Source organism: Dromaius novaehollandiae, chromosome 18 (genome assembly GCF_036370855.1).
Source record: "Dromaius novaehollandiae isolate bDroNov1 chromosome 18, bDroNov1.hap1, whole genome shotgun sequence".
Taxonomy (NCBI): domain Eukaryota; kingdom Metazoa; phylum Chordata; class Aves; order Casuariiformes; family Dromaiidae; genus Dromaius; species Dromaius novaehollandiae.
This window is the reverse complement of record NC_088115.1, coordinates 150581-294759: the sequence shown is the minus strand read 5'-3', so window position 1 is coordinate 294759 and position 144179 is coordinate 150581.

Genomic DNA, 144179 nt, shown 5'->3' with positions numbered 1-144179 from the left:
CATATCAGGCAACAGGACTGCTGTGACCTCACAAGCATGGCCAGCAGGCATGGGCAACCAACTGCCCTATGAGGCCCCGAGACAAACGTGACCTCATAACGCAGCCAGCAGGCATGGAGCTGTCACTGGCCTATCAGGCACTGGTATTTCTGTGACCTCACAAGTACAGGCAGCAGCCAGGGGCCTGCCATTGGCCTGTGAAGCACTGAGGCTGCTGTGACCTCACAAGCACAGCTAGCAGCCAAGGGCCTGCCACGGCCCTATAAGACACTGAGGCTGCTGTGACGTCACAAGCAAAGCCAGCAGCTGTGGGTCTGCCACTGGCCTTTCAGGCTGTAGGAGTCTTGTGACCTGACAAGCACAGCCAGCAGCCAGGGGCCTGCCACTGCCTGTGAAGCACTGAGGCTGCTATGACCTCTCGAGCCCAGGCAGCAGCTATGGGCCTGCCACTGCCCTATAGGGCACTGAGGCTGCTGTGACCTCACAAGCACAGCGAGGAGCCAGAGGCCTGCCATTGCCCTAGAAGGTACAGAGACAAATGTGACCTCAAAAGGCAGCCAGCAGACAGAGGCCTTCCACGGGCCTATCAGGAAATAGGACTGCTGTGACCTGACAAGCACAGCCAGCAGCTACGGGCCTTCCATTGGCCTATGAGGCACTGAGGCTGCTATGACCTAACAAGCACAGCCAGCAGCTATGGGCCTGCCACTGGCCTATGAGGCACTGAGGCTGCTGTGACCTCAGAAGCACAGTCAGCAGCCAGGGGCCTGCTGATGGCCTGTCAGGCTGTAGGAGTGTTATGACCTGACAAGCACAGCCAGCAGCTATGGGCATCCCACTGGCCTATCAGGCAACAGGACTGCTGTGACCTCACAAGCAGAACGAGTAGCCAGGAGCCTCCCACTGCCCTATAAGGTACAGAGAAAAATGTGACCTCAAAAGGCAGCCAGCAGACAGAGGCCTGCCATGGGCCTATCAGGAAATAGGACTGCTGTGACCTTACAAGCACGGCCAGCAGCCATGGGCATCCAACTGCCCTATGAGGCCCCGAGACAAACGTGACGTCAAAACGCAGCCAGCAGCCATGGGCCTGCCACTGACCTATCAGGCAATAGGACTGCTGTGACCTCACAAGCACAGCCAGCAGCCAGGGGCCTGCCACTGCCCTATGAGGTACAGAGACAAATGTGACCTCAAAACGCGGCCAGCAGCCAGGGGCCTGCCACTGCCCTATAAGACACTGAGGCTTCTCTGACCTGACAAGCACAGCCAGCAGCTGTGGGTCTGCCACTGGCCTATGAGGCACGGAGGCTGCTGTGACCTGACAAGCACAGAGAGCAGCCATCGGCCTCCAACTTCCCGATCAGGTGCTGATGCTGCTGTCAACTCAGAATCACAGTAAACAGTCAGGGGCCTGCCACTGCCCTAAAGGGCATGGGGGCTGCTGTGATCTCACAAGCCCACCCAGCAGCTATGGGCCTGCCACTGCCCTATAGGACACTGAGGCTTCTCTGACCTCACAAGCCCACCCAGCAGTCATTGGCCTCGAACTGGCATATCAGGCAAAAGGACTGCTGTGACCTCAGAAGCACGGCCAGCAGGCATGGGCATTCAACTGCCCTATGAGGCCCCGAGACAAACATGACCTCATAACGCAGCCAGCAGGCATGGAGCTGTCACTGGCCTATCAGGCAACAGGACTGCTGTGACCTCACAAGCACAGCGAGCAGCCAGCAGCCATGGCATCCAACCAGCCGATGAGCCACTGAGGCTCCTCTCACCTCACAAAAACAGCCAGCACCCAGAGGCCTGCCACTGGCCTATGAGGCAATGTGACTGCTGTGACCTCACAAGGACAGCCAGCAGCCATTGGCCTGCCACTGACCTATGAGGCACTGAGGCTGCTGTGACCTCACAGGCACAGCCAGCAGCCAAGGGTGTGCCACTGGCCTAGGAGGCACGGAGGCTGCTGTGACCTCACAAGCACAGCCAGCAGCCATTGGCCTCCCACTGGCCTATGAGGCACTGAGGCTGCTGTGACCTGACAAGCACAGCCAGCAGACAGGGGCCTGCTACTGGCCTATCAGGCACGGAGGCTGCTGTGACCTCAGAAGCACAGCCAGCAGCCATTGGCCTCCCACTGGCCTATGAGGCAATGAGGCTGCTGTGACCTGACAAGCACAGCCAGCAGACAGGGGCCTGCTACTGGCCTATCAGGCACGGAGGCTGCTATGACCTAACAAGCACAGCCAGCAGCCATTGGCCTGCCACTGGCCTATGAGGCACTGAGGCTGCTGTGACCTCACAAGCACAGCTAGCAGCCAAGGGCCTGCCACGGGCCTGTAGGGAATGGAGGCTGCTGTGACCTGACAAGCACAGCCAGCAGCCATTGGCCTCCCACTGCCCGATGAGGCGCTGACGCTGCTGTCAACTCAGAATCACAGTAAACAGTCAGGGGCCTGCCACTGCCCTAAAGGGCATGCAGGCTGCTATGATCTCAGAAGCCCAGCGAGCAGCTATGGGCCTGCCACTGCCCTAAAGGGCATGCAGGCTGCTATGACCTCAGAAGCCCAGCGAGCAGCTATGGGCCTGCCACTGCCCTATAGGGCACTGAGGCTTCTCTGACCTCACAAGCCCACCCAGCAGTCATTGGCCTCGAACTGGCATATCAGGCAACAGGACTGCTGTGACCTCACAAGCATGGCCAGCAGGCATGGGCAACCAACTGCCCTATGAGGCCCCGAGACAAACGTGACCTCATAACGCAGCCAGCAGGCATGGAGCTGTCACTGGCCTATCAGGCACTGGTATTTCTGTGACCTCACAAGTACAGGCAGCAGCCAGGGGCCTGCCATTGGCCTGTGAAGCACTGAGGCTGCTGTGATCTCACAAGCACAGCTAGCAGCCAAGGGCCTGCCACGGCCCTATAAGACACTGAGGCTGCTGTGACGTCACAAGCAAAGCCAGCAGCTGTGGGTCTGCCACTGGCCTTTCAGGCTGTAGGAGTCTTGTGACCTGACAAGCACAGCCAGCAGCCAGGGGCCTGCCACTGCCTGTGAAGCACTGAGGCTGCTATGACCTCTCGAGCCCAGGCAGCAGCTATGGGCCTGCCACTGCCCTATAGGGCACTGAGGCTGCTGTGACCTCACAAGCACAGCGAGGAGCCAGAGGCCTGCCATTGCCCTAGAAGGTACAGAGACAAATGTGACCTCAAAAGGCAGCCAGCAGACAGAGGCCTTCCACGGGCCTATCAGGAAATAGGACTGCTGTGACCTGACAAGCACAGCCAGCAGCTACGGGCCTTCCATTGGCCTATGAGGCACTGAGGCTGCTATGACCTAACAAGCACAGCCAGCAGCTATGGGCCTGCCACTGGCCTATGAGGCACTGAGGCTGCTGTGACCTCAGAAGCACAGTCAGCAGCCAGGGGCCTGCTGATGGCCTGTCAGGCTGTAGGAGTGTTATGACCTGACAAGCACAGCCAGCAGCTATGGGCATCCCACTGGCCTATCAGGCAACAGGACTGCTGTGACCTCACAAGCAGAACGAGTAGCCAGGAGCCTCCCACTGCCCTATAAGGTACAGAGAAAAATGTGACCTCAAAAGGCAGCCAGCAGACAGAGGCCTGCCATGGGCCTATCAGGAAATAGGACTGCTGTGACCTTACAAGCACGGCCAGCAGCCATGGGCATCCAACTGCCCTATGAGGCCCCGAGACAAACGTGACCTCATAACGCAGCCAGCAGGCATGGAGCTGTCACTGGCCTATCAGGCACTGGTACTTCCGTGACATCACAAGTACAGCCAGCAGCAGTGGACATCCCACTAGCCAATGAGGCACAGAGACAAAGGTGACGTCAAAACGCAGCCAGCAGCCAGGGGCCTGCCACTGGCCTATCAGGCAATAGGACTCCTGTGACCTCACAAGCACAGCCAGCAGCCAGGGGCCTGCTGCTGCCCTATGAGGTACAGAGACAAATGTGACCTCAAAACGCGGCCAGCAGCCAGGGGCCTGCGACTGCCATATAAGACACTGAGGCTGCTGTGACCTCAGAAGCACAGTAAGCAGCCGGGGGCCTGCTGCTGGCCTATCAGGCTGTAGGAGTGTTATGACCTCACAAGCACAGCCAGCAGCTATGGGCCTGCCACTGGCCTATCAGGCAACAGCACTGCTGTGACCTCACAAGCACAGCCAGCAGCCAGGGGCCTGCCACTGGCCTGTGAAGCAGTGAGGCTGCTGTGACCTCACAAGCACAGCCAGCAGCTCTGGGCCTGCCATGGCGCATCAAGCACGGAGAAAGAAGGGAACACCCAAGCAGACCAGCAGCCATGGGCTTGGCAGTGCATGCCCATGCATGCCATGCATGCAATGGCATGCAGGTCAAAGTGACATCATAAGACACAACCAGCAACCATGGGCCTGCCACTGCCCTTTTTGGCATGGAGACACAAGTATCCTCACAAGCCCAGTCAGGAGGCATGGCCCTGCCACTGGCCTATCAAGCACAGAGGCAGAAGCAACCTCACAAGCAGAGCAAGGACTGATGGGCCTGACTGGCCTACCAGGCCGTGAGGCAGACGTGACATGACTATCTCATCCAGCAGTGGTGGACCTGACAATATCATTTCAGGCAGAGGGCAAAGTGATATCACAGAACGTTGAAGGACCATAACAGAAAAAAAGGCACTTGGAGGCATGAGCACTGGGAAAAAAGGGCACTAGGAGGCGATGCACTGCAAAAATATGCACATGGAGGACACTATACTGGAAAAAAAGGCACTTTGGGAGCCTGCATCGCAAAAATAGGCACTTGGAGGCCGCTAGGCCGGAAAAAAAGGCACGTAGATGCCCCTTCACTGCAAACAAAAGGCACTCAGACAGCAGTGCACCTCAAACAAAGGCACTCGGAGGCCCCTGCACTGCAAAAAAAGGCACTCGGAGGACCATGCACGGCAAAAAAAGGCACTCGGTGGCCCCAACACCACAAAAAAGGCACTCAGGGGCTGCTACAATGCGAAAACAGGCACTCCGATGCCCCTACACCAGAAAGAAAGGCACTCAGAGGGCCCTGCAGCACAAAAAAAGGCACTCAGCTGCCCTTACACTGGAAAAACAGGCACTCAGAGGCCTCTACACCCCAGAAAAAGGCACTCAGTGGCCCCTACACTGCAAAAAAAGGCACTCGGGGGTGACTACAATGTGAAACAAGGCACTCGGAGGGCCCAGCACCACCAAAAGAAGCACTCAGAGGCTCCTGCACTGGAAAAACAGGCACTTGCAGGCCTGTACACCGGATATAAAGGCACTCAGAGGCCCCTACACTGCAAAAAAAGGCACTGGGAGGGCCCTTCACCGCAAAAAAAGGCACTCGGTGGCCCCTACACTGGGAAAGAAGGCACTCGGAGGCCCCTACAGCACAAAAGAAGGCACTTGGGGGCTGCTACAATGCAAAAAAAAGCACTCGAAGGCCCCTGAACCACAAGAAAAGGCACTCGGGGCCACTACACCGCAAAAAAAAGGTACATGGAGGACCACACAGCCGAAAATAACAGCACTCGGTGGCCCCTGAACCACAAGGAAAGGCACTCGGTGGCTCCTACAGCACAAAGAAACGCACTCGGGGGCTGCTACAATGTGAAAAAAGGCACTCAGAGGCCGCTGAACCACAAGAAAAGGCACTCGGTGGCCTCTGAACCACAAGAAAAGGCACTTGGTGGACCCTACAGCACAATAAAAGGCACTCGGGGGCTGCTACAACGTGAAACAAGGCACTCAGAGGGCCCAGCACCACCAAAAAAAGCACTCGGAGGCTCCTGCATCACAAAAGAAGGCACTCAGAGGCCCCTACACCACCAAGAAAGGCACTCGGTGGCCCCCACATTGCAAAAAAAGGCACTTGGAGGCTACTACACTGCAAAAAAATGCACCCTGAGGCCAATGCACACCAAAACAAGGCACTCAGTAGCCCCTGCATTGCAAAAAAAGGCACTCAGAGGCCTCCACACAACAAAAGAAAGGCACTCGGCTGCCCCTACACCACAAGAAAAGGCACTTGGTGGCTGCTAAAATGCAAAAAAAGGCACTCGGAGGCTGCTACAACGCGAAAAAAGGCACTCAGAGGGCCCTGCACCACAAAAAAAAGCACTCGGAGGCTCCTGCACTGGAAAAAGAGGCACTTGCAGGCCTGTACACCGGATATAAAGGCACTCAGAGGCCCCTACACTGCAAAAAAAGGCACTCGGAGGGCCCTTCACCGCAAAAAAAGGCACTCGGTGGCCCCCACATTGCAAAAAAAGGCACTTGGAGGCTACTACACTGCAAGAAAAGGCACTCAGTAGCCCCTGCACTGCAAAAAAAGGCACTCTGAGGCCAGTGCACTGAAAAACAGGGCAGTTGGAGGCCAGTGCACCGCAAAAAAAAATGCACTCAGAGGCCCCTACAGCACAAAAGAAAGGCACTCGGCTGCCCCTACACCACAAAAAAAGGCACTCGGAGGCCCCTACAGCACAAAAAAAGGCACTTGGGGGCTGCTACAATGCAAAAAAAGGCACTCGGAGGCCTCTGCACCAGAAACAAAGGCACTTGGAGGGCCCTGCACCACAAAACAAGGCACTCGGAGGCCCCTGACCCACAAGAAAAGGCACTCGGTGGCCCCTACAGCACAATAAAAGGCACTCGGGGGCTGCTACAATGTGAAACAAGGCACTTGCAGGCCCCAGCACCACAAAAAAAGGCACTCCAAAGCCCCTACATTGCAAAAAAAGGCACTTGGAGGCTACTACACTGCAAAAAAATGCACCCTGAAGCCCATGCACAGCAAAAAAATGCACCCTGAGGCCCCTGCATTGCAAAAAAATGCACCCTGAGGCCCCTGCACCGCAAAAAAAGGCACTCGGAGGCCTCCACACCGCAAAAAAAGGCACTTGGAGGCCGCTACACTGCAAAAGAAAAATGCACCCAGAGGCCTCGACACCACAAAAGAAAGGCACTCGGAGGACCACACCACAAAAAAAGGCACTTGGCTGCCCCTACACTGGAAAAAAAGGCACTCAGCTGCCCCTACACCACAAGAAAAGGCACTCAGTGGCCCCTACAGCACAAAAAAAGGCACTTGGTGGCTGCTACAACGCGAAAAAAGGCACTCAGAGGGCCCTGCACCACAAAAAAAAGCACTCGGAGGCTCCTGCACTGGAAAAAGAGGCACTTGCAGGCCTGTACACCGGATATAAAGGCACTTGGAGGCCCCTGCACCACAAAAGAAGGCACTCGGAGGCCCCTACACTGCAAAAAAAGGCACTCGGAGGGCCCTTCACCGCAAAAAAAGGCACTCGGTGGCCCCCACATTGCAAAAAAGGCACTCAGTAGCCCCTGCACCGCAAAAAAAAGGCACTCAGTAGCCCCTGCACTGCAAAAAAAGGCACTCTGAGGCCAGTGCACTGAAAAACAGGGCACTTGGAGGCCAGTGCACCGCAAAAAAAAAATGCACTCAGAGGCCCCTACAGCACAAAAGAAAGGCACTTGGAGCACCACACCACAAAAAAAGGCACTCGGAGGCCCCTACAGCACAAAAAAAGGCACTTGGGGGCTGCTACAATGCAAAAAAAGGCACTCGGAGGCCCCTGCACCAGAAAGAAAGGAACTCGGAGGGCCCTGCACCGCTAAAGAAGGCACTCGGAGGCCCCTGCACCACAAGAAAAGGCACTCGGGGCCACTACACCGCATAAAAAAGGTACATGGAGGACCACACACCCGAAAATAACAGCACTCGGAGGCCCCTGAATCACAAGAAAAGGCATTCAGTGGCCTATACAGCAAAATAAAAGGCACTCGGGGGCTGCTACAATGTGAAACAAGGCACTCGGGGGGCCCTGCACCACCAAAAAAGGCACTCGGAGGCTCCTGCACTGGAAAAAGAGGCACTTGCAGGCCTGTACACTGGAAATAAAGGCACTTGGAGGCCCCTGCACCACAAAAAAAGGCACTCCGAAGCCCCTACATTGCAAAAAAAGGCACTTGGAGGCTACTACACTGCAAAAAAATGCACCCTGAGGCCCCTGCACCGCAAAAAAAGGCACTCGGCTGCCCCTACACTGGAAAAAAAGGCACTCGGAGGCCCCTACAGCACAAAAAAAGGCACTTGGGGGCTGCTACAATGCAAAAAAAGGCACTCGGTGGCCCCTGCACCGCAAAAAAAGGCACACGGTGGCCCCTGCACCGCAAAAAAAGGCACTCGGTGGCCCCTGCACCACAAAAAAAGGCACTCGGTGGCCCCTGCACCACAAAAAAAGGCACTCGGAGGCCTCTACAACACCTTCCACTGCCCTATCAGACACAGAGGCTCATGTGACCCCACAAGGACAGGAAGCCGCCGGGGCCTGCCAGTGGCCTGTCAGGCACTGGTACTTCTGTGAGCTCACAAGCAGAGTCAGCAGCCATGGGCATCCCACTGCCTGATGAGGCACTGAGACAAAGGTGACCTCAAAATGCAGCCAGCATGCAGAGGCCTGCCACTGGCCTATCAGGCAATAGGACTGCTGTGACCTCACAAGCACAGCCAGCAGGTATGGACCTCCCACTGGCTATCAGGCACTCAGACTGCTGTGACCTCACAAGCACAGCAAACAGCCAGGGGCCTGCCACTGCCCTATAGGGCACAGAGGCTGCTGTGACCTCACAAGCACAGCCAGCAGCCAAGGGCCTGCCACTGGCCTGTAGGGAATGGAGGCTGCTGTGACCTCACAAACACAGCCAGCAGCCATTGGCCTTCCACTGCCCGATGAGGAGCTGACACTGCTCTGACCTCACAAGCACAGCACACTGTCACGGGCCTGCCACTGCCATAAAGGGCACAGAGGCTGCTGTGACCTCACAAGCACAGCGAGGAGCCATGGGCCTGCCACTGGCCTATCAGGCAACAGGAGTGCTGTGACCTCAAAAACACACCAAGCAGCCATTGGCATCCCTCTGGCCTACAGGAAAAGGAGGCTGCTGTGACCTCACAAGCACAGCGAGGAGCCAGAGGCCTGCCATTGCCCTAGAAGGTACAGAGACAAATGTGACCTCAAAAGGCAGCCAGCAGACAGAGGCCTTCCACGGGCCTATCAGGAAATAGGACTGCTGTGACCTTACAAGCACATCCAGAAGCTATGGGCATCCCACTGGCCTATAGGGAACGGAGGCTGCTGTGTCCTCACAAGCACAGCCAGCAGCCAGGGGCCTGCCACTGGCCTATGAGGCACTGAGGCTGCTGTGACCTCACAAGCAGAGGCAGCAGGGGGCGCTTGCCACTCACTTATGATGCACTGAGGCTACTGTGACCTCACAAGCACAGGCAGCAGGGGGCACTTGCCAGTAACCAATGAGACACTAAGGTTGCTCTGACTTCAGAAGCCCAGAAAGTAGCCATCAGCCTGCAACTGGCCTAGGAAGCACGGAGGCTGCTGTGACCTCACAAGCACAGCCAGCAGCCATGAGCCTGCCACTGGCTTATGAGGCACGGAGGCTGCTGTGACCTCACAAGCACAGCCAGCAGCCATGAGCCTGCTACCGCCCTATGAGGCAGTGAGGCTACTGTGACCGCACAAATGCAGCCAGCCGCTACGGGCCTTCACTGGCCTATAAGGCACGGAGGGTGCTATGACCTCACAAGCACAGCCAGCAGCCAGAAGCCGGCCACTGCCCTTTGAGGCACTGAGGGTGCTGTGACCTCACAAGCACAGCCAGCAGCCATGAGCCTGCCACTGGCCTAGGAGGCACAGTGGCTACTGTTACTTCACAAGCACAGCCAGCAGCCATGAGCCTGCCGCTGGCCTATGAGGCACTGAGGCTGCTGTGACCTCACAAATGCAGCCAGCAGCCAGGGGCCTGCCACTGCCCTGTGTGGCACTGAGGCTGCTGTGACCTGACAAGCACAGCCAGCCGCTACGGGCCTGCCACTGGCCTATGAGGCACGGAGGCTGCTGTGACCTCACAAGCACAGCGAGGAGCCAGAGGCCTGCCATTGCCCTAGAAGGTACAGAGACAAATGTGACCTCAAAAGGCAGCCAGCAGATAGGGGCCTTCCACGGGCCTATCAGGAAATAGGACTGCTGTGACCTCAGAAGCACAGTCAGCAGCCAGGGGCCTGCTGCTGGCCTATCAGGCTGTAGGAGTGTTATGACCTGACAAGCACAGCCAGCAGCTATGGGCATCCCACTGGCCTATCAGGCAACAGGACTGCTGTGACCACACAAGCACAGCCAGCAGCTACGGGCCTGCCACTGGCCTATGAGGCACTGAGGCTGCTGTGACCTCACAAGCACAGTCAGCAGCCAGGGTCCTGCTGCTGGCCTATCAGGCTATAGGAGTGTTGTGACCTCACAAGCACAGTCAGGGGCCTCCCACTGCCCTATAAGGTACAGAGACAAATGTGACCTCAAAAGGCAGCCAGCAGACAGAGGCCTGCCACGGGCCTATCAGGAAATAGGACTGCTGTGACCTTACAAGCACAGCCAGCAGCTACGGGCCTGCCACTGGCCTATGAGGCACTGAGGCTGCTGTGACCTCACAAGCATGGCCAGTAGGCATGGGCATCCAACTGCCCTATGAGGCCCCGAGACGAACGTGACCTCATAACGCAGCCAGCAGGCATGCAGCTGTCACTGGCCCATCAGGCACTGGTACTTCCGTGACATGACAAGCAAAGCCAGCAGCCATTGGCCTCCCACTGGCCAATGAGGCACAGAGACAAAGGTGACCTCAAAACGCAGCCAGCAGCCATGGGCCTGCCACTGACCTATCAGGCAATAGGACTGCTGTGACCTCACAAGCAAAGCCAGCAGCCAAGGGCCTGAAACTGGCCTGTCAGGCAATAAGACTGCTTTGACCTGACAAGCACAGACAGCAGCCAGGGGCCTGCCACTGGCCTATCAGGCAACAGGACTGCTGTGACCTCAAAAGGACAGCCAGCAGCCATTGGCCTGCCACTGGCCTATCAGGCAATAGGACTGCTGTGACCTCACAAGCACAGCCAGCAGCCAGGGGCCTGCCACTGCCCTATGAGGTACAGAGACAAATGTGACCTCAAAACGCGGCCAGCAGCCAGGGGCCTGCCACTGCCCTATAAGACACTGAGGCTTCTCTGACCTGACGAGCACAGCCAGCAGCTGTGGGTCTGCCACTGGCCTATGAGGCACGGAGGCTGCTGTGACCTGACAAGCACAGAGAGCAGCCATCGGCCTCCAACTTCCCGATCAGGTGCTGATGCTGCTGTCAACTCAGAATCACAGTAAACAGTCAGGGGCCTGCCACTGCCCTAAAGGGCATGGGGGCTGCTGTGATCTCACAAGCCCACCCAGCAGCTATGGGCCTGCCACTGCCCTATAGGACACTGAGGCTTCTCTGACCTCACAAGCCCACCCAGCAGTCATTGGCCTCGAACTGGCATATCAGGCAAAAGGACTGCTGTGACCTCAGAAGCACGGCCAGCAGGCATGGGCATTCAACTGCCCTATGAGGCCCCGAGACAAACATGACCTCATAACGCAGCCAGCAGGCATGGAGCTGTCACTGGCCTATCAGGCAACAGGACTGCTGTGACCTCACAAGCACAGCCAGCAGCCAGCAGCCATGGCATCCAACCAGCCGATGAGCCACTGAGGCTCCTCTCACCTCACAAAAACAGCCAGCACCCAGAGGCCTGCCACTGGCCTATGAGGCAATGTGACTGCTGTGACCTCACAAGGACAGCCAGCAGCCATTGGCCTGCCACTGACCTATGAGGCACTGAGGCTGCTGTGACCTCACAAGCACAGCCAGCAGCCAAGGGTGTGCCACTGGCCTAGGAGGCACGGAGGCTGCTGTGACCTCACAAGCACAGCCAGCAGCCATTGGCCTCCCACTGGCCTATGAGGCACTGAGGCTGCTGTGACCTGACAAGCACAGCCAGCAGACAGGGGCCTGCTACTGGCCTATCAGGCACGGAGGCTGCTGTGACCTCAGAAGCACAGCCAACAGCCATTGGCCTCCCACTGGCCTATGAGGCACTGAGGCTGCTGTGACCTAACAAGGACAGCCAGCAGCCATTGGCCTGCCACTGGCCTATGAGGCACTGAGGCTGCTGTGACCTCACAAGCACAGCTAGCAGCCAAGGGCCTGCCACTGGCCTGTAGGGAATGGAGGCTGATGTGACCTCACAAGCACAGCCAGCAGCCATTGGCCTCCCACTGGCCTATGAGGCAATGAGGCTGCTGTGACCTGACAAGCACAGCCAGCAGACAGGGGCCTGCTACTGGCCTATCAGGCACGGAGGCTGCTGTGACCTCAGAAGCACAGCCAACAGCCATTGGCCTCCCACTGGCCTATGAGGCACTGAGGCTGCTGTGACCTCACAAGCACAGCCAGCAGCCAAGGGCCTGCCACTGGCCTGTAGGGAATGGAGGCTGATGTGACCTCACAAGCACAGCCAGCAGCCATTGGCCTTCCACTGCCCGATGAGGCGCTGACGCTGCTGTCAACTCAGAAGCACAGTAAACAGTCAGGGGCCTGCCACTGCCCTAAAGGGCATGGAGGCTGCTATGACCTCAGAAGCCCAGCGAGCAGCTATGGGCCTTCCACTGCCCTAAAGGGCATTGAAGCTTCTGTGATCTCACAAGCCCACCCAGCAGCTATGGGCCTGCCACTGCCCTATGAGGTACAGAGACAAATGTGACCTGAAAACGCAGCCAGCAGCCAGGGGCCTCCCACTGCCCTATAAGACACTGAGGCTGCTGTGACCTCACAAGCAAAGCCAGCAGCTGTGGGTCTGCCACTGGCCTATGAGGCACTGAGGCTGCTCTGACCTCACAAGCAAAGCCAGCAGCCAAGGGCCTGCCACTGGCCTGTCAGGCAAGAAGACTGCTTTGACCTGACAAGCACAGACAGCAGCTATGGGCCTGCCACTGGCCTATCAGGCAACAGGACTGCTGTGACCTCACAAGCAAAGCCAGCAGCCAGGGCATCCCACTGGCCTATGACGCACTGAGGCTGCTATCACCTCACAAAAAGAGCCAGCACCCAGAGGCCTGCCACTGGCCTATCAGTCACTCAGACTGCTGTGACCTCACAAGCACAGCCAGCAGCTACGGGCCTTCCCCGGGCCTATCAGTCACTCAGACTGCTGTGACCTCGCAAGTACAGGCAGCAGCTATGGGCCTGCCACTGCCCTATAGGGCACTGAGGCTGCTGTGACCTCACAAGCACAGCCAGCAGCTATGGGCCTGCCACTGGCCCATGAGGCACTGAGGCTGCTGTGACCTCAGGAGCACAGTCAGCAGCCAGGGGCCTGCTGCTGGCCTATCAGGCTGTAGGAGTGTTATGACCTCACAAGCACAGCCAGCAGCTATGGGCCTGCCACTGGCCTATCAGGCAACAGGACTGCTGCGACCTCACAAGCACAGCCAGCAGCTATGGGCCTGCCACTGGCCTATGAGGCAGTGAGGCTGCTGTGACCTCACAAGCACAGCCAGCAGCCAGGGTCCTGCTGCTGGCCTATCAGGCTGTAGGAGTGTTGTGACCTCACAAGCAGAACGAGTAGCCAGGATCCTCCCACTGCCCTATAAGGTACAGAGACAAATGTGACCTCAAAAGGCAGCCAGCAGACAGAGGCCTGCCACGGGCCTATCAGGAAATAGGACTGCTGTGACCTTACAAGCACAGCCAGCAGCTACGGGCCTCCACTGGCCTATGAGGCACGCAGGCTGCTGTGACCTCACAAGCACACCAAGCAGCCATTGGCCTGCCATGGACCTATCAGGCACTGAGGCTGCTGTGACCTCAGAAGCACAGCCAGCAGCCAAGGGCCTGCCACTAGCCTATCAGGCAGTAGGACTGCTGTGACGTCACAAGCACAGTCAGCAGCTATGGGCCTGCCACTGGCCTATAGGGAACGCAGGCTGCTCTAACCTGACAAGCACAGGCAGCAGCCATTGGCCTACCACTGCCCGACGAGGTGCTGACGCTGCTGTCAACTCAGAAGCACAGCAAACAGTCAGGGGCCTGCCACTGCCCTAAAGGGCATGGAGGCTGCTGTGACCTCAGAAGCCCTGCGAGCAGCTATGGGCCTGCCACTGCCCTATAGGGCACTGAGGCTTCTCTGACCTCACAAGCCCACCCAGCAGTCATTGGCCTCGAACTGGCCTATCAGGCACTGGTACTTCCGTGACATCACAAATACAGCCAGCAGCAGTGGACATCCCACTAGCCAATGAGGCACTAAGACAAAGGTGACCTCAAAACGCAGCCAGCAGCCAGGGGCCTGCCACTGGTCTATAGGGAACGGAGGCTGCTCTAACCTCACAAGCACAGCCAGCAGCCAGCAGCCAGGGCATCCCACTGGCCTATGAGGCACTGAGGCTGCTGTGACCTCACAAAAACAGCCAGCACCCAGAGGCCTGCCACTGGCCTATCAGTCACTCAGACTGCTGTGACCTCAAAAGGACAGCCAGCAGTCATTGGCCTGCCACTGACCTATCAGCCAATAGGACTGCTGTGACCTCCCAAGGACAGCCAGCAGCCAGGGGCCTGCTGCTGCCCTATGAGGTACAGAGACAAATGTGACCTCAAAATGCGGCCAGCAGCCAAGGGCCTGCCACTGGCCTATAGGGAATGGAGGCTGATGTGACCTCACAAACACAGCCAGCAGCCATTGGCCTTCCACTGCACGATGAGGCGCTAACACTGCTCTGACCTCACAAGCACAGCCAGCAGCCAGGGGCCTGCCATTGGCCTGTGAAGCAGTGAGGCTGATGCGACCTCACAAGCACAGACAGCAGCTCTGGGCCTGCCATGGCGCATCAAGCACGGAGAAAGAAGGGAACACCCAAGCAGACCAGCAGCCATGGGCGTGGCAGTGCATGCCCATGCATGCCATGCATGCAATGGCATGCAGGTCAAAGTGACATCATAAGACACAACCAGCAACCATGGGCCTGCCACTGCCCTTTTTGGCATGGAGACACAAGTATCCTCACAAGCCCAGTCAGGAGGCATGGCCCTACCACTGGCCTATCAAGCACAGAGGCAGAAGCAACCTCACAAGCAGAGCAAGGACTGATGGGCCTGACTGGCCTACCAGGCCGTGAGGCAGACGTGACATGACTATCTCATCCAGCAGTGGTGGACCTGACAATATCATTTCAGGCAGAGGGTAAAGTGATATCACAGAACGTTGAAGGATCATAACAGAAAAAAAGGCACTTGGAGGCATGAGCACTGGGAAAAAAGGGCACTAGGAGGCGATGCACTGCAAAAATATGCACATGGAGGACACTATACTGGAAAAAAAGGCACTTTGGGAGCCTGCATCGCAAAAATAGGCACTTGGAGGCCGCTAGGCCGGAAAAAAAGGCACTTAGATGCCCCTTCACTGCAAACAAAAGGCACTCAGACAGCAGTGCACCTCAAACAAAGGCACTCGGAAGCCCCTGCACCACAAAAACAGGCACCCGGAGAACAGTGAACCACAAGAAAAGGCACTCGGAGGCCACTGCATCACAAAAAAAGGCACTTGGAGGCTAATACACTGCAAAAAAGGCACTCGGAGGACCATGCACGGCAAAAAAAGGCACTCGGTGGCCCCAACACCACAGAAAAAGGCACTCGGTGGCTGCCCCTACACTGGAAAAAAAGGCACTTGGAGGCCCCCACAGCACAAAAAAAGGCACTTGGGGGCTGCTACAATGCAAAAAAAGGCACTCGGAGGCCCCTGCACCAGAAAGAAAGGAACTCGGAGGGCCCTGCACCGCTAAAGAAGGCACTCGGAGGCCCCTGCACCACAAGAAAAGGCACTCGGGGCCACGACACTGCATAAAAAAGGTACATGGAGGACCACACACCCGAAAATAACAGCACTCGGAGGCCCCTGAATCACAAGAAAAGGCATTCAGTGGCCTATACAGCAAAATAAAAGGCACTCGGGGGCTGCTACAATGTGAAACAAGGCACTCGGGGGGCCCTGCACCACCAAAAAAGGCACTCGGAGGCTCCTGCACTGGAAAAAGAGGCACTTGCAGGCCTGTACACTGGAAAAAAAGGCACTTGGAGGCCCCTGCACCACAAAAAAAGGCACTCCGAAGCCCCTACACTGCAAAAAAATGCACCCTGAGGCCCCTGCACCGCAAAAAAAGGCACTCGGCTGCCCCTACACTGGAAAAAAAGGCACTCGGAGGCCCCTACAGCACAAAAAAAGGCACTTGGGGGCTGCTACAATGCAAAAAAAGGCACTCGGTGGCCCCTGCACCGCAAAAAAAGGCACTCGGTGGCCCCTGCACCACAAAAAAAGGCACTCGGTGGCCCCTGCACCACAAAAAAAGGCACTCGGTGGCCCCTGCACCACAAAAAAAGGCACTCGGTGGCCCCTGCACCGCAAGAAAAGGCACTCGGAGGCCTCTACAACACCTTCCACTGCCCTATCAGACACAGAGGCTCATGTGACCCCACAAGGACAGGAAGCCGCCGGGGCCTGCCAGTGGCCTGTCAGGCACTGGTACTTCTGTGAGCTCACAAGCAGAGTCAGCAGCCATGGGCATCCCACTGCCTGATGAGGCACTGAGACAAAGGTGACCTCAAAATGCAGCCAGCATGCAGAGGCCTGCCATTGGCCTATCAGGCAATAGGACTGCCGTGACCTCAAAAGGACAGCCAGCAACCAATGGCCTCGCACTGGCCTATCAGGCAATAGGACTGCTGTGACCTCACAAGCACAGCCAGCAGGTATGGACCTCCCACTGGCTATCAGGCACTCAGACTGCTGTGACCTCACAAGCACAGCAAACAGCCAGGGGCCTGCCACTGCCCTATAGGGCACAGAGGCTGCTGTGACCTCACAAGCACAGCCAGCAGCCAAGGGCCTGCCACTGGCCTGTAGGGAATGGAGGCTGATGTGACCTCACAAACACAGCCAGCAGCCATTGGCCTTCCACTGCCCGATGAGGAGCTGACACTGCTCTGACCTCACAAGCACAGCACACTGTCACGGGCCTGCCACTGCCATAAAGGGCACAGAGGCTGCTGTGACCTCACAAGCACAGCGAGGAGCCATGGGCCTGCCACTGGCCTATCAGGCAACAGGAGTGCTGTGACCTCAAAAACACACCAAGCAGCCATTGGCATCCCTCTGGCCTACAGGAAAAGGAGGCTGCTGTGACCTCACAAGCACAGCGAGGAGCCAGAGGCCTGCCATTGCCCTAGAAGGTACAGAGACAAATGTGACCTCAAAAGGCAGCCAGCAGACAGAGGCCTTCCACGGGCCTATCAGGAAATAGGACTGCTGTGACCTTACAAGCACATCCAGAAGCTATGGGCATCCCACTGGCCTATAGGGAACGGAGGCTGCTGTGTCCTCACAAGCACAGCCAGCAGCCAGGGGCCTGCCACTGGCCTATGAGGCACTGAGGCTGCTGTGACCTCACAAGCAGAGGCAGCAGGGGGCGCTTGCTACTCACTTATGATGCACTGAGGCTACTGTGACCTCACAAGCACAGGCAGCAGGGGGCACTTGCCAGTAACCAATGAGACACTAAGGTTGCTCTGACTTCAGAAGCCCAGAAAGTAGCCATCAGCCTGCAACTGGCCTAGGAAGCACGGAGGCTGCTGTGACCTCACAAGCACAGCCAGCAGCCATGAGCCTGCCACTGGCTTATGAGGCACGGAGGCTGCTGTGACCTCACAAGCACAGCCAGCAGCCATGAGCCTGCTACCGCCCTATGAGGCAGTGAGGCTACTGTGACCGCACAAATGCAGCCAGCCGCTACGGGCCTTCACTGGCCTATAAGGCACGGAGGGTGCTATGACCTCACAAGCACAGCCAGCAGCCAGAAGCCGGCCACTGCCCTTTGAGGCACTGAGGGTGCTGTGACCTCACAAGCACAGCCAGCAGCCATGAGCCTGCCACTGGCCTAGGAGGCACAGTGGCTACTGTTACTTCACAAGCACAGCCAGCAGCCAGGGGCCTGCCACTGCCCTGTGTGGCACTGAGGCTGCTGTGACCTGAAAAGCACAGCCAGCCGCTACGGGCCTGCCACTGGCCTATGAGGCACGGAGGCTGCTGTGACCTCACAAGCACAGCGAGGAGCCAGAGGCCTGCCATTGCCCTAGAAGGTACAGAGACAAATGTGACCTCAAAAGGCAGCCAGCAGACAGGGGCCTTCCACGGGCCTATCAGGAAATAGGACTGCTGTGACCTGACAAGCACAGCCAGCAGCTACGGGCCTTCCATTGGCCTATGAGGCACTGAGGCTGCTATGACCTAACAAGCACAGCCAGCAGCCAGGGGCCTGCCACTGGCCTATGAGGCACTGAGGCTGCTGTGACCTCACAAGCACAGTCAGCAGCCAGGGTCCTGCTGCTGGCCTATCAGGCTATAGGAGTGTTGTGACCTCACAAGCACAGCCAGGGGCCTCCCACTGCCCTATAAGGTACAGAGACAAATGTGACCTCAAAAGGCAGCCAGCAGACAGAGGCCTGCCACGGGCCTATCAGGAAATAGGACTGCTGTGACCTTACAAGCACAGCCAGCAGCTACGGGCCTGCCACTGGCCTATGAGGCACTGAGGCTGCTGTGACCTCACAAGCATGGCCAGTAGGCATGGGCATCCAACTGCCCTATGAGGCCCCGAGATGAACGTGACCTCATAACGCAGCCAGCAGGCATGCAGCTGTCACTGGCCCATCAGGCACTGGTACTTCCGTGACATGACAAGCAAAGCCAGCAGCCATTGGCCTCCCACTGGCCAATGAGGCACAGAGACAAAGGTGACCTCAAAACGCAGCCAGCAGCCATGGGCCTGCCACTGACCTATCAGGCAATAGGACTGCTGTGACCTCACAAGCAAAGCCAGCAGCCAAGGGCCTGAAACTGGCCTGTCAGGCAATAAGACTGCTTTGACCTGACAAGCACAGACAGCAGCCAGGGGCCTGCCACTGGCCTATCAGGCAACAGGACTGCTGTGACCTCAAAAGGACAGCCAGCAGCCATTGGCCTGCCACTGGCCTATCAGGCAATAGGACTGCTGTGACCTCACAAGCACAGCCAGCAGCCAGGGGCCTGCCACTGCCCTATGAGGTACAGAGACAAATGTGACCTCAAAACGCGGCCAGCAGCCAGGGGCCTGCCACTGCCCTATAAGACACTGAGGCTTCTCTGACCTGACAAGCACAGCCAGCAGCTGTGGGTCTGCCACTGGCCTATGAGGCACGGAGGCTGCTGTGACCTGACAAGCACAGAGAGCAGCCATCGGCCTCCAACTTCCCGATCAGGTGCTGATGCTGCTGTCAACTCAGAATCACAGTAAACAGTCAGGGGCCTGCCACTGCCCTAAAGGGCATGGGGGCTGCTGTGATCTCACAAGCCCACCCAGCAGCTATGGGCCTGCCACTGCCCTATAGGACACTGAGGCTTCTCTGACCTCACAAGCCCACCCAGCAGTCATTGGCCTCGAACTGGCATATCAGGCAAAAGGACTGCTGTGACCTCAGAAGCACGGCCAGCAGGCATGGGCATTCAACTGCCCTATGAGGCCCCGAGACAAACATGACCTCATAACGCAGCCAGCAGGCATGGAGCTGTCACTGGCCTATCAGGCAACAGGACTGCTGTGACCTCACAAGCACAGCGAGCAGCCAGCAGCCATGGCATCCAACCAGCCGATGAGCCACTGAGGCTCCTCTCACCTCACAAAAACAGCCAGCACCCAGAGGCCTGCCACTGGCCTATGAGGCAATGTGACTGCTGTGACCTCACAAGGACAGCCAGCAGCCATTGGCCTGCCACTGACCTATGAGGCACTGAGGCTGCTGTGACCTCACAAGCACAGCCAGCAGCCAAGGGTGTGCCACTGGCCTAGGAGGCACGGAGGCTGCTGTGACCTCACAAGCACAGCCAGCAGCCATTGGCCTCCCACTGGCCTATGAGGCACAGAGGCTGCTGTGACCTGACAAGCACAGCCAGCAGCCATTGGCCTTCCACTGGCCTATGAGGCACTGAGGCTGCTGTGACCTGACAAGCACAGCCAGCAGCCATTGGCCTGCCACTGGCCTATGAGGCACTGAGGCTGCTGTGACCTCACAAGCACAGCTAGCAGCCAAGGGCCTGCCACTGGCCTGTAGGGAATGGAGGCTGATGTGACCTCACAAGCACAGCCAGCAGCCATTGGCCTCCCACTGGCCTATGAGGCAATGAGGCTGCTGTGACCTGACAAGCACAGCCAGCAGACAGGGGCCTGCTACTGGCCTATCAGGCACGGAGGCTGCTGTGACCTCAGAAGCACAGCCAACAGCCATTGGCCTCCCACTGGCCTATGAGGCACTGAGGCTGCTGTGACCTCACAAGCACAGCTAGCAGCCAAGGGCCTGCCACTGGCCTGTAGGGAATGGAGGCTGATGTGACCTGACAAGCACAGCCAGCAGCCATTGGCCTCCCACTGCCCGATGAGGCGCTGACGCTGCTGTCAACTCAGAAGCACAGTAAACAGTCAGGGGCCTGCCACTGCCCTAAAGGGCATGGAGGCTGCTATGACCTCAGAAGCCCAGCGAGCAGCTATGGGCCTTCCACTGCCCTAAAGGGCATTGAAGCTTCTGTGATCTCACAAGCCCACCCAGCAGCTATGGGCCTGCCACTGCCCTATGAGGTACAGAGACAAATGTGACCTGAAAACGCAGCCAGCAGCCAGGGGCCTCCCACTGCCCTATAAGACACTGAGGCTGCTGTGACCTCACAAGCAAAGCCAGCAGCTGTGGGTCTGCCACTGGCCTATGAGGCACTGAGGCTGCTCTGACCTCACAAGCAAAGCCAGCAGCCAAGGGCCTGCCACTGGCCTGTCAGGCAAGAAGACTGCTTTGACCTGACAAGCACAGACAGCAGCTATGGGCCTGCCACTGGCCTATCAGGCAACAGGACTGCTGTGACCTCACAAGCAAAGCCAGCAGCCAGCAGCCAGGGCATCCCACTGGCCTATGACGCACTGAGGCTGCTGTCACCTCACAAAAAGAGCCAGCACCCAGAGGCCTGCCACTGGCCTATCAGTCACTCAGACTGCTGTGACCTCGCAAGTACAGGCAGCAGCTATGGGCCTGCCACTGCCCTATAGGGCACTGAGGCTGCTGTGACCTCACAAGCACAGCGAGGAGCCAGAGGCCTGCCATTGCCCTATAAGGTACAGAGACAAATGTGACCTCAAAAGGCAGCCAGCAGACAGGGGCCTTCCACGGGCCTATGAGGCACTGAGGCTGCTATGACCTAACAAGCACAGCCAGCAGCTATGGGCCTGCCACTGGCCCATGAGGCACTGAGGCTGCTGTGACCTCAGGAGCACAGTCAGCAGCCAGGGGCCTGCTGCTGGCCTATCAGGCTGTAGGAGTGTTATGACCTCACAAGCACAGCCAGCAGCTATGGGCCTGCCACTGGCCTATGAGGCACTGAGGCTTCTGTGACCTCACAAGCACAGCCAGCAGCCAGGGTACTGCTGCTGGCCTATCAGGCTGTAGGAGTGTTGTGACCTCACAAGCAGAACGAGTAGCCAGGATCCTCCCACTGCCCTAGAAGGTACAGAGACAAATGTGACCTCAAAAGGCAGCCAGCAGACAGAGGCCTGCCACGGGCCTATCAGGAAATAGGACTGCTGTGACCTTACAAGCACAGCCAGCAGCTACGGGCCTCCACTGGCCTATGAGGCACGCAGGCTGCTGTGACCTCACAAGCACACCAAGCAGCCATTGGCCTGCCATGGACCTATCAGGCACTGAGGCTGCTGTGACCTCAGAAGCACAGCCAGCAGCCAAGGGCCTGCCACTAGCCTATCAGGCAGTAGGACTGCTGTGACGTCACAAGCACAGTCAGCAGCTATGGGCCTGCCACTGGCCTATAGGGAACGCAGGCTGCTCTAACCTGACAAGCACAGGCAGCAGCCATTGGCCTACCACTGCCCGATGAGGTGCTGACGCTGCTGTCAACTCAGAAGCACAGCAAACAGTCAGGGGCCTGCCACTGCCCTAAAGGGCATGGAGGCTGCTGTGACCTCAGAAGCCCAGCGAGCAGCTATGGGCCTGCCACTGCCCTATAGGGCACTGAGGCTTCTCTGACCTCACAAGCCCACCCAGCAGTCATTGGCCTCGAACTGGCCTATCAGGCACTGGTACTTCCGTGACATCACAAATACAGCCAGCAGCAGTGGACATCCCACTAGCCAATGAGGCACTAAGACAAAGGTGACCTCAAAACGCAGCCAGCAGCCAGGGGCCTGCCACTGGTCTATAGGGAACGGAGGCTGCTCTAACCTCACAAGCACAGCCAGCAGCCAGCAGCCAGGGCATCCCACTGGCCTATGAGGCACTGAGGCTGCTGTGACCTCACAAAAACAGCCAGCACCCAGAGGCCTGCCACTGGCCTATCAGTCACTCAGACTGCTGTGACCTCAAAAGGACAGCCAGCAGTCATTGGCCTGCCACTGACCTATCAGCCAATAGGACTGCTGTGACCTCCCAAGGACAGCCAGCAGCCAGGGGCCTGCTGCTGCCCTATGAGGTACAGAGACAAATGTGACCTCAAAATGCGGCCAGCAGCCAGGGGCCTGCCACTGGCCTATAGGGAATGGAGGCTGATGTGACCTCACAAACACAGCCAGCAGCCATTGGCCTTCCACTGCACGATGAGGCGCTAACACTGCTCTGACCTCACAAGCACAGCCAGCAGCCAGGGGCCTGCCATTGGCCTGTGAAGCAGTGAGGCTGATGCGACCTCACAAGCACAGACAGCAGCTCTGGGCCTGCCATGGCGCATCAAGCACGGAGAAAGAAGGGAACACCCAAGCAGACCAGCAGCCATGGGCGTGGCAGTGCATGCCCATGCATGCCATGCATGCAATGGCATGCAGGTCAAAGTGACATCATAAGACACAACCAGCAACCATGGGCCTGCCACTGCCCTTTTTGGCATGGAGACACAAGTATCCTCACAAGCCCAGTCAGGAGGCATGGCCCTACCACTGGCCTATCAAGCACAGAGGCAGAAGCAACCTCACAAGCAGAGCAAGGACTGATGGGCCTGACTGGCCTACCAGGCCGTGAGGCAGACGTGACATGACTATCTCATCCAGCAGTGGTGGACCTGACAATATCATTTCAGGCAGAGGGTAAAGTGATATCACAGAACGTTGAAGGACCATAACAGAAAAAAAGGCACTTGGAGGCATGAGCACTGGGAAAAAAGGGCACTAGGAGGCGATGCACTGCAAAAATATGCACATGGAGGACACTATACTGGAAAAAAAGGCACTTTGGGAGCCTGCATCGCAAAAATAGGCACTTGGAGGCCGCTAGGCCGGAAAAAAAGGCACGTAGATGCCCCTTCACTGCAAACAAAAGGCACTCAGACAGCAGTGCACCTCAAACAAAGGCACTTGGAAGCCCCTGCACCACAAAAACAGGCACCCGGAGAACAGTGAACCACAAGAAAAGGCACTCGGAGGCCGCTGCATCACAAAAAAAGGCACTTGGAGACTAATACACTGCAAAAAAGGCACTCGGAGGACCATGCACGGCAAAAAAAGGCACTCGGTGGCCCCAACACCACAGAAAAAGGCACTCGGGGGCTGCCCCTACACTGGAAAAAAAGGCACTTGGAGGCCCCTACAGCACAAAAAAAGGCACTTGGGGGCTGCTACAATGCAAAAAAAGGCACTCGGAGGCCCCTGCACCAGAAAGAAAGGAACTCGGAGGGCCCTGCACCGCTAAAGAAGGCACTCGGAGGCCCCTGCACCACAAGAAAAGGCACTCGGGGCCACTACACCGCATAAAAAAGGTACATGGAGGACCACACACCCGAAAATAACAGCACTCGGAGGCCCCTGAATCACAAGAAAAGGCATTCAGTGGCCTATACAGCAAAATAAAAGGCACTCGGGGGCTGCTACAATGTGAAACAAGGCACTCGGGGGGCCCTGCACCACCAAAAAAAGCACTCGGAGGCTCCTGCACTGGAAAAAGAGGCACTTGCAGGCCTGTACACTGGAAATAAAGGCACTCAGAGGGCCCTGCACCACAAAAAAGCCACTCGGAAGACCCTACACTGCCAAGAAAGGCACTCGGAGGGCCCTTCACCGCAAAAAAAGGCACTCGGTGGCCCCCACATTGCAAAAAAAGGCACTTGGAGGCTACTACACTGCAAAAAAAGGCACTCAGTAGACCCTGCACCGCAAAAAAAGGCACTCGGAGGCCAGTGCACTGAAAAACAGGGCACTTGGAGGCCAGTGCACCGCAAAAAAAAATGCACTCAGAGGCCCCTACAGCACAAAAGAAAGGCACTTGGAGCACCACACCACAAAAAAAGGCACTCGGCTGCCCCTACACCACAAAAAAAGGCACTCGGAGGCCCCTACAGCACAAAAAAAGGCACTTGGGGGCTGCTACAATGCAAAAAAAGGCACTCGGAGGCCCCTGCACCAGAAAGAAAGGAACTCGGAGGGCCCTGCACCACAAAAGAAGGTACTCGGAGGCCCCTGCACCACAAGAAAAGGCACTCGGGGCCACTACACCGCAAAAAAAAGGTACATGGAGGACCACACCCCCCAAAATAACAGCACTCGGGGGCCCCTGAACCACAAGAAAAGGCATTCAGTGGCCTATACAGCAAAATAAAAGGCACTCGGGGGCTGCTACAATGTGAAACAAGGCACTCGGAGGGCCCTGCACCAGAAACAAAGGCACTTGGAGGGCCCTGCACCACAAAAGAAGGCACTCGGAGGGCCCTGACCCCCAAGAAAAGGCACTCGGTGGCCCCTACAGCACAATAAATGGCACTCGGGGGCTGCTACAATGTGAAACAAGGCACTTGGAGGGCCCAGCACCACCAAAAAAGGCACTCGGAGGCCCCTGCACTGGGAAAAGAGCCACTTGCAGGCCTGTACACTGGAAATAAAGGCACTTGGCGGCCCCTGCACCACAAAAAAGGCACTCCGAAGCCCCTACATTGCAAAAAAAGGCACTTGGAGGCTACTACACTGCAAAAAAATGCACCCTGAGGCCCCTGCACTGCAAAAAAAGGCACTCGGCTGCCCCTACACTGGAAAAAAAGGCACTCGGAGGCCCCTACAGCACAAAAAAAGGCACTTGGGGGCTGCTACAATGCAAAAAAAGGCACTCGGAGGCCCCTGCACCAGAAAGAAAGGAACTCGGAGGACCACACCACAAAAGAAGGCACTCGGGGGCTGCCCCTACACTGGAAAAAAAGGCACTCGGCTGCCCCTACACCACAAGAAAAGGCACTCAGTGGCCCCTACAGCACAAAAAAAGGCACTTGGTGGCTGCTACAATGCAAAAAAAGGCACTCGGAGGCCCCTGCACCAGAAAGAAAGGAACTCGGAGGGCCCTGCACCACAAAAGAAGGCACTCGGGGCCACTACACCGCAAAAAAAAGGTACATGGAGGACCACACCCCCCAAAATAACAGCACTCGGGGGCCCCTGAACCACAAGAAAAGGCATTCAGTGGCCTATACAGCAAAATAAAAGGCACTCGGGGGCTGCTACAATGTGAAATAAGGCACTCGGAGGGCCCTGCACCACCAAAAAAGGCACTCGGAGGCTCCTGCACTGGAAAAAGAGGCACTTGCAGGCCTGTACACTGGAAATAAAGGCACTTGGAGGGCCCTGCACCACAAAAAAGGCACTCCGAAGCCCCTACATTGCAAAAAAAGGCACTTGGAGGCTACTACACTGCAAAAAAATGCACCCTGAGGCCCCTGCACCGCAAAAAAAGGCACTCGGCTGCCCCTACACTGGAAAAAAAGGCACTCGGTGGCCCCTACAGCACAATAAATGGCACTCGGGGGCTGCTACAATGTGAAACAAGGCACTTGGAGGGCCCAGCACCACCAAAAAAGGCACTCGGAGGCCCCTGCACTGGGAAAAGAGACACTTGCAGGCCTGTACACTGGAAATAAAGGCACTTGGCGGCCCCTGCACTGGAAAAAGAGGCACTTGCAGGCCTGTACACTGGAAATAAAGGCACTTGGAGGCCCCTGCACCACAAAAAAGGCACTCTGAAGCCCCTACATTGCAAAAAAAGGCACTTGGAGGCTACTACACTGCAAAAAAATGCACCCTGAGGCCCCTGCACCGCAAAAAAAGGCACTCGGCTGCCCCTACACTGGAAAAAAAGGCACTCGGTGGCCCCTACAGCACAATAAATGGCACTCGGGGGCTGCTACAATGTGAAACAAGGCACTTAGAGGGCCCAGCACCACCAAAAAAGGCACTCGGAGGCCCCTGCACTGGGAAAAGAGCCACTTGCAGGCCTGTACACTGGAAATAAAGGCACTTGGCGGCCCCTGCACTGGAAAAAGAGGCACTTGCAGGCCTGTACACTGGAAATAAAGGCACTTGGAGGCCCCTACAGCACAAAAAAAGGCACTTGGGGGCTGCTACAATGCAAAAAAAGGGACTCAGAGGCCCCTGCACCACAAAAAAGGCACTCCGAAGCCCCTACATTGCAAAAAAAGGCACTTGGAGGCTACTACACTGCAAAAAAATGCACCCTGAGGCCCCTGCACCGCAAAAAAAGGCACTCGGCTGCCCCTACACTGGAAAAAAAGGCACTCGGAGGCCCCTACAGCACAAAAAAAGGCACTCGGTGGCCCCTGCACCGCAAAAAAAGGCACACGGTGGCCCCTGCACCGCAAAAAAAGGCACACGGTGGCCCCTGCACCACAAAAAAAGGCACTCGGTGGCCCCTGCACCACAAAAAAAGGCACTCGGTGGCCCCTGCACCACAAAAAAAGGCACTCGGAGGCCTCTACAACACCTTCCACTGCCCTATCAGACACAGAGGCTCATGTGACCCCACAAGGACAGGAAGCCGCCGGGGCCTGCCAGTGGCCTGTCAGGCACTGGTACTTCTGTGAGCTCACAAGCAGAGTCAGCAGCCATGGGCATCCCACTGCCTGATGAGGCACTGAGACAAAGGTGACCTCAAAATGCAGCCAGCATGCAGAGGCCTGCCACTGGCCTATCAGGCAATAGGACTGCCGTGACCTCAAAAGGACAGCCAGCAACCAATGGCCTCGCACTGGCCTATCAGGCAATAGGACTGCTGTGACCTCACAAGCACAGCCAGCAGGTATGGACCTCCCACTGGCTATCAGGCACTCAGACTGCTGTGACCTTACAAGCACAGCAAACAGCCAGGGGCCTGCCACTGCCCTATAGGGCACAGAGGCTGCTGTGACCTCACAAGCACAGCCAGCAGCCAAGGGCCTGCCACTGGCCTGTAGGGAATGGAGGCTGATGTGACCTCACAAACACAGCCAGCAGCCATTGGCCTTCCACTGCCCGATGAGGAGCTGACACTGCTCTGACCTCACAAGCACAGCACACTGTCACGGGCCTGCCACTGCCATAAAGGGCACAGAGGCTGCTGTGACCTCACAAGCACAGCGAGGAGCCATGGGCCTGCCACTGGCCTATCAGGCAACAGGAGTGCTGTGACCTCAAAAACACACCAAGCAGCCATTGGCATCCCTCTGGCCTACAGGAAAAGGAGGCTGCTGTGACCTCACAAGCACAGCGAGGAGCCAGAGGCCTGCCATTGCCCTAGAAGGTACAGAGACAAATGTGACCTCAAAAGGCAGCCAGCAGACAGAGGCCTTCCACGGGCCTATCAGGAAATAGGACTGCTGTGACCTTACAAGCACATCCAGAAGCTATGGGCATCCCACTGGCCTATAGGGAACGGAGGCTGCTGTGTCCTCACAAGCACAGCCAGCAGCCAGGGGCCTGCCACTGGCCTATGAGGCACTGAGGCTGCTGTGACCTCACAAGCAGAGGCAGCAGGGGGCGCTTGCTACTCACTTATGATGCACTGAGGCTACTGTGACCTCACAAGCACAGGCAGCAGGGGGCACTTGCCAGTAACCAATGAGACACTAAGGTTGCTCTGACTTCAGAAGCCCAGAAAGTAGCCATCAGCCTGCAACTGGCCTAGGAAGCACGGAGGCTGCTGTGACCTCACAAGCACAGCCAGCAGCCATGAGCCTGCCACTGGCTTATGAGGCACGGAGGCTGCTGTGACCTCACAAGCACAGCCAGCAGCCATGAGCCTGCTACCGCCCTATGAGGCAGTGAGGCTACTGTGACCGCACAAATGCAGCCAGCCGCTACGGGCCTTCACTGGCCTATAAGGCACGGAGGGTGCTATGACCTCACAAGCACAGCCAGCAGCCAGAAGCCGGCCACTGCCCTTTGAGGCACTGAGGGTGCTGTGACCTCACAAGCACAGCCAGCAGCCATGAGCCTGCCACTGGCCTAGGAGGCACAGTGGCTACTGTTACTTCACAAGCACAGCCAGCAGCCAGGGGCCTGCCACTGCCCTGTGTGGCACTGAGGCTGCTGTGACCTGAAAAGCACAGCCAGCCGCTACGGGCCTGCCACTGGCCTATGAGGCACGGAGGCTGCTGTGACCTCACAAGCACAGCGAGGAGCCAGAGGCCTGCCATTGCCCTAGAAGGTACAGAGACAAATGTGACCTCAAAAGGCAGCCAGCAGACAGGGGCCTTCCACGGGCCTATCAGGAAATAGGACTGCTGTGACCTGACAAGCACAGCCAGCAGCTACGGGCCTTCCATTGGCCTATGAGGCACTGAGGCTGCTATGACCTAACAAGCACAGCCAGCAGCTATGGGCCTGCCACTGGCCTATGAGGCACTGAGGCTGCTGTGACCTCACAAGCACAGTCAGCAGCCAGGGTCCTGCTGCTGGCCTATCAGGCTATAGGAGTGTTGTGACCTCACAAGCACAGCCAGGGGCCTCCCACTGCCCTATAAGGTACAGAGACAAATGTGACCTCAAAAGGCAGCCAGCAGACAGAGGCCTGCCACGGGCCTATCAGGAAATAGGACTGCTGTGACCTTACAAGCACAGCCAGCAGCTACGGGCCTGCCACTGGCCTATGAGGCACTGAGGCTGCTGTGACCTCACAAGCATGGCCAGTAGGCATGGGCATCCAACTGCCCTATGAGGCCCCGAGATGAACGTGACCTCATAACGCAGCCAGCAGGCATGCAGCTGTCACTGGCCCATCAGGCACTGGTACTTCCGTGACATGACAAGCAAAGCCAGCAGCCATTGGCCTCCCACTGGCCAATGAGGCACAGAGACAAAGGTGACCTCAAAACGCAGCCAGCAGCCATGGGCCTGCCACTGACCTATCAGGCAATAGGACTGCTGTGACCTCACAAGCAAAGCCAGCAGCCAAGGGCCTGAAACTGGCCTGTCAGGCAATAAGACTGCTTTGACCTGACAAGCACAGACAGCAGCCAGGGGCCTGCCACTGGCCTATCAGGCAACAGGACTGCTGTGACCTCAAAAGGACAGCCAGCAGCCATTGGCCTGCCACTGGCCTATCAGGCAATAGGACTGCTGTGACCTCACAAGCACAGCCAGCAGCCAGGGGCCTGCCACTGCCCTATGAGGTACAGAGACAAATGTGACCTCAAAACGCGGCCAGCAGCCAGGGGCCTGCCACTGCCCTATAAGACACTGAGGCTTCTCTGACCTGACAAGCACAGCCAGCAGCTGTGGGTCTGCCACTGGCCTATGAGGCACTGAGGCTGCTGTGACCTGACAAGCACAGAGAGCAGCCATCGGCCTCCAACTTCCCGATCAGGTGCTGATGCTGCTGTCAACTCAGAATCACAGTAAACAGTCAGGGGCCTGCCACTGCCCTAAAGGGCATGGGGGCTGCTGTGATCTCACAAGCCCACCCAGCAGCTATGGGCCTGCCACTGCCCTATAGGACACTGAGGCTTCTCTGACCTCACAAGCCCACCCAGCAGTCATTGGCCTCGAACTGGCATATCAGGCAAAAGGACTGCTGTGACCTCAGAAGCACGGCCAGCAGGCATGGGCATTCAACTGCCCTATGAGGCCCCGAGACAAACATGACCTCATAACGCAGCCAGCAGGCATGGAGCTGTCACTGGCCTATCAGGCAACAGGACTGCTGTGACCTCACAAGCACAGCGAGCAGCCAGCAGCCATGGCATCCAACCAGCCGATGAGCCACTGAGGCTCCTCTCACCTCACAAAAACAGCCAGCACCCAGAGGCCTGCCACTGGCCTATGAGGCAATGTGACTGCTGTGACCTCACAAGGACAGCCAGCAGCCATTGGCCTGCCACTGACCTATGAGGCACTGAGGCTGCTGTGACCTCACAAGCACAGCCAGCAGCCAAGGGTGTGCCACTGGCCTAGGAGGCACGGAGGCTGCTGTGACCTCACAAGCACAGCCAGCAGCCATTGGCCTCCCACTGGCCTATGAGGCACAGAGGCTGCTGTGACCTGACAAGCACAGCCAGCAGCCATTGGCCTTCCACTGGCCTATGAGGCACTGAGGCTGCTGTGACCTGACAAGCACAGCCAGCAGCCATTGGCCTGCCACTGGCCTATGAGGCACTGAGGCTGCTGTGACCTCACAAGCACAGCTAGCAGCCAAGGGCCTGCCACTGGCCTGTAGGGAATGGAGGCTGATGTGACCTCACAAGCACAGCCAGCAGCCATTGGCCTCCCACTGGCCTATGAGGCAATGAGGCTGCTGTGACCTTACAAGCACAGCCAGCAGACAGGGGCCTGCTACTGGCCTATCAGGCACGGAGGCTGCTGTGACCTCAGAAGCACAGCCAACAGCCATTGGCCTCCCACTGGCCTATGAGGCACTGAGGCTGCTGTGACCTCACAAGCACAGCTAGCAGCCAAGGGCCTGCCACTGGCCTGTAGGGAATGGAGGCTGATGTGACCTGACAAGCACAGCCAGCAGCCATTGGCCTCCCACTGCCCGATGAGGCGCTGACGCTGCTGTCAACTCAGAAGCACAGTAAACAGTCAGGGGCCTGCCACTGCCCTAAAGGGCATGGAGGCTGCTGTGACCTCAGAAGCAAAGCCAGCAGCTGTGGGTCTGCCACTGGCCTATGAGGCACTGAGGCTGCTCTGACCTCACAAGCAAAGCCAGCAGCCAAGGGCCTGCCACTGGCCTGTCAGGCAAGAAGACTGCTTTGACCTGACAAGCACAGACAGCAGCTATGGGCCTGCCACTGGCCTATCAGGCAACAGGACTGCTGTGACCTCACAAGCAAAGCCAGCAGCCAGCAGCCAGGGCATCCCACTGGCCTATGACGCACTGAGGCTGCTGTCACCTCACAAAAAGAGCCAGCACCCAGAGGCCTGCCACTGGCCTATCAGTCACTCAGACTGCTGTGACCTCGCAAGTACAGGCAGCAGCTATGGGCCTGCCACTGCCCTATAGGGCACTGAGGCTGCTGTGACCTCACAAGCACAGCGAGGAGCCAGAGGCCTGCCATTGCCCTATAAGGTACAGAGACAAATGTGACCTCAAAAGGCAGCCAGCAGACAGGGGCCTTCCACGGGCCTATGAGGCACTGAGGCTGCTATGACCTAACAAGCACAGCCAGCAGCTATGGGCCTGCCACTGGCCCATGAGGCACTGAGGCTGCTGTGACCTCAGGAGCACAGTCAGCAGCCAGGGGCCTGCTGCTGGCCTATCAGGCTGTAGGAGTGTTATGACCTCACAAGCACAGCCAGCAGCTATGGGCCTGCCACTGGCCTATGAGGCACTGAGGCTTCTGTGACCTCACAAGCACAGCCAGCAGCCAGGGTACTGCTGCTGGCCTATCAGGCTGTAGGAGTGTTGTGACCTCACAAGCAGAACGAGTAGCCAGGATCCTCCCACTGCCCTAGAAGGTACAGAGACAAATGTGACCTCAAAAGGCAGCCAGCAGACAGAGGCCTGCCACGGGCCTATCAGGAAATAGGACTGCTGTGACCTTACAAGCACAGCCAGCAGCTACGGGCCTCCACTGGCCTATGAGGCACGCAGGCTGCTGTGACCTCACAAGCACACCAAGCAGCCATTGGCCTGCCATGGACCTATCAGGCACTGAGGCTGCTGTGACCTCAGAAGCACAGCCAGCAGCCAAGGGCCTGCCACTAGCCTATCAGGCAGTAGGACTGCTGTGACGTCACAAGCACAGTCAGCAGCTATGGGCCTGCCACTGGCCTATAGGGAACGCAGGCTGCTCTAACCTGACAAGCACAGGCAGCAGCCATTGGCCTACCACTGCCCGATGAGGTGCTGACGCTGCTGTCAACTCAGAAGCACAGCAAACAGTCGGGGCCTGCCACTGCCCTAAAGGGCATGGAGGCTGCTGTGACCTCAGAAGCCCAGCGAGCAGCTATGGGCCTGCCACTGCCCTATAGGGCACTGAGGCTTCTCTGACCTCACAAGCCCACCCAGCAGTCATTGGCCTCGAACTGGCCTATCAGGCACTGGTACTTCCGTGACATCACAAATACAGCCAGCAGCAGTGGACATCCCACTAGCCAATGAGGCACTAAGACAAAGGTGACCTCAAAACGCAGCCAGCAGCCAGGGGCCTGCCACTGGTCTATAGGGAACGGAGGCTGCTCTAACCTCACAAGCACAGCCAGCAGCCAGCAGCCAGGGCATCCCACTGGCCTATGAGGCACTGAGGCTGCTGTGACCTCACAAAAACAGCCAGCACCCAGAGGCCTGCCACTGGCCTATCAGTCACTCAGACTGCTGTGACCTCAAAAGGACAGCCAGCAGTCATTGGCCTGCCACTGACCTATCAGCCAATAGGACTGCTGTGACCTCCCAAGGACAGCCAGCAGCCAGGGGCCTGCTGCTGCCCTATGAGGTACAGAGACAAATGTGACCTCAAAATGCGGCCAGCAGCCAAGGGCCTGCCACTGGCCTATAGGGAATGGAGGCTGATGTGACCTCACAAACACAGCCAGCAGCCATTGGCCTTCCACTGCACGATGAGGCGCTAACACTGCTCTGACCTCACAAGCACAGCCAGCAGCCAGGGGCCTGCCATTGGCCTGTGAAGCAGTGAGGCTGATGCGACCTCACAAGCACAGACAGCAGCTCTGGGCCTGCCATGGCGCATCAAGCACGGAGAAAGAAGGGAACACCCAAGCAGACCAGCAGCCATGGGCGTGGCAGTGCATGCCCATGCATGCCATGCATGCAATGGCATGCAGGTCAAAGTGACATCATAAGACACAACCAGCAACCATGGGCCTGCCACTGCCCTTTTTGGCATGGAGACACAAGTATCCTCACAAGCCCAGTCAGGAGGCATGGCCCTACCACTGGCCTATCAAGCACAGAGGCAGAAGCAACCTCACAAGCAGAGCAAGGACTGATGGGCCTGACTGGCCTACCAGGCCGTGAGGCAGACGTGACATGACTATCTCATCCAGCAGTGGTGGACCTGACAATATCATTTCAGGCAGAGGGCAAAGTGATATCACAGAACGTTGAAGGACCATAACAGAAAAAAAGGCACTTGGAGGCATGAGCACTGGGAAAAAAGGGCACTAGGAGGCGATGCACTGCAAAAATATGCACATGGAGGACACTATACTGGAAAAAAAGGCACTTTGGGAGCCTGCATCGCAAAAATAGGCACTTGGAGGCCGCTAGGCCGGAAAAAAAGGCACGTAGATGCCCCTTCACTGCAAACAAAAGGCACTCAGACAGCAGTGCACCTCAAACAAAGGCACTCGGAAGCCCCTGCACCACAAAAACAGGCACCCGGAGAACAGTGAACCACAAGAAAAGGCACTCGGAGGCCGCTGCATCACAAAAAAAGGCACTTGGAGGCTAATACACTGCAAAAAAGGCACTCGGAGGACCATGCACGGCAAAAAAAGGCACTCGGTGGCCCCAACACCACAGAAAAAGGCACTCGGGGGCTGCCCCTACACTGGAAAAAAAGGCACTTGGAGGCCCCTACAGCACAAAAAAAGGCACTTGGGGGCTGCTACAATGCAAAAAAAGGCACTCGGAGGCCCCTGCACCAGAAAGAAAGGAACTCGGAGGGCCCTGCACCGCTAAAGAAGGCACTCGGAGGCCCCTGCACCACAAGAAAAGGCACTCGGGGCCACTACACCGCATAAAAAAGGTACATGGAGGACCACACACCCGAAAATAACAGCACTCGGAGGCCCCTGAATCACAAGAAAAGGCATTCAGTGGCCTATACAGCAAAATAAAAGGCACTCGGGGGCTGCTACAATGTGAAACAAGGCACTCGGGGGGCCCTGCACCACCAAAAAAAGCACTCGGAGGCTCCTGCACTGGAAAAAGAGGCACTTGCAGGCCTGTACACTGGAAATAAAGGCACTCAGAGGGCCCTGCACCACAAAAAAGCCACTCGGAAGACCCTACACTGCCAAGAAAGGCACTCGGAGGGCCCTTCACCGCAAAAAAAGGCACTCGGTGGCCCCCACATTGCAAAAAAAGGCACTTGGAGGCTACTACACTGCAAAAAAAGGCACTCAGTAGACCCTGCACCGCAAAAAAAGGCACTCGGAGGCCAGTGCACTGAAAAACAGGGCACTTGGAGGCCAGTGCACCGCAAAAAAAAATGCACTCAGAGGCCCCTACAGCACAAAAGAAAGGCACTTGGAGCACCACACCACAAAAAAAGGCACTCGGCTGCCCCTACACCACAAAAAAAGGCACTCGGAGCACCACACCACAAAAAAAGGCACTCGGCTGCCCCTACACCACAAAAAAAGGCACTCGGAGGCCCCTACAGCACAAAAAAAGGCACTTGGGGGCTGCTACAATGCAAAAAAAGGCACTCGGAGGCCCCTGCACCAGAAAGAAAGGAACTCGGAGGGCCCTGCACCACAAAAGAAGGTACTCGGAGGCCCCTGCACCACAAGAAAAGGCACTCGGGGCCACTACACCGCAAAAAAAAGGTACATGGAGGACCACACCCCCCAAAATAACAGCACTCGGGGGCCCCTGAACCACAAGAAAAGGCATTCAGTGGCCTATACAGCAAAATAAAAGGCACTCGGGGGCTGCTACAATGTGAAACAAGGCACTCGGAGGGCCCTGCACCAGAAACAAAGGCACTTGGAGGGCCCTGCACCACAAAAGAAGGCACTCGGAGGCCCCTGACCCCCAAGAAAAGGCACTCGGTGGCCCCTACAGCACAATAAATGGCACTCGGGGGCTGCTACAATGTGAAACAAGGCACTTGGAGGGCCCAGCACCACCAAAAAAGGCACTCGGAGGCCCCTGCACTGGGAAAAGAGCCACTTGCAGGCCTGTACACTGGAAATAAAGGCACTTGGCGGCCCCTGCACCACAAAAAAGGCACTCCGAAGCCCCTACATTGCAAAAAAAGGCACTTGGAGGCTACTACACTGCAAAAAAATGCACCCTGAGGCCCCTGCACTGCAAAAAAAGGCACTCGGCTGCCCCTACACTGGAAAAAAAGGCACTCGGAGGCCCCTACAGCACAAAAAAAGGCACTTGGGGGCTGCTACAATGCAAAAAAAGGCACTCGGAGGCCCCTGCACCAGAAAGAAAGGAACTCGGAGGACCACACCACAAAAGAAGGCACTCGGGGGCTGCCCCTACACTGGAAAAAAAGGCACTCGGCTGCCCCTACACCACAAGAAAAGGCACTCAGTGGCCCCTACAGCACAAAAAAAGGCACTTGGTGGCTGCTACAATGCAAAAAAAGGCACTCGGAGGCCCCTGCACCAGAAAGAAAGGAACTCGGAGGGCCCTGCACCACAAAAGAAGGCACTCGGAGGCCCCTGCACCACAAGAAAAGGCACTCGGGGCCACTACACCGCAAAAAAAAGGTACATGGAGGACCACACCCCCCAAAATAACAGCACTCGGGGGCCCCTGAACCACAAGAAAAGGCATTCAGTGGCCTATACAGCAAAATAAAAGGCACTCGGGGGCTGCTACAATGTGAAATAAGGCACTCGGAGGGCCCTGCACCACCAAAAAAGGCACTCGGAGGCTCCTGCACTGGAAAAAGAGGCACTTGCAGGCCTGTACACTGGAAATAAAGGCACTTGGAGGGCCCTGCACCACAAAAAAGGCACTCCGAAGCCCCTACATTGCAAAAAAAGGCACTTGGAGGCTACTACACTGCAAAAAAATGCACCCTGAGGCCCCTGCACCGCAAAAAAAGGCACTCGGCTGCCCCTACACTGGAAAAAAAGGCACTCGGTGGCCCCTACAGCACAATAAATGGCACTCGGGGGCTGCTACAATGTGAAACAAGGCACTTGGAGGGCCCAGCACCACCAAAAACGGCACTCGGAGGCCCCTGCACTGGGAAAAGAGACACTTGCAGGCCTGTACACTGGAAATAAAGGCACTTGGCGGCCCCTGCACTGGAAAAAGAGGCACTTGCAGGCCTGTACACTGGAAATAAAGGCACTTGGAGGCCCCTGCACCACAAAAAAGGCACTCCGAAGCCCCTACATTGCAAAAAAAGGCACTTGGAGGCTGCTACACTGCAAAAAAATGCACCCTGAGGCCCCTGCACCGCAAAAAAAGGCACTCGGCTGCCCCTACACTGGAAAAAAAGGCACTCGGTGGCCCCTACAGCACAATAAATGGCACTCGGGGGCTGCTACAATGTGAAACAAGGCACTTAGAGGGCCCAGCACCACCAAAAAAGGCACTCGGAGGCCCCTGCACTGGGAAAAGAGCCACTTGCAGGCCTGTACACTGGAAATAAAGGCACTTGGAGGCCCCTACAGCACAAAAAAATGCACTTGGGGGCTGCTACAATGCAAAAAAAGGGACTCAGAGGCCCCTGCACCACAAAAAAGGCACTCCGAAGCCCCTACATTGCAAAAAAAGGCACTTGGAGGCTACTACACTGCAAAAAAATGCACCCTGAGGCCCCTGCACCGCAAAAAAAGGCACTCGGCTGCCCCTACACTGGAAAAAAAGGCACTCGGAGGCCCCTACAGCACAAAAAAAGGCACTTGGGGGCTGCTACAATGCAAAAAAAGGCACTCGGAGGCCCCTGCACCAGAAAGAAAGGAACTCGGAGGACCACACCACAAAAGAAGGCACTCGGCTGCCCCTACACTGGAAAAAAAGGCACTCGGCTGCCCCTACACCACAAGAAAAGGCACTCAGTGGCCCCTACAGCACAAAAAAAGGCACTTGGTTGCTGCTACAATGCAAAAAAAGGCACTCGGAGGCCCCTGCACCAGAAAGAAAGGCACTCGGAGGGCCCTGCACCACAAGAAAAGGCACTCGGGGCCACTACACCGCAAAAAAAAGGTACATGGAGGACCACACCCCCGAAAATAACAGCACTCGGGGGCCCCTGAACCACAAGAAAAGGCATTCAGTGGCCTATACAGCAAAATAAAAGGCACTCGGGGGCTGCTACAATGTGAAATAAGGCACTCGGAGGGCCCTGCACCACCAAAAAAGGCACTCGGAGGCTCCTGCACTGGAAAAAGAGGCACTTGCAGGCCTGTACACTGGAAATAAAGGCACTTGGAGGGCCCTGCACCACAAAAAAGGCACTCCGAAGCCCCTACATTGCAAAAAAAGGCACTTGGAGGCTACTACACTGCAAAAAAATGCACCCTGAGGCCCCTGCACCGCAAAAAAAGGCACTCGGCTGCCCCTACACTGGAAAAAAAGGCACTCGGTGGCCCCTACAGCACAATAAATGGCACTCGGGGGCTGCTACAATGTGAAACAAGGCACTTGGAGGGCCCAGCACCACCAAAAAAGGCACTCGGAGGCCCCTGCACTGGGAAAAGAGCCACTTGCAGGCCTGTACACTGGAAATAAAGGCACTTGGCGGCCCCTGCACTGGAAAGAGAGGCACTTGCAGGCCTGTACACTGGAAATAAAGGCACTTGGAGGCCCCTGCACCACAAAAAAAGGCACTTGGGGGCTGCTACAATGCAAAAAAAGGCACTTGGAGGCCCCTGCACCACAAAAAAGGCACTCGGAAGCCCCTACATTGCAAAAAAAGGCACTTGGAGGCTACTACACTGCAAAAAAATGCACCCTGAGGCCCCTGCACCGCAAAAAAAGGCACTCGGCTGCCCCTACACTGGAAAAAAAGGCACTCGGTGGCCCCTACAGCACAAAAAAAGGCACTTGGGGGCTGCTACAATGCAAAAAAAGGCACTCGGAGGCCCCTGCACCAGAAACAAAGGCACTTGGAGGGCCCTGCACCACAAAAGAAGGCACTCGGAGGCCCCTGACCCCCAAGAAAAGGCACTCGGTGGCCCCTACAGCACAATAAATGGCACTCGGGGGCTGCTACAATGTGAAACAAGGCACTCGGAGGGCCCAGCACCACCAAAAAAGGCACTCGGAGGCCCCTGCACTAGGAAAAGAGCCACTTGCAGGCCTGTACACTGGAAATAAAGGCACTTGGCGGCCCCTGCACTGGAAAAAAAGGCACTTGGCTGCCCCTACACTGGAAGAAAAGGCACTTGGCTGCCCCTACACCACAAGAAAAGGCACTCAGTGGCCCCTACAGCACAAAAAAAGGCACTTGGTGGCTGCTAAAATGCAAAAAAAGGCACTCGGAGGCTGCTACAACGCGAAAAAAGGCACTCAGAGGGCCCTGCACCACAAAAAAAAGCACTCGGAGGCTCCTGCACTGGAAAAAGAGGCACTTGCAGGCCTGTACACCGGATATAAAGGCACTTGGAGGCCCCTGCACCACAAAAGAAGGCACTCGGAGGCTCCTACACTGCCAAGAAAGGCACTCGGAGGGCCCTTCACCGCAAAAAAAGGCACTCGGTGGCCCCCACATTGCAAAAAAAGGCACTCAGTAGCCCCTGCACCACAAGAAAAGGCACTCAGTAGACCCTGCACCACAAGAAAAGGCACTCGGAGGCCAGTGCACTGAAAAACAGGGCACTTGGAGGCCAGTGCACCGCAAAAAAAAATGCACTCAGAGGCCCCTACAGCACAAAAGAAAGGCACTTGGAGCACCACACCACAAAAAAAGGCACTCGGCTGCCCCTACACCACAAAAAAAGGCACTCGGAGGCCCCTACAGCACAAAAAAAGGCACTTGGGGGCTGCTACAATGCAAAAAAAGGCACTCGGAGGCCCCTGCACCAGAAAGAAAGGAACTCGGAGGGCCCTGCACCGCTAAAGAAGGCACTCGGAGGCCCCTGCACCACAAGAAAAGGCACTCGGGGCCACTACACCGCATAAAAAAGGTACATGGAGGACCACACACCCGAAAATAACAGCACTCGGAGGCCCCTGAATCACAAGAAAAGGCATTCAGTGGCCTATACAGCAAAATAAAAGGCACTCGGGGGCTGCTACAATGTGAAACAAGGCACTCGGGGGGCCCTGCACCACCAAAAAAAGCACTCGGAGGCTCCTGCACTGGAAAAAGAGGCACTTGCAGGCCTGTACACTGGAAATAAAGGCACTCAGAGGGCCCTGCACCACAAAAAAGCCACTCGGAAGACCCTACACTGCCAAGAAAGGCACTCGGAGGGCCCTTCACCGCAAAAAAAGGCACTCGGTGGCCCCCACATTGCAAAAAAAGGCACTTGGAGGCTACTACACTGCAAAAAAAGGCACTCAGTAGACCCTGCACCGCAAAAAAAGGCACTCGGAGGCCAGTGCACTGAAAAACAGGGCACTTGGAGGCCAGTGCACCGCAAAAAAAAATGCACTCAGAGGCCCCTACAGCACAAAAGAAAGGCACTTGGAGCACCACACCACAAAAAAAGGCACTCGGCTGCCCCTACACCACAAAAAAAGGCACTCGGAGGCCCCTACAGCACAAAAAAAGGCACTTGGGGGCTGCTACAATGCAAAAAAAGGCACTCGGAGGCCCCTGCACCAGAAAGAAAGGAACTCGGAGGGCCCTGCACCACAAAAGAAGGTACTCGGAGGCCCCTGCACCACAAGAAAAGGCACTCGGGGCCACTACACCGCAAAAAAAAGGTACATGGAGGACCACACCCCCCAAAATAACAGCACTCGGGGGCCCCTGAACCACAAGAAAAGGCATTCAGTGGCCTATACAGCAAAATAAAAGGCACTCGGGGGCTGCTACAATGTGAAACAAGGCACTCGGAGGGCCCTGCACCAGAAACAAAGGCACTTGGAGGGCCCTGCACCACAAAAGAAGGCACTCGGAGGCCCCTGACCCCCAAGAAAAGGCACTCGGTGGCCCCTACAGCACAATAAATGGCACTCGGGGGCTGCTACAATGTGAAACAAGGCACTTGGAGGGCCCAGCACCACCAAAAAAGGCACTCGGAGGCCCCTGCACTGGGAAAAGAGCCACTTGCAGGCCTGTACACTGGAAATAAAGGCACTTGGAGGCCCCTGCACCACAAAAAAGGCACTCCGAAGCCCCTACATTGCAAAAAAAGGCACTTGGAGGCTACTACACTGCAAAAAAATGCACCCTGAGGCCCCTGCACTGCAAAAAAAGGCACTCGGCTGCCCCTACACTGGAAAAAAAGGCACTCGGAGGCCCCTACAGCACAAAAAAAGGCACTTGGGGGCTGCTACAATGCAAAAAAAGGCACTCGGAGGCCCCTGCACCAGAAAGAAAGGAACTCGGAGGACCACACCACAAAAGAAGGCACTCGGGGGCTGCCCCTACACTGGAAAAAAAGGCACTCGGCTGCCCCTACACCACAAGAAAAGGCACTCAGTGGCCCCTACAGCACAAAAAAAGGCACTTGGTGGCTGCTACAATGCAAAAAAAGGCACTCGGAGGCCCCTGCACCAGAAAGAAAGGAACTCGGAGGGCCCTGCACCACAAAAGAAGGCACTCGGAGGCCCCTGCACCACAAGAAAAGGCACTCGGGGCCACTACACCGCAAAAAAAAGGTACATGGAGGACCACACCCCCCAAAATAACAGCACTCGGGGGCCCCTGAACCACAAGAAAAGGCATTCAGTGGCCTATACAGCAAAATAAAAGGCACTCGGGGGCTGCTACAATGTGAAATAAGGCACTCGGAGGGCCCTGCACCACCAAAAAAGGCACTCGGAGGCTCCTGCACTGGAAAAAGAGGCACTTGCAGGCCTGTACACTGGAAATAAAGGCACTTGGAGGGCCCTGCACCACAAAAAAGGCACTCCGAAGCCCCTACATTGCAAAAAAAGGCACTTGGAGGCTACTACACTGCAAAAAAATGCACCCTGAGGCCCCTGCACCGCAAAAAAAGGCACTCGGCTGCCCCTACACTGGAAAAAAAGGCACTCGGTGGCCCCTACAGCACAATAAATGGCACTCGGGGGCTGCTACAATGTGAAACAAGGCACTTGGAGGGCCCAGCACCACCAAAAAAGGCACTCGGAGGCCCCTGCACTGGGAAAAGAGCCACTTGCAGGCCTGTACACTGGAAATAAAGGCACTTGGCGGCCCCTGCACTGGAAAAAGAGGCACTTGCAGGCCTGTACACTGGAAATAAAGGCACTTGGAGGCCCCTGCACCACAAAAAAGGCACTCCGAAGCCCCTACATTGCAAAAAAAGGCACTTGGAGGCTACTACACTGCAAAAAAATGCACCCTGAGGCCCCTGCACCGCAAAAAAAGGCACTCGGCTGCCCCTACACTGGAAAAAAAGGCACTCGGTGGCCCCTACAGCACAATAAATGGCACTCGGGGGCTGCTACAATGTGAAACAAGGCACTTAGAGGGCCCAGCACCACCAAAAAAGGCACTCGGAGGCCCCTGCACTGGGAAAAGAGCCACTTGCAGGCCTGTACACTGGAAATAAAGGCACTTGGCGGCCCCTGCACTGGAAAAAGAGGCACTTGCAGGCCTGTACACTGGAAATAAAGGCACTTGGAGGCCCCTACAGCACAAAAAAAGGCACTTGGGGGCTGCTACAATGCAAAAAAAGGGACTCAGAGGCCCCTGCACCACAAAAAAGGCACTCCGAAGCCCCTACATTGCAAAAAAAGGCACTTGGAGGCTACTACACTGCAAAAAAATGCACCCTGAGGCCCCTGCACCGCAAAAAAAGGCACTCGGCTGCCCCTACACTGGAAAAAAAGGCACTCGGAGGCCCCTACAGCACAAAAAAAGGCACTTGGGGGCTGCTACAATGCAAAAAAAGGCACTCGGAGGCCCCTGCACCAGAAAGAAAGGAACTCGGAGGACCACACCACAAAAGAAGGCACTCGGCTGCCCCTACACTGGAAAAAAAGGCACTCGGCTGCCCCTACACCACAAGAAAAGGCACTCAGTGGCCCCTACAGCACAAAAAAAGGCACTTGGTTGCTGCTACAATGCAAAAAAAGGCACTCGGAGGCCCCTGCACCAGAAAGAAAGGCACTCGGAGGGCCCTGCACCACAAGAAAAGGCACTCGGGGCCACTACACCGCAAAAAAAAGGTACATGGAGGACCACACCCCCGAAAATAACAGCACTCGGGGGCCCCTGAACCACAAGAAAAGGCATTCAGTGGCCTATACAGCAAAATAAAAGGCACTCGGGGGCTGCTACAATGTGAAATAAGGCACTCGGAGGGCCCTGCACCACCAAAAAAGGCACTCGGAGGCTCCTGCACTGGAAAAAGAGGCACTTGCAGGCCTGTACACTGGAAATAAAGGCACTTGGAGGGCCCTGCACCACAAAAAAGGCACTCCGAAGCCCCTACATTGCAAAAAAAGGCACTTGGAGGCTACTACACTGCAAAAAAATGCACCCTGAGGCCCCTGCACCGCAAAAAAAGGCACTCGGCTGCCCCTACACTGGAAAAAAAGGCACTCGGTGGCCCCTACAGCACAATAAATGGCACTCGGGGGCTGCTACAATGTGAAACAAGGCACTTGGAGGGCCCAGCACCACCAAAAAAGGCACTCGGAGGCCCCTGCACTGGGAAAAGAGCCACTTGCAGGCCTGTACACTGGAAATAAAGGCACTTGGCGGCCCCTGCACTGGAAAAAGAGGCACTTGCAGGCCTGTACACTGGAAATAAAGGCACTTGGAGGCCCCTGCACCACAAAAAAAGGCACTTGGGGGCTGCTACAATGCAAAAAAAGGCACTCGGAGGCCCCTGCACCACAAAAAAGGCACTCGGAAGCCCCTACATTGCAAAAAAAGGCACTTGGAGGCTACTACACTGCAAAAAAATGCACCCTGAGGCCCCTGCACCGCAAAAAAAGGCACTCGGCTGCCCCTACACTGGAAAAAAAGGCACTCGGTGGCCCCTACAGCACAAAAAAAGGCACTTGGGGGCTGCTACAATGCAAAAAAAGGCACTCGGAGGCCCCTGCACCAGAAACAAAGGCACTTGGAGGGCCCTGCACCACAAAAGAAGGCACTCGGAGGCCCCTGACCCCCAAGAAAAGGCACTCGGTGGCCCCTACAGCACAATAAATGGCACTCGGGGGCTGCTACAATGTGAAACAAGGCACTCGGAGGGCCCAGCACCACCAAAAAAGGCACTCGGAGGCCCCTGCACTAGGAAAAGAGCCACTTGCAGGCCTGTACACTGGAAATAAAGGCACTTGGCGGCCCCTGCACTGGAAAAAAAGGCACTTGGCTGCCCCTACACTGGAAGAAAAGGCACTTGGCTGCCCCTACACCACAAGAAAAGGCACTCGGTGGCCCCTACAGCACAAAAAAAGGCACTTGGTGGCTGCTAAAATGCAAAAAAAGGCACTCGGAGGCTGCTACAACGCGAAAAAAGGCACTCAGAGGGCCCTGCACCACAAAAAAAAGCACTCGGAGGCTCCTGCACTGGAAAAAGAGGCACTTGCAGGCCTGTACACCGGATATAAAGGCACTTGGAGGCCCCTGCACCACAAAAGAAGGCACTCGGAGGCTCCTACACTGCCAAGAAAGGCACTCGGAGGGCCCTTCACCGCAAAAAAAGGCACTCGGTGGCCCCCACATTGCAAAAAAAGGCACTCAGTAGCCCCTGCACCACAAGAAAAGGCACTCAGTAGACCCTGCACCACAAGAAAAGGCACTCGGAGGCCAGTGCACTGAAAAACAGGGCACTTGGAGGCCAGTGCACCGCAAAAAAAAATGCACTCAGAGGCCCCTACAGCACAAAAGAAAGGCACTTGGAGCACCACACCACAAAAAAAGGCACTCGGCTGCCCCTACACCACAAAAAAAGGCACTCGGAGGCCCCTACAGCACAAAAAAAGGCACTTGGGGGCTGCTACAATGCAAAAAAAGGCACTCGGAGGCCCCTGCACCAGAAAGAAAGGAACTCGGAGGGCCCTGCACCGCTAAAGAAGGCACTCGGAGGCCCCTGCACCACAAGAAAAGGCACTCGGGGCCACTACACCGCATAAAAAAGGTACATGGAGGACCACACACCCGAAAATAACAGCACTCGGAGGCCCCTGAATCACAAGAAAAGGCATTCAGTGGCCTATACAGCAAAATAAAAGGCACTCGGGGGCTGCTACAATGTGAAACAAGGCACTCGGGGGGCCCTGCACCACCAAAAAAAGCACTCGGAGGCTCCTGCACTGGAAAAAGAGGCACTTGCAGGCCTGTACACTGGAAATAAAGGCACTCAGAGGGCCCTGCACCACAAAAAAGCCACTCGGAAGACCCTACACTGCCAAGAAAGGCACTCGGAGGGCCCTTCACCGCAAAAAAAGGCACTCGGTGGCCCCCACATTGCAAAAAAAGGCACTTGGAGGCTACTACACTGCAAAAAAAGGCACTCAGTAGACCCTGCACCGCAAAAAAAGGCACTCGGAGGCCAGTGCACTGAAAAACAGGGCACTTGGAGGCCAGTGCACCGCAAAAAAAAATGCACTCAGAGGCCCCTACAGCACAAAAGAAAGGCACTTGGAGCACCACACCACAAAAAAAGGCACTCGGCTGCCCCTACACCACAAAAAAAGGCACTCGGAGGCCCCTACAGCACAAAAAAAGGCACTTGGGGGCTGCTACAATGCAAAAAAAGGCACTCGGAGGCCCCTGCACCAGAAAGAAAGGAACTCGGAGGGCCCTGCACCACAAAAGAAGGTACTCGGAGGCCCCTGCACCACAAGAAAAGGCACTCGGGGCCACTACACCGCAAAAAAAAGGTACATGGAGGACCACACCCCCCAAAATAACAGCACTCGGGGGCCCCTGAACCACAAGAAAAGGCATTCAGTGGCCTATACAGCAAAATAAAAGGCACTCGGGGGCTGCTACAATGTGAAACAAGGCACTCGGAGGGCCCTGCACCAGAAACAAAGGCACTTGGAGGGCCCTGCACCACAAAAGAAGGCACTCGGAGGCCCCTGACCCCCAAGAAAAGGCACTCGGTGGCCCCTACAGCACAATAAATGGCACTCGGGGGCTGCTACAATGTGAAACAAGGCACTTGGAGGGCCCAGCACCACCAAAAAAGGCACTCGGAGGCCCCTGCACTGGGAAAAGAGCCACTTGCAGGCCTGTACACTGGAAATAAAGGCACTTGGAGGCCCCTGCACCACAAAAAAGGCACTCCGAAGCCCCTACATTGCAAAAAAAGGCACTTGGAGGCTACTACACTGCAAAAAAATGCACCCTGAGGCCCCTGCACTGCAAAAAAAGGCACTCGGCTGCCCCTACACTGGAAAAAAAGGCACTCGGAGGCCCCTACAGCACAAAAAAAGGCACTTGGGGGCTGCTACAATGCAAAAAAAGGCACTCGGAGGCCCCTGCACCAGAAAGAAAGGAACTCGGAGGACCACACCACAAAAGAAGGCACTCGGGGGCTGCCCCTACACTGGAAAAAAAGGCACTCGGCTGCCCCTACACCACAAGAAAAGGCACTCAGTGGCCCCTACAGCACAAAAAAAGGCACTTGGTGGCTGCTACAATGCAAAAAAAGGCACTCGGAGGCCCCTGCACCAGAAAGAAAGGAACTCGGAGGGCCCTGCACCACAAAAGAAGGCACTCGGAGGCCCCTGCACCACAAGAAAAGGCACTCGGGGCCACTACACCGCAAAAAAAAGGTACATGGAGGACCACACCCCCCAAAATAACAGCACTCGGGGGCCCCTGAACCACAAGAAAAGGCATTCAGTGGCCTATACAGCAAAATAAAAGGCACTCGGGGGCTGCTACAATGTGAAATAAGGCACTCGGAGGGCCCTGCACCACCAAAAAAGGCACTCGGAGGCTCCTGCACTGGAAAAAGAGGCACTTGCAGGCCTGTACACTGGAAATAAAGGCACTTGGAGGGCCCTGCACCACAAAAAAGGCACTCCGAAGCCCCTACATTGCAAAAAAAGGCACTTGGAGGCTACTACACTGCAAAAAAATGCACCCTGAGGCCCCTGCACCGCAAAAAAAGGCACTCGGCTGCCCCTACACTGGAAAAAAAGGCACTCGGTGGCCCCTACAGCACAATAAATGGCACTCGGGGGCTGCTACAATGTGAAACAAGGCACTTGGAGGGCCCAGCACCACCAAAAAAGGCACTCGGAGGCCCCTGCACTGGGAAAAGAGCCACTTGCAGGCCTGTACACTGGAAATAAAGGCACTTGGCGGCCCCTGCACTGGAAAAAGAGGCACTTGCAGGCCTGTACACTGGAAATAAAGGCACTTGGAGGCCCCTGCACCACAAAAAAGGCACTCCGAAGCCCCTACATTGCAAAAAAAGGCACTTGGAGGCTACTACACTGCAAAAAAATGCACCCTGAGGCCCCTGCACCGCAAAAAAAGGCACTCGGCTGCCCCTACACTGGAAAAAAAGGCACTCGGTGGCCCCTACAGCACAATAAATGGCACTCGGGGGCTGCTACAATGTGAAACAAGGCACTTAGAGGGCCCAGCACCACCAAAAAAGGCACTCGGAGGCCCCTGCACTGGGAAAAGAGCCACTTGCAGGCCTGTACACTGGAAATAAAGGCACTTGGCGGCCCCTGCACTGGAAAAAGAGGCACTTGCAGGCCTGTACACTGGAAATAAAGGCACTTGGAGGCCCCTACAGCACAAAAAAAGGCACTTGGGGGCTGCTACAATGCAAAAAAAGGGACTCAGAGGCCCCTGCACCACAAAAAAGGCACTCGGAAGCCCCTACATTGCAAAAAAAGGCACTTGGAGGCTACTACACTGCAAAAAAATGCACCCTGAGGCCCCTGCACCGCAAAAAAAGGCACTCGGCTGCCCCTACACTGGAAAAAAAGGCACTCGGAGGCCCCTACAGCACAAAAAAAGGCACTTGGGGGCTGCTACAATGCAAAAAAAGGCACTCGGAGGCCCCTGCACCAGAAAGAAAGGAACTCGGAGGACCACACCACAAAAGAAGGCACTCGGCTGCCCCTACACTGGAAAAAAAGGCACTCGGCTGCCCCTACACCACAAGAAAAGGCACTCAGTGGCCCCTACAGCACAAAAAAAGGCACTTGGTTGCTGCTACAATGCAAAAAAAGGCACTCGGAGGCCCCTGCACCAGAAAGAAAGGCACTCGGAGGGCCCTGCACCACAAGAAAAGGCACTCGGGGCCACTACACCGCAAAAAAAAGGTACATGGAGGACCACACCCCCCAAAATAACAGCACTCGGGGGCCCCTGAACCACAAGAAAAGGCATTCAGTGGCCTATACAGCAAAATAAAAGGCACTCGGGGGCTGCTACAATGTGAAATAAGGCACTCGGAGGGCCCTGCACCACCAAAAAAGGCACTCGGAGGCTCCTGCACTGGAAAAAGAGGCACTTGCAGGCCTGTACACTGGAAATAAAGGCACTTGGAGGGCCCTGCACCACAAAAAAGGCACTCCGAAGCCCCTACATTGCAAAAAAAGGCACTTGGAGGCTACTACACTGCAAAAAAATGCACCCTGAGGCCCCTGCACCGCAAAAAAAGGCACTCGGCTGCCCCTACACTGGAAAAAAAGGCACTCGGTGGCCCCTACAGCACAATAAATGGCACTCGGGGGCTGCTACAATGTGAAACAAGGCACTTGGAGGGCCCAGCACCACCAAAAAAGGCACTCGGAGGCCCCTGCACTGGGAAAAGAGCCACTTGCAGGCCTGTACACTGGAAATAAAGGCACTTGGCGGCCCCTGCACTGGAAAAAGAGGCACTTGCAGGCCTGTACACTGGAAATAAAGGCACTTGGAGGCCCCTGCACCACAAAAAAAGGCACTTGGGGGCTGCTACAATGCAAAAAAAGGCACTCGGAGGCCCCTGCACCACAAAAAAGGCACTCGGAAGCCCCTACATTGCAAAAAAAGGCACTTGGAGGCTACTACACTGCAAAAAAATGCACCCTGAGGCCCCTGCACCGCAAAAAAAGGCACTCGGCTGCCCCTACACTGGAAAAAAAGGCACTCGGTGGCCCCTACAGCACAAAAAAAGGCACTTGGGGGCTGCTACAATGCAAAAAAAGGCACTCGGAGGCCCCTGCACCAGAAACAAAGGCACTTGGAGGGCCCTGCACCACAAAAGAAGGCACTCGGAGGCCCCTGACCCCCAAGAAAAGGCACTCGGTGGCCCCTACAGCACAATAAATGGCACTCGGGGGCTGCTACAATGTGAAACAAGGCACTCGGAGGGCCCAGCACCACCAAAAAAGGCACTCGGAGGCCCCTGCACTAGGAAAAGAGCCACTTGCAGGCCTGTACACTGGAAATAAAGGCACTTGGCGGCCCCTGCACTGGAAAAAAAGGCACTTGGCTGCCCCTACACTGGAAGAAAAGGCACTTGGCTGCCCCTACACCACAAGAAAAGGCACTCGGTGGCCCCTACAGCACAAAAAAAGGCACTTGGTGGCTGCTAAAATGCAAAAAAAGGCACTCGGAGGCTGCTACAACGCGAAAAAAGGCACTCAGAGGGCCCTGCACCACAAAAAAAAGCACTCGGAGGCTCCTGCACTGGAAAAAGAGGCACTTGCAGGCCTGTACACCGGATATAAAGGCACTTGGAGGCCCCTGCACCACAAAAGAAGGCACTCGGAGGCTCCTACACTGCCAAGAAAGGCACTCGGAGGGCCCTTCACCGCAAAAAAAGGCACTCGGTGGCCCCCACATTGCAAAAAAAGGCACTCAGTAGCCCCTGCACCACAAGAAAAGGCACTCAGTAGACCCTGCACCACAAGAAAAGGCACTCGGAGGCCAGTGCACTGAAAAACAGGGCACTTGGAGGCCAGTGCACCGCAAAAAAAAATGCACTCAGAGGCCCCTACAGCACAAAAGAAAGGCACTTGGAGCACCACACCACAAAAAAAGGCACTCGGCTGCCCCTACACCACAAAAAAAGGCACTCGGAGGCCCCTACAGCACAAAAAAAGGCACTTGGGGGCTGCTACAATGCAAAAAAAGGCACTCGGAGGCCCCTGCACCACAAAAAAGGCACTCGGAAGCCCCTACATTGCAAAAAAAGGCACTTGGAGGCTACTACACTGCAAAAAAATGCACCCTGAGGCCCCTGCACCGCAAAAAAAGGCACTCGGCTGCCCCTACACTGGAAAAAAAGGCACTCGGAGGCCCCTACAGCACAAAAGAAAGGCACTTGGAGCACCACACCACAAAAAAAGGCACTCGGCTGCCCCTACACCACAAAAAAAGGCACTCGGAGGCCCCTACAGCACAAAAAAAGGCACTTGGGGGCTGCTACAATGCAAAAAAAGGCACTCGGAGGCCCCTGCACCAGAAAGAAAGGAACTCGGAGGGCCCTGCACCGCTAAAGAAGGCACTCGGAGGCCCCTGCACCACAAGAAAAGGCACTCGGGGCCACTACACCGCATAAAAAAGGTACATGGAGGACCACACACCCGAAAATAACAGCACTCGGAGGCCCCTGAATCACAAGAAAAGGCATTCAGTGGCCTATACAGCAAAATAAAAGGCACTCGGGGGCTGCTACAATGTGAAACAAGGCACTCGGGGGGCCCTGCACCACCAAAAAAAGCACTCGGAGGCTCCTGCACTGGAAAAAGAGGCACTTGCAGGCCTGTACACTGGAAATAAAGGCACTCAGAGGGCCCTGCACCACAAAAAAGCCACTCGGAAGACCCTACACTGCCAAGAAAGGCACTCGGAGGGCCCTTCACCGCAAAAAAAGGCACTCGGTGGCCCCCACATTGCAAAAAAAGGCACTTGGAGGCTACTACACTGCAAAAAAAGGCACTCAGTAGACCCTGCACCGCAAAAAAAGGCACTCGGAGGCCAGTGCACTGAAAAACAGGGCACTTGGAGGCCAGTGCACCGCAAAAAAAAATGCACTCAGAGGCCCCTACAGCACAAAAGAAAGGCACTTGGAGCACCACACCACAAAAAAAGGCACTCGGCTGCCCCTACACCACAAAAAAAGGCACTCGGAGGCCCCTACAGCACAAAAAAAGGCACTTGGGGGCTGCTACAATGCAAAAAAAGGCACTCGGAGGCCCCTGCACCAGAAAGAAAGGAACTCGGAGGGCCCTGCACCACAAAAGAAGGTACTCGGAGGCCCCTGCACCACAAGAAAAGGCACTCGGGGCCACTACACCGCAAAAAAAAGGTACATGGAGGACCACACCCCCCAAAATAACAGCACTCGGGGGCCCCTGAACCACAAGAAAAGGCATTCAGTGGCCTATACAGCAAAATAAAAGGCACTCGGGGGCTGCTACAATGTGAAACAAGGCACTCGGAGGGCCCTGCACCAGAAACAAAGGCACTTGGAGGGCCCTGCACCACAAAAGAAGGCACTCGGAGGCCCCTGACCCCCAAGAAAAGGCACTCGGTGGCCCCTACAGCACAATAAATGGCACTCGGGGGCTGCTACAATGTGAAACAAGGCACTTGGAGGGCCCAGCACCACCAAAAAAGGCACTCGGAGGCCCCTGCACTGGGAAAAGAGCCACTTGCAGGCCTGTACACTGGAAATAAAGGCACTTGGAGGCCCCTGCACCACAAAAAAGGCACTCCGAAGCCCCTACATTGCAAAAAAAGGCACTTGGAGGCTACTACACTGCAAAAAAATGCACCCTGAGGCCCCTGCACTGCAAAAACAGGCACTCGGCTGCCCCTACACTGGAAAAAAAGGCACTCGGAGGCCCCTACAGCACAAAAAAAGGCACTTGGGGGCTGCTACAATGCAAAAAAAGGCACTCGGAGGCCCCTGCACCAGAAAGAAAGGAACTCGGAGGACCACACCACAAAAGAAGGCACTCGGGGGCTGCCCCTACACTGGAAAAAAAGGCACTCGGCTGCCCCTACACCACAAGAAAAGGCACTCAGTGGCCCCTACAGCACAAAAAAAGGCACTTGGTGGCTGCTACAATGCAAAAAAAGGCACTCGGAGGCCCCTGCACCAGAAAGAAAGGAACTCGGAGGGCCCTGCACCACAAAAGAAGGCACTCGGAGGCCCCTGCACCACAAGAAAAGGCACTCGGGGCCACTACACCGCAAAAAAAAGGTACATGGAGGACCACACCCCCCAAAATAACAGCACTCGGGGGCCCCTGAACCACAAGAAAAGGCATTCAGTGGCCTATACAGCAAAATAAAAGGCACTCGGGGGCTGCTACAATGTGAAATAAGGCACTCGGAGGGCCCTGCACCACCAAAAAAGGCACTCGGAGGCTCCTGCACTGGAAAAAGAGGCACTTGCAGGCCTGTACACTGGAAATAAAGGCACTTGGAGGGCCCTGCACCACAAAAAAGGCACTCCGAAGCCCCTACATTGCAAAAAAAGGCACTTGGAGGCTACTACACTGCAAAAAAATGCACCCTGAGGCCCCTGCACCGCAAAAAAAGGCACTCGGCTGCCCCTACACTGGAAAAAAAGGCACTCGGTGGCCCCTACAGCACAATAAATGGCACTCGGGGGCTGCTACAATGTGAAACAAGGCACTTGGAGGGCCCAGCACCACCAAAAAAGGCACTCGGAGGCCCCTGCACTGGGAAAAGAGCCACTTGCAGGCCTGTACACTGGAAATAAAGGCACTTGGCGGCCCCTGCACTGGAAAAAGAGGCACTTGCAGGCCTGTACACTGGAAATAAAGGCACTTGGAGGCCCCTGCACCACAAAAAAGGCACTCCGAAGCCCCTACATTGCAAAAAAAGGCACTTGGAGGCTACTACACTGCAAAAAAATGCACCCTGAGGCCCCTGCACCGCAAAAAAAGGCACTCGGCTGCCCCTACACTGGAAAAAAAGGCACTCGGTGGCCCCTACAGCACAATAAATGGCACTCGGGGGCTGCTACAATGTGAAACAAGGCACTTAGAGGGCCCAGCACCACCAAAAAAGGCACTCGGAGGCCCCTGCACTGGGAAAAGAGCCACTTGCAGGCCTGTACACTGGAAATAAAGGCACTTGGCGGCCCCTGCACTGGAAAAAGAGGCACTTGCAGGCCTGTACACTGGAAATAAAGGCACTTGGAGGCCCCTACAGCACAAAAAAAGGCACTTGGGGGCTGCTACAATGCAAAAAAAGGGACTCAGAGGCCCCTGCACCACAAAAAAGGCACTCGGAAGCCCCTACATTGCAAAAAAAGGCACTTGGAGGCTACTACACTGCAAAAAAATGCACCCTGAGGCCCCTGCACCGCAAAAAAAGGCACTCGGCTGCCCCTACACTGGAAAAAAAGGCACTCGGAGGCCCCTACAGCACAAAAAAAGGCACTTGGGGGCTGCTACAATGCAAAAAAAGGCACTCGGAGGCCCCTGCACCAGAAAGAAAGGAACTCGGAGGACCACACCACAAAAGAAGGCACTCGGCTGCCCCTACACTGGAAAAAAAGGCACTCGGCTGCCCCTACACCACAAGAAAAGGCACTCAGTGGCCCCTACAGCACAAAAAAAGGCACTTGGTTGCTGCTACAATGCAAAAAAAGGCACTCGGAGGCCCCTGCACCAGAAAGAAAGGCACTCGGAGGGCCCTGCACCACAAGAAAAGGCACTCGGGGCCACTACACCGCAAAAAAAAGGTACATGGAGGACCACACCCCCCAAAATAACAGCACTCGGGGGCCCCTGAACCACAAGAAAAGGCATTCAGTGGCCTATACAGCAAAATAAAAGGCACTCGGGGGCTGCTACAATGTGAAATAAGGCACTCGGAGGGCCCTGCACCACCAAAAAAGGCACTCGGAGGCTCCTGCACTGGAAAAAGAGGCACTTGCAGGCCTGTACACTGGAAATAAAGGCACTTGGAGGGCCCTGCACCACAAAAAAGGCACTCCGAAGCCCCTACATTGCAAAAAAAGGCACTTGGAGGCTACTACACTGCAAAAAAATGCACCCTGAGGCCCCTGCACCGCAAAAAAAGGCACTCGGCTGCCCCTACACTGGAAAAAAAGGCACTCGGTGGCCCCTACAGCACAATAAATGGCACTCGGGGGCTGCTACAATGTGAAACAAGGCACTTGGAGGGCCCAGCACCACCAAAAAAGGCACTCGGAGGCCCCTGCACTGGGAAAAGAGCCACTTGCAGGCCTGTACACTGGAAATAAAGGCACTTGGCGGCCCCTGCACTGGAAAAAGAGGCACTTGCAGGCCTGTACACTGGAAATAAAGGCACTTGGAGGCCCCTGCACCACAAAAAAAGGCACTTGGGGGCTGCTACAATGCAAAAAAAGGCACTCGGAGGCCCCTGCACCACAAAAAAGGCACTCGGAAGCCCCTACATTGCAAAAAAAGGCACTTGGAGGCTACTACACTGCAAAAAAATGCACCCTGAGGCCCCTGCACCGCAAAAAAAGGCACTCGGCTGCCCCTACACTGGAAAAAAAGGCACTCGGTGGCCCCTACAGCACAAAAAAAGGCACTTGGGGGCTGCTACAATGCAAAAAAAGGCACTCGGAGGCCCCTGCACCAGAAACAAAGGCACTTGGAGGGCCCTGCACCACAAAAGAAGGCACTCGGAGGCCCCTGACCCCCAAGAAAAGGCACTCGGTGGCCCCTACAGCACAATAAATGGCACTCGGGGGCTGCTACAATGTGAAACAAGGCACTCGGAGGGCCCAGCACCACCAAAAAAGGCACTCGGAGGCCCCTGCACTAGGAAAAGAGCCACTTGCAGGCCTGTACACTGGAAATAAAGGCACTTGGCGGCCCCTGCACTGGAAAAAAAGGCACTTGGCTGCCCCTACACTGGAAGAAAAGGCACTTGGCTGCCCCTACACCACAAGAAAAGGCACTCGGTGGCCCCTACAGCACAAAAAAAGGCACTTGGTGGCTGCTAAAATGCAAAAAAAGGCACTCGGAGGCTGCTACAACGCGAAAAAAGGCACTCAGAGGGCCCTGCACCACAAAAAAAAGCACTCGGAGGCTCCTGCACTGGAAAAAGAGGCACTTGCAGGCCTGTACACCGGATATAAAGGCACTTGGAGGCCCCTGCACCACAAAAGAAGGCACTCGGAGGCTCCTACACTGCCAAGAAAGGCACTCGGAGGGCCCTTCACCGCAAAAAAAGGCACTCGGTGGCCCCCACATTGCAAAAAAAGGCACTCAGTAGCCCCTGCACCACAAGAAAAGGCACTCAGTAGACCCTGCACCACAAGAAAAGGCACTCGGAGGCCAGTGCACTGAAAAACAGGGCACTTGGAGGCCAGTGCACCGCAAAAAAAAATGCACTCAGAGGCCCCTACAGCACAAAAGAAAGGCACTTGGAGCACCACACCACAAAAAAAGGCACTCGGCTGCCCCTACACCACAAAAAAAGGCACTCGGAGGCCCCTACAGCACAAAAAAAGGCACTTGGGGGCTGCTACAATGCAAAAAAAGGCACTCGGAGGCCCCTGCACCAGAAAGAAAGGAACTCGGAGGGCCCTGCACCGCTAAAGAAGGCACTCGGAGGCCCCTGCACCACAAGAAAAGGCACTCGGGGCCACTACACCGCATAAAAAAGGTACATGGAGGACCACACACCCGAAAATAACAGCACTCGGAGGCCCCTGAATCACAAGAAAAGGCATTCAGTGGCCTATACAGCAAAATAAAAGGCACTCGGGGGCTGCTACAATGTGAAACAAGGCACTCGGGGGGCCCTGCACCACCAAAAAAAGCACTCGGAGGCTCCTGCACTGGAAAAAGAGGCACTTGCAGGCCTGTACACTGGAAATAAAGGCACTCAGAGGGCCCTGCACCACAAAAAAGCCACTCGGAAGACCCTACACTGCCAAGAAAGGCACTCGGAGGGCCCTTCACCGCAAAAAAAGGCACTCGGTGGCCCCCACATTGCAAAAAAAGGCACTTGGAGGCTACTACACTGCAAAAAAAGGCACTCAGTAGACCCTGCACCGCAAAAAAAGGCACTCGGAGGCCAGTGCACTGAAAAACAGGGCACTTGGAGGCCAGTGCACCGCAAAAAAAAATGCACTCAGAGGCCCCTACAGCACAAAAGAAAGGCACTTGGAGCACCACACCACAAAAAAAGGCACTCGGCTGCCCCTACACCACAAAAAAAGGCACTCGGAGGCCCCTACAGCACAAAAAAAGGCACTTGGGGGCTGCTACAATGCAAAAAAAGGCACTCGGAGGCCCCTGCACCAGAAAGAAAGGAACTCGGAGGGCCCTGCACCACAAAAGAAGGTACTCGGAGGCCCCTGCACCACAAGAAAAGGCACTCGGGGCCACTACACCGCAAAAAAAAGGTACATGGAGGACCACACCCCCCAAAATAACAGCACTCGGGGGCCCCTGAACCACAAGAAAAGGCATTCAGTGGCCTATACAGCAAAATAAAAGGCACTCGGGGGCTGCTACAATGTGAAACAAGGCACTCGGAGGGCCCTGCACCAGAAACAAAGGCACTTGGAGGGCCCTGCACCACAAAAGAAGGCACTCGGAGGCCCCTGACCCCCAAGAAAAGGCACTCGGTGGCCCCTACAGCACAATAAATGGCACTCGGGGGCTGCTACAATGTGAAACAAGGCACTTGGAGGGCCCAGCACCACCAAAAAAGGCACTCGGAGGCCCCTGCACTGGGAAAAGAGCCACTTGCAGGCCTGTACACTGGAAATAAAGGCACTTGGAGGCCCCTGCACCACAAAAAAGGCACTCCGAAGCCCCTACATTGCAAAAAAAGGCACTTGGAGGCTACTACACTGCAAAAAAATGCACCCTGAGGCCCCTGCACTGCAAAAAAAGGCACTCGGCTGCCCCTACACTGGAAAAAAAGGCACTCGGAGGCCCCTACAGCACAAAAAAAGGCACTTGGGGGCTGCTACAATGCAAAAAAAGGCACTCGGAGGCCCCTGCACCAGAAAGAAAGGAACTCGGAGGACCACACCACAAAAGAAGGCACTCGGGGGCTGCCCCTACACTGGAAAAAAAGGCACTCGGCTGCCCCTACACCACAAGAAAAGGCACTCAGTGGCCCCTACAGCACAAAAAAAGGCACTTGGTTGCTGCTACAATGCAAAAAAAGGCACTCGGAGGCCCCTGCACCAGAAAGAAAGGAACTCGGAGGGCCCTGCACCACAAAAGAAGGCACTCGGAGGCCCCTGCACCACAAGAAAAGGCACTCGGGGCCACTACACCGCAAAAAAAAGGTACATGGAGGACCACACCCCCCAAAATAACAGCACTCAGGGGCCCCTGAACCACAAGAAAAGGCATTCAGTGGCCTATACAGCAAAATAAAAGGCACTCGGGGGCTGCTACAATGTGAAATAAGGCACTCGGAGGGCCCTGCACCACCAAAAAAGGCACTCGGAGGCTCCTGCACTGGAAAAAGAGGCACTTGCAGGCCTGTACACTGGAAATAAAGGCACTTGGAGGGCCCTGCACCACAAAAAAGGCACTCCGAAGCCCCTACATTGCAAAAAAAGGCACTTGGAGGCTACTACACTGCAAAAAAATGCACCCTGAGGCCCCTGCACCGCAAAAAAAGGCACTCGGCTGCCCCTACACTGGAAAAAAAGGCACTCGGTGGCCCCTACAGCACAATAAATGGCACTCGGGGGCTGCTACAATGTGAAACAAGGCACTTGGAGGGCCCAGCACCACCAAAAAAGGCACTCGGAGGCCCCTGCACTGGGAAAAGAGCCACTTGCAGGCCTGTACACTGGAAATAAAGGCACTTGGCGGCCCCTGCACTGGAAAAAGAGGCACTTGCAGGCCTGTACACTGGAAATAAAGGCACTTGGAGGCCCCTGCACCACAAAAAAAGGCACTTGGGGGCTGCTACAATGCAAAAAAAGGCACTCGGAGGCCCCTGCACCACAAAAAAGGCACTCGGAAGCCCCTACATTGCAAAAAAAGGCACTTGGAGGCTACTACACTGCAAAAAAATGCACCCTGAGGCCCCTGCACCGCAAAAAAAGGCACTCGGCTGCCCCTACACTGGAAAAAAAGGCACTCGGTGGCCCCTACAGCACAAAAAAAGGCACTTGGGGGCTGCTACAATGCAAAAAAAGGCACTCGGAGGCCCCTGCACCAGAAACAAAGGCACTTGGAGGGCCCTGCACCACAAAAGAAGGCACTCGGAGGCCCCTGACCCCCAAGAAAAGGCACTCGGTGGCCCCTACAGCACAATAAATGGCACTCGGGGGCTGCTACAATGTGAAACAAGGCACTCGGAGGGCCCAGCACCACCAAAAAAGGCACTCGGAGGCCCCTGCACTAGGAAAAGAGCCACTTGCAGGCCTGTACACTGGAAATAAAGGCACTTGGCGGCCCCTGCACTGGAAAAAAAGGCACTTGGCTGCCCCTACACTGGAAGAAAAGGCACTTGGCTGCCCCTACACCACAAGAAAAGGCACTCGGTGGCCCCTACAGCACAAAAAAAGGCACTTGGTGGCTGCTAAAATGCAAAAAAAGGCACTCGGAGGCTGCTACAACGCGAAAAAAGGCACTCAGAGGGCCCTGCACCACAAAAAAAAGCACTCGGAGGCTCCTGCACTGGAAAAAGAGGCACTTGCAGGCCTGTACACCGGATATAAAGGCACTTGGAGGCCCCTGCACCACAAAAGAAGGCACTCGGAGGCTCCTACACTGCCAAGAAAGGCACTCGGAGGGCCCTTCACCGCAAAAAAAGGCACTCGGTGGCCCCCACATTGCAAAAAAAGGCACTCAGTAGCCCCTGCACCACAAGAAAAGGCACTCAGTAGACCCTGCACCACAAGAAAAGGCACTCGGAGGCCAGTGCACTGAAAAACAGGGCACTTGGAGGCCAGTGCACCGCAAAAAAAAATGCACTCAGAGGCCCCTACAGCACAAAAGAAAGGCACTTGGAGCACCACACCACAAAAAAAGGCACTCGGCTGCCCCTACACCACAAAAAAAGGCACTCGGAGGCCCCTACAGCACAAAAAAAGGCACTTGGGGGCTGCTACAATGCAAAAAAAGGCACTCGGAGGCCCCTGCACCAGAAAGAAAGGAACTCGGAGGGCCCTGCACCGCTAAAGAAGGCACTCGGAGGCCCCTGCACCACAAGAAAAGGCACTCGGGGCCACTACACCGCATAAAAAAGGTACATGGAGGACCACACACCCGAAAATAACAGCACTCGGAGGCCCCTGAATCACAAGAAAAGGCATTCAGTGGCCTATACAGCAAAATAAAAGGCACTCGGGGGCTGCTACAATGTGAAACAAGGCACTCGGGGGGCCCTGCACCACCAAAAAAAGCACTCGGAGGCTCCTGCACTGGAAAAAGAGGCACTTGCAGGCCTGTACACTGGAAATAAAGGCACTCAGAGGGCCCTGCACCACAAAAAAGCCACTCGGAAGACCCTACACTGCCAAGAAAGGCACTCGGAGGGCCCTTCACCGCAAAAAAAGGCACTCGGTGGCCCCCACATTGCAAAAAAAGGCACTTGGAGGCTACTACACTGCAAAAAAAGGCACTCAGTAGACCCTGCACCGCAAAAAAAGGCACTCGGAGGCCAGTGCACTGAAAAACAGGGCACTTGGAGGCCAGTGCACCGCAAAAAAAAATGCACTCAGAGGCCCCTACAGCACAAAAGAAAGGCACTTGGAGCACCACACCACAAAAAAAGGCACTCGGCTGCCCCTACACCACAAAAAAAGGCACTCGGAGGCCCCTACAGCACAAAAAAAGGCACTTGGGGGCTGCTACAATGCAAAAAAAGGCACTCGGAGGCCCCTGCACCAGAAAGAAAGGAACTCGGAGGGCCCTGCACCACAAAAGAAGGTACTCGGAGGCCCCTGCACCACAAGAAAAGGCACTCGGGGCCACTACACCGCAAAAAAAAGGTACATGGAGGACCACACCCCCCAAAATAACAGCACTCGGGGGCCCCTGAACCACAAGAAAAGGCATTCAGTGGCCTATACAGCAAAATAAAAGGCACTCGGGGGCTGCTACAATGTGAAACAAGGCACTCGGAGGGCCCTGCACCAGAAACAAAGGCACTTGGAGGGCCCTGCACCACAAAAGAAGGCACTCGGAGGCCCCTGACCCCCAAGAAAAGGCACTCGGTGGCCCCTACAGCACAATAAATGGCACTCGGGGGCTGCTACAATGTGAAACAAGGCACTTGGAGGGCCCAGCACCACCAAAAAAGGCACTCGGAGGCCCCTGCACTGGGAAAAGAGCCACTTGCAGGCCTGTACACTGGAAATAAAGGCACTTGGAGGCCCCTGCACCACAAAAAAGGCACTCCGAAGCCCCTACATTGCAAAAAAAGGCACTTGGAGGCTACTACACTGCAAAAAAATGCACCCTGAGGCCCCTGCACTGCAAAAAAAGGCACTCGGCTGCCCCTACACCACAAAAAAAGGCACTCGGAGGCCCCTACAGCACAAAAAAAGGCACTTGGGGGCTGCTACAATGCAAAAAAAGGCACTCGGAGGCCCCTGCACCAGAAAGAAAGGAACTCGGAGGACCACACCACAAAAGAAGGCACTCGGGGGCTGCCCCTACACTGGAAAAAAAGGCACTCGGCTGCCCCTACACCACAAGAAAAGGCACTCAGTGGCCCCTACAGCACAAAAAAAGGCACTTGGTTGCTGCTACAATGCAAAAAAAGGCACTCGGAGGCCCCTGCACCAGAAAGAAAGGAACTCGGAGGGCCCTGCACCACAAAAGAAGGCACTCGGAGGCCCCTGCACCACAAGAAAAGGCACTCGGGGCCACTACACCGCAAAAAAAAGGTACATGGAGGACCACACCCCCCAAAATAACAGCACTCAGGGGCCCCTGAACCACAAGAAAAGGCATTCAGTGGCCTATACAGCAAAATAAAAGGCACTCGGGGGCTGCTACAATGTGAAATAAGGCACTCGGAGGGCCCTGCACCACCAAAAAAGGCACTCGGAGGCTCCTGCACTGGAAAAAGAGGCACTTGCAGGCCTGTACACTGGAAATAAAGGCACTTGGAGGGCCCTGCACCACAAAAAAGGCACTCCGAAGCCCCTACATTGCAAAAAAAGGCACTTGGAGGCTACTACACTGCAAAAAAATGCACCCTGAGGCCCCTGCACCGCAAAAAAAGGCACTCGGCTGCCCCTACACTGGAAAAAAAGGCACTCGGTGGCCCCTACAGCACAATAAATGGCACTCGGGGGCTGCTACAATGTGAAACAAGGCACTTGGAGGGCCCAGCACCACCAAAAAAGGCACTCGGAGGCCCCTGCACTGGGAAAAGAGCCACTTGCAGGCCTGTACACTGGAAATAAAGGCACTTGGCGGCCCCTGCACTGGAAAAAGAGGCACTTGCAGGCCTGTACACTGGAAATAAAGGCACTTGGAGGCCCCTGCACCACAAAAAAGGCACTCCGAAGCCCCTACATTGCAAAAAAAGGCACTTGGAGGCTACTACACTGCAAAAAAATGCACCCTGAGGCCCCTGCACCGCAAAAAAAGGCACTCGGCTGCCCCTACACTGGAAAAAAAGGCACTCGGTGGCCCCTACAGCACAATAAATGGCACTCGGGGGCTGCTACAATGTGAAACAAGGCACTTAGAGGGCCCAGCACCACCAAAAAAGGCACTCGGAGGCCCCTGCACTGGGAAAAGAGCCACTTGCAGGCCTGTACACTGGAAATAAAGGCACTTGGCGGCCCCTGCACTGGAAAAAGAGGCACTTGCAGGCCTGTACACTGGAAATAAAGGCACTTGGAGGCCCCTACAGCACAAAAAAAGGCACTTGGGGGCTGCTACAATGCAAAAAAAGGGACTCAGAGGCCCCTGCACCACAAAAAAGGCACTCCGAAGCCCCTACATTGCAAAAAAAGGCACTTGGAGGCTACTACACTGCAAAAAAATGCACCCTGAGGCCCCTGCACCGCAAAAAAAGGCACTCGGCTGCCCCTACACTGGAAAAAAAGGCACTCGGAGGCCCCTACAGCACAAAAAAAGGCACTTGGGGGCTGCTACAATGCAAAAAAAGGCACTCGGAGGCCCCTGCACCAGAAAGAAAGGAACTCGGAGGACCACACCACAAAAGAAGGCACTCGGCTGCCCCTACACTGGAAAAAAAGGCACTCGGCTGCCCCTACACCACAAGAAAAGGCACTCAGTGGCCCCTACAGCACAAAAAAAGGCACTTGGTTGCTGCTACAATGCAAAAAAAGGCACTCGGAGGCCCCTGCACCAGAAAGAAAGGCACTCGGAGGGCCCTGCACCACAAGAAAAGGCACTCGGGGCCACTACACCGCAAAAAAAAGGTACATGGAGGACCACACCCCCGAAAATAACAGCACTCGGGGGCCCCTGAACCACAAGAAAAGGCATTCAGTGGCCTATACAGCAAAATAAAAGGCACTCGGGGGCTGCTACAATGTGAAATAAGGCACTCGGAGGGCCCTGCACCACCAAAAAAGGCACTCGGAGGCTCCTGCACTGGAAAAAGAGGCACTTGCAGGCCTGTACACTGGAAATAAAGGCACTTGGAGGGCCCTGCACCACAAAAAAGGCACTCCGAAGCCCCTACATTGCAAAAAAAGGCACTTGGAGGCTACTACACTGCAAAAAAATGCACCCTGAGGCCCCTGCACCGCAAAAAAAGGCACTCGGCTGCCCCTACACTGGAAAAAAAGGCACTCGGTGGCCCCTACAGCACAATAAATGGCACTCGGGGGCTGCTACAATGTGAAACAAGGCACTTGGAGGGCCCAGCACCACCAAAAAAGGCACTCGGAGGCCCCTGCACTGGGAAAAGAGCCACTTGCAGGCCTGTACACTGGAAATAAAGGCACTTGGCGGCCCCTGCACTGGAAAAAGAGGCACTTGCAGGCCTGTACACTGGAAATAAAGGCACTTGGAGGCCCCTACAGCACAAAAAAAGGCACTTGGGGGCTGCTACAATGCAAAAAAAGGCACTCGGAGGCCCCTGCACCACAAAAAAGGCACTCGGAAGCCCCTACATTGCAAAAAAAGGCACTTGGAGGCTACTACACTGCAAAAAAATGCACCCTGAGGCCCCTGCACCGCAAAAAAAGGCACTCGGCTGCCCCTACACTGGAAAAAAAGGCACTCGGTGGCCCCTACAGCACAAAAAGAGGCACTTGGGGGCTGCTACAATGCAAAAAAAGGCACTCGGAGGCCCCTGCACCAGAAACAAAGGCACTTGGAGGGCCCTGCACCACAAAAGAAGGCACTCGGAGGCCCCTGACCCCCAAGAAAAGGCACTCGGTGGCCCCTACAGCACAATAAATGGCACTCGGGGGCTGCTACAATGTGAAACAAGGCACTCGGAGGGCCCAGCACCACCAAAAAAGGCACTCGGAGGCCCCTGCACTAGGAAAAGAGCCACTTGCAGGCCTGTACACTGGAAATAAAGGCACTTGGCGGCCCCTGCACTGGAAAAAAAGGCACTTGGCTGCCCCTACACTGGAAGAAAAGGCACTTGGCTGCCCCTACACCACAAGAAAAGGCACTCAATGGCCCCTACAGCACAAAAAAAGGCACTTGGTGGCTGCTAAAATGCAAAAAAAGGCACTCGGAGGCTGCTACAACGCGAAAAAAGGCACTCAGAGGGCCCTGCACCACAAAAAAAAGCACTCGGAGGCTCCTGCACTGGAAAAAGAGGCACTTGCAGGCCTGTACACCGGATATAAAGGCACTTGGAGGCCCCTGCACCACAAAAGAAGGCACTCGGAGGCTCCTACACTGCCAAGAAAGGCACTCGGAGGGCCCTTCACCGCAAAAAAAGGCACTCGGTGGCCCCCACATTGCAAAAAAAGGCACTCAGTAGCCCCTGCACCACAAGAAAAGGCACTCAGTAGACCCTGCACCACAAGAAAAGGCACTCGGAGGCCAGTGCACTGAAAAACAGGGCACTTGGAGGCCAGTGCACCGCAAAAAAAAATGCACTCAGAGGCCCCTACAGCACAAAAGAAAGGCACTTGGAGCACCACACCACAAAAAAAGGCACTCGGCTGCCCCTACACCACAAAAAAAGGCACTCGGAGGCCCCTACAGCACAAAAAAAGGCACTTGGGGGCTGCTACAATGCAAAAAAAGGCACTCGGAGGCCCCTGCACCAGAAAGAAAGGAACTCGGAGGACCACACCACAAAAGAAGGCACTCGGCTGCCCCTACACTGGAAAAAAAGGCACTCGGCTGCCCCTACACCACAAGAAAAGGCACTCAGTGGCCCCTACAGCACAAAAAAAGGCACTTGGCTGCTAAAATGCAAAAAAGGCACTCGGAGGCTGCTACAACGCGAAAAAAGGCACTCAGAGGGCCCTGCACCACAAAATAAGGCACTCGGAGGCTCCTGCACTGGAAAAAGAGGCACTTGCAGGCCTGTACACTGGAAATAAAGGCACTTGGAGGCCCCTGCACCACAAAAGAAGGCACTCGGAGGCCCCTACACTGCCAAGAAAGGCACTCGGAGGGCCCTTCACCGCAAAAAAAGGCACTCGGTGGCCCCCACATTGCAAAAAAAGGCACTTGGAGGCTACTACACTGCAAAAAAAGGCACTCAGTAGACCCTGCACTGCAAAAAAAGGCACTCGGAGGCCAGTGCACTGAAAAACAGGGCACTTGGAGGCCAGTGCACCGCAAAAAAAAATGCACTCAGAGGCCCCTACAGCACAAAAGAAAGGCACTTGGAGCACCACACCACAAAAAAAGGCACTCGGCTGCCCCTACACCACAAAAAAAGGCACTCGGAGGCCCCTACAGCACAAAAAAAGGCACTTGGGGGCTGCTACAATGCAAAAAAAGGCACTCGGAGGCCCCTGCACCAGAAAGAAAGGAACTCGGAGGGCCCTGCACCACAAAAGAAGGCACTCGGAGGCCCCTGCACCACAAGAAAAGGCACTCGGGGCCACTACACCGCAAAAAAAAGGTACATGGAGGACCACACCCCCCAAAATAACAGCACTCGGGGGCCCCTGAACCACAAGAAAAGGCATTCAGTGGCCTATACAGCAAAATAAAAGGCACTCGGGGGCTGCTACAATGTGAAACAAGGCACTCGGAGGGCCCTGCACCAGAAACAAAGGCACTTGGAGGGCCCTGCACCACAAAAGAAGGCACTCGGAGGCCCCTGACCCCCAAGAAAAGGCACTCGGTGGCCCCTACAGCACAAGAAAAGGCACTCGGGGGCTGCTACAATGTGAAACAAGGCACTTGGAGGGCCCAGCACCACCAAAAAAGGCACTCGGAGGCCCCTGCACTGGGAAAAGAGCCACTTGCAGGCCTGTACACTGGAAATAAAGGCACTTGGAGGCCCCTGCACCACAAAAAAGGCACTCCAAAGCCCCTACATTGCAAAAAAAGGCACTTGGAGGCTACTACACTGCAAAAAAATGCACCCTGAGGCCCCTGCACTGCAAAAAAAGGCACTCGGCTGCCCCTACACTGGAAAAAAAGGCACTCGGAGGCCCCTACAGCACAAAAAAAGGCACTTGGGGGCTGCTACAATGCAAAAAAAGGCACTCGGAGGCCCCTGCACCAGAAAGAAAGGAACTCGGAGGACCACACCACAAAAGAAGGCACTCGGCTGCCCCTACACTGGAAAAAAAGGCACTCGGCTGCCCCTACACCACAAGAAAAGGCACTCAGTGGCCCCTACAGCACAAAAAAAGGCACTTGGTTGCTGCTACAATGCAAAAAAAGGCACTCGGAGGCCCCTGCACCAGAAAGAAAGGAACTCGGAGGGCCCTGCACCACAAAAGAAGGCACTCGGAGGCCCCTGCACCACAAGAAAAGGCACTCGGGGCCACTACACCGCAAAAAAAAGGTACATGGAGGACCACACCCCCAAAATAACAGCACTCGGGGGCCCCTGAACCACAAGAAAAGGCATTCAGTGGCCTATACAGCAAAATAAAAGGCACTCGGGGGCTGCTACAATGTGAAATAAGGCACTCGGAGGGCCCTGCACCACCAAAAAAGGCACTCGGAGGCTCCTGCACTGGAAAAAGAGGCACTTGCAGGCCTGTACACTGGAAATAAAGGCACTTGGAGGGCCCTGCACCACAAAAAAGGCACTCCGAAGCCCCTACATTGCAAAAAAAGGCACTTGGAGGCTACTACACTGCAAAAAAATGCACCCTGAGGCCCCTGCACCGCAAAAAAAGGCACTCGGCTGCCCCTACACTGGAAAAAAAGGCACTCGGTGGCCCCTACAGCACAATAAATGGCACTCGGGGGCTGCTACAATGTGAAACAAGGCACTTGGAGGGCCCAGCACCACCAAAAAAGGCACTCGGAGGCCCCTGCACTGGGAAAAGAGCCACTTGCAGGCCTGTACACTGGAAATAAAGGCACTTGGCGGCCCCTGCACTGGAAAAAGAGGCACTTGCAGGCCTGTACACTGGAAATAAAGGCACTTGGAGGCCACTGCACCACAAAAAAAGGCACTTGGGGGCTGCTACAATGCAAAAAAAGGCACTCGGAGGCCCCTGCACCACAAAAAAGGCACTCGGAAGCCCCTACATTGCAAAAAAAGGCACTTGGAGGCTACTACACTGCAAAAAAATGCACCCTGAGGCCCCTGCACCGCAAAAAAAGGCACTCGGCTGCCCCTACACTGGAAAAAAAGGCACTCGGAGGCCCCTACAGCACAAAAAAAGGCACTTGGGGGCTGCTACAATGCAAAAAAAGGCACTCGGAGGCCCCTGCACCAGAAACAAAGGCACTTGGAGGGCCCTGCACCACAAAAGAAGGCACTCGGAGGCCCCTGACCCCCAAGAAAAGGCACTCGGTGGCCCCTACAGCACAATAAATGGCACTCGGGGGCTGCTACAATGTGAAACAAGGCACTCGGAGGGCCCAGCACCACCAAAAAAGGCACTCGGAGGCCCCTGCACTAGGAAAAGAGCCACTTGCAGGCCTGTACACTGGAAATAAAGGCACTTGGCGGCCCCTGCACTGGAAAAAAAGGCACTTGGCTGCCCCTACACTGGAAGAAAAGGCACTTGGCTGCCCCTACACCACAAGAAAAGGCACTCGGTGGCCCCTACAGCACAAAAAAAGGCACTTGGTGGCTGCTAAAATGCAAAAAAAGGCACTCGGAGGCTGCTACAACGCGAAAAAAGGCACTCAGAGGGCCCTGCACCACAAAAAAAAGCACTCGGAGGCTCCTGCACTGGAAAAAGAGGCACTTGCAGGCCTGTACACCGGATATAAAGGCACTTGGAGGCCCCTGCACCACAAAAGAAGGCACTCGGAGGCTCCTACACTGCCAAGAAAGGCACTCGGAGGGCCCTTCACCGCAAAAAAAGGCACTCGGTGGCCCCCACATTGCAAAAAAAGGCACTCAGTAGCCCCTGCACCACAAGAAAAGGCACTCAGTAGACCCTGCACCACAAGAAAAGGCACTCGGAGGCCAGTGCACTGAAAAACAGGGCACTTGGAGGCCAGTGCACCGCAAAAAAAAATGCACTCAGAGGCCCCTACAGCACAAAAGAAAGGCACTTGGAGCACCACACCACAAAAAAAGGCACTCGGCTGCCCCTACACCACAAAAAAAGGCACTCGGAGGCCCCTACAGCACAAAAAAAGGCACTTGGGGGCTGCTACAATGCAAAAAAAGGCACTCGGAGGCCCCTGCACCACAAAAAAGGCACTCGGAAGCCCCTACATTGCAAAAAAAGGCACTTGGAGGCTACTACACTGCAAAAAAATGCACCCTGAGGCCCCTGCACCGCAAAAAAAGGCACTCGGCTGCCCCTACACTGGAAAAAAAGGCACTCGGAGGCCCCTACAGCACAAAAAAAGGCACTTGGGGGCTGCTACAATGCAAAAAAAGGCACTCGGAGGCTGCTACAACGCGAAAAAAGGCACTCAGAGGGCCCTGCACCACAGAAAAAAAGCACTCGGAGGCTCCTGCACTGGAAAAAGAGGCACTTGCAGGCCTGTACACCGGATATAAAGGCACTTGGAGGCCCCTGCACCACAAAAGAAGGCACTCGGAGGCTCCTACACTGCCAAGAAAGGCACTCGGAGGGCCCTTCACCGCAAAAAAAGGCACTCGGTGGCCCCCACATTGCAAAAAAAGGCACTCAGTAGCCCCTGCACCACAAGAAAAGGCACTCAGTAGACCCTGCACCACAAGAAAAGGCACTCGGAGGCCAGTGCACTGAAAAACAGGGCACTTGGAGGCCAGTGCACCGCAAAAAAAAATGCACTCAGAGGCCCCTACAGCACAAAAGAAAGGCACTTGGAGCACCACACCACAAAAAAAGGCACTCGGCTGCCCCTACACCACAAAAAAAGGCACTCGGAGGCCCCTACAGCACAAAAAAAGGCACTTGGGGGCTGCTACAATGCAAAAAAAGGCACTTGGAGGCCCCTGCACCAGAAAGAAAGGAACTCGGAGGACCACACCACAAAAGAAGGCACTCGGCTGCCCCTACACTGGAAAAAAAGGCACTCGGCTGCCCCTACACCACAAGAAAAGGCACTCAGTGGCCCCTACAGCACAAAAAAAGGCACTTGGTGGCTGCTAAAATGCAAAAAAGGCACTCGGAGGCTGCTACAACGCGAAAAAAGGCACTCAGAGGGCCCTGCACCACAAAAAAAGGCACTCGGAGGCCCCTACAGCACAAAAAAAGGCACTTGGGGGCTGCTACAATGCAAAAAAAGGCACTCGGAGGCCCCTGCACCAGAAAGAAAGGAACTCGGAGGGCCCTGCACCACAAAAGAAGGCACTCGGAGGCCCCTGCACCACAAGAAAAGGCACTCGGGGCCACTACACCGCAAAAAAAAGGTACATGGAGGACCACACCCCCCAAAATAACAGCACTCGGGGGCCCCTGAACCACAAGAAAAGGCATTCAGTGGCCTATACAGCAAAATAAAAGGCACTCGGGGGCTGCTACAATGTGAAACAAGGCACTCGGAGGGCCCTGCACCAGAAACAAAGGCACTTGGAGGGCCCTGCACCACAAAAGAAGGCACTCGGAGGCCCCTGCACCAGAAAGAAAGGAACTCGGAGGACCACACCACAAAAGAAGGCACTCGGCTGCCCCTACACTGGAAAAAAAGGCACTCGGCTGCCCCTACACCACAAGAAAAGGCACTCAGTGGCCCCTACAGCACAAAAAAAGGCACTTGGTGGCTGCTAAAATGCAAAAAAGGCACTCGGAGGCTGCTACAACGCGAAAAAAGGCACTCAGAGGGCCCTGCACCACAAAAAAAGGCACTCGGAGGCCCCTACAGCACAAAAAAAGGCACTTGGGGGCTGCTACAATGCAAAAAAAGGCACTCGGAGGCCCCTGCACCAGAAAGAAAGGAACTCGGAGGGCCCTGCACCACAAAAGAAGGCACTCGGAGGCCCCTGCACCACAAGAAAAGGCACTCGGGGCCACTACACCGCAAAAAAAAGGTACATGGAGGACCACACCCCCCAAAATAACAGCACTCGGGGGCCCCTGAACCACAAGAAAAGGCATTCAGTGGCCTATACAGCAAAATAAAAGGCACTCGGGGGCTGCTACAATGTGAAACAAGGCACTCGGAGGGCCCTGCACCAGAAACAAAGGCACTTGGAGGGCCCTGCACCACAAAAGAAGGCACTCGGAGGCCCCTGACCCCCAAGAAAAGGCACTCGGTGGCCCCTACAGCACAAGAAAAGGCACTCGGGGGCTGCTACAATGTGAAACAAGGCACTTGGAGGGCCCAGCACCACCAAAAAAGGCACTCGGAGGCCCCTGCACTGGGAAAAGAGCCACTTGCAGGCCTGTACACTGGAAATAAAGGCACTTGGAGGCCCCTGCACCACAAAAAAGGCACTCCAAAGCCCCTACATTGCAAAAAAAGGCACTTGGAGGCTACTACACTGCAAAAAAATGCACCCTGAGGCCCCTGCACCGCAAAAAAAGGCACTCGGCTGCCCCTACACTGGAAAAAAAGGCACTCGGAGGCCCCTACAGCACAAAAAAAGGCACTTGGGGGCTGCTACAATGCAAAAAAAGGCACTCGGAGGCCCCTGCACCAGAAAGAAAGGAACTCGGAGGACCACACCACAAAAGAAGGCACTCGGCTGCCCCTACACTGGAAAAAAAGGCACTCGGCTGCCCCTACACCACAAGAAAAGGCACTCAGTGGCCCCTACAGCACAAAAAAAGGCACTTGGTGGCTGCTACAATGCAAAAAAAGGCACTCGGAGGCCCCTGCACCAGAAAGAAAGGAACTCGGAGGGCCCTGCACCACAAAAGAAGGCACTCGGAGGCCCCTGCACCACAAGAAAAGGCACTCGGGGCCACTACACCGCAAAAAAAAGGTACATGGAGGACCACACCCCCCAAAATAACAGCACTCGGGGGCCCCTGAACCACAAGAAAAGGCATTCAGTGGCCTATACAGCAAAATAAAAGGCACTCGGGGGCTGCTACAATGTGAAACAAGGCACTCGGAGGGCCCTGCACCAGAAACAAAGGCACTTGGAGGGCCCTGCACCACAAAAGAAGGCACTCGGAGGCCCCTGACCCCCAAGAAAAGGCACTCGGTGGCCCCTACAGCACAAGAAAAGGCACTCGGGGGCTGCTACAATGTGAAACAAGGCACTTGGAGGGCCCAGCACCACCAAAAAAGGCACTCGGAGGCCCCTGCACTAGGAAAAGAGCCACTTGCAGGCCTGTACACTGGAAATAAAGGCACTTGGCGGCCCCTGCACTGGAAAAAAAGGCACTTGGCTGCCCCTACACTGGAAAAAAAGGCACTTGGCTGCCCCTACACCACAAGAAAAGGCACTCAGTGGCCCCTACAGCACAAAAAAAGGCACTTGGTGGCTGCTAAAATGCAAAAAAAGGCACTCGGAGGCTGCTACAACGCGAAAAAAGGCACTCAGAGGGCCCTGCACCACAAAAAAAAGCACTCGGAGGCTCCTGCACTGGAAAAAGAGGCACTTGCAGGCCTGTACACCGGATATAAAGGCACTTGGAGGCCCCTGCACCACAAAAGAAGGCACTCGGAGGCTCCTACACTGCCAAGAAAGGCACTCGGAGGGCCCTTCACCGCAAAAAAAGGCACTCGGTGGCCCCCACATTGCAAAAAAAGGCACTCAGTAGCCCCTGCACCACAAGAAAAGGCACTCAGTAGACCCTGCACCACAAGAAAAGGCACTCGGAGGCCAGTGCACTGAAAAACAGGGCACTTGGAGGCCAGTGCACCGCAAAAAAAAATGCACTCAGAGGCCCCTACAGCACAAAAGAAAGGCACTTGGAGCACCACACCACAAAAAAAGGCACTCGGCTGCCCCTACACCACAAAAAAAGGCACTCGGAGGCCCCTACAGCACAAAAAAAGGCACTTGGGGGCTGCTACAATGCAAAAAAAGGCACTCGGAGGCCCCTGCACCACAAAAAAGGCACTCGGAAGCCCCTACATTGCAAAAAAAGGCACTTGGAGGCTACTACACTGCAAAAAAATGCACCCTGAGGCCCCTGCACCGCAAAAAAAGGCACTCGGCTGCCCCTACACTGGAAAAAAAGGCACTCGGAGGCCCCTACAGCACAAAAAAAGGCACTTGGGGGCTGCTACAATGCAAAAAAAGGCACTCGGAGGCCCCTGCACCAGAAAGAAAGGAACTCGGAGGACCACACCACAAAAGAAGGCACTCGGCTGCCCCTACACTGGAAAAAAAGGCACTCGGCTGCCCCTACACCACAAGAAAAGGCACTCAGTGGCCCCTACAGCACAAAAAAAGGCACTTGGTGGCTGCTACAATGCAAAAAAAGGCACTCGGAGGCCCCTGCACCAGAAAGAAAGGAACTCGGAGGGCCCTGCACCACAAAAGAAGGCACTCGGAGGCCCCTGCACCACAAGAAAAGGCACTCGGGGCCACTACACCGCAAAAAAAAGGTACATGGAGGACCACACCCCCCAAAATAACAGCACTCGGGGGCCCCTGAACCACAAGAAAAGGCATTCAGTGGCCTATACAGCAAAATAAAAGGCACTCGGGGGCTGCTACAATGTGAAACAAGGCACTCGGAGGGCCCTGCACCAGAAACAAAGGCACTTGGAGGGCCCTGCACCACAAAAGAAGGCACTCGGAGGCCCCTGACCCCCAAGAAAAGGCACTCGGTGGCCCCTACAGCACAAGAAAAGGCACTCGGGGGCTGCTACAATGTGAAACAAGGCACTTGGAGGGCCCAGCACCACCAAAAAAGGCACTCGGAGGCCCCTGCACTAGGAAAAGAGCCACTTGCAGGCCTGTACACTGGAAATAAAGGCACTTGGCGGCCCCTGCACTGGAAAAAAAGGCACTTGGCTGCCCCTACACTGGAAAAAAAGGCACTTGGCTGCCCCTACACCACAAGAAAAGGCACTCAGTGGCCCCTACAGCACAAAAAAAGGCACTTGGTGGCTGCTAAAATGCAAAAAAAGGCACTCGGAGGCTGCTACAACGCGAAAAAAGGCACTCAGAGGGCCCTGCACCACAAAAAAAAGCACTCGGAGGCTCCTGCACTGGAAAAAGAGGCACTTGCAGGCCTGTACACCGGATATAAAGGCACTTGGAGGCCCCTGCACCACAAAAGAAGGCACTCGGAGGCTCCTACACTGCCAAGAAAGGCACTCGGAGGGCCCTTCACCGCAAAAAAAGGCACTCGGTGGCCCCCACATTGCAAAAAAAGGCACTCAGTAGCCCCTGCACCACAAGAAAAGGCACTCAGTAGACCCTGCACCACAAGAAAAGGCACTCGGAGGCCAGTGCACTGAAAAACAGGGCACTTGGAGGCCAGTGCACCGCAAAAAAAAATGCACTCAGAGGCCCCTACAGCACAAAAGAAAGGCACTTGGAGCACCACACCACAAAAAAAGGCACTCGGCTGCCCCTACACCACAAAAAAAGGCACTCGGAGGCCCCTACAGCACAAAAAAAGGCACTTGGGGGCTGCTACAATGCAAAAAAAGGCACTCGGAGGCCCCTGCACCACAAAAAAGGCACTCGGAAGCCCCTACATTGCAAAAAAAGGCACTTGGAGGCTACTACACTGCAAAAAAATGCACCCTGAGGCCCCTGCACCGCAAAAAAAGGCACTCGGCTGCCCCTACACTGGAAAAAAAGGCACTCGGAGGCCCCTACAGCACAAAAAAAGACACTTGGGGGCTGCTACAATGCAAAAAAAGGCACTCGGAGGCTGCTACAATGCAAAAAAAGGCACTCAGAGGGCCCTGCACCACAGAAAAAAAGCACTCGGAGGCTCCTGCACTGGAAAAAGAGGCACTTGCAGGCCTGTACACCGGATATAAAGGCACTTGGAGGCCCCTGCACCACAAAAGAAGGCACTCGGAGGCTCCTACACTGCCAAGAAAGGCACTCGGAGGGCCCTTCACCGCAAAAAAAGGCACTCGGTGGCCCCCACATTGCAAAAAAAGGCACTCAGTAGCCCCTGCACCACAAGAAAAGGCACTCAGTAGACCCTGCACCACAAGAAAAGGCACTCGGAGGCCAGTGCACTGAAAAACAGGGCACTTGGAGGCCAGTGCACCGCAAAAAAAAATGCACTCAGAGGCCCCTACAGCACAAAAGAAAGGCACTTGGAGCACCACACCACAAAAAAAGGCACTCGGCTGCCCCTACACCACAAAAAAAGGCACTCGGAGGCCCCTACAGCACAAAAAAAGGCACTTGGGGGCTGCTACAATGCAAAAAAAGGCACTCGGAGGCCCCTGCACCAGAAAGAAAGGAACTCGGAGGACCACACCACAAAAGAAGGCACTCGGCTGCCCCTACACTGGAAAAAAAGGCACTCGGCTGCCCCTACACCACAAGAAAAGGCACTCAGTGGCCCCTACAGCACAAAAAAAGGCACTTGGTGGCTGCTAAAATGCAAAAAAGGCACTCGGAGGCTGCTACAACGCGAAAAAAGGCACTCAGAGGGCCCTGCACCACAAAAAAAGGCACTCGGAGGCCCCTACAGCACAAAAAAAGGCACTTGGGGGCTGCTACAATGCAAAAAAAGGCACTCGGAGGCCCCTGCACCAGAAAGAAAGGAACTCGGAGGGCCCTGCACCACAAAAGAAGGCACTCGGAGGCCCCTGCACCACAAGAAAAGGCACTCGGGGCCACTACACCGCAAAAAAAAGGTACATGGAGGACCACACCCCCCAAAATAACAGCACTCGGGGGCCCCTGAACCACAAGAAAAGGCATTCAGTGGCCTATACAGCAAAATAAAAGGCACTCGGGGGCTGCTACAATGTGAAACAAGGCACTCGGAGGGCCCTGCACCAGAAACAAAGGCACTTGGAGGGCCCTGCACCACAAAAGAAGGCACTCGGAGGCCCCTGACCCCCAAGAAAAGGCACTCGGTGGCCCCTACAGCACAAGAAAAGGCACTCGGGGGCTGCTACAATGTGAAACAAGGCACTTGGAGGGCCCAGCACCACCAAAAAAGGCACTCGGAGGCCCCTGCACTGGGAAAAGAGGCACTTGCAGGCCTGTACACTGGAAATAAAGGCACTTGGAGGCCCCTGCACCACAAAAAAGGCACTCCGAAGCCCCTACATTGCAAAAAAAGGCACTTGGAGGCTACTACACTGCAAAAAAATGCACCCTGAGGCCCCTGCACCGCAAAAAAAGGCACTCGGCTGCCCCTACACTGGAAAAAAAGGCACTCGGAGGCCCCTACAGCACAAAAAAAGGCACTTGGGGGCTGCTACAATGCAAAAAAAGGCACTCGGAGGCCCCTGCACCAGAAAGAAAGGAACTCGGAGGACCACACCACAAAAGAAGGCACTCGGCTGCCCCTACACTGGAAAAAAAGGCACTCGGCTGCCCCTACACCACAAGAAAAGGCACTCAGTGGCCCCTACAGCACAAAAAAAGGCACTTGGTGGCTGCTACAATGCAAAAAAAGGCACTCGGAGGCCCCTGCACCAGAAAGAAAGGAACTCGGAGGGCCCTGCACCACAAAAGAAGGCACTCGGAGGCCCCTGCACCACAAGAAAAGGCACTCGGGGCCACTACACCGCAAAAAAAAGGTACATGGAGGACCACACCCCCCAAAATAACAGCACTCGGGGGCCCCTGAACCACAAGAAAAGGCATTCAGTGGCCTATACAGCAAAATAAAAGGCACTCGGGGGCTGCTACAATGTGAAACAAGGCACTCGGAGGGCCCTGCACCAGAAACAAAGGCACTTGGAGGGCCCTGCACCACAAAAGAAGGCACTCGGAGGCCCCTGACCCCCAAGAAAAGGCACTCGGTGGCCCCTACAGCACAAGAAAAGGCACTCGGGGGCTGCTACAATGTGAAACAAGGCACTTGGAGGGCCCAGCACCACCAAAAAAGGCACTCGGAGGCCCCTGCACTGGGAAAAGAGCCACTTGCAGGCCTGTACACTGGAAATAAAGGCACTTGGAGGCCCCTGCACCACAAAAAAGGCACTCCGAAGCCCCTACATTGCAAAAAAAGGCACTTGGAGGCTACTACACTGCAAAAAAATGCACCCTGAGGCCCCTGCACCGCAAAAAAAGGCACTCGGCTGCCCCTACACTGGAAAAAAAGGCACTCGGTGGCCCCTACAGCACAATAAATGGCACTCGGGGGCTGCTACAATGTGAAACAAGGCACTTGGAGGGCCCAGCACCACCAAAAAAGGCACTCGGAGGCCCCTGCACTGGGAAAAGAGCCACTTGCAGGCCTGTACACTGGAAATAAAGGCACTTGGCGGCCCCTGCACTGGAAAAAGAGGCACTTGCAGGCCTGTACACTGGAAATAAAGGCACTTGGAGGCCCCTACAGCACAAAAAAAGGCACTTGGGGGCTGCTACAATGCAAAAAAAGGCACTCGGAGGCCCCTGCACCACAAAAAAGGCACTCGGAAGCCCCTACATTGCAAAAAAAGGCACTTGGAGGCTACTACACTGCAAAAAAATGCACCCTGAGGCCCCTGCACCGCAAAAAAAGGCACTCGGCTGCCCCTACACTGGAAAAAAAGGCACTCGGAGGCCCCTACAGCACAAAAAAAGGCACTTGGGGGCTGCTACAATGCAAAAAAAGGCACTCGGAGGCCCCTGCACCAGAAACAAAGGCACTTGGAGGGCCCTGCACCACAAAAGAAGGCACTCGGAGGCCCCTGACCCCCAAGAAAAGGCACTCGGTGGCCCCTACAGCACAATAAATGGCACTCGGGGGCTGCTACAATGTGAAACAAGGCACTTGGAGGGCCCAGCACCACCAAAAAAGGCACTCGGAGGCCCCTGCACTGGGAAAAGAGCCACTTGCAGGCCTGTACACTGGAAATAAAGGCACTTGGCGGCCCCTGCACTGGAAAAAAAGGCACTTGGCTGCCCCTACACTGGAAAAAAAGGCACTTGGCTGCCCCTACACCACAAGAAAAGGCACTCAGTGGCCCCTACAGCACAAAAAAAGGCACTTGGTGGCTGCTAAAATGCAAAAAAAGGCACTCGGAGGCTGCTACAACGCGAAAAAAGGCACTCAGAGGGCCCTGCACCACAAAAAAAAGCACTCGGAGGCTCCTGCACTGGAAAAAGAGGCACTTGCAGGCCTGTACACCGGATATAAAGGCACTTGGAGGCCCCTGCACCACAAAAGAAGGCACTCGGAGGCCCCTACACTGCCAAGAAAGGCACTCGGAGGGCCCTTCACCGCAAAAAAAGGCACTCGGTGGCCCCCACATTGCAAAAAAAGGCACTCAGTAGCCCCTGCACCACAAGAAAAGGCACTCAGTAGACCCTGCACCACAAGAAAAGGCACTCGGAGGCCAGTGCACTGAAAAACAGGGCACTTGGAGGCCAGTGCACCGCAAAAAAAAATGCACTCAGAGGCCCCTACAGCACAAAAGAAAGGCACTTGGAGCACCACACCACAAAAAAAGGCACTCGGCTGCCCCTACACCACAAAAAAAGGCACTCGGAGGCCCCTACAGCACAAAAAAAGGCACTTGGGGGCTGCTACAATGCAAAAAAAGGCACTCGGAGGCCCCTGCACCAGAAAGAAAGGAACTCGGAGGGCCCTGCACCGCTAAAGAAGGCACTCGGAGGCCCCTGCACCACAAGAAAAGGCACTCGGGGCCACTACACCGCAAAAAAAAGGTACATGGAGGACCACACCCCCCAAAATAACAGCACTCGGGGGCCCCTGAACCACAAGAAAAGGCATTCAGTGGCCTATACAGCAAAATAAAAGGCACTCGGGGGCTGCTACAATGTGAAACAAGGCACTCGGAGGGCCCTGCACCAGAAACAAAGGCACTTGGAGGGCCCTGCACCACAAAAGAAGGCACTCGGAGGCCCCTGACCCCCAAGAAAAGGCACTCGGTGGCCCCTACAGCACAATAAATGGCACTCGGGGGCTGCTACAATGTGAAACAAGGCACTTGGAGGGCCCAGCACCACCAAAAAAGGCACTCGGAGGCCCCTGCACTGGGAAAAGAGCCACTTGCAGGCCTGTACACTGGAAATAAAGGCACTTGGCGGCCCCTGCACTGGAAAAAGAGGCACTTGCAGGCCTGTACACTGGAAATAAAGGCACTTGGAGGCCCCTGCACCACAAAAAAGGCACTCCGAAGCCCCTACATTGCAAAAAAAGGCACTTGGAGGCTACTACACTGCAAAAAAATGCACCCTGAGGCCCCTGCACCGCAAAAAAAGGCACTCGGCTGCCCCTACACCACAAAAAAAGGCACTCGGAGGCCCCTACAGCACAAAAAAAGGCACTTGGGGGCTGCTACAATGCAAAAAAAGGCACTCGGAGGCCCCTGCACCAGAAAGAAAGGAACTCGGAGGGCCCTGCACCACAAAAGAAGGCACTCGGAGGCCCCTGCACCACAAGAAAAGGCACTCGGGGCCACTACACCGCAAAAAAAAGGTACATGGAGGACCACACCCCCCAAAATAACAGCACTCGGGGGCCCCTGAACCACAAGAAAAGGCATTCAGTGGCCTATACAGCAAAAGAAAAGGCACTCGGGGGCTGCTACAATGTGAAATAAGGCACTCGGAGGGCCCTGCACCAGAAACAAAGGCACTTGGAGGGCCCTGCACCACAAAAGAAGGCACTCGGAGGCCCCTGACCCCCAAGAAAAGGCACTCGGTGGCCCCTACAGCACAATAAATGGCACTCGGGGGCTGCTACAATGTGAAACAAGGCACTTGGAGGGCCCAGCACCACCAAAAAAGGCACTCGGAGGCCCCTGCACTGGGAAAAGAGCCACTTGCAGGCCTGTACACTGGAAATAAAGGCACTTGGCGGCCCCTGCACTGGAAAAAGAGGCACTTGCAGGCCTGTACACTGGAAATAAAGGCACTTGGAGGGCCCTGCACCACAAAAAAGGCACTCCGAAGCCCCTACATTGCAAGAAAAGGCACTTGGAGGCTACTACACTGCAAAAAAATGCACCCTGAGGCCCCTGCACCGCAAAAAAAGGCACTCGGCTGCCCCTACACCACAAAAAAAGGCACTCGGAGGCCCCTACAGCACAAAAAAAGGCACTTGGGGGCTGCTACAATGCAAAAAAAGGCACTCGGAGGCCCCTGCACCAGAAAGAAAGGAACTCGGAGGGCCCTGCACCACAAAAGAAGGCACTCGGAGGCCCCTGCACCACAAGAAAAGGCACTCGGGGCCACTACATCGCAAAAAAAAGGTACATGGAGGACCACACCCCCCAAAATAACAGCACTCGGGGGCCCCTGAACCACAAGAAAAGGCATTCAGTGGCCTATACAGCAAAATAAAAGGCACTCGGGGGCTGCTACAATGTGAAACAAGGCACTCGGAGGGCCCTGCACCACCAAAAAAGGCACTCGGAGGCTCCTGCACTGGAAAAAGAGGCACTTGCAGGCCTGTACACTGGAAATAAAGGCACTTGGAGGGCCCTGCACCACAAAAAAGGCACTCCGAAGCCCCTACATTGCAAAAAAAGGGCACTTGGAGGCTACTACACTGCAAAAAAATGCACCCTGAGGCCCCTGCACCGCAAAAAAAGGCACTCGGCTGCCCCTACACTGGAAAAAAAGGCACTCGGAGGCCCCTACAGCACAAAAAAAGGCACTTGGGGGCTGCTACAATGCAAAAAAAGGCACTCGGAGGCCCCTGCACCAGAAAGAAAGGAACTCGGAGGGCCCTGCACCACAAAAGAAGGCACTCGGAGGCCCCTGCACCACAAGAAAAGGCACTCGGGGCCACTACACCGCAAAAAAAAGGTACATGGAGGACCACACCCCCCAAAATAACAGCACTCGGGGGCCCCTGAACCACAAGAAAAGGCATTCAGTGGCCTATACAGCAAAATAAAAGGCACTCGGGGGCTGCTACAATGTGAAACAAGGCACTCGGGGGACCCTGCACCACCAAAAAAGGCACTCGGAGGCTCCTGCACTGGAAAAAGAGGCACTTGCAGGCCTGTACACTGGAAATAAAGGCACTTGGAGGGCCCTGCACCACAAAAAAGGCACTCCGAAGCCCCTACATTGCAAAAAAAGGGCACTTGGAGGCTACTACACTGCAAAAAAATGCACCCTGAGGCCCCTGCACCGCAAAAAAAGGCACTCGGCTGCCCCTACATTGGAAAAAAAGGCACTCGGAGGCCCCTACAGCACAAAAAAAGGCACTTGGGGGCTGCTACAATGCAAAAAAAGGCACTCGGAGGCCCCTGCACCAGAAACAAAGGCACTTGGAGGGCCCTGCACCACAAAAGAAGGCACTCGGAGGCCCCTGACCCCCAAGAAAAGGCACTCGGTGGCCCCTACAGCACAATAAATGGCACTCGGGGGCTGCTACAATGTGAAACAAGGCACTTGGAGGGCCCAGCACCACCAAAAAAGGCACTCGGAGGCCCCTGCACTGGGAAAAGAGCCACTTGCAGGCCTGTACACTGGAAATAAAGGCACTCAGAGGCCCCTACAGCACAAAAGAAAGGCACTTGGAGCACCACACCACAAAAAAGGCACTCGGCTGCCCCTACACCACAGAAAAAGGCACTCGGAGGCCCCTACAGCACAAAAAAAGGCACTTGGGGGCTGCTACAATGCAAAAAAAGGCACTCGGAGGCCCCTGCACCAGAAAGAAAGGAACTTGGAGGGCCCTGCACCACAAAAGAAGGCACTCGGAGGCCCCTGACCCCCAAGAAAAGGCACTCGGTGGCCCCTACAGCACAAGAAAAGGCACTCGGGGGCTGCTACAATGTGAAACAAGGCACTTGGAGGGCCCAGCACCACCAAAAAAGGCACTCGGAGGCCCCTGCACTGGGAAAAGAGCCACTTGCAGGCCTGTACACTGGAAATAAAGGCACTTGGTGGCCCCTGCACTGGAAATAAAGGCACTTGGAGGGCCCTGCACCACAAAAAAGGCACTCCGAAGCCCCTACATTGCAAAAAAAGGGCACTTGGAGGCTACTACACTGCAAAAAAATGCACCCTGAGGCCCCTGCACCGCAAAAAAAGGCACTCGGCTGCCCCTACACTGGAAAAAAAGGCACTCGGAGGCCCCTACAGCACAAAAAAAGGCACTTGGGGGCTGCTACAATGCAAAAAAAGGCACTCGGAGGCCCCTGCACCAGAAAGAAAGGAACTCGGAGGGCCCTGCACCACAAAAGAAGGCACTCGGAGGCCCCTGCACCACAAGAAAAGGCACTCGGGGCCACTACACCGCAAAAAAAAGGTACATGGAGGACCACACCCCCCAAAATAACAGCACTCGGGGGCCCCTGAACCACAAGAAAAGGCATTCAGTGGCCTATACAGCAAAATAAAAGGCACTCGGGGGCTGCTACAATGTGAAACAAGGCACTCGGGGGACCCTGCACCACCAAAAAAGGCACTCGGAGGCTCCTGCACTGGAAAAAGAGGCACTTGCAGGCCTGTACACTGGAAATAAAGGCACTTGGAGGGCCCTGCACCACAAAAAAGGCACTCCGAAGCCCCTACATTGCAAAAAAAGGGCACTTGGAGGCTACTACACTGCAAAAAAATGCACCCTGAGGCCCCTGCACCGCAAAAAAAGGCACTCGGCTGCCCCTACATTGGAAAAAAAGGCACTCGGAGGCCCCTACAGCACAAAAAAAGGCACTTGGGGGCTGCTACAATGCAAAAAAAGGCACTCGGAGGCCCCTGCACCAGAAACAAAGGCACTTGGAGGGCCCTGCACCACAAAAGAAGGCACTCGGAGGCCCCTGACCCCCAAGAAAAGGCACTCGGTGGCCCCTACAGCACAATAAATGGCACTCGGGGGCTGCTACAATGTGAAACAAGGCACTCTGAGGGCCCAGCACCACCAAAAAAGGCACTCGGAGGCCCCTGCACTGGGAAAAGAGCCACTTGCAGGCCTGTACACTGGAAATAAAGGCACTTGGCGGCCCCTGCACTGGAAAAAGAGGCACTTGCAGGCCTGTACACTGGAAATAAAGGCACTTGGAGGCCCCTGCACCACAAGAAAAGGCACTCGGAAGCCCCTACATTGCAAAAAAAGGCACTTGGAGGCTACTACACCGCAAAAAAAGGCACTTGGAGGCCTCCACACCGCAAAAAAAGGCACTCGGAGGCCTCCACACTGCAAAAAAAAAAAATGCACCCAGAGGCCTCGACACCACAAAAGAAAGGCACTCGGAGGACCACACCACAAAAAAAGGCACTTGGCTGCCCCTACACCACAAAAAAAAGGCACTCGGCTGCCCCTACACCACAAGAAAAGGCACTCAGTGGCCCCTACAGCACAAAAAAAGGCACTTGGTGGCTGCTAAAATGCAAAAAAGGCACTCGGAGGCTGCTACAACGCGAAAAAAGGCACTCAGAGGGCCCTGCACCACAAAAAAAAGCACTCGGAGGCTCCTGCACTGGAAAAAGAGGCACTTGCAGGCCTGTACACTGGAAATAAAGGCACTTGGAGGCCCCTGCACCACAAAAGAAGGCACTCGGAGGCCCCTACACTGCCAAGAAAGGCACTCGGAGTGCCCTTCACCGCAAAAAAAGGCACTCAGTAGCCCCTGCACCGCAAGAAAAGGCACTCACTAGCCCCTGCACTGCAAAAAAAGGCACTCGGAGGCCAGTGCACTGAAAAACAGGGCACTTGGAGGCCAGTGCACCGCAAAAAAAAATGCACTCAGAGGCCCCTACAGCACAAAAGAAAGGCACTTGGAGCACCACACCACAAAAAAAGGCACTCGGAGGCCCCTACAGCACAAAAAAAGGCACTTGGGGGCTGCTACAATGCAAAAAAAGGCACTCGTGGCCCCCACATTGCAAAAAAAGGCACTCAGTAGCCCCTGCACCGCAAGAAAAGGCACTCACTAGCCCCTGCACTGCAAAAAAAGGCACTCGGAGGCCAGTGCACTGAAAAACAGGGCACTTGGAGGCCAGTGCACCGCAAAAAAAAATGCACTCAGAGGCCCCTACAGCACAAAAGAAAGGCACTTGGAGCACCACACCACAAAAAAAGGCACTCGGCTGCCCCTACACCACAAAAGAAGGCACTCGGAGGCCCCTGCACCACAAGAAAAGGCACTCGGGGCCACTACACCGCAAAAAAAAGGTACATGGAGGACCACACCCCCCAAAATAACAGCACTCGGGGGCCCCTGAACCACAAGAAAAGGCATTCAGTGGCCTATACAGCAAAATAAAAGGCACTCGGGGGCTGCTACAATGTGAAATAAGGCACTCGGAGGGCCCTGCACCAGAAACAAAGGCACTTGGAGGGCCCTGCACCACAAAAGAAGGCACTCGGAGGCCCCTGACCCCCAAGAAAAGGCACTCGGTGGCCCCTACAGCACAAGAAAAGGCACTCGGGGGCTGCTACAATGTGAAACAAGGCACTTGGAGGGCCCAGCACCACCAAAAAAGGCACTCGGAGGCCCCTGCACTGGGAAAAGAGACACTTGCAGGCCTGTACACTGGAAACAAAGGCACTTGGAGGCCCCTGCACTGGAAAAAGAGGCACTTGCAGGCCTGTACACTGGAAATAAAGGCACTTGGCGGCCCCTGCACTGGAAAAAGAGGCACTTGCAGGCCTGTACACTGGAAATAAAGGCACTTGGAGGGCCCTGCACCACAAAAAAGGCACTCCGAAGCCCCTACATTGCAAGAAAAGGCACTTGGAGGCTACTACACTGCAAAAAAATGCACCCTGAGGCCCCTGCACCGCAAAAAAAGGCACTCGGCTGCCCCTACACTGGAAAAAAAGGCACTCGGAGGCCCCTACAGCACAAAAAAAGGCACTTGGGGGCTGCTACAATGCAAAAAAAGGCACTCGGAGGCCCCTGCACCAGAAAGAAAGGAACTCGGAGGGCCCTGCACCACAAAAGAAGGCACTCGGAGGCCCCTGCACCACAAGAAAAGGCACTCGGGGCCACTACATCGCAAAAAAAAGGTACATGGAGGACCACACCCCCCAAAATAACAGCACTCGGGGGCCCCTGAACCACAAGAAAAGGCATTCAGTGGCCTATACAGCAAAATAAAAGGCACTCGGGGGCTGCTACAATGTGAAATAAGGCACTCGGAGGGCCCTGCACCACCAAAAAAGGCACTCGGAGGCTCCTGCACTGGAAAAAGAGGCACTTGCAGGCCTGTACACTGGAAATAAAGGCACTTGGAGGGCCCTGCACCACAAAAAAGGCACTCCGAAGCCCCTACATTGCAAAAAAAGGGCACTTGGAGGCTACTACACTGCAAAAAAATGCACCCTGAGGCCCCTGCACCGCAAAAAAAGGCACTCGGCTGCCCCTACACTGGAAAAAAAGGCACTCGGAGGCCCCTACAGCACAAAAAAAGGCACTTGGGGGCTGCTACAATGCAAAAAAAGGCACTCGGAGGCCCCTGCACCAGAAAGAAAGGAACTCGGAGGGCCCTGCACCACAAAAGAAGGCACTCGGAGGCCCCTGCACCACAAGAAAAGGCACTCGGGGCCACTACACCGCAAAAAAAAGGTACATGGAGGACCACACCCCCCAAAATAACAGCACTCGGGGGCCCCTGAACCACAAGAAAAGGCATTCAGTGGCCTATACAGCAAAATAAAAGGCACTCGGGGGCTGCTACAATGTGAAACAAGGCACTCGGGGGACCCTGCACCACCAAAAAAGGCACTCGGAGGCTCCTGCACTGGAAAAAGAGGCACTTGCAGGCCTGTACACTGGAAATAAAGGCACTTGGAGGGCCCTGCACCACAAAAAAGGCACTCCGAAGCCCCTACATTGCAAAAAAAGGGCACTTGGAGGCTACTACACTGCAAAAAAATGCACCCTGAGGCCCCTGCACCGCAAAAAAAGGCACTCGGCTGCCCCTACATTGGAAAAAAAGGCACTCGGAGGCCCCTACAGCACAAAAAAAGGCACTTGGGGGCTGCTACAATGCAAAAAAAGGCACTCGGAGGCCCCTGCACCAGAAACAAAGGCACTTGGAGGGCCCTGCACCACAAAAGAAGGCACTCGGAGGCCCCTGACCCCCAAGAAAAGGCACTCGGTGGCCCCCACAGCACAAGAAAAGGCACTCGGGGGCTGCTACAATGTGAAACAAGGCACTTGGAGGGCCCAGCACCACCAAAAAAGGCACTCGGAGGCCCCTGCACTGGGAAAAGAGCCACTTGCAGGCCTGTACACTGGAAATAAAGGCACTTGGCGGCCCCTGCACTGGAAATAAAGGCACTTGGAGGGCCCTGCACCACAAAAAAGGCACTCCGAAGCCCCTACATTGCAAAAAAAGGGCACTTGGAGGCTACTACACTGCAAAAAAATGCACCCTGAGGCCCCTGCACCGCAAAAAAAGGCACTCGGCTGCCCCTACACTGGAAAAAAAGGCACTCGGAGGCCCCTACAGCACAAAAAAAGGCACTTGGGGGCTGCTACAATGCAAAAAAAGGCACTCGGAGGCCCCTGCACCAGAAAGAAAGGAACTCGGAGGGCCCTGCACCACAAAAGAAGGCACTCGGAGGCCCCTGCACCACAAGAAAAGGCACTCGGGGCCACTACACCGCAAAAAAAAGGTACATGGAGGACCACACCCCCCAAAATAACAGCACTCGGGGGCCCCTGAACCACAAGAAAAGGCATTCAGTGGCCTATACAGCAAAATAAAAGGCACTCGGGGGCTGCTACAATGTGAAACAAGGCACTCGGGGGACCCTGCACCACCAAAAAAGGCACTCGGAGGCTCCTGCACTGGAAAAAGAGGCACTTGCAGGCCTGTACACTGGAAATAAAGGCACTTGGAGGGCCCTGCACCACAAAAAAGGCACTCCGAAGCCCCTACATTGCAAAAAAAGGGCACTTGGAGGCTACTACACTGCAAAAAAATGCACCCTGAGGCCCCTGCACCGCAAAAAAAGGCACTCGGCTGCCCCTACATTGGAAAAAAAGGCACTCGGAGGCCCCTACAGCACAAAAAAAGGCACTTGGGGGCTGCTACAATGCAAAAAAAGGCACTCGGAGGCCCCTGCACCAGAAACAAAGGCACTTGGAGGGCCCTGCACCACAAAAGAAGGCACTCGGAGGCCCCTGACCCCCAAGAAAAGGCACTCGGTGGCCCCTACAGCACAATAAATGGCACTCGGGGGCTGCTACAATGTGAAACAAGGCACTCTGAGGGCCCAGCACCACCAAAAAAGGCACTCGGAGGCCCCTGCACTGGGAAAAGAGCCACTTGCAGGCCTGTACACTGGAAATAAAGGCACTTGGCGGCCCCTGCACTGGAAAAAGAGGCACTTGCAGGCCTGTACACTGGAAATAAAGGCACTTGGAGGCCCCTGCACCACAAGAAAAGGCACTCCGAAGCCCCTACATTGCAAAAAAAGGCACTTGGAGGCTACTACACCGCAAAAAAAGGCACTTGGAGGCCTCCACACCGCAAAAAAAGGCACTCGGAGGCCTCCACACTGCAAAAAAAAAAAATGCACCCAGAGGCCTCGACACCACAAAAGAAAGGCACTCGGAGGACCACACCACAAAAAAAGGCACTTGGCTGCCCCTACACCACAAAAAAAAGGCACTCGGCTGCCCCTACACCACAAGAAAAGGCACTCAGTGGCCCCTACAGCACAAAAAAAGGCACTTGGTGGCTGCTAAAATGCAAAAAAGGCACTCGGAGGCTGCTACAACGCGAAAAAAGGCACTCAGAGGGCCCTGCACCACAAAAAAAAGCACTCGGAGGCTCCTGCACTGGAAAAAGAGGCACTTGCAGGCCTGTACACTGGAAATAAAGGCACTTGGAGGCCCCTGCACCACAAAAGAAGGCACTCGGAGGCCCCTACACTGCCAAGAAAGGCACTCGGAGTGCCCTTCACCGCAAAAAAAGGCACTCAGTAGCCCCTGCACCGCAAGAAAAGGCACTCACTAGCCCCTGCACTGCAAAAAAAGGCACTCGGAGGCCAGTGCACTGAAAAACAGGGCACTTGGAGGCCAGTGCACCGCAAAAAAAAATGCACTCAGAGGCCCCTACAGCACAAAAGAAAGGCACTTGGAGCACCACACCACAAAAAAAGGCACTCGGAGGCCCCTACAGCACAAAAAAAGGCACTTGGGGGCTGCTACAATGCAAAAAAAGGCACTCGGTGGCCCCCACATTGCAAAAAAAGGCACTCAGTAGCCCCTGCACCGCAAGAAAAGGCACTCACTAGCCCCTGCACTGCAAAAAAAGGCACTCGGAGGCCAGTGCACTGAAAAACAGGGCACTTGGAGGCCAGTGCACCGCAAAAAAAAATGCACTCAGAGGCCCCTACAGCACAAAAGAAAGGCACTTGGAGCACCACACCACAAAAAAAGGCACTCGGCTGCCCCTACACCACAAAAAAAGGCACTCGGAGGCCCCTACAGCACAAAAAAAGGCACTTGGGGGCTGCTACAATGCAAAAAAAGGCACTCGGAGGCCCCTGCACCAGAAAGAAAGGAACTCGGAGGGCCCTGCACCACAAAAGAAGGCACTCGGAGGCCCCTGCACCACAAGAAAAGGCACTCGGGGCCACTACACCGCAAAAAAAAGGTACATGGAGGACCACACCCCCCAAAATAACAGCACTCGGGGGCCCCTGAACCACAAGAAAAGGCATTCAGTGGCCTATACAGCAAAATAAAAGGCACTCGGGGGCTGCTACAATGTGAAATAAGGCACTCGGAGGGCCCTGCACCAGAAACAAAGGCACTTGGAGGGCCCTGCACCACAAAAGAAGGCACTCGGAGGCCCCTGACCCCCAAGAAAAGGCACTCGGTGGCCCCTACAGCACAATAAATGGCACTCGGGGGCTGCTACAATGTGAAACAAGGCACTTGGAGGGCCCAGCACCACCAAAAAAGGCACTCGGAGGCCCCTGCACTGGGAAAAGAGCCACTTGCAGGCCTGTACACTGGAAATAAAGGCACTTGGCGGCCCCTGCACTGGAAAAAGAGGCACTTGCAGGCCTGTACACTGGAAATAAAGGCACTTGGAGGGCCCTGCACCACAAAAAAGGCACTCCGAAGCCCCTACATTGCAAGAAAAGGCACTTGGAGGCTACTACACTGCAAAAAAATGCACCCTGAGGCCCCTGCACCGCAAAAAAAGGCACTCGGCTGCCCCTACACTGGAAAAAAAGGCACTCGGAGGCCCCTACAGCACAAAAAAAGGCACTTGGGGGCTGCTACAATGCAAAAAAAGGCACTCGGAGGCCCCTGCACCAGAAAGAAAGGAACTCGGAGGGCCCTGCACCACAAAAGAAGGCACTCGGAGGCCCCTGCACCACAAGAAAAGGCACTCGGGGCCACTACATCGCAAAAAAAAGGCACTCAAGAGGACCACACCCCCCAAAATAACAGCACTCGGGGGCCCCTGAACCACAAGAAAAGGCATTCAGTGGCCTATACAGCAAAATAAAAGGCACTCGGGGGCTGCTACAATGTGAAATAAGGCACTCGGAGGGCCCTGCACCACCAAAAAAGGCACTCGGAGGCTCCTGCACTGGAAAAAGAGGCACTTGCAGGCCTGTACACTGGAAATAAAGGCACTTGGAGGGCCCTGCACCACAAAAAAGGCACTCCGAAGCCCCTACATTGCAAAAAAAGGGCACTTGGAGGCTACTACACTGCAAAAAAATGCACCCTGAGGCCCCTGCACCGCAAAAAAAGGCACTCGGCTGCCCCTACACTGGAAAAAAAGGCACTCGGAGGCCCCTACAGCACAAAAAAAGGCACTTGGGGGCTGCTACAATGCAAAAAAAGGCACTCGGAGGCCCCTGCACCAGAAACAAAGGCACTTGGAGGGCCCTGCACCACAAAAGAAGGCACTCGGAGGCCCCTGACCCCCAAGAAAAGGCACTCGGTGGCCCCTACAGCACAATAAATGGCACTCGGGGGCTGCTACAATGTGAAACAAGGCACTTGGAGGGCCCAGCACCACCAAAAAAGGCACTCGGAGGCCCCTGCACTGGGAAAAGAGCCACTTGCAGGCCTGTACACTGGAAATAAAGGCACTCAGAGGCCCCTACAGCACAAAAGAAAGGCACTTGGAGCACCACACCACAAAAAAGGCACTCGGCTGCCCCTACACCACAGAAAAAGGCACTCGGAGGCCCCTACAGCACAAAAAAAGGCACTTGGGGGCTGCTACAATGCAAAAAAAGGCACTCGGAGGCCCCTGCACCAGAAAGAAAGGAACTTGGAGGGCCCTGCACCACAAAAGAAGGCACTCGGAGGCCCCTGACCCCCAAGAAAAGGCACTCGGTGGCCCCTACAGCACAAGAAAAGGCACTCGGGGGCTGCTACAATGTGAAACAAGGCACTTGGAGGGCCCAGCACCACCAAAAAAGGCACTCGGAGGCCCCTGCACTGGGAAAAGAGCCACTTGCAGGCCTGTACACTGGAAATAAAGGCACTTGGCGGCCCCTGCACTGGAAATAAAGGCACTTGGAGGGCCCTGCACCACAAAAAAGGCACTCCGAAGCCCCTACATTGCAAAAAAAGGGCACTTGGAGGCTACTACACTGCAAAAAAATGCACCCTGAGGCCCCTGCACCGCAAAAAAAGGCACTCGGCTGCCCCTACACTGGAAAAAAAGGCACTCGGAGGCCCCTACAGCACAAAAAAAGGCACTTGGGGGCTGCTACAATGCAAAAAAAGGCACTCGGAGGCCCCTGCACCAGAAAGAAAGGAACTCGGAGGGCCCTGCACCACAAAAGAAGGCACTCGGAGGCCCCTGCACCACAAGAAAAGGCACTCGGGGCCACTACACCGCAAAAAAAAGGTACATGGAGGACCACACCCCCCAAAATAACAGCACTCGGGGGCCCCTGAACCACAAGAAAAGGCATTCAGTGGCCTATACAGCAAAATAAAAGGCACTCGGGGGCTGCTACAATGTGAAACAAGGCACTCGGGGGACCCTGCACCACCAAAAAAGGCACTCGGAGGCTCCTGCACTGGAAAAAGAGGCACTTGCAGGCCTGTACACTGGAAATAAAGGCACTTGGAGGGCCCTGCACCACAAAAAAGGCACTCCGAAGCCCCTACATTGCAAAAAAAGGGCACTTGGAGGCTACTACACTGCAAAAAAATGCACCCTGAGGCCCCTGCACCGCAAAAAAAGGCACTCGGCTGCCCCTACATTGGAAAAAAAGGCACTCGGAGGCCCCTACAGCACAAAAAAAGGCACTTGGGGGCTGCTACAATGCAAAAAAAGGCACTCGGAGGCCCCTGCACCAGAAACAAAGGCACTTGGAGGGCCCTGCACCACAAAAGAAGGCACTCGGAGGCCCCTGACCCCCAAGAAAAGGCACTCGGTGGCCCCTACAGCACAATAAATGGCACTCGGGGGCTGCTACAATGTGAAACAAGGCACTCTGAGGGCCCAGCACCACCAAAAAAGGCACTCGGAGGCCCCTGCACTGGGAAAAGAGCCACTTGCAGGCCTGTACACTGGAAATAAAGGCACTTGGCGGCCCCTGCACTGGAAAAAGAGGCACTTGCAGGCCTGTACACTGGAAATAAAGGCACTTGGAGGCCCCTGCACCACAAGAAAAGGCACTCCGAAGCCCCTACATTGCAAAAAAAGGCACTTGGAGGCTACTACACCGCAAAAAAAGGCACTTGGAGGCCTCCACACCGCAAAAAAAGGCACTCGGAGGCCTCCACACTGCAAAAAAAAAAAATGCACCCAGAGGCCTCGACACCACAAAAGAAAGGCACTCGGAGGACCACACCACAAAAAAAGGCACTTGGCTGCCCCTACACCACAAAAAAAAGGCACTCGGCTGCCCCTACACCACAAGAAAAGGCACTCAGTGGCCCCTACAGCACAAAAAAAGGCACTTGGTGGCTGCTAAAATGCAAAAAAGGCACTCGGAGGCTGCTACAACGCGAAAAAAGGCACTCAGAGGGCCCTGCACCACAAAAAAAAGCACTCGGAGGCTCCTGCACTGGAAAAAGAGGCACTTGCAGGCCTGTACACTGGAAATAAAGGCACTTGGAGGCCCCTGCACCACAAAAGAAGGCACTCGGAGGCCCCTACACTGCCAAGAAAGGCACTCGGAGTGCCCTTCACCGCAAAAAAAGGCACTCAGTAGCCCCTGCACCGCAAGAAAAGGCACTCACTAGCCCCTGCACTGCAAAAAAAGGCACTCGGAGGCCAGTGCACTGAAAAACAGGGCACTTGGAGGCCAGTGCACCGCAAAAAAAAATGCACTCAGAGGCCCCTACAGCACAAAAGAAAGGCACTTGGAGCACCACACCACAAAAAAAGGCACTCGGAGGCCCCTACAGCACAAAAAAAGGCACTTGGGGGCTGCTACAATGCAAAAAAAGGCACTCGGTGGCCCCCACATTGCAAAAAAAGGCACTCGGTGGCCCCCACATTGCAAAAAAAGGCACTCACTAGCCCCTGCACTGCAAAAAAAGGCACTCGGAGGCCAGTGCACTGAAAAACAGGGCACTTGGAGGCCAGTGCACCGCAAAAAAAAATGCACTCAGAGGCCCCTACAGCACAAAAGAAAGGCACTTGGAGCACCACACCACAAAAAAAGGCACTCGGCTGCCCCTACACCACAAAAAAAGGCACTCGGAGGCCCCTACAGCACAAAAAAAGGCACTTGGGGGCTGCTACAATGCAAAAAAAGGCACTCGGAGGCCCCTGCACCAGAAAGAAAGGAACTCGGAGGGCCCTGCACCACAAAAGAAGGCACTCGGAGGCCCCTGCACCACAAGAAAAGGCACTCGGGGCCACTACACCGCAAAAAAAAGGTACATGGAGGACCACACCCCCCAAAATAACAGCACTCGGGGGCCCCTGAACCACAAGAAAAGGCATTCAGTGGCCTATACAGCAAAATAAAAGGCACTCGGGGGCTGCTACAATGTGAAATAAGGCACTCGGAGGGCCCTGCACCAGAAACAAAGGCACTTGGAGGGCCCTGCACCACAAAAGAAGGCACTCGGAGGCCCCTGACCCCCAAGAAAAGGCACTCGGTGGCCCCTACAGCACAATAAATGGCACTCGGGGGCTGCTACAATGTGAAACAAGGCACTTGGAGGGCCCAGCACCACCAAAAAAGGCACTCGGAGGCCCCTGCACTGGGAAAAGAGCCACTTGCAGGCCTGTACACTGGAAATAAAGGCACTTGGCGGCCCCTGCACTGGAAAAAGAGGCACTTGCAGGCCTGTACACTGGAAATAAAGGCACTTGGAGGGCCCTGCACCACAAAAAAGGCACTCCGAAGCCCCTACATTGCAAGAAAAGGCACTTGGAGGCTACTACACTGCAAAAAAATGCACCCTGAGGCCCCTGCACCGCAAAAAAAGGCACTCGGCTGCCCCTACACTGGAAAAAAAGGCACTCGGAGGCCCCTACAGCACAAAAAAAGGCACTTGGGGGCTGCTACAATGCAAAAAAAGGCACTCGGAGGCCCCTGCACCAGAAAGAAAGGAACTCGGAGGGCCCTGCACCACAAAAGAAGGCACTCGGAGGCCCCTGCACCACAAGAAAAGGCACTCGGGGCCACTACATCGCAAAAAAAAGGTACATGGAGGACCACACCCCCCAAAATAACAGCACTCGGGGGCCCCTGAACCACAAGAAAAGGCATTCAGTGGCCTATACAGCAAAATAAAAGGCACTCGGGGGCTGCTACAATGTGAAATAAGGCACTCGGAGGGCCCTGCACCACCAAAAAAGGCACTCGGAGGCTCCTGCACTGGAAAAAGAGGCACTTGCAGGCCTGTACACTGGAAATAAAGGCACTTGGAGGGCCCTGCACCACAAAAAAGGCACTCCGAAGCCCCTACATTGCAAAAAAAGGGCACTTGGAGGCTACTACACTGCAAAAAAATGCACCCTGAGGCCCCTGCACCGCAAAAAAAGGCACTCGGTTGCCCCTACACCACAGAAAAAGGCACTCGGAGGCCCCTACAGCACAAAAAAAGGCACTTGGGGGCTGCTACAATGCAAAAAAAGGCACTCGGAGGCCCCTGCACCAGAAACAAAGGCACTTGGAGGGCCCTGCACCACAAAAGAAGGCACTCGGAGGCCCCTGACCCCCAAGAAAAGGCACTCGGTGGCCCCTACAGCACAATAAATGGCACTCGGGGGCTGCTACAGTGTGAAACAAGGCACTTGGAGGGCCCAGCACCACCAAAAAAGGCACTCGGAGGCCCCTGCACTGGGAAAAGAGCCACTTGCAGGCCTGTACACTGGAAATAAAGGCACTTGGCGGCCCCTGCACTGGAAAAAGAGGCACTTGCAGGCCTGTACACTGGAAATAAAGGCACTTGGAGGCCCCTGCACTGGAAAAAGAGGCACTTGCAGGCCTGTACACTGGAAATAAAGGCACTTGGAGGCCCCTGCACCACAAAAAAGGCACTCGGAAGCCCCTACATTGCAAGAAAAGGCACTTGGAGGCTACTACACTGCAAAAAAATGCACCCTGAGGCCCCTGCACCGCAAAAAAAGGCACTCGGCTGCCCCTACACTGGAAAAAAAGGCACTCGGAGGCCCCTACAGCACAAAAAAAGGCACTTGGGGGCTGCTACAATGCAAAAAAAGGCACTCGGAGGCCCCTGCACCAGAAAGAAAGGAACTCGGAGGGCCCTGCACCACAAAAGAAGGCACTCGGAGGCCCCTGCACCACAAGAAAAGGCACTCGGGGCCACTACATCGCAAAAAAAAGGTACATGGAGGACCACACCCCCCAAAATAACAGCACTCGGGGGCCCCTGAACCACAAGAAAAGGCATTCAGTGGCCTATACAGCAAAATAAAAGGCACTCGGGGGCTGCTACAATGTGAAACAAGGCACTCGGAGGGCCCTGCACCACCAAAAAAGGCACTCGGAGGCTCCTGCACTGGAAAAAGAGGCACTTGCAGGCCTGTACACTGGAAATAAAGGCACTTGGAGGGCCCTGCACCACAAAAAAGGCACTCCGAAGCCCCTACATTGCAAGAAAAGGCACTTGGAGGCTACTACACTGCAAAAAAATGCACCCTGAGGCCCCTGCACCGCAAAAAAAGGCACTCGGCTGCCCCTACACTGGAAAAAAAGGCACTCGGAGGCCCCTACAGCACAAAAAAAGGCACTTGGGGGCTGCTACAATGCAAAAAAAGGCACTCGGAGGCCCCTGCACCAGAAAGAAAGGAACTCGGAGGGCCCTGCACCACAAAAGAAGGCACTCGGAGGCCCCTGCACCACAAGAAAAGGCACTCGGGGCCACTACATCGCAAAAAAAAGGTACATGGAGGACCACACCCCCCAAAATAACAGCACTCGGGGGCCCCTGAACCACAAGAAAAGGCATTCAGTGGCCTATACAGCAAAATAAAAGGCACTCGGGGGCTGCTACAATGTGAAATAAGGCACTCGGAGGGCCCTGCACCACCAAAAAAGGCACTCGGAGGCTCCTGCACTGGAAAAAGAGGCACTTGCAGGCCTGTACACTGGAAATAAAGGCACTTGGAGGGCCCTGCACCACAAAAAAGGCACTCCGAAGCCCCTACATTGCAAAAAAAGGGCACTTGGAGGCTACTACACTGCAAAAAAATGCACCCTGAGGCCCCTGCACCGCAAAAAAAGGCACTCGGCTGCCCCTACACTGGAAAAAAAGGCACTCGGAGGCCCCTACAGCACAAAAAAAGGCACTTGGGGGCTGCTACAATGCAAAAAAAGGCACTCGGAGGCCCCTGCACCAGAAACAAAGGCACTTGGAGGGCCCTGCACCACAAAAGAAGGCACTCGGAGGCCCCTGACCCCCAAGAAAAGGCACTCGGTGGCCCCTACAGCACAATAAATGGCACTCGGGGGCTGCTACAATGTGAAACAAGGCACTTGGAGGGCCCAGCACCACCAAAAAAGGCACTCGGAGGCCCCTGCACTGGGAAAAGAGCCACTTGCAGGCCTGTACACTGGAAATAAAGGCACTTGGCGGCCCCTGCACTGGAAAAAGAGGCACTTGCAGGCCTGTACACTGGAAATAAAGGCACTTGGAGGCCCCTGCACTGGAAAAAGAGGCACTTGCAGGCCTGTACACTGGAAATAAAGGCACTTGGAGGCCCCTGCACCACAAAAAAGGCACTCGGAAGCCCCTACATTGCAAGAAAAGGCACTTGGAGGCTACTACACTGCAAAAAAATGCACCCTGAGGCCCCTGCACCGCAAAAAAAGGCACTCGGCTGCCCCTACACTGGAAAAAAAGGCACTCGGAGGCCCCTACAGCACAAAAAAAGGCACTTGGGGGCTGCTACAATGCAAAAAAAGGCACTCGGAGGCCCCTGCACCAGAAAGAAAGGAACTCGGAGGGCCCTGCACCACAAAAGAAGGCACTCGGAGGCCCCTGCACCACAAGAAAAGGCACTCGGGGCCACTACATCGCAAAAAAAAGGTACATGGAGGACCACACCCCCCAAAATAACAGCACTCGGGGGCCCCTGAACCACAAGAAAAGGCATTCAGTGGCCTATACAGCAAAATAAAAGGCACTCGGGGGCTGCTACAATGTGAAACAAGGCACTCGGAGGGCCCTGCACCACCAAAAAAGGCACTCGGAGGCTCCTGCACTGGAAAAAGAGGCACTTGCAGGCCTGTACACTGGAAATAAAGGCACTTGGAGGGCCCTGCACCACAAAAAAGGCACTCCGAAGCCCCTACATTGCAAGAAAAGGCACTTGGAGGCTACTACACTGCAAAAAAATGCACCCTGAGGCCCCTGCACCGCAAAAAAAGGCACTCGGCTGCCCCTACACTGGAAAAAAAGGCACTCGGAGGCCCCTACAGCACAAAAAAAGGCACTTGGGGGCTGCTACAATGCAAAAAAAGGCACTCGGAGGCCCCTGCACCAGAAAGAAAGGCACTTGGAGGGCCCTGCACCACAAAAGAAGGCACTCGGAGGCCCCTGCACCACAAGAAAAGGCACTCGGGGCCACTACATCGCAAAAAAAAGGTACATGGAGGACCACACCCCCCAAAATAACAGCACTCGGGGGCCCCTGAACCACAAGAAAAGGCATTCAGTGGCCTATACAGCAAAATAAAAGGCACTCGGGGGCTGCTACAATGTGAAATAAGGCACTCGGAGGGCCCTGCACCACCAAAAAAGGCACTCGGAGGCTCCTGCACTGGAAAAAGAGGCACTTGCAGGCCTGTACACTGGAAATAAAGGCACTTGGAGGGCCCTGCACCACAAAAAAGGCACTCCGAAGCCCCTACATTGCAAAAAAAGGGCACTTGGAGGCTACTACACTGCAAAAAAATGCACCCTGAGGCCCCTGCACCGCAAAAAAAGGCACTCGGCTGCCCCTACACTGGAAAAAAAGGCACTCGGAGGCCCCTACAGCACAAAAAAAGGCACTTGGGGGCTGCTACAATGCAAAAAAAGGCACTCGGAGGCCCCTGCACCAGAAACAAAGGCACTTGGAGGGCCCTGCACCACAAAAGAAGGCACTCGGAGGCCCCTGACCCCCAAGAAAAGGCACTCGGTGGCCCCTACAGCACAATAAATGGCACTCGGGGGCTGCTACAATGTGAAACAAGGCACTCTGAGGGCCCAGCACCACCAAAAAAGGCACTCGGAGGCCCCTGCACTGGGAAAAGAGCCACTTGCAGGCCTGTACACTGGAAATAAAGGCACTTGGCGGCCCCTGCACTGGAAAAAGAGCCACTTGCAGGCCTGTACACTGGAAATAAAGGCACTTGGCGGCCCCTGCACTGGAAAAAGAGGCACTTGGAGGCCTGTACACTGGAAATAAAGGCACTTGGAGGCCCCTGCACCACAAAAAAGGCACTCGGAAGCCCCTACATTGCAAGAAAAGGCACTTGGAGGCTACTACACTGCAAAAAAATGCACCCTGAGGCCCCTGCACCGCAAAAAAAGGCACTCGGCTGCCCCTACACTGGAAAAAAAGGCACTCGGAGGCCCCTACAGCACAAAAAAAGGCACTTGGGGGCTGCTACAATGCAAAAAAAGGCACTCGGAGGCCCCTGCACCAGAAAGAAAGGAACTCGGAGGGCCCTGCACCACAAAAGAAGGCACTCGGAGGCCCCTGCACCACAAGAAAAGGCACTCGGGGCCACTACATCGCAAAAAAAAGGTACATGGAGGACCACACCCCCCAAAATAACAGCACTCGGGGGCCCCTGAACCACAAGAAAAGGCATTCAGTGGCCTATACAGCAAAATAAAAGGCACTCGGGGGCTGCTACAATGTGAAACAAGGCACTCGGAGGGCCCTGCACCACCAAAAAAGGCACTCGGAGGCTCCTGCACTGGAAAAAGAGGCACTTGCAGGCCTGTACACTGGAAATAAAGGCACTTGGAGGGCCCTGCACCACAAAAAAGGCACTCCGAAGCCCCTACATTGCAAAAAAAGGGCACTTGGAGGCTACTACACTGCAAAAAAATGCACCCTGAGGCCCCTGCACCGCAAAAAAAGGCACTCGGCTGCCCCTACACTGGAAAAAAAGGCACTCGGAGGCCCCTACAGCACAAAAAAAGGCACTTGGGGGCTGCTACAATGCAAAAAAAGGCACTCGGAGGCCCCTGCACCAGAAACAAAGGCACTTGGAGGGCCCTGCACCACAAAAGAAGGCACTCGGAGGCCCCTGACCCCCAAGAAAAGGCACTCGGTGGCCCCTACAGCACAATAAATGGCACTCGGGGGCTGCTACAATGTGAAACAAGGCACTTGGAGGGCCCAGCACCACCAAAAAAGGCACTCGGAGGCCCCTGCACTGGGAAAAGAGCCACTTGCAGGCCTGTACACTGGAAATAAAGGCACTTGGCGGCCCCTGCACTGGAAAAAGAGGCACTTGCAGGCCTGTACACTGGAAATAAAGGCACTTGGAGGCCCCTGCACCACAAGAAAAGGCACTCGGAAGCCCCTACATTGCAAAAAAAGGCACTTGGAGGCCTCCACACCGCAAAAAAAGGCACTCGGAGGCCTCCACACTGCAAAAAAAAAAAATGCACCCAGAGGCCTCGACACCACAAAAGAAAGGCACTCGGAGGACCACACCACAAAAAAAGGCACTTGGCTGCCCCTACACCACAAGAAAAGGCACTCAGTGGCCCCTACAGCACAAAAAAAGGCACTTGGTGGCTGCTAAAATGCAAAAAAGGCACTCGGAGGCTGCTACAACGCGAAAAAAGGCACTCAAGAGGGCCCTGCACCACAAAAAAAAGCACTCGGAGGCTCCTGCACTGGAAAAAGAGGCACTTGCAGGCCTGTACACTGGAAATAAAGGCACTTGGAGGCCCCTGCACCACAAAAGAAGGCACTCGGAGGCCCCTACACTGCCAAGAAAGGCACTCGGAGGGCCCTTCACCGCAAAAAAAGGCACTCGGTGGCCCCCACATTGCAAAAAAAGGCACTCAGTAGCCCCTGCACCGCAAGAAAAGGCACTCACTAGCCCCTGCACTGCAAAAAAAGGCACTCGGAGGCCAGTGCACTGAAAAACAGGGCACTTGGAGGCCAGCGCACCGCAAAAAAAAATGCACTCAGAGGCCCCTACAGCACAAAAGAAAGGCACTTGGAGCACCACACCACAAAAAAAGGCACTCGGCTGCCCCTACACCACAAAAAAAGGCACTCGGAGGCCCCTACAGCACAAAAAAGGCACTTGGGGGCTGCTACAATGCAAAAAAAGGCACTCGGAGGCCCCTGCACCAGAAAGAAAGGAACTCGGAGGGCCCTGCACCGCTAAAGAAGGCACTCGGAGGCCCCTGCACCACAAGAAAAGGCACTCGGGGCCACTACACCGCAAAAAAAAGGTACATGGAGGACCACACCCCCCAAAATAACAGCACTCGGGGGCCCCTGAACCACAAGAAAAGGCATTCAGTGGCCTATACAGCAAAATAAAAGGCACTCGGGGGCTGCTACAATGTGAAATAAGGCACTCGGAGGGCCCTGCACCAGAAACAAAGGCACTTGGAGGGCCCTGCACCACAAAAGAAGGCACTCGGAGGCCCCTGACCCCCAAGAAAAGGCACTCGGTGGCCCCTACAGCACAATAAATGGCACTCGGGGGCTGCTACAATGTGAAACAAGGCACTTGGAGGGCCCAGCACCACCAAAAAAGGCACTCGGAGGCCCCTGCACTGGGAAAAGAGCCACTTGCAGGCCTGTACACTGGAAATAAAGGCACTTGGCGGCCCCTGCACTGGAAAAAGAGGCACTTGCAGGCCTGTACACTGGAAATAAAGGCACTTGGAGGGCCCTGCACCACAAAAAAGGCACTCCGAAGCCCCTACATTGCAAGAAAAGGCACTTGGAGGCTACTACACTGCAAAAAAATGCACCCTGAGGCCCCTGCACCGCAAAAAAAGGCACTCGGCTGCCCCTACACTGGAAAAAAAGGCACTCGGAGGCCCCTACAGCACAAAAAAAGGCACTTGGGGGCTGCTACAATGCAAAAAAAGGCACTCGGAGGCCCCTGCACCAGAAAGAAAGGAACTCGGAGGGCCCTGCACCACAAAAGAAGGCACTCGGAGGCCCCTGCACCACAAGAAAAGGCACTCGGGGCCACTACATCGCAAAAAAAAGGTACATGGAGGACCACACCCCCCAAAATAACAGCACTCGGGGGCCCCTGAACCACAAGAAAAGGCATTCAGTGGCCTATACAGCAAAATAAAAGGCACTCGGGGGCTGCTACAATGTGAAATAAGGCACTCGGAGGGCCCTGCACCACCAAAAAAGGCACTCGGAGGCTCCTGCACTGGAAAAAGAGGCACTTGCAGGCCTGTACACTGGAAATAAAGGCACTTGGAGGGCCCTGCACCACAAAAAAGGCACTCCGAAGCCCCTACATTGCAAAAAAAGGGCACTTGGAGGCTACTACACTGCAAAAAAATGCACCCTGAGGCCCCTGCACCGCAAAAAAAGGCACTCGGCTGCCCCTACACTGGAAAAAAAGGCACTCGGAGGCCCCTACAGCACAAAAAAAGGCACTTGGGGGCTGCTACAATGCAAAAAAAGGCACTCGGAGGCCCCTGCACCAGAAACAAAGGCACTTGGAGGGCCCTGCACCACAAAAGAAGGCACTCGGAGGCCCCTGACCCCCAAGAAAAGGCACTCGGTGGCCCCTACAGCACAATAAATGGCACTCGGGGGCTGCTACAATGTGAAACAAGGCACTTGGAGGGCCCAGCACCACCAAAAAAGGCACTCGGAGGCCCCTGCACTGGGAAAAGAGCCACTTGCAGGCCTGTACACTGGAAATAAAGGCACTTGGCGGCCCCTGCACTGGAAAAAGAGGCACTTGCAGGCCTGTACACTGGAAATAAAGGCACTTGGCGGCCCCTGCACTGGAAAAAGAGGCACTTGGAGGCCTGTACACTGGAAATAAAGGCACTTGGAGGCCCCTGCACCACAAAAAAGGCACTCGGAAGCCCCTACATTGCAAGAAAAGGCACTTGGAGGCTACTACACTGCAAAAAAATGCACCCTGAGGCCCCTGCACCGCAAAAAAAGGCACTCGGCTGCCCCTACACTGGAAAAAAAGGCACTCGGAGGCCCCTACAGCACAAAAAAAGGCACTTGGGGGCTGCTACAATGCAAAAAAAGGCACTCGGAGGCCCCTGCACCAGAAAGAAAGGAACTCGGAGGGCCCTGCACCACAAAAGAAGGCACTCGGAGGCCCCTGCACCACAAGAAAAGGCACTCGGGGCCACTACATCGCAAAAAAAAGGTACATGGAGGACCACACCCCCCAAAATAACAGCACTCGGGGGCCCCTGAACCACAAGAAAAGGCATTCAGTGGCCTATACAGCAAAATAAAAGGCACTCGGGGGCTGCTACAATGTGAAACAAGGCACTCGGAGGGCCCTGCACCACCAAAAAAGGCACTCGGAGGCTCCTGCACTGGAAAAAGAGGCACTTGCAGGCCTGTACACTGGAAATAAAGGCACTTGGAGGGCCCTGCACCACAAAAAAGGCACTCCGAAGCCCCTACATTGCAAAAAAAGGGCACTTGGAGGCTACTACACTGCAAAAAAATGCACCCTGAGGCCCCTGCACCGCAAAAAAAGGCACTCGCCTGCCCCTACACTGGAAAAAAAGGCACTCGGAGGCCCCTACAGCACAAAAAAAGGCACTTGGGGGCTGCTACAATGCAAAAAAAGGCACTCGGAGGCCCCTGCACCAGAAACAAAGGCACTTGGAGGGCCCTGCACCACAAAAGAAGGCACTCGGAGGCCCCTGACCCCCAAGAAAAGGCACTCGGTGGCCCCTACAGCACAATAAATGGCACTCGGGGGCTGCTACAATGTGAAACAAGGCACTTGGAGGGCCCAGCACCACCAAAAAAGGCACTCGGAGGCCCCTGCACTGGGAAAAGAGCCACTTGCAGGCCTGTACACTGGAAATAAAGGCACTTGGCGGCCCCTGCACTGGAAAAAGAGGCACTTGCAGGCCTGTACACTGGAAATAAAGGCACTTGGAGGCCCCTGCACCACAAGAAAAGGCACTCGGAAGCCCCTACATTGCAAAAAAAGGCACTTGGAGGCCTCCACACCGCAAAAAAAGGCACTCGGAGGCCTCCACACTGCAAAAAAAAAAAAATGCACCCAGAGGCCTCGACACCACAAAAGAAAGGCACTCGGAGGACCACACCACAAAAAAAGGCACTTGGCTGCCCCTACACCACAAGAAAAGGCACTCAGTGGCCCCTACAGCACAAAAAAAGGCACTTGGTGGCTGCTAAAATGCAAAAAAGGCACTCGGAGGCTGCTACAACGCGAAAAAAGGCACTCAAGAGGGCCCTGCACCACAAAAAAAAGCACTCGGAGGCTCCTGCACTGGAAAAAGAGGCACTTGCAGGCCTGTACACCGGAAATAAAGGCACTTGGAGGCCCCTGCACCACAAAAGAAGGCACTCGGAGGCCCCTACACTGCCAAGAAAGGCACTCGGAGGGCCCTTCACCGCAAAAAAAGGCACTCGGTGGCCCCCACATTGCAAAAAAAGGCACTCAGTAGCCCCTGCACCACAAGAAAAGGCACTCACTAGCCCCTGCACTGCAAAAAAAGGCACTCGGAGGCCAGTGCACTGAAAAACAGGGCACTTGGAGGCCAGCGCACCGCAAAAAAAAATGCACTCAGAGGCCCCTACAGCACAAAAGAAAGGCACTTGGAGCACCACACCACAAAAAAAGGCACTCGGCTGCCCCTACACCACAAAAAAAGGCACTCAGAGGCCCCTACAGCACAAAAAAAGGCACTTGGGGGCTGCTACAATGCAAAAAAAGGCACTCGGAGGCCCCTGCACCAGAAAGAAAGGAACTCGGAGGGCCCTGCACCGCTAAAGAAGGCACTCGGAGGCCCCTGCACCACAAGAAAAGGCACTCGGGGCCACTACACCGCATAAAAAAGGTACATGGAGGACCACACCCCCCAAAATAACAGCACTCGGAGGCCCCTGAACCACAAGAAAAGGCATTCAGTGGCCTATACAGCAAAACAAAAGGCACTCGGGGGCTGCTACAATGTGAAACAAGGCACTTGGAGGGCCCTGCACCACCAAAAAAGGCACTCGGAGGCTCCTGCACTGGAAAAAGAGGCACTTGCAGGTCTGTACACTGGAAATAAAGGCACTTGGAGGCCCCTGCACCACAAAAAAAGGCACTCCAAATCCCCTACATTGCAAAAAAAGGCACTTGGAGGCTACTACACTGCAAAAAAATGCACCCTGAGGCCCCTGCACCGCAAAAAAAGGCACTCGGCTGCCCCTACACTGGAAAAAAAGGCACTCGGAGGCCCCTACAGCACAAAAAAAGGCACTTGGGGGCTGCTACAATGCAAAAAAAGGCACTCGGAGGCCCCTGCACCACAAAAAAAGGCACTCGGTGGCCCCTGCACTGGGAAAAATAGGCACTCGGTGGCCCCTGCACCGCAAAAAAAGGCCCTTGGAGGCCTCTACAACACCTTCCACTGCCCTATCAGACACAGAGGCTCATGTGACCCCACAAGGACAGGAAGCCGCCAGGGGCCTGCCAGTGGCCTGTCAGGCACTGGTACTTCTGTGAGCTCACAAGCAGAGTCAGCAGCCATGGGCATCCCACTGCCTGATGAGGCACTGAGACAAAGGTGACCTCAAAATGCAGCCAGCATGCAGAGGCCTGCCACTGGCCTATCAGGCAATAGGACTGCTGTGACCTCACAAGCACAGCCAGCAGGTATGGACCTCCCACTGGCTATCAGGCACTCAGACTGCTGTGACCTCACAAGCACAGCAAACAGCCAGGGGCCTGCCACTGCCCTATAGGGCACAGAGGCTGCTGTGACCTGACAAGCACAGCCAGCAGCCAGGGGCCTGCCACTGGCCTGTGAAGCACTGAGGCTGCTGTGACCTCAGAAGCACAGCCAAGCAGACAGGGGCCTGCCACTGGCCTATCAGGCACTGAGGTTGCTGTGACCTCACAAGCACAGCCAGCAGCCAGGGGCCTGACACTGGCCTGTGAAGCACTGAGGCTGCTGTGACCTCACGAGCCCAGGCAGCAGCTATGGGCCTGCCACTGCCCTATAGGGCAGGGAGGCTGCTGTGACCTCACAAGCACAGCGAGAAGCCAGAGGCCTGCCATTGCCCTAGAAGGTACAGAGACAAATGTGACCTCAACAGGCAGCCAGCAGACAGGGGCCTTCCACGGGCCTATCAGGAAATAGGACTGCTGTGACCTGACAAGCACAGCCAGCAGCTATGGGTCTGCCACTGGCCTACAGGAAAAGGAGGCTGATGTGACCTCACAAGCACAGCGAGCAGCCAGGGGCCTCCCACTACCCTGTAAGGTACAGAGACAAATGTGACGTCAAAAGGCAGCCAGCAGCCAGGGGCCTTCCACGGGCCTATCAGGACATAGGACTGCTCTGACCTCACAAGCCGAGCCAGCAGCTTTGGGCCTGCTACTGCCCTATAGGGCACTGAGGCTTCTCTGACCTCACAAGCACAGTCAGCAGCCATGGGCCTGCCCCTGGCCTGTCAGGCAACAGGACTGCTGTGACCTCACAAGCACAGCCAGCAGCCAGCAGCCAGGGCATCCCACTGGCCTATGTGGCACTGAGGCTGCTGTGACCTCACAGAAACAGCCAGCACCCAGGGGCCTGCCCCTGGCCTATCATGCAATGGGACTGCTGTGACCTCACAAGCACAGCCACCAGCCAGGGTCCTGCCACTGGCCTATAGGGAACGGAGGCTGCTGTGACCTAACAAGCACAGCCAGCACCCAGAGGCCTGCCACTGGCCTATCAGGCACTGGTACTTCTGTGACCTCACAAGCACAGACAGCAGCTATGGGCCTTCCACTGCCCTATATGGCACGGAGGCTTATGTGACCTTACAAGTACCGTCAGCAGCCATTGGCCTGCCACTGGCCTGTGAAGCACTGAGGCTGCTGTGATCTCACAAGGACAGCCAGCAGCCGGGGGCCTGCCACTGAGCTATCAGGAAAGGGTCCTTCTGTGACCTCAAAAGTACAGCCAGCAGCCATGGGCATCCCACTGGAGTATGAGGCACTGAGACAAAGCTGACCTCAAAACGCAGCCAGCAGCCATGGGCCTGCAACTGCCCTATGAGACACTGAGGCTGCTGAGACATCACAAGTACAGCCAGCAGCCAAACAAGAATAAGGAGAAAAACAGCTTGCCTCAGAAAGACAATGAGACCCAATAAGGAGCAGGAGACCCCAGACCAAAAAATTACTATTGGTCTAACTATCGCGTGAAGGGTGGGAACTGGAAGTCGAAAAGACTATAATTACCCAGGATTTGTTTATGTTAGGGTCCATCTTCGGAGGCACCCAGCTCGAGCTGTAATTACTGCACGCGCGTGATTATAATTATCTAATTTGTTTTGATTTGACTCTGAACTTTACTTGCAGGAACCTAGGGTCGAGCCCTGTTATGGTGGCCGACAAGCCTATTTTCCATAACAGTTTGGCACCCCAGATGGGACCCTAGGCGACCACTGTCGGGGCCTCTTATCTCCAAACAATCATCTGGCGCCATCGGGTGAGTTCACCTGGGATCTTTGGCACCAAGAGGCACCGAGAAGGTGAGTCTTAAACTCCCGCCTAAATTCTAAAATCTAGTCTGGTAACAGTGCACTGAAGGGGTACGCGGGCTGATCACCGTAAGGCATACCAGGTGGGGGGTGTACGCGGGCTGGCCACTGTAAGGCATACCAGGGGGACAGGTAGGAGTCCCATCCCCAGGGTCAGAGTGGGTTTTAAGTCCCAGCTCGGTTCGGCCGGAGGAGGGGTGTGCAGCCTGATCAGCATAAGGCGCACTGCAAAACTATAAAACCGAAATCTAGAGTCACTGTGACTGGTGTGAGTGTAAACAGTACTGTGTGTTTGCGTGTGTGTGTGTGAGTGCGTGTAGCCTGGGAACCGATTGGGGCACCCGTCGGCTGAGAAGCCGCCCGCTGCGAAGGGACAGCAGTCCTAGCAGTTAAAGACTCGGGTGGTGTGAGTGCGGTTCCCAGGGAGCGAGAGAAAGAGAGAGAGAGAAATAGTGCCTGTGATCACACCAGCTACAGCATCTGGTGTTACCGGTAAGGAAGTGCACTGCCTGATTTGCTTAAGACGCACTTTTCAGGAACTCAATATGGGAAATAATTTCGGCATAGAAAAGGGGACGCCCTTAGCCGAAATTTTGGTAAACTGGAGTAAGATTGATGGTACCAAAACTTTAGGGAGAAAAAGGTTAGTCCAACTATGTCAGGAGGATTGGCCGTTCCTGACTAAGGAAGGTAATCTGGCAGAGCGATGGCCGCCCCAGGGGACCTTCGGTTACCAGGAACTAACTTTCCTGCGTCATCATTTGGAGAATAGGTTCCCCAGACAAATGGATTACTGGTATCTATGGGACAACTGGGCATTTGCTAGACGAAAAGAGGCGCCTAGGAAAGAGAGACTCTTTCCTCAGAATGCTGTAAGTACCGCAGCTGCTGAAACGCTTGTGGAAACTATTCCACCCTATGCGCTACCCTCTGCTTCAGCTTCCCTATACCCCCACTTGCCTTCCGCCCCCGCCTTTCAAGCTCCTCTGGAAGGCCTTCCTGTGCCAGGAGTGCCCCCACCCGATCTGGAAGGGGTACCTCGGGTCGCCACTACACGAGTTTACCGACCCTGGAGACCCCAAGATTTAATTATATGGAGTCAACGGCTCCCCAGACTTAGGGATGATCCAGAAAGAGTGTTACAAATCATAAGGGGAATTATGCGGGCGTATGGCCCTACCTGGGGAGATGTACAAATGCTCCTTGAATCTGTGTTCACTCCAGATGAAAGGTGCTCAATTTTGGATGCAAACCACCGTTGGGCAGCAGAGGGGGGTGTCGGGACTGCTCAAACAGCCTGGCCAGCTGTGGACCCTGGATGGAATCATAATGTAGATGCAGATTACAGGCAGTTGCAATTAGCCAGAGAGGGCTTAGAAGAAGCTATACCTTTGGCAGGACAAAAGACTGCAAATTGGTCTAAAGTAAGGGAGTGTCAGCAACAGGCAGAGGAACACCCCTCGGCTTACTTTGCTAGGCTAATTAAGCAAGTCAGAATGTATGGGGGAGGACTAGACCCAGAAGCTGAGGCTAACAGGCCGCTAATGATTTCCACATTTGTAGACCAAGCAGCCCTGGACATTAAAAAGTAGTTTTCCAAACATGTCCCTGACTGGCCAGGAAAGCGAATGGATGAAATATTACGTTTAGCCACATGTGTGTATAACAGTCGAGAGGAGGAGAGGGCAAAAGAAAAGAGACAGCAAAAAAGAGAGGAAGTTAGTGTGTTAGCAGCTGTGTTAAGAGATGGATTTAGAGGACCCAGGGGGAGGGGACGTGAAAGAGCCAGGAGAGATAGATGGAGTCAAAGTGAACGTGCTGTACAGTCAGGAGTTAATGATGTTTGTTATTATTGTGGGGAACAAGGACACTGGCAGCGGGAGTGCCCAGTGAGGCCCCGTGTAGTTAGGAACCGGCATGAGACAATCAAACACTAAGGAGGAGACCAGGCGATTCCCAGTCAATCCACAATGAGAGGAAACAGGAGACTCAGAAAATACTGTGGAAATTGGAGTAAATTTATGGGATGTAGATTTGGATTTTGAGGGTCACGTAATGGCAAATACAGAAGGTTTAGAAGTTCCCTTTCTAGTGGATACTGGAGCCACCCTTTCCCTTTTAAATTTTGAGCCTAAAGGATGCAAATCATCAGATAAAATAGTGATGCAAGGAGTGATGGGAAAGGGCGAACGAAGTTATCTAAGCCCTTATTACTCACTATTGGGGGTAAAACAGTGTGGGGACGTTTTATAATTTACACAGACGCACCTATATGCCCTTTGGGGAGGGATCTCCTGCAAGCCTTGGATACTCAGATCTGCTTACAGCCAGAAGGGATAAAGCTAATAATTATGGGTTCGTGTGTTCTGGCTAAGACACCAGAACCAGAGTCAACTAATCTGCAAATTCCAACAGGTTTAGAATCAGTTTCTAAAAAATTATGGAGCTCTTCAGGGATGGATGTGGGACTACTGAAATCAGCCAGTCCAGTCTCGATAAAAACAAAGGGGGGATTGCCTCCTGCAGTTAAACAATATCCTATCCCGAAGGAAGCAGAGAAGAGTATCCAAAAACAAATTGATCATTATCTGAAAATGGGTATCCTTAGAGTCTGTGAATCCCCATATAACACCCCAATTCTGCCAGCTAAAAAGAACAGGCAAGATGCTGATGGTGATCCAGAGTATCGCTTTGTACAAGACTTAAGGGCTATAAACCAACATGTAGTTGCTCCACATCCAGTAGTCCCCGACCCATCAACCATTTTACTACAGATACCCCATTGGGCAACTTATTTTACTGTGATTGACCTAACAGCAGCCTTTTTTAGTATACCAATAGCTGAAGATAGCCAAGATCTCTTTGCTTTCACTTGGAAGGGACAACAATTAACTTGGACAAGGCTGCCACAGGGATTTACTGGGTCTCCGACTATTTTTTCGCATATACTTAAAAATGACCTCTCAGATATCGAACTTCCAGGACATTCTGTATTAATACAATATGTAGATGATTTGTTATTAGCAAGTAAAGATTATGAGACATGTCTGAAAGATACTGTTTCTCTATGTAACGCTCTTGCAGAAAAAGGGCATCGAGCATCTCTGTCTAAACTCCAGCTGTGTCAAAGAGAGGTAAAATATTTGGGTTTTATCTTAAGAGAAGGACACAGGTTAGCTGATCCAGAACGAGTAAAGACAATTCTTGATATGCCTCGTCCTGTAACAAAAAAACAGCTTAGGGGATTTTTAGGAGCTGTAGGATTCTGCCAACCGTGGATTCCTGGGTTAGCAGAACTTACTAAGCTTCTGGTACAGGCAACAAAAAAGGAGGAGATAGAGCCTTTGGCCTGGGGCCCAAGGCCCCAGGGAAAGGGAGAAAGCTTTTACATCTGTGAAAAAAGCGTTGGTTTCAGCCCCTGCTCTCGGGTTACCAGATTATAGCAAACTATTTGAATTATTTGTCCATGAGCGACAGGGAGTAGCAAGTGGGGTACTCACCCAAAAACTAGGCCCTCACCGTAGACCAGTGGCCTATTACTCCACGCAACTAGATGAGGTAGCTAAAGGCACTCCAGGATGCATCAGAGCAATAGCAGCTACTGCAGCTCTTATTGAAAAAAACACGACCTGTGGTTTTGGGTCATTCATTGACTGTGTATGTGCCACATGAAGTAGAACTGTTAATGAAGCAATATGCGACTCAAGCACTATCCCCACAGAGAGCTCACCGCTATGAACTGATAATACTGCATGCAGATAATGTGACTTTCAAAAGATGCAATATTTTGAATCCAGCAACGTTATTGCCTCAGCCGGAGGACGGAGAGCCACATCATTCCTGTGAGCAGGTGGTGGTCAGCTCGAGCAAGCCCCGGGAGGACCTTCAAGAAGAACCTTTGGAGAACCCGGACTTAGTTCTGTTTACAGATGGGTCATCCTATTATTTGGACGGAAGACGTCACTCCAGCTATGCTGTCACTAACGTCTTTGAGGTGCTCGAGGCCAATCCTTTGTCTCCATCAGTAAGTGCTCAAGGAGCAGAATTAATAGCATTGCCCCAAGCAGCAAAATATAGGTAAGAGCTTGCAGGTAAATATCTATACCGACTCTAAATATGCATTTGGAGTGTGTCATGCAACAGGGATGTTATGGAAAGAACGACGATTCTTTTCGTCATCAGGAAAGAAATTAGCTAATGGAGAAGAAATACGTAATTTGCTGGAAGCAGTTCAACTGCCCAAAGAAATTGCGGTAATACACTGCCCAGCCCATACTAAAGACACTACAGAAATTAGCAGAGGAAATGCTCTAGCCAACGCTGCTGCGAGGGCTGCAGCTCGACAACCTCTGAGAGAATGTATGGGGGCAGTTCCAAGGATGGACCAGAGTGAGTGGCCAAACTTAATAGACCCCAAAACTATGTATGAAAAAGAGTGCTCAGTGGAAGAGAAAAAACAATGGGAACAGTGGGAAGCAAAACAAAATGGTGATGGAATATGGACAATTGGGGAAAAACCAATTCTACCAAAAAAATATTTAATTACTATAGCTAGGTGGTTTCACGATAAAGCTCATGGGGGAGCCGAGGCAATAGCTAAACAGGTACAGAAAGTATGGGCTGCTCCAGGAATTTATGCAGCTGCTACAGGAATAACGAATAGCTGCCCGACCTGCCAGAAGTTTTCAAATAACAAGCCAAGCTCAGATTTGGGGGGGCGACCATGGGCTTTCTTCCCTTTCCAGAAGCTGCAAATAGATCATGCAGATATGCCATGTGTCTATGGATACAAACACTTGTTAGTGATAGTAGATCAGTTATCAGGCTGGGTAGAAGCTTTCCCAACAAGAAAGGCTGACACAGGGGGAGTGGTAAAAGCCTTACTGAAGGAAATCATACCCAGGTATGGGGTCCCAGAAGCCATTGATTCAGACAGGGGTGCCCATTTTACAGCAAGCATAATCAATCAGTTATGTAAATCGTTAGGAATAAAAAGAAACCTACATACTCCTTATCACCCACAATCTTCAGGACAAGTAGAAAGAATGAATAGAACATTAAAAGAGAAAATAGCAAGAATATGCACACAGGCTAGCCTAAAATGGCCAGAGGCATTAAACTTAGCTCTATGGGATGTTCGAAATTCTCCACGGCAACCCATAGGGCTAACACCAGCAGAAATTCTTTTTGGGAGACATTTAGCGATACCAGGGACTTATATCCCTGCTAAGACCAGCCTATTAGACGGAGATGAACGAGTGACACAATATGTACTAGCCTTACAAGAACGGTTTAAGGCCTTGCAAAATCAGGCTCAGTGGTTTCAGCCGGTGCCATCAGACATTCAGGCACATGATATACAGCCTGGAGATAAAGTGTTGATAAAGGTATTCTCGCGAAAAACAAAACTAGAACCAAAATGGGAAGGACCCTATACTGTATTGTTAAGTTCTTACTGCGCTGTTAAAATTCTAGGAAAAGAGAATTGGATTCACCACTCTCACGTGAAACGAGTGACAGTCCAAGAAGCAAACACAGCAGAGGGTGCAGCAGAACAATGAAGACAACCACGTAAAGCTCGATGGGATACACGACTTCCCCAGGGTAATCTGTTCGGACTCGCCTCACTAACACAAATCTCTTTCCCTTTACTGCACCCTGCAGGATGGCAGGCAGAAATGCCCTGCTCATGTTGCTGTTTCAAACCCTGGCAATGCTACTTTCCCTAACCTGTGGTCAAAGAACCTTAGAGTGGCCATGGTCCCAGGCCCGTGTTAAGTATACCGGAAGTATGGGATTAAATTCTGATAAAAACTTAAACCTCTCAACCCTGGTCATGCATGGAACTGAAGTATACTCAGAAAATGAGTGGAGCTGGGATAATACTAACCAACTTCCCCAACTCCTGGGAGGGACAGGAAAGGAAATAAAGATAGGGTGTCGAGTGATCAGCGGGTCCACCCATGAGAAGGCGACTCAAATCTCTCTCACTAAAATCAAATCAAATGAAAAAGAAAGGAAAATTTGTGCCACTGAAAACCTGGATTGTTGGTACAATTTTACCTTAGAACAACCTGTTTTTATAGTTTGCCTGTGGGCTCACCACAATGTGGGACTATCATTTAAATTTAAAATAGACATCATTGAGCCCAGTACAGCAATACCTACCCTGACTACAATTATTTTCACCAATATAAATAACTCTGTTACCATGAAGAGTAAGAAAACCTTATCCACACAAATCTTTGAAATTGGACCATATGTGATTAGAAATACAGGCCAACAACGAGTGTTATTTAATCCATCATGGTCTCTCAAACGAGTAGAGCTATTAATGCAAATTATATCTCTACAATCAAACCGACCTGTTCACCATTCTTAGGTACGTCCTATGTGGGATGGACGGCGTGGTTACATAGGCGAACCCTCACCTCTCCAAAACGAACAAGGAGAGATGTGACCGGTATCATAGGAACGGGATTGGGAGTCCTAAACAGTATAGATGCTGAAGTACTCGTAAATAAACTGAGCACAACAACAAGTGACTTACACAGATTAAAGCATCCATTGAGGTCTTCTCTATTAGCATTAGGAACTAACCAATGGCTTTCATCCGAGATATTACCTCAATGGGAAAAAATGAATGAAAAAGATCACCACTTGATAGTGGATGCACTTGGGGAAACCCAAATTAATATTTCCCTGGCCCTCAGTTGCATCCAAGCTCAACTGTGGATGCAATCTATGGCAGCAGCGATTATAAGGGAAGGGAAGAGGGCACTTTACCCACTGAAATTCGAAAGGTAATTTGGGATAATGCGACCGAATTTGAAAAGGAATTCCAATCCTGGTGGTATCTGGTTAATTTTACTTATGAACCTATCAACACTAGGGCCACAGCCTTTGTTTCAACAATACGTAATGCTTCAACATATACAATGCTTCAATATATCCAATCACTGCGTTAGGATTAAATCACAATGGAGCTATACTCTATCCATTGGAACATAGAGTATGGGCCCAACGAAATGGAAATAAATGGCAAACTGTGGACGTTAGCGCATGCATTGTACGGGAACAGCAAGGGTTTATTTGTGAAAGTAATACTATCAAAGCCCGAGACATTTGTCTTGACACTGAGCAAAATGTTTGTCATTTTGAAATACACCCTGATGAAACACCTGAAACTATACTTGTATATATTGGGAGAGGGTGTATATGTATGAGAACCTTTTGTAGTCTTATAGTTATAGATGGCATTGTAGTAGATATGAGTAATCATTCAAATATTTGTATTTGTAGCTTTACCAAAATCATGGGATGTGATTTCAATTATTCAGCTCCTATCACGTCTTATCAATTGTTACAATCTAATTATACATTAATTCAAAATTTACTACCTACCCCCATTGGGATGAATCTCACCCTGGTAAGGAAACTACTACAACATGATGATTTGCATCGACTGTTAGAGCGCATCCAGAACAGTGGACAGAAAACTCTAATCACTGTTCCCCATGATGCAAAAGAGATACATCATATCTTAGAAAGGGTAAAAAGGGACGGAGAACATCATGGCTGGGAAACTCTTCTAGGGTGGTCACCAACTGCAACAGGGATTTATAATCATGTATTGCACCCGGTAGTAGCTGTGTTCAGTTTAACTGTGTTATGCCTATTGCTTACGATCATATTATATAAAAGAGTATGGAAAGTGATAGTACGCCTCGAAAGGCTTCGAGAACTCTGTTTAAAATATTAGCAGGGATGCTTCATAAAAACAAAGGGGGGAAACTGTTAAAGAATAGTGAATTGAAACTGTCTGGAAATGGCTGCTTGGCACAACTTACATAAAACTTGCTTAGCATGAGTGGCTAGATTTGCTGAAGCCTTAGGCCGAGCGTGGGAAAAGTAACGAATCTTTACTTAGTTTAATAAAAAATAGTGCCTCAGAGCTCGTTCAGGCTGGGAAGATAAGGGAGCCACACGCAGTTGGCGCACCTGTGTCACCGACTCCGAGAGGGAAGACGCCAAAACAATTGGAAAAATAAGACCTTGGGAAACAGCCGCCAGACCCAACAAAAACAGAAGTACAACCGTCATCAGAGACTGCAAAAAACAAGAATAAGGAGAAAAACAGCTTGCCTCAGAAAGACGATGAGACCCAATGAGGAGCAGGAGACCCCAGACCAAAAAAAATTACTATTGGTCTAACTATTGCGTGAGGGGTGGGAAATGGAAGTCAAAAAGACTATAATTACCCAGGATTTGTTTATGTTAGGGTCCCTCTTTAGAGGCACCCAGCTTGAGCTCTAATTATGGCACGCATGTGATTAAAATTTAATTTTTTTGATTTGGCTCTGAACTTTACTTGCGGGAACCTAGGGTCGAACTCTGTTACGGTGGCTGACAAGCCTAATTTCCATAACAGGCCGATGAGGCTGCAAAAAGGGCAGCATTCTCCGTGTCAGTGGCAGCATTAGTTCCAGAGAGAATGTTAAAAATGGAAATTCCAGTATACACTGAAAAAGAAAATAAATTAGCAGAAATACTGAAATGCATAACAACTCCTGAAGGATGGTGGGTGACATCTACTGGACAATGTGTGGTAACTTTGCTGATAATGAAGAAGCTGATGAAGCAAATACATGATAGTACCCATATGGGAGCTGAGGCATTGGTTGAAACAGTTAAAAGATTTGCTGTGGGAGTTAGTATGTTAATAATTGCAAAGGGTATTACACAAAAATGTGAAATCTGTCTTAGAAATAATCCCAAGATTCAGAAGAAGCCCCCCAGGGGAAGTAAAAAGGGGCTTCATGCCTGGGGATTACTGGCAAATTGATTTTTCTGAATTACCAAGCTGTAATGGATAGAAATATTTGTTGGTAATTGTTGACACCTTTTCAGGATGGCCTGAGGCTTTCCCGTGTCGTACCACTAAAGCAAGGGAGGTAGTGAAAAATGTTATTAAAAGAAATCATACCAAGATTTAGGGTACCAGAAGGGTTTTCTTCAGATAGGGGACCTCATTTTATAGCAGAAATAGTACAGCAAATCTCAAAAATACTACAAATTAAATGGGACTTACATACCCCCTGGAGGCCACAATCCAGTGGAAAAGTGGAAAGAGTGAATCAAACAATTAAGAGACAGGTAGGAAAATTGTGTCAGGAGACTCAGATGAAATGGACTGATGTTTTACCTCTGGCATTATTAAGAATCAGAATAACCCCAAGGGTTAGGGAGAAAGTCCATTTGAGATTCTGTATGGTAAACCTTACACTGTAAATTTAACTGGAAATGAAATTCAAATGCACGTTAAGGGTGATCAAATTTTAAGTGATTATCTCTTGTCTATGGCAAAGGTTCTTCTCTCCATAGGTGCATCCAGTTATACTTTTAGGTTACACCCAAGTGAAAGCAGTACCTCGAGAGACGTGGAAAGCTGAACAAGTTCAACCTCTAAAGTTAAAAATATATAAAGATATATGAGTTGTATTAGAAGCGAATCGGTTTTAAATTTACATTGTATTCAGGGAAAAAAAATACTTTAATCTGTTTGTTAGGAATAGGGTTAATATTGTTGTTATGGTATCTGTGTAAAAATGATGTTCTCCTTAACAACCAGGGGAGAAATGTGGTGGTTAGTTTTTCTAGGTTACCTGAGCCAAATAATTAAAGGGAATCAGGAAGGATTTTGGAGTCACAATCTCCATTTGGAAGTAATTACGAAATCTATGAAGATAGTTAACCAGAGGGATTGCTGGGTGTGTACCCACTTCCCTGAACATTCCAACAAGGGCTTCCCGCTAATTGGAGTGCCTATGAAACAACCAAACAGGAATGGGAAGTCCAGAGTGTGACAGGAGATTATTATCAATGTATCCAAAGATGTAATAATAGTCATAAATGGTGGGAGAAAACTATACTTTATGGAAAGCAACCGATCAACTGTACTGGAGCCATTAAGGTAGGAGGTTATAAAGATTGCTCTCGGATACCTGAATAGGTTATAAGTGGCCAAGTAAGGAACTAAATGGGTGGCGTGTTCCAAAAGGTAGTGGATGGTATTGGTTGTGTGGAAACAAGGCACGAAAAGTGCTACCTCCTAATTGGTCAGGGACATGTACTTTAGGGGCAATAATCCCTAATGTTACTATAAGAAAAGAATTGAGTAATAAATACCAAAAATCCTGGCTAAGAACATTCATAAGGAGACAAAAGAGGGTCAATAATCCTTTAATAGATCGACCTACTAGGTTGCAGTCATTCGTAAGGTGGCTGTTTCCACAACTGGGAGTGAGTGAACTTGAAAAAGCAATAGTAAATATTTCAGCAGTTATTGAAAAAAATAGGGAATAAAACCTCTGATGCCACTGCAGCTTTACAAGAGGAGGTTTCAGAAATTGCGAAAATAACTACCCAAAACAGGATGGCTCTAGATATGTTCTTGGCATCTCAGGGAGGAGTATGTACAATAATAAATACTAGTTGCTGTGTATATGTGGATCAAAGCGGGAGAATTTCTACCGATCTAAATGAAATCTGGAAGCAGACTGAAATCTTACATGGGGTTCAGAAAGAGGATACCTCTTTTGGATTTGAAGAAACATGGAAATGGTTGACTTCCTGGTTCCCTGACGTGAGCTCATGGGTTAAAAAGTGTTTAACAATTTTGGGAATGGTGTTAGTAGTTTTTGTATGCGTTTATGTAGTGATTCAATGCATTTCTAGATGTTGTACAAAATTAATATGGGAAAGATTTTAAAAGAGTGAGGCTAATATGAAAATGATCATATAAGTCTCAAAGGGGGGGGAATTGTTACAAGACAACCCTGGGAAGCTCAGAAAGAATGTTTGAACTAGGTAGATTAGGATAACTTCTAACATTAAGTCTGAAGTGGTCTAGAGGTAGCCACTTAGATAAAACTTGCTTCATGAGTAGCTAAATTTGCTGAAGCCTTAGGCCGCACTCCTAGTTCAGTAAGAAAGGGCCCCAGAGCTGGTGCAGGCTGGAAAGATAAGGGAGTTACAAGCAGTCTGCATTCCTGTGCCCCACACTCCGAAAGGGAGGATATCAAGGCTTTGAAATAAGGCCTGCTTGGGCACCAGGACCTTGGGGAGCAAAACCTCCTCTCACTGCTGAAACAATGTTAATTAAGGGGTCTGGACTATCTCCCCCTTGTCAGGACTTTGGGAGATAACACCTACTGTCCCTGCTGGGGCAGTGTTAAATGATCTCCCCTCATCAGGACCTTGAGAGACAGGGGTGGGACCCGGGAATGAAGAAATCACTAACCAATCAGTGTAAAAGGGAAAACTGCAAATCTGGCAATTTGTTTGTATAAATGCTACTTGAAAAGCTGGGGGTGTGCTTGATTTGTGGGAAACCACCGAGCACCCAGGCTTGTGCAACTCTGAAATAAATAAGCAAATGTCTCTCCTGAGTGTGTAATTATTGGCTTATTGCACACCGGGCAACGAATCCGCTTTTCGGACAACAACAGCAGCCTCAGTGCCTGATATACCAGGGGCAGGCCAGTGCCTGCTGGCTGTGCTTGTGAGGTCACAGCAGCCTCAGTGACTGATAGGCCAGTGGCAGGATCCTGTGAGCCAGCTTTTTTTGTGAGGTGAGAGCAGTCCCATTGCCTGATATGCCAGTGGGATGCCCAAGGCTGTTTGCTGTGCTTCTGAGGTCACAGCAGCCTCAGTGCTTCACAGGCCAGTGGCAGGCCCCTGGCTGCTGGCTGTGCTTGTCAGGTCACAGCAGTCTGAGTGCCTGATAGCCAGTGGGAGGTCCATACCTGCTGGCTGTCTTCTTGAGGTCACAGCAGTCCTATTGCCTGATAGGCCAGTGGCAGGCCTCTGCGTGCTGGCTGCATTTTTGAGGTCACCTTTGTCTCAGTGCCTCATCAGGCAGTGGGATGCCCATGGCTGCTGACTCTGCTTGTGAGCTCACAGAAGTACCAGTGCCTGACAGGCCACTGGCAGGCCCCGGCGGCTTCCTGTCCTTGTGGGGTCACATGAGCCTCTGTGTCTGATAGGGCAGTGGAAGGTGTTGTAGAGGCCTCCAAGGGCCTTTTTTTGTGGTGCAGGGGCCACCGAGTGCCTTTTTTTGTGGTGCAGGGGCCGCCAAGTGCCTTTATTTCCAGTGTACAGGCCTGCAAGTGGCTCTTTTCCCAGTGCAGGGGCCTCCGAGTGCCTATTTTGGTGGTGCTGGGCCCTCTGAGCGCCTTTTACTTCACATTGTAGCAGCCCCCGAGTGCCTTTTATTGTGCTGTAGGAGCCACCGAGTGCCTTTTCTTGGGGGTCAGGGGCCTCCGAGTGCCTTCTTTTGTGGTGCAGGGCCCTCCAAGTGCCTTTTTTTCCAGTGTAGGGGCCTCCGAGTGCCTTTTTTTCCAGTGTAGGGGCCTCCGAGTGCCTTTTTTTCCGTGTAGGGGCCTCCGAGTGCCTTTTTTTTCCATTGCAAGTGCCTCCGAGTGCCTTTATTTCCAGTGTACAGGCCTGCAAGTGCCTCTTTTTCCTGTGCAGGAGCCTCCGAGTGCCTCTTTTGGTGGTGCAGGGGCTTCCGAGTGCTTTGTTTCGCATTGTAGCAGTCCCTGAGTGCCTTTTTTTGCAGTGTAGGGCCACTGAGTGCCTTTTTTCTGGGGTGTAGAGGCCTCCGAGTGCCTTTTTTCCCAGTGTAGGGGCCTCCGAGTGCCTTTTTTTATGCTGCAGGGCCCTCTGAGTGCCTTTCTTTCCAGTGTCGGGGCCACCGAGTGCCTTTTTTTGCTGTGCAGGGGCCTCAGGGTGCATTTTTTTGCAGTGTAGTAGTCTCCAAGTACCTTTTTTTGCAATGTAGGGGCTTCCAAGTGCCTTTCTTGGTGGTTTCGGGCCCTCCGGGTGCCTTGTTTCGCATTGTAGCAGCCCCCGAGTGCCTTTTTTTGTGCTGTAGGGGCCACTGAGTGCCTTTTCTTGTGGTGTACTGGCCTCCAAGTGCCTTTTGTTCCAGTGAAATGGCCTCCGAGTGCCCTGTTTTTGCAGTGCACTGGCCTCTGAGTGCCTTTTTTTCCAGTGTAAGGCCCTCCTAGTGCCTTTTCTTTGTGGTGTAGAGGCCTCCAAGTGCCTTTTTTTGGGGTGTACTGGCCTCCAAGTGCCTTTTTTTCCAGTGCAGGGGCCTCCAAGTGCCTTTCTTGGTGGTGAAGCAGCCACCGAGTGCCTTTTTTTGCGGTGCAGGGCCCTCCGAGTGCCTTTTTTTGCAGTGTAGCGGCCTCCAAGTGCCTTTTTTTGTGATGTAGGAGCTTCCGAGTGCCTTTTTTTGCGGTGCAGGGGCCTCAGGGTGCATTTTTTTGCAGTGTAGCAGCACCCGAGTGCCTTTTTTTGTGCTGTAGGGGCCACTGAGTGCCTTTTCTTGTGGTTCACTGGCCTCCGAGTGCCTTTTGTTCCAGTGTAGTGGCCTCCGAGTGCCCTGTTTTTGCAGTGCACTGGCCTCTGAGTGCCTTTTTTTCCAGTGTAAGGCCCTCCTAATGCCTTTTCTTTGTGGTGTAGAGGCCTCCAAGTGCCTTTTTTTGGGGTGTACTGGCCTCCAAGTGCCTTTTATTCCAGTGTAGGGGCCTCCGAGTGCCATTTTATCCAGTGTAGCAGCCTCCGAGTGCCTTTTTTTGGGGTGTACTGGCCTCCAAGTGCCTTTTTTTCCAGTGCAGGGGCCTCCAAGTGCCTTTCTTGGTGGTGTAGCAGCCACTGAGTGCCTTTTTTTGCGGTGCAGGGCCCTCCGAGTGCCTTTTTTTGCAGTGTAGCGGCCTCCAAGTGCCTTTTTTTGTGATGTAGGAGCTTCCGAGTGCCTTTTTTTGCGGTGCAGGGGCCTCAGGGTGCATTTTTTTGCAGTGTAGCAGCACCCGAGTGCCTTTTTTTGTGCTGTAGGGGCCACTGAGTGCCTTTTCTTGTGGTTCACTGGCCTCCGAGTGCCTTTTGTTCCAGTGTAGTGGCCTCCGAGTGCCCTGTTTTTGCAGTGCACTGGCCTCTGAGTGCCTTTTTTTCCAGTGTAAGGCCCTCCTAATGCCTTTTCTTTCTGGTGTAGAGGCCTCCAAGTGCCTTTTTTTGGGGTGTACTGGCCTCCAAGTGCCTTTTATTCCAGTGTAGGGGCCTCCGAGTGCCATTTTATCCAGTGTAGCAGCCTCCGAGTGCCTTTTTTTGGGGTGTACTGGCCTCCAAGTGCCTTTTTTTCCAGTGCAGGGGCCTCCAAGTGCCTTTCTTGGTGGTGTAGCAGCCACCGAGTGCCTTTTTTTGCGGTGCAGGGCCCTCCGAGTGCCTTTTTTTGCAGTGTAGAGGCCTCCAAGTGCCTTTTTTTTGTGATGTAGGAGCTTCCGAGTGCCTGTTTTCGCAGTGTAGCAGCCCCCGAGTGCCTTTTCTTGTGGTTCACTGTTCTCCGGGTGCCTTTTTTTGCAGTGCAGGGGCCTCCGAGTGCCTTTGTTTGAGGTGCACTGCTGTCTGAGTGCCTTTTTTTGCAGTGAAGGGGCATCTAAGTGCCTTTTTTTCCGGCCTAGCGGCCTCCAAGTGCCTATTTTTGCGATGCAGGCTCCCAAAGTGCCTTTTTTTCCAGTATAGTGTCCTCCATGTGCATATTTTTGCAGTGCATCACCTCCTAGTGCCCTTTTTTCCCAGTGCTCATGCCTCCAAGTGCCTTTTTTTCTGTTATGGTCCTTCAGTGTTCTGTGATATCACTTTACCCTCTGCCTGAAATGATAATGTCAGGCCCACCACTGCTGGATGAGATAGTCATGTCACGTCTGCCTCACGGCCTGGTAGGCCAGTCAGGCCCATCAGTCCTTGCTCTGCTTGTGAGGTTGCTTCTGCCTCTGTGCTTGATAGGCCAGTGGTAGGGCCATGCCTCCTGGCTGGGCTTGTGAGGACACTTGTGTCTCCATGCCAAAAAGGGCAGTGGCAAGCCCATTGTTGCTAGTCTGCTTGGGTGTTCCCTTCTTTCTCCGTGCTTGATGTGCCATGGCAGGCCCTTCACTGCTGGCTGTGCTTGTGAGGTCCCTTTGACCTCAGTGCCTGATGAGGCACTCAGAGTGCCATGAGTCCTGCCTGTGCTTCTGAGCTCACTTCTGCCTCAGTGCCTGATTGGCAAGTGGCAGGCCACTGGCTGCTTGCTGAGGTAGTGAGGTCATTTTTACCAGCAGCCCTAAACTTAGCGCTATGGGATGTTCAGAATCCTCCGTGACAGCCTCTAAGACTATTGCCAGTGGAAATTCTTCTGGGGAGACCTTTAGCCACAGTGGGCAACTCAGGCTAAAAGCAACCGCTTGGGTGGAGATGAGCGAATTACACTTACAAAAGGTGGGGGAAAAGCTCAGTGGGCCCACTCAGTACCAGGTGACGTGCAAGCACACGCTAGCCAGCCTGGACATAAGGGTTGGTACAGATAGTCACCTGAAAGTCCGAAGTGCAACCAAATCTCGGGAGGCCCCTACACTGTGCTGTTGAGTTCTTATTTCACTGTTAAACTTCCAGGTAAAGAAAATTGGCTCTAGTCAGATGTAAAGCGGCTGAGTGGACCGGAAGCTCTTGGAAGCACCACATGAGCTAAGCCGTCTGGGACATTAAATGTTACAAAGTGTGGCGTGTAACACTTGCTTGTGTTGTTAGTTGTTGTCGTGACCTTTGTGCTTGCACTGGAGTATTCTTTAAGGGCCCTAGCAAAAAACCAAGCTGCGAGTAAAATGTGCTGTAGCCAAAATCGAGGAGAAGCAATTTGGGAAGCAAATGAGGAATGCTCTTGTTCCTACTTGTATCAAATAGCGCATCCACAGAGTTGACAGCATGTTGCAGTGCCTACCACGTTGAAGGTGAGGCAAAAGCCCTGGAGGAGCATCCCATACGGATAGAAATGGGACCAAGACATTACCCAAACTGAGAAGTCCAGGGTGTCACTAACTACAAATTGTAGTGACTCTCGCCTGGTGCCGGAGAGACGATTTCACTGAAAACTTCCGCCTTCCATTGCCTGGGTCCCGGCAGACCCCGGTGATGTGTTCTAACGACCGCTCTTGTAATGGGAGTGTAACTTGTAAGTCTACTCCATTAGTTCTACGCTGCACTCTCAGGAACGGGCTTTCAACACTCTCTCCTGCTTTAACCACTTCCCCAATGCTCTCCATTTTAACTTTCCCTGCGGTCACTGCAGGAACAGCCCGACCATCTCCGCAGAGCTCCCACGCAGTTAAATCAACCGGAACACAAAAGTTACTGTTGAACCCTTTGTGGTCTCTAAAACTTGTAGCGTTACTCAGGCAAGAGAACATGTCTATGATTAAACCATCCTGTCTGCCATTTTTAAATATAGCTTACACCGCATGGCTGGAATGGTTACGCAAGCGGACCTGAAGCGCCAAATGGCGAGAAAGAAAGGATGTCAGGGGTGTTACAGGGCCAGGATTAGGAGTTCTAAATAGCATCGATGCTGAGGCATTAGTGAATAAGTGCCACAAACAGAGATGTGTCTACATTAGCAAAGCAAAGCCATTACGATCATCTCTGTTACCTCTTGGAAGTAATCAACGGTGCTCCTCTCAGATTTCTACCTCAGCGGGAGTTCAAAGAAGGAAAGCTCATCAGCTTCCTCAGTTGCATCAGGAGGAGCTCAAACTAATGTTTCTTTGGCGGTCCATTGTATCCAAGCCAACTGGACACAATCCGGACCAGTTGCAACAACTCGGGCAGGTGAGAAAGGGCTCCTACGCAGTGAAATTCGCAAAGCAGGACTCCTTCCAAAGGAGTTCAATATTAAGGAATCTTGGACTGCCACCATCTAGAGTTAATCAGAGTCAGGCTAGGGCAGCCCCATGACATTGCCTCCCGTGCCTCACTTACACCACGTCCACTCACAGCTGCCTCCTAAGAATGCCCGCCTGCTCAGCTGCCTGTCTGAACAGCCCACGCTGACTGGCAAGAGCTGTTGCCAAGCAAGCTTGACCTGCATGCGTAGGGCAGCCCCACAGCACTTTCACAGCTGCCTTCCTCGCCGGTTGACACTTACAGCAGGGCTATTCCCTCCGAACGCCTAGGAGTGCCACACTGCTCCAATGCCTCCACTGACAGTCAGGGCTCACAGGCAGGAGCTAGTCCCAGCCAAGCTGCCCCTGCATGCCTACGGCAGTCCCACAACAGCATAACGGCTTGCCTTCCTTTCCTGTCGACATTAATAGCACCGCTCTTCCCGCCTTCCTCCTAGCAATGCCACGTTGCTCAAATGCCTGTCCAACGAGCAAGGGCTGCTAGGCAAGAGCGCGGGTATGCGAAACTAGCCTTGGGCAGCCCCACAAGAGGTACCCATCTCGCCTTCCTCCCCCGTCAACAATTACAGCAGGCGTACTCACAGCTTCCTCCTAAGAATGCCCAGCTGCTCAGACGCCTGTCCGAACAGCAAGGGCCGCTAGGCAAGAGCTCTGGGCATGCCAAGCTTGCCTCGGGCAGCCCACAGCATATTCCCTGCTCTCTTTCTAGGTGAGGGCCTTTTGGCCTTTACCCCCTGGCTACTCCCAACTTAGTCCTAAGAATGCCAAAATGCTCAGACGCCTTTGCGAGCAAGCAGGGCTCAAAAGCAAGAGCTCGTCCCCACCACACAAGACCTGCTAAGCCACAGCAGGCCCACAACACGTTCACAGTTGCCTTCCTCTCCTGTCCACACTTAAAGGATGCGTACTCACGCCTTACTCCGAGGAGTGCCACATTGCGCAAACACCTCTCTCTCCTGTCAGTCCTCACAGGCAAGAATTCTGGACACAAGTTGGAAAAGAGCTTCTGGCAGCCGCACAAGACAGGCGCAGCTCACCGTTCACTTGTGTCGCCGATCACACCAGGCGTACTCAGCGCTTCCTCCAATGAATGCCAGAATAGTCAGTGGCGCGTCCGAGCAGCCAGGGCTCACAGACAAGAGCCTTCATCCCTAAGGCCACCGCACACTATGTTCCTGAGTGGCCATCCTCTCCTGGCAAAACAGAGGGGCTTGCTCGCTCTAAGTGTGGAGGGAAGAGGTGGGCAAACTGCGAACCTGTTGTAGAGCTGCCTTAGATATGCAGCTCAAGCCTGTGAGCGCTGGCTGCTCGGACAGCCGTCGGAGCAGTCTGTCGGGCTTAGGAAGAAGCTGTGAGTACGCCTGGTGTAACTGTGGACAGGGGAGGCTGGTGAACCCGGCTCGTTTTGTGGCCCTGCCAGAGACAATCTTCTCCTGCCCAGATCTCTTGCCTATGAGTGCCGCCTCTCCGGAGAAGCCTCTGAGCAGCCGAGCCCTCTTAAGAGTAAGCATGGTGTAATTGTTGATGGGGAGGATGGCGAAATGTGACTTCCTGTGGGGATGCCAGAGACAAGCTTGTTGTGCCAAGAACGCTCGCCTGTGAGTAATGAAAGGCAGAAAGGCATTTGAGCAGTGTGCCACTCCTAGCAGTAGATTGCGAATCGGCGCACTGTAACTGTCAGCAGGCGAAGAAGGCAAGTCGTGAACGTGTTGTGGAGCTGCCCTAAGCATGCAGTGCAAGCTTGCTGGGGCAACTCTTTTGCCTGTGAGTTCTGGATGTTCGGACAGTCGTCTGAGCAGTCTGGCATTCTTAGGCAGAAGCTGTGAGTACGCCTGGTGTAATTGTCGATGGGGGAGGATGGCGAGACGGGCTCATTTTGCTGTGCTCCCAGAGACAAGCTTGTCGTGACCAGCGCTCTTGCCCGTGAGCTTTCTAAAGCATAAGCCTGGTGTAATTGTCAACAGGTCTCACAGGCAAGAGTGCTGGACTCCCCCCCCAGGATTGCTCTGCATGCTTAGGGCAGCCCGACAACACATTCACGGCTCGCCTTCTTTGCCGGTCGACTCTTAACGACCTTTCTTAAGAGTATGATTGTCTGCAGGGGGCACAGGCAGGAGAGCTATCCAACCAAGCTTCCTTTTCATGCTTAGGGCAGCCCCGCAACACATTCACAGCTGCCTTCCTCGCCGGTCAACACTTACAGCAGGGCTATTCCTCCCGAAAGCCTAGGAGTGCCACACTGCTCCAACGCCTCCACTGACAGTCAGGGCTCACAGGCAGGAGCTAGTCCCAGCCAAGCTTCCCTGCATGCCTACGGCAGTGCCAGCAGTACAGGATAACGGCTTGCCTTCTTTTCCTGTCGACGTTAAAAGCACGTCGGCTCCCACCTTCCTCCTAGCAATGCCACATTGCTCAAATGCCTGTCCAACGAGCAAGGGCTGCTGGGCATGCCAAGCTTGCCTCGGTCAGCCCCGCAAGAGGTACCCATCTCACCTTCCTCCCCCGTCGACAAACACACCATGCGTACTCACAGCTTCCTGCTAAGAATGCCAGAGTGCTCAGATGCCTGAGCGAACGACAAGTGCAGAGAGGTTAATAGCTCTGGGCATGCCAAGCTTCCCTTTGGCAGCCCACAAAATATTCCCTTGCTCTCTTCCTAGGTGCGCGCCTTTTGGCCCTTTACACCACGGCTACTCACAAGCCTTATTCCCGAGAATGCCGGCCGGCTCCGGCACCCGCAGTGGCAGAAGTGGATTCAGAGGGGAGAGCTCTGGGCACTACAGGCTTGCCTCGGGCAGCCTCACAGAAAACAATTCCAGGTCTCGCTTTCCTTCCCTGTGGACACTTACAGCAGCACTCTTCCCACCTCACTCCTAGGCGTGCCACAAGTATCACCCGCCTCTCCCACTTGTCAGCACTCACAGGCAAGAGCTCTGGGCACACCAAACTGGCTTCCGGCAGTCTCGCAAAAAGCCCCCTCTCGCCATCCTCCTCCATCGATAATAAGACCAGGCCAACTCAAAGCTTCCTCCTAAGAATGCCAGAAGACTCAGATACAGCCAGGGCTCACAGGCAAGAGCTCTTCCCAAGCAAGCTGGCCCTTCATCCCTAAGGCCACTGCACAGCATGTTCACGAGCCGGGGGGGGGCCTTCCTATCCTGGTGACACATACAGCGGGGTTTGCTTGCTCTGTGGCGAGGAGAGAAGAGGTAGGCAAAGTGCGAACCTGTTGTAGAGCCGCCTTAGATATGCAGAGCAAGTCTGTGAGCTCTGGCTATTCGGAAAGGTGTCAGAGCAGTCTGGCACTCTCAGGAGGAAGTTGTGAGTACGCCTGGTGTAATTGTCAACGGGGAGGATGGCGAGACGGGCTCATCTGATGGGGCTGCGCAAGACAAGCTTGGCGTGCCCAGATCTCATGCCTGTGCATTCTGACAGGTGGAGAGGCGTTTAAGCAGTGTAGACCAAATAGGCGTAAGGTGGGAAAAAGGCCTTGTGTTATCGTTGACAGGCGAATAAGGCGAGACTGGGAATTTTGGCGAAACTGCCCGAAGAAAGCTGTCCTTGCCCAGAGCTCTTGCCTGTGAGCCTTTGCTTTTCGGACAGGTGTCTGAGTATTTTAGCATTCTTCAGAATAAGGTGCGAGCAGAAGTGGTGTGCCGACCAGGTCGATGTGGGGGTGGTAGTCAAGGGCACGTTCTGCGGGGCTGCCTGAGGAAAGCTTGGCATGCCCAGAGCTCTGTCCTATGAAAGCTTGCTGGTCTCAGACCCCTGTCCCAGCAGCCAGGGCTCACAAGGCAAGAGCTCTTCCCAAGCACGCTTGACTTTCATCCCTAAGGCAGCCGCACAACACAGCCAGGAGTGGCCGTCCTCTCCTGGCGGTACTTACAGAGGGACTTGCTTGCTCTGTGTTGGGAGAAGAGGTAGGCAAACTGCGACACTGTTGGAGAGCTGGCTTAGATATGCAGCTCGGGTCTGTGAGCGCTGGCTGTTCGCACAGGCAGATGAGCAGTCTGGCATTCTAAGGCGGAAGCTATGAGGACACCTGGTGTAATTGTCGATGGGGAGGATGGCGAGACGGGCTCGTCTTGTGGAGCAGCCCGAGACAAGCTTGTCATTTCCAGAGCGCTCGCCTGTGAGTACTGACGAGGAGAGAAGCGTTTGAGCAGTGTGGCACTCCTAGCAGTAAGGTGGAATAGGCCTGCTGTATGTGTCGACGGGCAAAGAAGGGGAGCCGGGAACGTGTTGTTGGGCTGCCCTGAGCATGAGGAGCAAGCTTGGTGGGGGCAGCTCTCTTGCCTGTGAGCGCAGTCGACAGTTACACCAGGCTGACTCCTAAGAAAGTAAGCTTGCTCGGACGCCTGTCCAGAGAACCGGCAGTCATGGGCAAGAGCTCTGGACACAACAAGCTTGTCTCGGGACGGCCCATGGGCAAGCCTGGTTCTCCATCTTCCCTCGTCGACAATTGCACCAGGTGTTCTCACAGCTTCCTCCTAAGAATGCCAGCCTGCTCAGCTGCCTGTCTGAACAGCCAGAGCTCACAGGCTTGAGTTGCATATCTAAGGCGGCTCTACAATAGTTTCGCAGTTTGCTTACCTCCACACAGCGTAAGCAAGCCCCGCTGTACGTGTCGCCAGGAGAGGAAAGGCCCCCCCCCGCCCGTGAATGGGCTGTGCGGCTGCCTTAGGGCTAAAAGTCAAGCGTGCTTGGGAAGAGCTCTTGCCTGTGAACGCTGGCTGTTCGGGCAGGCGTCTGAGCATTTTGGCATTCATAGGAGGAAGCTTTGAATATGCCTGGTCTTCTAATCGAGGGGGAGGATGGCGAGAAAGGGGCGTTTCGCGAGGCTGCCGGAAGCACAATTGGCGTGCCCAGAGCTCTTGCCGCTGAACCCCTTTCTGGTCGGACAGTTGTCTGAGCAGGCTGGCATTCTCAGCAGTAAGGCTTGTATATCTGTCAAACAAGGGTAATATGGGAATTTGGCTCTGCTTCCGGATGGAAGCTTGTCCTGCCCAGAGGTCTTGCCTGTGAGCGCTGGCTGTTCGTACAGGCAGCAGAGCAGGCGGGCATTCTTTGGAGGAAGCTGTGAGTGGATGTGGTGTAAGTGTCCACGGGGAGGATGGCGAGATGGGCAGAGCTTCGAGAGACAAGCTTGTCGTGCCCAGAGCGCTTGACTGTGAGTACTGACAGGGGCGAGATACACGTTTGAGCAGAGTTGCACTCCCAGCAGTACGATGCAACTGCAGTGTCGACAGCGTCTGCGAGGCCTGTGTGTTCGGACAGTTGTCTGAGAAGTCTGGCATTCTTAGGAGGAGGCTTTGAATACGCCTGCTGTAAGTGTCGACGGAGAGCCGGGTCATCTCGCAGGGCTGCCAGAGACAAGCTTGGCGTGCCCAGACCTCTTGCCCATGAGTGGCGGCTCTCTGGACAGGCGTCCGAGAGGATGGCTTTCTTAGGAGTCAGCCTGGTGTGGTTGTCGACTGCACTCACAGGCAAGAGCTCTGGGCACGGCCAGCTTGCTTCGAGCTGTCTCGCAAAAAGTTCCCCGTCTCGCCTTTCTGCTGTGTTGACAATTACACAGGGCTATGCCCACCTTACTGCTAGGAGTGTCACATTGTTTAAACGTCTCTCCTGTGTCTTTTCCCACAGGCATGAGCTCTGGGCATGCCAAGCTTGTCTCGGGCAGCCCTACAAGACGAGCCCGTCTCGCCATCCTCCCCATCGATAAAGCTTCCACCTAAGAATGCCAGACTGCTCAGACACCTGTCCGAACAACCAGAGCTCACAGCGTTGATCTGCGGCTCTGCAACAGGTTCGCAGTTTGCCTACCTCGTCTCTCCCCACTTAGAACAAGCAAGCCCCGCTTTACGTGCTGCCAGCAGAGAACGGCCACTCGGGAATGCGCTGTGCGGTGGCCAGAGCCTAGGCTGTTCGGACAGGTGTCTGAGCAGTCTGGCATTCCTAGGAGGAAGCTCTGAGAATGCCTGGTGTAATTGCCGACGGGGAGGAAGGTGAGATATGGCCTTCTAGCGGGACTGCCAGAAAGAAGCTTGTTGTGTCCAGAGCGCTTGCCTGTGACTGCAGCCCTGTCCAGAGAGGCATATGAGCAGGCTTGCTTTCTTAAGATTCAACCTGCTGTAATTGTCGACTGCGCTCACAGGGAAGAGCACTGCCCAAGCAAGCTTGCTCCGCATGCTCAGGGCAGTCCAACAGCACGTTCCCGGCTCCCTTTCTTTGCCTGTCGGCACGTACAGCAGGCCTATTCCACCTTACTGCTAGGAGTGCCACACTGCTCAAACGGCTCTCTCCTCGTCAGTACGCACAGGCAAGCGCTGCGGACATGACAAGCTTGTCTCTCGAAGCTCACAAGAAACCTCCATCTCGCCCTCCTCCCCTTCGACAATTGCAACAGGCGTACTCACCACTTCCTCCTAAGAATGCCAGACTGCTCTGACACCTTCCCGAATAGCCAGCGCTCACAGACCTGAGCTGCATATCTAAGGCGGCTCTACAATAGATTTATACTTTGCCTAACTCGTCTCGCCACACTTAGAGCAAGCAAGCCCCGCTGTAAGCGGCGCCAGGAGAGGAAGGCCACTTGTGAACGTGCTGTGCAGTGGCCTTAGGGATGAAGGGCCTGCTTGCTTGGGAAGAGCTCTTGCCTGTGAGCCCTGGCTGTATCTGAGTTTTTCTGGCATTCATAGGGGGAAGCTTTGAGTTGGCCTGGTCTTATTATCGATGGAGGAGGATGGCGAGAGGGGGGCTTTTTGCGAGACTGCCGGAAGCCAGTTTGGTGTGCCTAGAACTCTTGCCTGTGAGTGCTGACAAGTGGGAGAGGCATGTGATACCTGTGCCTATGCCAGAAGTGAGGTGGGAAGAGTCCTGCTGTAAGTGTCCACAGGGAAGGAAAGCGAGACCTGGAATTGTTTTCTGTGAGGCTGCCCGAGGCAAGCCTGTAGTGCCCAGAGCTCTCCCCTCTGAATCCACTTCAGCCACGGCGGGTGTCGGAGCCGGCCGACATTCTCGGGAATAAGGCTTGTGAGTAGCCGTGGTGTAAAGGGCCAAAAGGCGCGCACCTAGGAAGAGAGCAAGGGAATATTTTGTGGGCTGCCAAAGGGAAGCTTGGCATGCCCAGAGCTATTACCTCTCTGCACCTGTTCCCTCAGGCATCTGAGCACTCTGGCATTCTTAGCAGGAAGCTGTGAGTACGCATGGTGTGTTTGTCGACGGGGGAGGAAGGTGAGATGGGTACCTCTTGCGGGGCTGACCGAGGCAAGCTTGGCATGCCCAGCAGCCCTTGCTCGTTGGACAGGCATTTGAGCAATGTGGCATTGCTAGGAGGAAGGTGGGAGCCGACGTGCTTTTAACGTCGACAGGAGAAGAAGGCAAGCCGTTATCCTGTACTGCTGGCACTGCCGTAGGCATGCAGGGAAGCTTGGCTGGGACTAGCTCCTGCCTGTGAGCCCTGACTGTCAGTGGAGGCGTTGGAGCAGTGTGGCACTCCTAGGCGTTCGGAGGGAATAGCCCTGCTGTAAGTGCTGACCGGCGAGGAAGGCAGCTGTGAATGTGTTGCGGGGCTGCCCTAAGCATGCAGAGCAATCATGGGGGAGTCCAGCACTCTTGCCTGTGAGAAATGTTGACAATTACACTAGGCTTACGCTTTAGAATGCTGGCCTGCTCAGACACCTGTCTGGCAGCCGGCACTCACGGGCAAGAGTGCTGGTCACGACAAGCTTGTCTCTGGGAGCACAGCAAAATGAGCCCGTCTCGCCATCCTCCCCCATCGACAATTACACCAGGCTTATGCTTTAGAAAGCTCACGGGCAAGAGCGCTGGTCACGACAAGCTTGTCTCTGGGAGCACAGCAAAATGAGCCCACCTCGCCATTCTCCCCCCCCATCGACAATTACACCAGGCGTACTCACAGCTTCTGCCTAAGAATGCCAGACTGCTCAGACGACTGTCCGAACGTCCAGAGCTCACAGGCAAAAGAGTTGCCCCAGCAAGCTTGCACTGCATGCTTAGGGCAGCTCCACAACACGTTCACGACTTGCCTTCTTCGCCTGCTGACAGTTACAGTGCGCCGATTCGCAATCTACTGCTAGGAGTGGCACACTGCTCAAATGCCTTTCTGCCTTTCATTACTCACAGGCGAGCGTTCTTGGCACAACAAGCTTGTCTCTGGCATCCCCACAGGAAGTCACATTTCGCCATCCTCCCCATCAACAATTACACCATGCTTACTCTTAAGAGGGCTCGGCTGCTCAGAGGCTTCTCCGGAGAGGCGGCACTCATAGGCAAGAGATCTGGGCAGGAGAAGATTGTCTCTGGCAGGGCCACAAAACGAGCCGGGCTCACCAGCCTCCCCTGTCCACAGTTACACCAGGCGTACTCACAGCTTCTTCCTAAGCCCGACAGACTGCTCCGACGGCTGTCCGAGCAGCCAGCGCTCACAGGCTTGAGCTGCATATCTAAGGCAGCTCTACAACAGGTTCGCAGTTTGCCCACCTCTTCCCTCCACACTTAGAGCGAGCAAGCCCCTCTGTTTTGCCAGGAGAGGATGGCCACTCAGGAACATAGTGTGCGGTGGCCTTAGGGATGAAGGCTCTTGTCTGTGAGCCCTGGCTGCTCGGACGCGCCACTGACTATTCTGGCATTCATTGGAGGAAGCGCTGAGTACGCCTGGTGTGATCGGCGACACAAGTGAACGGTGAGCTGCGCCTGTCTTGTGCGGCTGCCAGAAGCTCTTTTCCAACTTGTGTCCAGAATTCTTGCCTGTGAGGACTGACAGGAGAGAGAGGTGTTTGCGCAATGTGGCACTCCTCGGAGTAAGGCGTGAGTACGCATCCTTTAAGTGTGGACAGGAGAGGAAGGCAACTGTGAACGTGTTGTGGGCCTGCTGTGGCTTAGCAGGTCTTGTGTGGTGGGGACGAGCTCTTGCTTTTGAGCCCTGCTTGCTCGCAAAGGCGTCTGAGCATTTTGGCATTCTTAGGACTAAGTTGGGAGTAGCCAGGGGGTAAAGGCCAAAAGGCCCTCACCTAGAAAGAGAGCAGGGAATATGCTGTGGGCTGCCCGAGGCAAGCTTGGCATGCCCAGAGCTCTTGCCTAGCAGCCCTTGCTGTTCGGACAGGCGTCTGAGCAGCTGGGCATTCTTAGGAGGAAGCTGTGAGTACGCCTGCTGTAATTGTTGACGGGGGAGGAAGGCGAGATGGGTACCTCTTGTGGGGCTGCCCAAGGCTAGTTTCGCATACCCGCGCTCTTGCCTAGCAGCCCTTGCTCGTTGGACAGGCATTTGAGCAACGTGACATTGCTAGGAGGAAGGCGGGAAGAGCGGTGCTATTAAAGTCGACAGGAAAGGAAGGCAAGCCGTTACCCTTTTGTGGGACTGCCGTAGGCATGCAGGGGCAGCTTGGCTGGGACTAGCTCCTGCCTGTGAGCCCTGACTGTCAGTGGAGGCATTGGAGCAGTGCGGCACTCCTAGGCGTTCGGAGGGAATAGCCCTGCTGTAAGTGTCAACCGGCGAGGAAGGCAGCTGTGAAAGTGCTGTGGGGCTGCCCTACGCATGCAGGTCAAGCTTGCTTGGCAACAGCTCTTGCCAGTCAGCGTGGGCTGTTCAGACAGGCAGCTGAGCAGGCGGGCATTCTTAGGAGGCAGCTGTGAGTGGACGTGGTGTAAGTGAGGCACGGGAGGCAATGTCATGGGGCTGCCCTAGCCTGACTCTGATTAACTCTAGATGGTGGCAGTCCAAGATTCCTTAATATTGAACTCCTTTGGAAGGAGTCCTGCTTTGCGAATTTCACTGCGTAGGAGCCCTTTCTCACCTGCCCGAGTTGTTGCAACTGGTCTGGATTGTGTCCAGTTGGCTTGGATACAATGGACCGCCAAAGAAACATTAGTTTGAGCTCCTCCTGATGCAACTAAGGAAGCTGATGAGCTTTCCTTCTTTGAGCTCCCGCTGAGGTAGAAATCTGAGAGGAGCACCGTTGATTACTTCCAAGAGGTAACAGAGATGATCGTAATGGCTTTGCTTTGCTAATGTAGACACATCTCTGTTTGTGGCACTTATTCACTAATGCCTCAGCATCGATGCTATTTAGAACTCCTAATCCTGGCCCTGTAACACCCCTGACATCCTTTCTTTCTCGCCATTTGGCGCTTCAGGTCCGCTTGCGTAACCATTCCAGCCATGCGGTGTAAGCTATATTTAAAAATGGCAGACAGGATGGTTTAATCATAGACATGTTCTCTTGCCTGAGTAACGCTACAAGTTTTAGAGACCACAAAGGGTTCAACAGTAACTTTTGTGTTCCGGTTGATTTAACTGCGTGGGAGCTCTGCGGAGATGGTCGGGCTGTTCCTGCAGTGACCGCAGGGAAAGTTAAAATGGAGAGCATTGGGGAAGTGGTTAAAGCAGGAGAGAGTGTTGAAAGCCCGTTCCTGAGAGTGCAGCGTAGAACTAATGGAGTAGACTTACAAGTTACACTCCCATTACAAGAGCTCCTCCAGGGCTTTTGCCTCACCTTCAACGTGGTAGGCACTGCAACATGCTGTCAACTCTGTGGATGCGCTATTTGATACAAGTAGGAACAAGAGCATTCCTCATTTGCTTCCCAAATTGCTTCTCCTCGATTTTGGCTACAACACATTTTACTCGCAGCTTGGTTTTTTGCTAGGGCCCTTAAAGAATACTCCAGTGCAAGCACAAAGGTCACGACAACAACTAACAACACAAGCAAGTGTTACACGCCACACTTTGTAACATTTAATGTCCCGGACGGCTTAGCTCATGTGGTGCTTCCAAGAGCTTCCGGTCCACTCAGCCGCTTTACATCTGACTAGAGCCAATTTTCTTTACCTGGAAGTTTAACAGTGAAATAAGAACTCAACAGTACAGTGTAGGGGCCTCCCGAGATTTGGTTGCACTTCGGACTTTCAGGTGACTATCTGTACCAACCCTTATGTCCAGGCTGGCTAGCGTGTGCTTGCACGTCACCTGGTACTGAGTGGGCCCACTGAGCTTTTCCCCTACCTTTTGTAAGTGTAATTCGCTCATCTCCACCCAAGCGGTTGCTTTTAGCCTGAGTTGCCCACTGTGGCTAAAGGTCTCCCCAAAAGAATTTCCACTGTCTTAGAGGCTGTCACGGAGGATTCTGAACATCCCATAGCGCTAAGTTTAGGGCTGCTGGTAAAAATGACCTCACTACCTCAGCAAGCAGCCAGTGGCCTGCCACTTGCCAATCAGGCACTGAGGCAGAAGTGAGCTCAGAAGCACAGGCAGGACTCATGGCACTCTGAGTGCCTCATCAGGCACTGAGGTCAAAGGGACCTCACAAGCACAGCCAGCAGCTCTGGGCCTGCCATGGCGCATCAAGCACAGAGAAAGAAGGGAACACCCAAGCAGACCAGCAACCATGGGCCTGCCACTGCCCTTTTTGGCATGGAGACACAAGTATCCTCACAAGCCCAGTCAGGAGGCATGGCCCTGCCACTGGCCTATCAAGCACAGAGGCAGAAGCAACCTCACAAACAGAGCAAGGACTGATGGGCCTGACTGGCCTACCAGGCCGTGAGGCAGAAGTGACATGACTATCTCATCCAGCAGTGGTGGACCTGACAATATCATTTCAGGCAGAGGGTAAAGTGATATCACAGAACGTTGAAGGACCATAACAGAAAAAAAGGCACTTGGAGGCATGAGCACTGGGAAAAAAGGGCACTAGGAGGCGATTCACTGCAAAAATATGCACATGGAGGACACTATACTGGAAAAAAAGGCACTTTGGGAGCCTGCATCGCAAAAATAGGCACTTGGAGGCCGCTAGGCCGGAAAAAAAGGCACTTAGATACCCCTTCACTGCAAACAAAAGGCACTCAGACAGCAGTGCACCTCAAACAAAGGCACTCGGAGGCCCCTGCACCACAAAAACAGGCACCTGGAGAACAGTGAACCACAAGAAAAGGCACTCGGAGGCCTCTGCATCACAAAAAAAGGCACTTGGAGGCTAATACACTGCAAAAAAGGCACTCGGAGGACCATGCACGGCAAAAAAAGGCAATCGGAGCCCCAACACCAAAAGGCACTTGGGGGCTGCTACAATGCGAAAACAGGCACTCCGATGCCCCTACACCAGAAAGAAAGGCACTCAGAGGGCCCTGCAGCACAAAAAAAGGCACTCAGCTGCCCTTACACTGGGAAAACAGGCACTCGGAGGCCTCTACACCCCAGAAAAAGGCACTCAGTGGCCCCTACACTGCAAAAAAAGGCACTCGGGGGTGACTACAATGTGAAACAAGGCACTCGGAGGGCCCAGCACCACCAAAAGAAGCACTCAGAGGCTCCTGCACTGGGAAAAGAGGCATTGCAGGCCTGTACACCAGAAAAAAGGCACTTGGAGGCCGCTACACTGCAGAGAAAGGCACTCGGCTGCCCCTACGCTGGAAAAAAAGGCACTCGGAGGCCCCTACATCGCAAAAAAAGGCACTCGGCTGCCCCTACACTGGAAAAAAAGGCACTCGGAGGCCCCTACAGCACAAAAAAAGGCACTTGGGGGCTGCTACAATGCAAAAAAAGGCACTCGGAGGCCTCTGCATCAGAAACAAAGGCACTTGGAGGGCCCTGCACCACAAAAGAAGGCACTCGGAGGCCCCTGACCCACAAGAAAAGGCACTCGGTGGCCCCTACAGCACAATAAATGGCACTCGGGGGCTGCTACAATGTGAAACAAGGCACTTGCAGGCCCCAGCACCACAAAAAAAGGCACTCCAAAGCCCCTACATTGCAAAAAAAGGCACTTGGAGGCTACTACATTGCAAAAAAATGCACCCTGAGGCCCCTGCACCGCAAAAAAAGGCACTCGGAGGCCTCCACACCGCAAAAAAAGGCACTTGGAGGCCGCTACACTGCAAAAGAAAAATGCACCCAGAGGCCTCGACACCACAAAAGAAAGGCGCTCGGAGGACCACACCACAAAAAAAGGCACTCAGCTGCCCCTACACCACAAGAAAAGGCACTCAGTGGCCCCTACAGCACAATAAAAGGCACTTGGTGGCTGCTACAACGCGAAAAAAGGCACTCAGAGGGCCCTGCACCACAAAAAAAAGCACTCGGAGGCTCCTGCACTGGAAAAAGAGGCACTTGCAGGCCTGTACACCAGATATAAAGGCACTTGGAGGCCCCTGCACCACAAAAGAAGGCACTCGGAGGCCCCTACACTGCAAAAAAAGGCACTCGGAGGGCCCTTCACCGCAAAAAAAGGCACTCGGTGGCCCCCACATTGCAAAAAAAGGCACTCAGTAGCCCCTGCACTGCAAGAAAAGGCACTCACTAGCCCCTGCACTGCAAAAAAAGGCACTCGGAGGCCAGTGCACTGAAAAACAGGGCACTTGGAGGCCAGTGCACCGCAAAGAAAAATGCACTCAGAGGCCCCTACAGCACAAAAGAAAGGCACTTGGAGCACCACACCACAAAAAAAGGCACTCGGCTGCCCCTACACCACAAAAAAAGGCACTCGGAGGCCCCTACAGCACAAAAAAAGGCACTTGGGGGCTGCTACAATGCAAAAAAAGGCACTCGGTGGCCCCTGCACCAGAAAGAAAGGAACTCGGAGGGCCCTGCACCACAAAAGAAGGCACTCGGAGGCCCCTGCACCACAAGAAAAGGCACTCGGGGCCACTACACCGCAAAAAAAAGGTACATGGAGGACCACACCCCCCAAAATAACAGCACTCGGAGGCCCCTGAACCACAAGAAAAGGCATTCAGTGGCCTATACAGAAAAATAAAAGGCACTCGGGGGCTGCTACAATGTGAAATAAGGCACTTGGAGGGCCCTGCACCACCAAAAAAGGCACTCGGAGGCTCCTGCACTGGAAAAAGAGGCACTTGCAGGCCTGTACACTGGAAATAAAGGCACTTGGCGGCCCCTACACTGGAAAGAGAGGCACTTGGAGGCTACTACACCGCAAAAAAAGGCACTCGGTGGCCCCTGCACCGCAAAAAAAGGCACTCGGTGGCCCCTGCACCGCAAAAAAAAGGCACTTGGAGGCCTCTACAACACCTTCCACTGCCCTATCAGACACAGAGGCTCATGTGACCTCACAAGGACAGGAAGCCGCCAGGGGCCTGCCAGTGGCCTGTCAGGCACTGGTACTTCGGTGAGCTCACAAGCAGAGTCAGCAGCCATGGGCATCCCACTGCCTGATGAGGCACTGAGACAAAGGTGACCTCAAAATGCAGCCAGCATGCAGAGGCCTGCCACTGGCCTATCAGGCAATAGGACTGCCGTGACCTCAAAAGGACAGCCAGCAGCCAATGGCCTCGCACTGGCCTATCAGGCAATAGGACTGCTGTGACCTCAGGAGCACAGCCAGCAGGTATGGACCTCCCACTGGCTATCAGGCACTCAGACTGCTGTGACCTCACAAGCACAGCAAACAGCCAGGGGCCTGCCACTGCCCTATAGGGCACTGAGGCTTCTCTGCCCTCACAAGCACAGCCAGCAGCCATGGGCCTGCCACTGGCCTATCAGGCAACAGGACTGCTGTGACCTCAAAAGCACTGCCAGCAGCCAGGGCATCCCACTGGCCTATGCGGCACTGAGGCTGCTGTGACCTCACAAGTACAACCAGCAGCCAGGGGCATCCCACTGGCCAATAAGGCACTAAGACAAAGGTGACCTCAAAATGCAGCCAGCAGCCATGGGCCTCCCACTGGCCTATCAGGCAACAGGACTCCTGTGACCTCACAAGCACAGCCAGCAGCCAGGGCATCGCCCTGGCCTATGAGGCACTGAGGCTGCTGTGACCTCACAAAAACAGCCAGCACCCAGAGGCCTGCCACTTGCCTATCGGTAACTCAGACTGCTGTGAACTCAAAAGGACAGCCAGCAGCCATTGGCCTGCCACTGACCTACCAGGCAATAGCACTGCTGTGACCTCACAAGCACAGCCAGCCGCCATTAGTCTGCCACTGGCCTAGGAGGCACGGAGGGTGCTATGACCTCACAAGCACAGCCAGCAGCCATGAGCCTGCCACTGGCCTAGGAGGCACGGTGGCTGCTGTTACTTCACAAGCACAGCCAGCAGCCATTGGCCTGCCACTGGCCTATGAGGCATGCAGGCTGCTGTGACCTCACAAGCCCACCCAGCAGTCGTTGGCCTCGAACTGGCATATCAGGCAACAGGACTGCTGTGACCTCACAAGCACGGCCAGCAGGCATGGGCATTCAACTGCCCTATGAGGCCCCGAGACAAACATGACCTCATAATGCAGCCAGCAGGCATGGAGCTGTCACTGGCCTATCAGGCAACAGGACTGCAGTGACTTCACAAGCACAGCGAGCAGCCAGCAGCCATGGCATCCAACCAGCCGATGAGCCACTGAGGCTCCTCTCACCTCACAAAAACAGCCAGCACCCAGAGGCCTGCCACTGGCCTATGAGGCAATGTGACTGCTGTGACCTCACAAGGACAGCCAGCAGCCATTGGCCTGCCACTGACCTATGAGGCACTGAGGCTGCTGTGACCTCACAAGCACAGCCAGCAGCCAAGGGCGTGCCACTGGCCTAGGAGGCACGGAGGCTGCTGTGACCTCACAAGCACAGCCAGCAGCCATTGGCCTGCCACTGGCCTATGAGGCACTGAGGCTGCTGTGACCTGACAAGCACAGCCAGCAGACAGGGGCCTGCTACTGGCCTATCAGGCACGGAGGCTGCTATGACCTAACAAGCACAGCCAGCAGCCATTGGCCTGCCACTGGCCTATGAGGCACTGAGGCTGCTGTGACCTCACAAGCACAGCTAGCAGCCAAGGGCCTGCCACTGGCCTGTAGGGAATGGAGGCTGCTGTGACCTGACAAGCACAGCCAGCAGCCATTGGCCTCCCACTGCCTGATGAGGCGCTGACGCTGCTGTCAACTCAGAAGCACAGTAAACAGTCAGGGGCCTGCCACTGCCCTAAAGGGCATGCAGGCTGCTATGATCTCAGAAGCCCAGCGAGCAGCTATGGGCCTGCCACTGCCCTAAAGGGCATGCAGGCTGCTATGACCTCAGAAGCCCAGCGAGCAGCTATGGGCCTGCCACTGCCCTATAGGGCACTGAGGCTTCTCTGACCTCACAAGCCCACCCAGCAGTCATTGGCCTCGAACTGGCATATCAGGCAACAGGACTGCTGTGACCTCACAAGCATGGCCAGCAGGCATGGGCAACCAACTGCCCTATGAGGCCCCGAGACAAACGTGACCTCATAACGCAGCCAGCAGGCATGGAGCTGTCACTGGCCTATCAGGCACTGGTATTTCTGTGACCTCACAAGTACAGGCAGCAGCCAGGGGCCTGCCATTGGCCTGTGAAGCACTGAGGCTGCTGTGACCTCACAAGCACAGCTAGCAGCCAAGGGCCTTCCACGGCCCTATAAGACACTGAGGCTGCTGTGACGTCACAAGCAAAGCCAGCAGCTGTGGGTCTGCCACTGGCCTTTCAGGCTGTAGGAGTCTTGTGACCTGACAAGCACAGCCAGCAGCCAGGGGCCTGCCACTGCCTGTGAAGCACTGAGGCTGCTATGACCTCTCGAGCCCAGGCAGCAGCTATGGGCCTGCCACTGCCCTATAGGGCACTGAGGCTGCTGTGACCTGAGAAGCACAGCGAGGAGCCAGAGGCCTGCCATTGCCCTAGAAGGTACAGAGACAAATGTGACCTCAAAAGGCAGCCAGCAGACAGGGGCCATCCACGGGCCTATCAGGAAATAGGACTTCTATGACCTAACAAGCACAGCCAGCAGCTATGGGCCTGCCACTGGCCTATGAGGCACGCAGGCTGCTGTGACCTCAAAAGCACAGTCAGCAGCCAGGGCCCTGCCACTGCCCTATAAGACACTGAGGCTGATTTCACCTAACAATTAAAGCCAGCAGCTGTGGGTCTGCCACTGGCCTATGAGGCACGGATGCTGCTGTGACCTCACAAGCACAGCCAGCAGCGAGGAGCCTGCCACTGCCCTATAGGGCACTGAGGCTGCTGTGACCTCACTAGCACAGCGAAGAGCCAGAGGCCTGCCATTGCACTACAAGGTACAGAGACAAACGTGACCTCAAAAGGCAGCCAGCAGACAGGGGCCTTCCACGGGCCTATCAGGCAATAGGACTGCTGTGACCTGAAAAGCACAGCCAGCAGCTACGGGCCTGCCACTGGCCTATGAGGCACGCAGGCTGCTGTGACCTCAGAAGCACAGTCAGCAGCCAGGGGCCTGCTTCTGGCCTATCAGGCTGTAGGAGTTTTGTGACCTAAGTACAGCCAGCAGCCAGGGGCCTGCCACTGGCCTACAGGAAAAGGAGGCTGCTGTGACCTCACAAGCACAGCCAGCAGCCAGGGGCCTGCCACTGGCCTATGAGGCACGCAGGCTGCTGTGACCTCACAAGCACACCAAGCAGCCATTGGCATCCCTCTGGCCTACAGGAAAAGGAGGCTGCTGTGACCTCACAAGCACAGCGAGGAGCCAGAGGCCTGCCATTGCCCTAGAAGGTACAGAGACAAACGTGACCTCAAAAGGCAGCCAGCAGACAGAGGCCTTCCACGGGCCTATCAGGAAATAGGACTGCTGTGACCTTACAAGCACATCCAGAAGCTATGGGCCTCCCACTGGCCTATAGGGAACGGAGGCTGCTGTGTCCTCACAAGCACAGCCAGCAGCCAGGGGCCTGCCACTGGCCTATGAGGCACTGAGGCTGCTGTGACCTCACAAGCAGAGGCAGGAGGGGGCGCTTGCCACTCACTTATGACGCACTGAGGCTACTGTGACCTCACAAGCACAGGCAGCAGGGGGCGCTTGCCAGTATCCAATGAGACACTAAGGTTGCTCTGACTTCAGAAGCCCAGAAAGCAGCCATCAGCCTGCCACTGGCTTATGAGGCACGGAGGCTGCTGTGACCTCACAAGCACAGCCAGCAGCCATTAGTCTGCTACCGCCCTATGAGGCAGTGAGGCTGCTGTGACCTCACAAGCACAGCCAGCAGCCATTAGTCTGCCACTGGCCTAGGAGGCACGGAGGGTGCTATGACCTCACAAGCACAGCCAGCAGCCATGAGCCTGCCACTGGCCTAGGAGGCACTGAGGTTGCTGTGACCTCACAAATGCAGCCAGCAGCCAGGAGCCTGCCACTGCCCTGTGTGGCACTGAGGCTGCTGTGACCTGACAAGCACAGCCAGCCGCTACGGGCCTCCACTGGCCTATGAGGCACGGAGGCTACTGTGACCTCACAAGCACAGTCAGGCGAGGGGCCTGCCACTGGCCTATTAGGTACAGAGACAAATGTGACCTCAAAACGCGGCCAGCTGCCAGGGGCCTGCCACTGCCCTATAAGACACTGAGGCTGCTGTGACCTCACAAGCACAGCCAGCAGCTGTGGGTCTGCCACTGGCCTATGAGGCACTGAGGCTGCTGTGACCTGACAAGCACAGAGAGCAGCCATCGACCTCCAACTTCCCGATCAGGTGCTGATGCTGCTGTCAACTCAGAATCACAGTAAACAGTCAGGGGCCTGCCACTGCCCTAAAGGGCATGGAGGCTGCTGTGATCTCACAAGCCCACCCAGCAGCTATGGGCCTGCCACTGCCCTATAGGACACTGAGGCTTCTCTGACCTCACAAGCCCACCCAGCAGTCATTGGCCTCGAACTGGCATATCAGGCAACAGGAATGCTGTGACCTCAGAAGCACGGCCAGCAGGCATGGGCATTCAACTGCCCTATGAGGCCCCGAGACAAACATGACCTCATAATGCAGCCAGCAGGCATGGAGCTGTCACTGGCCTATCAGGCAACAGGACTGCAGTGACTTCACAAGCACAGCGAGCAGCCAGCAGCCATGGCATCCAACCAGCCGATGAGCCACTGAGGCTCCTCTCACCTCACAAAAACAGCCAGCACCCAGAGGCCTGCCACTGGCCTATGAGGCAATGTGACTGCTGTGACCTCACAAGGACAGCCAGCAGCCATTGGCCTGCCACTGACCTATCAGGCACTGAGGCTGCTGTGACCTCACAAGCACAGCCAGCAGCCAAGGGCGTGCCACTGGCCTAGGAGGCACGGAGGCTGCTGTGACCTCACAAGCACAGCCAGCAGCCATTGGCCTGCCACTGGCCTATGAGGCACTGAGGCTGCTGTGACCTGATAAGCACAGCCAGCAGACAGGGGCCTGCTACTGGCCTATCAGGCACGGAGGCTGCTGTGACCTCAGAAGCACAGCCAACAGCCATTGGCCTCCCACTGGCCTATGAGGCACTGAGGCTGCTATGACCTAACAAGAACAGCCAGCAGCCATTGGCCTTCCACTGACCTATGAGGCACTGAGGCTGCTATGACCTAACAAGCACAGCCAGCAGCCATTGGCCTGCCACTGGCCTATGAGGCACTGAGGCTGCTGTGACCTCACAAGCACAGCTAGCAGCCAAGGGCCTGCCACGGGCCTGTAGGGAATGGAGGCTGCTGTGACCTGACAAGCACAGCCAGCAGCCATTGGCCTCCCACTGCCCGATGAGGCGCTGACGCTGCTGTCAACTCAGAAGCACAGTAAACAGTCAGGGGCCTGCCACTGCCCTAAAGGGCATGGAGGCTGCTATGATCTCAGAAGCCCAGCGAGCAGCTATGGGCCTGCCACTGCCCTAAAGGGCATGCAGGCTGCTATGACCTCAGAAGCCCAGCGAGCAGCTATGGGCCTGCCACTGCCCTATAGGGCACTGAGGCTTCTCTGACCTCACAAGCCCACCCAGCAGTCATTGGCCTCGAAATGGCATATCAGGCAACAGGACTGCTGTGACCTCACAAGCATGGCCAGCAGGCATGGGCAACCAACTGCCCTATGAGGCCCCGAGACAAACGTGACCTCATAACGCAGCCAGCAGGCATGGAGCTGTCACTGGCCTATCAGGCACTGGTATTTCTGTGACCTCACAAGTACAGGCAGCAGCCAGGGGCCTGCCATTGGCCTGTGAAGCACTGAGGCTGCTGTGACCTCACAAGCACAGCTAGCAGCCAAGGGCCTGCCACGGCCCTATAAGACACTGAGGCTGCTGTGACGTCACAAGCAAAGCCAGCAGCTGTGGGTCTGCCACTGGCCTTTCAGGCTGTAGGAGTCTTGTGACCTGACAAGCACAGCCAGCAGCCAGGGGCCTGCCACTGCCTGTGAAGCACTGAGGCTGCTATGACCTCTCGAGCCCAGGCAGCAGCTATGGGCCTGCCACTGCCCTATAGGGCACTGAGGCTGCTGTGACCTGACAAGCACAGCGAGGAGCCAGAGGCCTGCCATTGCCCTAGAAGGTACAGAGACAAATGTGACCTCAAAAGGCAGCCAGCAGACAGGGGCCATCCACGGGCCTATCAGGAAATAGGGCTTCTATGACCTAACAAGCACAGCCAGCAGCTATGGGCCTGCCACTGGCCTATGAGGCACGCAGGCTGCTGTGACCTCAGAAGCACAGTCAGCAGCCAAGGGCCTGCTGCTGGCCTATCAGGCTGTAGGAGTGTTATGACCTGACAAGCACAGCCAGCAGCTATGGGCATCCCACTGGCCTATCAGGCAACAGGACTGCTGTGACCTCAAAAGCACACGAAGCAGCCATTGGCATCCCTCTGGCCTACAGGAAAAGGAGGCTGCTGTGACCTCACAAGCCGAGCCAGCAGCTATGGGCCTGCCACTGGCCTATGAGGCACGCAGGCTGCTGTGACCTCAAAAGCACAGTCAGCAGCCAGGGCCCTGCCACTGCCCTATAAGACACTGAGGCTGATTTCACCTAACAATTAAAGCCAGCAGCTGTGGGTCTGCCACTGGCCTATGAGGCACGGATGCTGCTGTGACCTCACAAGCACAGCCAGCAGCGAGGAGCCTGCCACTGCCCTATAGGGCACTGAGGCTGCTGTGACCTCACTAGCACAGCGAAGAGCCAGAGGCCTGCCATTGCACTACAAGGTACAGAGACAAACGTGACCTCAAAAGGCAGCCAGCAGACAGGGGCCTTCCACGGGCCTATCAGGCAATAGGACTGCTGTGACCTGAAAAGCACAGCCAGCAGCTACGGGCCTCCCACTGGCCTATAGGGAACGGAGGCTGCTGTGACCTCAGAAGCACAGTCAGCAGCCAGGGGCCTGCTTCTGGCCTATCAGGCTGTAGGAGTTTTGTGACCTAAGTACAGCCAGCAGCCAGGGGCCTGCCACTGGCCTACAGGAAAAGGAGGCTGCTGTGACCTCACAAGCACAGCCAGCAGCCAGGGGCCTGCCACTGGCCTATGAGGCACGCAGGCTGCTGTGACCTCACAAGCACACCAAGCAGCCATTGGCATCCCTCTGGCCTACAGGAAAAGGAGGCTGCTGTGACCTCACAAGCACAGCGAGGAGCCAGAGGCCTGCCATTGCCCTAGAAGGTACAGAGACAAACGTGACCTCAAAAGGCAGCCAGCAGACAGGGGCCTTCCACGGGCCTATCAGGAAATAGGACTGCTGTGACCTTACAAGCACATCCAGAAGCTATGGGCCTCCCACTGGCCTATAGGGAACGGAGGCTGCTGTGTCCTCACAAGCACAGCCAGCAGCCAGGGGCCTGCCACTGGCCTATGAGGCACTGAGGCTACTGTGACCTCACAAGCACAGGCAGCAGGGGGCGCTTGCCAGTATCCAATGAGACACTAAGGTTGCTCTGACTTCAGAAGCCCAGAAAGCAGCCATCAGCCTGCCACTGGCTTATGAGGCACGGAGGCTGCTGTGACCTCACAAGCACAGCCAGCAGCCATTAGTCTGCTACCGCCCTATGAGGCAGTGAGGCTGCTGTGACCTCACAAGCACAGCCAGCAGCCATTAGTCTGCCACTGGCCTAGGAGGCACGGAGGGTGCTATGACCTCACAAGCACAGCCAGCAGCCATGAGCCTGCCACTGGCCTAGGAGGCACTGAGGTTGCTGTGACCTCACAAATGCAGCCAGCAGCCAGGAGCCTGCCACTGCCCTGTGTGGCACTGAGGCTGCTGTGACCTGACAAGCACAGCCAGCCGCTACGGGCCTCCACTGGCCTATCAGGCACGGAGGCTACTGTGACCTCACAAGCACAGTCAGGCGAGGGGCCTGCCACTGGCCTATGAGGTACAGAGACAAATGTGACCTCAAAACGCGGCCAGCTGCCAGGGGCCTGCCACTGCCCTATAAGACACTGAGGCTGCTGTGACCTCACAAGCACAGCCAGCAGCTGTGGGTCTGCCACTGGCCTATGAGGCACTGAGGCTGCTGTGACCTGACAAGCACAGAGAGCAGCCATCGACCTCCAACTTCCCGATCAGGTGCTGATGCTGCTGTCAACTCAGAATCACAGTAAACAGTCAGGGGCCTGCCACTGCCCTAAAGGGCATGGAGGCTGCTGTGATCTCACAAGCCCACCCAGCAGCTATGGGCCTGCCACTGCCCTATAGGACACTGAGGCTTCTCTGACCTCACAAGCCCACCCAGCAGTCATTGGCCTCGAACTGGCATATCAGGCAACAGGACTGCTGTGACCTCAGAAGCACGGCCAGCAGGCATGGGCATTCAACTGCCCTATGAGGCCCCGAGACAAACATGACCTCATAATGCAGCCAGCAGGCATGGAGCTGTCACTGGCCTATCAGGCAACAGGACTGCAGTGACTTCACAAGCACAGCCAGCAGCCAGCAGCCATGGCATCCAACCAGCCGATGAGCCACTGAGGCTCCTCTCACCTCACAAAAACAGCCAGCACCCAGAGGCCTGCCACTGGCCTATGAGGCAATGTGACTGCTGTGACCTCACAAGGACAGCCAGCAGCCATTGGCCTGCCACTGACCTATCAGGCACTGAGGCTGCTGTGACCTCACAAGCACAGCCAGCAGTCATTTGCCTGCCACTGGCCTAGGAGGCACGGAGGCTGCTGTGACCTGACAAGCACAGCCAGCAGACAGGGGCCTGCTACTGGCCTATCAGGCACGGAGGCTGCTGTGACCTCAGAAGCACAGCCAACAGCCATTGGCCTCCCACTGGCCTATGAGGCACTGAGGCTGCTATGACCTAACAAGCACAGCCAGCAGCCATTGGCCTTCCACTGGCCTATGAGGCACTGAGGCTGCTATGACCTAACAAGCACAGCCAGCAGCCATTGGCCTGCCACTGGCCTATGAGGCACTGAGGCTGCTGTGACCTCACAAGCACAGCTAGCAGCCAAGGGCCTGCCACGGGCCTGTAGGGAATGGAGGCTGCTGTGACCTGACAAGCACAGCCAGCAGCCATTGGCCTCCCACTGCCCGATGAGGCGCTGACGCTGCTGTCAACTCAGAAGCACAGTAAACAGTCAGGGGCCTGCCACTGCCCTAAAGGGCATGCAGGCTGCTATGACCTCAGAAGCCCAGCGAGCAGCTATGGGCCTGCCACTGCCCTAAAGGGCATGCAGGCTGCTATGACCTCAGAAGCCCAGCGAGCAGCTATGGGCCTGCCACTGCCCTATAGGGCACTGAGGCTTCTCTGACCTCACAAGCCCACCCAGCAGTCATTGGCCTCGAAATGGCATATCAGGCAACAGGACTGCTGTGACCTCACAAGCATGGCCAGCAGGCATGGGCAACCAACTGCCCTATGAGGCCCCGAGACAAACGTGACCTCATAACGCAGCCAGCAGGCATGGAGCTGTCACTGGCCTATCAGGCACTGGTATTTCTGTGACCTCACAAGTACAGGCAGCAGCCAGGGGCCTGCCATTGGCCTGTGAAGCACTGAGGCTGCTGTGACCTCACAAGCACAGCTAGCAGCCAAGGGCCTGCCACGGCCCTATAAGACACTGAGGCTGCTGTGACGTCACAAGCAAAGCCAG